At 55.2% G+C, this 139,387-nt stretch overlaps 10 non-coding genes and 2 pseudogenes across 10 annotated transcripts; 10 read left to right on the top strand and 2 right to left on the bottom strand.

The window, feature by feature from the left end:
* Positions 1–7,509: 7,509 nt before the first annotated feature.
* Positions 7,510–7,709, top strand: LOC142023326 (small nucleolar RNA U3; annotated as a pseudogene).
* Positions 7,710–11,922: 4,213 nt separating this feature from the next.
* On the top strand, positions 11,923–12,004 carry TRNAS-CGA (transfer RNA serine (anticodon CGA)). Its single transcript has one exon. It is a non-coding gene; the product is annotated as a tRNA-Ser (tRNA).
* A 12,844-nt stretch (positions 12,005–24,848) lies between these two features.
* Positions 24,849–24,922, top strand: TRNAT-AGU (transfer RNA threonine (anticodon AGU)). The gene has a single exon. It is a non-coding gene; the product is annotated as a tRNA-Thr (tRNA).
* Positions 24,923–37,126: 12,204 nt separating this feature from the next.
* TRNAI-UAU (transfer RNA isoleucine (anticodon UAU)) lies at positions 37,127–37,219 on the top strand. The gene is given in 2 exon segments: positions 37,127–37,164; positions 37,184–37,219. It is a non-coding gene; the product is annotated as a tRNA-Ile (tRNA).
* A 13,783-nt stretch (positions 37,220–51,002) lies between these two features.
* On the top strand, positions 51,003–51,074 carry TRNAP-UGG (transfer RNA proline (anticodon UGG)). Its single transcript has one exon. It is a non-coding gene; the product is annotated as a tRNA-Pro (tRNA).
* Positions 51,075–55,556: 4,482 nt separating this feature from the next.
* LOC142023339 (small nucleolar RNA U3) lies at positions 55,557–55,755 on the top strand (annotated as a pseudogene).
* A 4,448-nt stretch (positions 55,756–60,203) lies between these two features.
* On the top strand, positions 60,204–60,275 carry TRNAH-GUG (transfer RNA histidin (anticodon GUG)). Its single transcript has one exon. It is a non-coding gene; the product is annotated as a tRNA-His (tRNA).
* A 32,924-nt stretch (positions 60,276–93,199) lies between these two features.
* TRNAF-GAA (transfer RNA phenylalanine (anticodon GAA)) lies at positions 93,200–93,272 on the bottom strand. The gene has a single exon. It is a non-coding gene; the product is annotated as a tRNA-Phe (tRNA).
* A 7,844-nt stretch (positions 93,273–101,116) lies between these two features.
* Positions 101,117–101,189, bottom strand: TRNAK-CUU (transfer RNA lysine (anticodon CUU)). The gene has a single exon. It is a non-coding gene; the product is annotated as a tRNA-Lys (tRNA).
* A 5,408-nt stretch (positions 101,190–106,597) lies between these two features.
* Positions 106,598–106,672, top strand: TRNAT-AGU (transfer RNA threonine (anticodon AGU)). The gene has a single exon. It is a non-coding gene; the product is annotated as a tRNA-Thr (tRNA).
* A 12,169-nt stretch (positions 106,673–118,841) lies between these two features.
* Positions 118,842–118,934, top strand: TRNAI-UAU (transfer RNA isoleucine (anticodon UAU)). Its single transcript is given in 2 exon segments — positions 118,842–118,879; positions 118,899–118,934. It is a non-coding gene; the product is annotated as a tRNA-Ile (tRNA).
* Positions 118,935–134,091: 15,157 nt separating this feature from the next.
* Positions 134,092–134,163, top strand: TRNAP-UGG (transfer RNA proline (anticodon UGG)). Its single transcript has one exon. It is a non-coding gene; the product is annotated as a tRNA-Pro (tRNA).
* Positions 134,164–139,387: the final 5,224 nt, after the last annotated feature.

Raw genomic sequence — 139,387 nt, 5'->3', positions numbered from 1 at the left:
GGGGGGTGGGTTGCTACGGGAAACGTGGGGCGTGTTGGGGGGTGGGGTGTTCTGGGGCGGGGGCGGGTGTTGGGGGTGGGTTGCTACGGGTGACGTGGGGCGTGTTGGGGGGTGGGGTGTTCTTGGTCGGGGGCGGGTGTAGGGGGTTGGGTTGCTATGGGTGACGTAGGGGGTGTTGAGGGGTGGGGTTTTCTGGGTCGGGGGTGGGTGTTGGGGTGTGGGTTGCTATGGGTGACGTGGAGCGTGTTGGGGGGTTAGGTGTTCTGGGTCGGGGGGGTGTTTGGGGGTGGGTTGCTTTGCGTCGGGGGTTGGTGTTGGGGGGTGCGTTGCTGGGGTGAAGTGGGGCGTGTTGGGGGGGTTAGGTGTTCTCGGTCGGGGGTGGGTGTTTGCGGGTGGGTTGCTTTTGGTCAGGGGCGTGTTTTGGGGGGTGGGTTGCTATGGGTGACGTGTGGCGTGTTGGGTTCTGGGGTCTTCTGGGTCGGGGGCGGGTGTTGGGGGGTGGGGTGTTCTGGGTCAGGGGCGGGTGTTCGGGGGTGGGTTGCTATGGTGACATGGGGCGTGTTGGGGGGTGGGGTGTTCTGGGTCGGGGGCGGGTGTTGGCAGTGGGGTGTTCTCGGTCGGGGGCGGGTGTTGGGAGGTGTGGTCTTCTGGGTCGGGGGCGGGTGTTGGGAGGTGGGGTCTTCTGGGTCGGGGCGGGTGTTGGGGGGTGGGGTGTTCTGGGTCGCGGGCGGGTGTTGGGGGGTGGGTTGCTATGGGTGACGTGGGCTGTGTTGGGGGGTGGAGAGTTTTGGGTCGGGGGCGGGTGTTGGGGGTGGGTTGTTCTGGGTCGGGGGCGGGTGAAGGGGGGTGGGTTGCTATGGGTCGGGGGCGGGTGTTGGGGGATGGATTGCTATGGGTGACGTGGGGCGTGTTGGGGTGTGGGGCATTTTGGGTCGGGTGTGCGTTTTGGGGGGTGGGTTGCTATGGGTCGGGCGCGGGTGTTGGGGGGTGGGGTGTTTTCGGTCGGGGGCGGGTGTTGGGGTGTGGGTTGCTATGGGTGACGTGGGTCGTGTTGGTGGGTGGGGTGTGCTGGGTCGGGGGCGGGTGTAGGGGGGTGGGTTGCTATGGGTGAGGTGGGGCGTGTTGGGGGGTGGGGTGTTTTGGGTCGGGGGTGCGTGTTGGGGAGTGGTTTACTATGGGTGACTTGGGGGGTGTTGGGGGGTGGGGTGTTCTGGGTCGGGGGCGGGTGTTCGGGGCTGGGTTGCTATGGGTGACGTGGGGCGTGTTGGGGTTGGGGTGTTTAGGGTCAGGTGCGGGTGTTGGGGGATGGGTTCCTATGGGTGACGTGGGGGGTGTTGAAGGGTGGGTTGCTATGGGTCGGGGGTGGGTGTTGGGTGGGTTGCTATGGGTGACGTTGGGCCTGTTGGGGGGTGGGGTGTTTTGGGTCGGGGGTGAGTGTTGTGGGTGGGTTGCCACGGGTGACGTGGGGCGTGTTGGGGGGTGGGGTGTTCTTGGTCGGGGGCGGGTGTTGGGGTGTGGGTTGCTATGGGTGACGTGGGGCGTGTTGGTGGGTGGGGTGTGCTGGGTCGGGGGCGGGTGTTGGGGGTGGGTTGCTATGGGTGACGTGGGGCGTGTTGGGGGGTGGGGTGTTCTTGGTCGGGGGCGGGTGTTGGGGGGTGGGTTGCTACGGGAGACGTGGGGCGTGTTGGGGGGTGGGGTGTTCTGGGTCGGGGGCGGGTGTTGGGGGGCGGGTTGCTAAGGGTGACATGGGGCGTGTTGGGGGGTGGCGTGTTCTTGGTCGGGGGCGGGTGTTGGGGGGTGGGTTGCTATGGGTCTGGGGTGGGTGTTGGGAGGTGGGCTGCTATGGGTGACGTGGGGCATGTTGGAGGGTGGGGTGTTCTGGGTAGGGGGTGGGTGTTGGGGGGTGGGTTGCTATGGGTGACCTGGGGCGTGTTGGGGGGTGGGGTGTTTTGGGTCGGGGGGGATGTAGGGGGGTGGGTTGCTATGTGTCGTTGGCGGGTGTTGGGGGGTGGGTTGCTATGGGTCGGGGGTGGGTGTTGGGGGGTTGGTTGCTATGGGTGATGTGGTGCGTGTTGGGGGGTGGGGTGTTCTGGGTAGGGGGTGGGTGTTGGGGGGTGGGTTGCTATGGGTGACGTGGGGCGTGTTGGGGGGTGGGGTGTTTTGGGTCGGGGGAAGGTGTTGGGGGGTGGGGTGTTCTGGGTCGGGGGGGATGTAGGGGGGTGGGTTGCTATGCGTCGGGGGCGGGTGTTGGGGGGTGGGTTGCTATGGCTGACGTGGGCTGTGTTGGGGGGTGGGGTGTTCTGGGTAGGGGGTGGGTGTTGGGGGGTGGGTTGCTATGGGTGACGTGGGGCGTGTTGGGGGGTGGGGTGTTTTGGGTCGGGGGAAGGTGTTGGGGGGTGGGGTGTTCTGGGTCGGGGGGGATGTAGGGGGGTGGGTTGCTATGCGTCGGGGGCGGGTGTTGGGGGGTGGGTTGCTATGGCTGACGTGGGCTGTGTTGGGGGGTGGGGAGTTTTGGGTCGGGGCGGGTGTTGGGTGGTGTGGTGTTTTGCTTCGGGGGCGGGTGTTGGGGGGTGGAGTGTTCTGGGTCGGGGGCGGGTGTTCGGGGGTGGGGTGTTTTGGGTCAGGGCCGTGTTCGGGGGTGGGGTGTTTTGGGTCGGGGGCGGGTGTTGGGGGGTGGGTTGCTATGGGTGACGTGGGGCGTGTTGCGGGTGGGGTGTTTAGGGTCGGGGGCGGGTGTTGGGGGGTTGGGTGTTCTGGATCGGGGGCGGGTGTTGGGGGATGGGTTGCTATGGGTCTGGGGTGGGTGTTGGGAGGTGGGCTGCTATGTGTGACGTGGGGCATGTTGGAGGGTGGGGTGTTCTGGGTAGGGGGTGGGTGTTGGGGGGTGGGTTGCTATGGGTCTGGGGTGGGTGTTGGGAGGTGGGCTGCTATGGGTGACGTGGGGCATGTTGGAGGGTGGGGTGTTCTGGGTAGGGGGTGGGTGTTGGGGGGTGGGTTGCTATGGGTGACCTGGGGCGTGTTGGGGGGTGGGGTGTTCTGGGTCGGGGGGGATGTAGGGGGGTGGGTTGCTATGGGTCGGGGGCGGGTGTTGGGGGTGTGGAAGTATAACATTGTATAAGTATAACGTTGTGTAAGGGGACCTGCTGGATACATTGTATATGAGATGGACGTGCCAGAACATGTTACTAAGTATCTGAGGGAGCACACGTAGGGACAGTTCGCTTTTGAATGGAGAAGCAATTAAGATGGAGCCAGCGCGTCTAAGAACCAGGCATCAGAATGGAAGGTGTGAAGGGCAATTAGTTAAGTTAACTGGAAGCTGTTAAAGGAGATTGTTAAGGGTGGCAGGTAATTGAAGATACGTGACTGGTCTCGGGGATCTCCAAGGTTGGTGACTAAACTCTTTTTCTTCTTTTGTCTGTAACTTGTCTGTAACTTGTTCTCCAAAAAACTGTATAAATGAAGAGACACAAGCCCCACTCGGGGGGCTCACTTCTAAATGCATTAGCAGAGCGGCTTTGCTAATAAAACAGAGGGGTCTGATAAATTGTGAGTCTGAGTCAAACTTTGACAGCAGCTGTTTCTAAACAGCTCAGCCAGCTGATAGGAACTGGTTTTACAAGTGTCGTCCTAGGAAAGGAGCCAGGGGAGCGGCAGGGACAGATGGACTCAACAATGAAGTGAGCGGGGCACAGGTTCCGTTTATCTAGAGGGGAATTAGCTCAAATGGTAGAGCGCTTGCTTAGTATGGAAGAGGTAGTGGGATCAATACCCACATTCTCCACTGTAAGTCATTTTTTGCAGCCTTTTCTTCCAAGGCAATGTGCGACCAGGGCCCCCTTCCTTCTGCTTGGCTGCTCCCCAGGAAGCTCTCAATGTAGAGGGGGCATTTGGAGCTGTCTCTGCTTGGCTGTGTGCAATGGCACAAAACAGCATTTGAGCATCTCCTCCCCCACCTGCTGAGAAGAACAGCTCTGACCTGGAGGCTGGATTTGAAGGAGGAAGCCATGGCCATGGGCTGCCTCAGGTGAGAGAAAGTGGTGATGCACATGTGAGCCATGGACCTCATATGGTGATGCCCCAGAGCGGGTAGCAGTGAGTTGTAGGTCAGTCATTGTGGTGGGCAGGTTTAGCACTGCACACGCAGAAGGTTCTGGAGTTGGGTGACAGCTGTGGGCTCTGCTCCTCTGGGCTCTGTGCCTGTGGGTAGGAGAGCAGACAGGGCAGCTGCTGGTGCAAGGCCATGTGCTCTGGGTGAGCTGGAGCAGCTGAGCTCAGGAGCAGGCAGGAGGCTGGGTCCCTCTGTCGGAAGCCCTGTGCAGCAGGGGGTGATGGTGTTACCCTCTGCCAGGGAACATGGGCCATGTTAATCTCGTGATCAAGGCAGCAGAGGGAGGGGATAGACAGGGTCTGTGGGGACATCTGTCAGGGGCCTAGGACAGGGGTGAGGGGCAGCAGGGTCGGAGGGAATTCCTAGCCAGGGCTCAGGGTAGTGGGGAATGGGAGACAGAGTGTGAGGGGGGGATGCCCAGTTGGGATTCTGAGCAGTGGGGGAGGGGTAGCAAGCTAATTCCAGAGCCCCAGTGACCCTGCAGCTCCCTGTTGCTCCTTTCTGAAAGGGCTCTTGTGAGCTGTCACTGGGCAGGCTGGCTCGCTCAGTTGCTCATTCCTATGAGCAGATGGGAACAAGGGGACTTCGAAGTAGGCGGGGTCCTGTCGAAAAGGAGCCCCGTTGGGACGAGACATGAGGCAGTGAGACGTGTCAATTTCGAAGTGCCGCAGCCGCCCGCATGCTAATGAGGTGTTGAATATGTATTTCAGTGCTTCATTAGTAAACTTCGAAATGGCCTGCCTCTCAAGGGCTGTGGGAGTGGGGGATCATTGTCCAGGATGGTTTGCAGATCACAATTGATTCATTGGAGAGGCCATAGGTAGTGGCTCTGTGTGATGGCCAGTGGTGGTCTCTTGTTTTCTTTGCGAGGCCTGGCTTGAGGCAGGCGGCGTCTGGGTGCCCGTCTGGCTCTGTCAATCTGCTTCCTCACTTCCTTAAGTGGGCGTTGGAGTTTGAGGAAAGCTTGGTAAAGGTCTTGGAGATTTTTGTCTCTGATGGAGCAGAGCAAACATGGTTGTGCCTGGGTGCCTGGACGAGCCGCGTCAATTTCGAAGTGCAGCTGCCCCCCGCATGCTAATGAAGCGCTGAATATGCATTTCAGCACGTCATTAGTGAATATTTGTGTGGCCGTTTTGAAGTTTGGGGCACGTGTAGACGTAGCCATACACACTTGACTGCATCTGCTATGCACTAGAATAGGAGTTGCATTTTTGTAGTGATTACTACCTCTGGTAGAAAATGCAAAGGATTTCATCCCCAGTGTCAGGGATTCATATCCCATCCTAGACGGTTTCTTTCTTGCATTGATATAGATTTTCTCAGCCAATACAGCAGGTCTCTCCCAGCTTGCACTGGTGTCTTGGCCGTTGGTAGCACACGGCTGCTCTTGTTCTCCAATCTGGTAGAAGCAAGGACAGTACAAATTGATATTTCCATCCTCTTTGGAGTGTGGCAGAGGATTTTCTTCTCTTCATTTCTCTCCTCACCTGCCCAAGGAGGAGAGAAGAAAACTTTTCCCCAGCTGACTGTCCCCCTTCAGTGCTCTGCAGCTTCAGGGCTTTCTGCATTCGCTCCAGCTGTGCACTGGGCATATACATGAGCTATGATTATCCAGGGGACGGTGAGAAATGTGGAGCTCGGTGCTCATCCGACTCACTTACACAAGGACAAGAGATGGAGAGTTCAAAAGTGTGAGGGAAAAGTGTCATTGAGAAGGGGAAGGTGATGGTTTGTGTTCAATAAACCTGGGGCTGCCAGAGGGGAGGTGGCAGCCTGGCTGGGGTGTCTGTGGCTGTCTGCAGGGCAGGCATGACGGTGACCCCCGGAACAGTATGGAACATACGTGCTATTGGGAGAAAGCTTTTGCACATGCTGGGGACGGGAGCGGAGCAGTCACTGAAGCAGGCAGCTTGTGCGCCATTACCTGTGCAGGGGCTCAGAGCTGGGTAGAGCAGTAAAGGTGGAACAAGCCTGCACTGCTGTGAGGAAAGGGACACTGAGGCAGTCCTACTGAGGAGTTTAACTCAGATTGCAAGAGGCAGAGTCCTGAGCTCTGTGCTTTACACCAGAGGACCAGCTGCTTGTGTATAACTGACTCTTTTCTCCCCCAGCTTACAAGCTGCACTCTGCCTTTAGGGCTTGTTTGCATCTGCTCCCTCTCCTGGGCCTGGCAGGGCTGTGACTGTGCTGCTGGACCTCCTCTGCACTCAGGCTGGAGCCTGGGATCACCATGTCTGCCTCTCCTAAGTGCTGTGGGTGCAACCAATGGCAAGAAGAGAATCCATTGAGGGTCTTGCATTTTGCTTTCCTGGTTTGTTGAAGGGGTCCCTGGGCGGTGGCAGGAAACATTGAGCAGATATGAACATTGTTGGTTGGAGGGTTTGTCTCTGTTTCTCCTCCTTGTGAGAAAGGCGAATTGGAGAAGCTGTTGCACCACTGCTACTGATGAAGTTTTTAGAAGTTCTTCGTGCCCTTTGCTTGCCCGTTCTTCGAAGGGAAACTTGCTGATGCCCTGGCTCCCGAGAACACTTCAGCAAAGCACCAAAATGTCAGTGTGTATTTCCTGCAGTGTCGTGGTTAGCACATGGGTCCAATGTGTAACTAGTCGCTTGTTCTAAGCCAGGTAGAAACAGTCCTGCTTTCTCTTGTGTGGGGCCAACTCATTTCTGGAAGAATCCTTAAGAACTCTGCCTTCTTCCTCATTGGTTTCAACCAGGATGCGAATGTTCTGGGACATTATAGGGGCTCTTTTGCATACTTGGATTGATCTAATTCTTGACTCCTCCCCGCCCCTCTGCTTTCTGATTTACTCACCTTGATAATTTTTTTCTGATTTGTCAACCTTGATTACTGTTTTTGGTTCTCTGTGTCTAAAATATTGTGTCTGTTCTGGGCTGGCTCTGGTCTGAAGAAGTGGGTCTGTCCCACCAAAGCTCACCTCATGAACTATTTTGTTAGTCTTGAAAGTGCTACTTGACTGCTTTTTTGTTTTCATTTCAATTGGTGGCTGTTGATTTCAGTGCCTCTCTACTTTCATTTTGCATCACCTGCACAGCTGGCCAGAAGGAACCTGTCAGAGTCCTCCGTGCCTGATACCTGTCACATGAGAGCCTGTAAGAAAAGTGGCAGATTGGGGAAGTAAAAGCAAGAGGGTCTGATTGGCTCCAAAGGGCACTGTATGCAAATCAGGAGGGGTGTGTCTGCAAACAGCCACATGCAACCACCTCTGATACACTGCATCCCAAATCGGGTGAATTGGGCTTCAGCGAAAGGGGTGACTGGTTTTAGACTTTTGTCCCTTAGTTCGAGGAGGGTGCAAGCAGCTGTTTGAAAACGTTCCCCATGAGCACGAAGCTTGTGCCTGTTCTGCTGGGTGTGCAGCTGAGGAGTATGTGGTTAAAACTGGACTTTTATGAATTCTTTCTTGAGTGTGTAGTTAGAGAAATAATTGTGTGTGTTTTTGGATTTATCAACCATGATGATGAATTAAAGGGTTTTCTTTTGAGCATGAAGTAAGTAGGTAGTGCTGCTGTTTATTCCTGGTAATTGTTCTTGTTTTCTGTTGAAGGCAAGAAATAGAAATTTTAGTCTTGGTGGTTAGCTCTTATTATGAAGATTAAATGGAGTTTTTAGAGTGTGGAGAATGGCTTTAACTGCTTTTACATGAAATGTTCAGGAGCAGAGAGAGTGAAAAAGGTGTTTAAAAGTTTTTGTTTCTTGCTTGTTAAAAGAATTTTGTCCTTATTTGATGTGCACACACATTTCCTTTGTTACAATGTGCTGCAATCTTCACTTGGGGACCTGGTTCTGATTTTCTACCCTTTTCTCCGTGGCTGGCTGAGTCTACACCACAGTGTGATGTCAAAAGGCAAACTTTCCAAAGCCACCTTCTGACAGATCAGCGTTCGAAAGTGAGCGTCCACACGCCCCAAGCGAAAGGAGATTGTGAGCCGCTCTTTGAAAAGACCAGGCCCTTGGTTTGCAAGGAAGCAGCCACATGTCACAGGGTGCTCTTTTGGGAGAAAAGGGCCAGAAAATGCCGTGGCTGCGCTAGCAAGGCAGATAAGCCCTTCTGGGGGCTGCAGCCTGGTGCTCCTTTAAAGGGCTCCTGCAAAACACACTCATTCTGCACATGCCAAGGGCTGGTTTGCACCCAGAGCACCGAGAACTCAACCACATGGAGAAGCCACTTGGTGGCACAGAATGGCCCCCAGACACTCCCTGATGCCCGACCCATCCAGGCCATGGTCAGCCTGTAGGCACTGCTCCGAGCTGCCGCCCTCCAGCAGCTCCAGGGGTCTAGCCTAATGGCTGCCCTGGCACAGGCCACTGCCCTGGGGAGACGCTTGTTCTCCCTCCCCTGGGTTGTCCGGCCCTGTGGGACGAGCCCTCCAGCAGCGAGTGATGGGACAGGCTGGTTCTGGGGGACTGGAACGACACCCGCTGGCCCCACAACTTCAGTATGACAAAGAGGCTATTTCTGGAGCTAAGTCATTGGCCCTCCCCTGCCCCCCAGCACCATGACACACAGGTGCAGCCCACACTCCCCTTGCACAAGGGGGTGGCCATTGCTATGTGGAGGCTCACTGCCCTGGACAGCCACCAGTCATTTGGCCACCAATTGGGGGTGGGCAGGGCCACCATTGCGGCTGTTCTGCTGGAGGAAGGGCATGCTTGGGGCACCTCCCCACCACGGGGAGGAGGGCTACCAGGCAAGGGGGACCCTTGGAGACAGGGGAGAGGGACAGGGTGGGGTGGCTGGGACCTGGTGGGGGGAGTGGACGGGGATGCATGGAGCACCCCACCACGCACACATGGACATGTTCTCCCCACACACCATTCAGGTCTTCTGGGCAATCAAAAAGAACCCACTTTACTGGGTTGTCCATGTCTGGGATCTGCAAGTCACCCTAATGGGGCTGAGAAGCTGGACTTCCCCAAGTGCTTCAGAGCTCTGGATGGGACCCACATTGCTATCCCAGCCCCAGAGTGCAGCACAGGCATCTTCATCAATTGCAAGGGGTACCATTTTGGGGTGCTCCAGACCCACGTGGACACCAAGGGGCAATTTATGGCATTCTGGGTGGGTTTGTCTGGGTGAGCCCACAATGCAGGTATCTTCCAATTCATGACTCTGCTGCAGTATGCGGGAGAAGACATCCATCCCAACCTGGGAACTACCAGATGGGCACACCACTAGCCCCCCTATATAATGCCCCATGCCATTTACCCGTTGCATAAGTGGCTGATGTGGCCCTACATGGGACACACTGAGCCCAGCCAGGATGTTTTTATTTAGTTCCTAAACTGGGCTTGCAATATTAGGTGGCTGAAGGGCACTTTCAGGGCCCCCTCAGGATGCTGGAGGTCATCCCACGCAATGTACCAGATGTGGTGGGTTCATGCTGCTCCCTCCACAACACCGTGGAGGTAAAGCAAGAGCCGTTCATGCAGGGGTGGGTTTTGGGTCTGGCCACGCCTCCAAGCAGCTGGCTGCTTTCCCAGGCTGTCAGGCACAGAGGGTCAGGGTGCAGGTCAGTAAGTTCCTCTGGGAGGCCTTTGTGCGGGGGCCCATGTGACACCCCCAACATACAGCCACCACCACAACTCGCTTCCCATGCACCCACTTCTCACTATCAACCCCCTCCCACACTCCCATACCCTCCTGGCCTCCCAATAGACACCAGGCACACGGGAGTGTTGCTAAAGAAAGTATTTCATGAAACTCTGGCAATGGATTCCAAACTGCATAAACAGAAGTGTGAACGATTGAGAAGAGGGATGGGGGACTATAGACAATGGGGTCCTGGGGTGGGCAGTGGAGGCAATGGAGCTTAGAGGAGGTCTTGGAGAGGGGGTGGGGTAACAGAACTCAGAAAGGGCTCTGGGGAGTGGGTGGGAGGCCACAGTCCATATTCTCACAAGGGCTGGGATGGAGCTGGGACCATCAGGAGGTGGGGACAAGGAAGGGGTCCAGTGGGCTCAGGCTTGGGCTTACTGGGGGCTACAGGAAGGGAGGGAGGGGATGGGGGAAGGTTGGTGGGAGCAGGGCAGCAATGTCAGGGACTTTGGGCGGATGGGTGGGGGGAACTGTGGGACACTGTGAGGGACATGTGGAGGGAGGAGCTGCAGGGGCTGTGGGAGGGACTGGTGATGGGGTGGGAGGCTGAGCCAGGCACGTGGTCACAGCCTGTGTGAGGGTGTCCAGGCTGCCTGCCACCCAACCCCAGGCCTCCTGCTCCATCACCAGCCTCTCCTGCGTGACAGCAGTCACGTCCTGCAGGGGAGTGGTGTGAGCAGTGACAGCAGCAGCTTCCCCCTCCCCACAGTGGCACCAGCACATGCCCCAGCACTGGCCCCATGTGGGCGCTCTTCGGGGTGCAGTTCCAGCCCCCTCGCCCTCTGGTGTGGGCCTTTCTGGCTTGTGTACAGGCCTTGTCTGGCCCCTGGATGGTGCAGCTCTGGAGACAGAAGGGGGCCCAGGGAAAGGCCATCAGTACCATGACCTGGCCCTGGGGGCTGTGTGCCCCCCTCCACCTTGTCCCCCCATCTGGCCCGGGGTCCCTGAGGGATCTGTGTGGCTGGGGGGTCCCTGCGTGGGTGGGACATATGCAGTGTAGGTCAGCCTCCCTCCCTGGGCATGCAGCCTGTGGTGCTGTCCTCAGGGGCAGGTGCTGAGTGTTGCATGAGGCCCCCATTGAGGCTCAGGGAGCACAGCCATGTGGGGTGCATCCAGACTGGAGCTGGTGGCTGTGTGAGTGGCCCACTGCTGGCCTCCCCTCCCCTTGTGCCAGGCGTCCAACATGCACGAAACCGACCTTGGTGTCCCTAGAGGAACTCAAGGGAGGCCCAGGTGGAGGGGGCCCAGATGGAGACCTCTGAGGACACAGAGGTGATGAGGGCCCCATTGCTGGAACCCCTGTCATGGCTCTGGACTTCTGTTCCTGTGCCTGTTGGGTGGGAGCTGCTGCCTGATACTGGTCCTGACACCTCCTGCAGCCCCCTGGCAAGCGCCATCTGACCTGGTGGTGTGTAGGACGTGGGTGGTCAGTGCTGCCTCTTTGGGTCCCAGGCGGCCGTTGAGCTCCTGGAAGTGGGGCAGGTAGTGGCCACTGCCCCTCGAGTGGCTGGCCTCATCCTGGGCCTGGCAGTCGGCCTGCCACAGTTCCTTCACTTTTCTCCCCAGTAGTTCAGCTGTTCAGGTGGGGTGACCCTTGGAGCTCAGGCCAGAGAACAGGTGGCTGAAGGCTGCAGCATCCTGGCACCAGCCAGTCATGTGGAGCAGCAGCTCCTCATTCCCCAGCGTGTCAGAAGTCCTTAAACTCCGTCTCACTCCAGGAGGGGCCCTCGTCTGCGTCCCCTGGCTGGGCTCCTGACACACCTCAGATGGGTTGAAGGGGGGTCTGGGGGATACAGGGCTGTGGTCATTGGCCAGGGATTGCCCCATGGAACTTTCACCGGGCAAAATGATCCCCATCCCCCACCATCTGCTGCCCCAGGGCCACAGTTCCCTCGAATGCTCCCTGGGGACGTAGAATACATTTTGCTCTGTGCACCAAGGCCTGGGCAGATGTGCACCTCCAAGAGAAACACCGGCTGCTGCCTGTGGGGCTCTGCTAATTAGCCAGGCAGCACCTGCATCTCTCCTGAGCAGCCGCCCCAAGCACACAGCTTCCAGGGACACTGCCGGGGCTGGGGCTGAGGACGGGGAGGGCAGCAAACGCACCAGCTGTCTGGCAGTGTTCCTCACCAGCCTTGGCCCACCGAGCATTCACCAGGGTCTCTGGGCTGAGGGCAGAGATGGTCTCACAGCTGTGATGGCCGAGTGGTTAAGGCGTTGGACTCGAAATCCAATAGGGTTTCCCTGCGCAGGTTCAAATCCTGCTCACAGCGAGGGCTGTGTTTTAGCCACATCCTGGAACCAGGACAAGACAGCAGCACAGGCCGTGAGACACTGCCCAGGGGCTGTCTGTGACCAGTGTGTCTCAGAGGCCAGTGGGGTCTGTGCCTGGGGGAAATGCTGACCTGGGGGGGTGGTCACTGCTCTGGCTGCTGCTGGGCCCAGCCTGTCTCCTATGTCAGGTGACAGTGAGGCACCGGAGATGGAGGTGACGCAGCAGAGACAAAGGGGAGTGGAGGATGGTTGTACCCTCTTGGTGCAGAATGTGCTGAAAATAAGGGTTGAGAAGCCTCCCAGCAGGCACCTCACAGCAGGGGTCCTGGCCAACAGGCAGCTGCCCCATGGAGAAGACTCCCCATAGCAGGACCTGCCTCCCTGAGTAGCAGCACGCCAGGGGCCGAGGCAGCTGCCCCACAGAAGATCTTCCTGACAGCTGTGACTGACAGAAATAACAGCCCAAACCCACGAGAAGAAACAACTGCAGGAGCAACACTGACAGAGTGGGCAGTACTGAGGTCTCTCAAGTGTGTTTGCCGACTGTTTCAAGAACCTGCCCGACTGCCTTTCCCAAGATCCCCTTTCCCTCCCCGGTTTTTACCTCACAATGGCCGTGTCTACATGTGCCCCAAACTTCGAAATGGCCATGCAAATGGCCATTTCGAAGTTTACTAATGAAGCGCTGAAATGCATATTCAGCGCTTCATTAGCATGCGGGCGGCAGCGGCGCTTCGAAATTGACACTCCTTGCTGCCGCGTGGCGCGTCCAGACGGGGCTCCTTTTCGAGGTCCCCTTATTCCCATGAGTAGTGGCCCAGGTCCCAGACTGTGGAGTCATGCCCAAGAAAGAAAAGCTCCCTAGAAAGCTTCCCTGGCTGGCCATGATCATATAGTGGTTAGTACTCTGCACTGTAGCTGCAGAAACCTTGGTTCAAATCCAAGTCATGGCAGTGATAGCACAGGGCTGGTACTGCTCTTAGTTTCCCCAAAAGGGTGGTGAAGCACCGCAATGCGTTACCTGAAGAGATGGTGAAATCTCCATCGCTGGAGGTTTTTAAGCCCTGGCTTGACAAAGCCCTGGCTGGGATGATTTAGTTGGGGTTGCTCCTGCTTTGGGGAGGAGGCTGGACTCAATGATCTCCTGAGGTCCCTTCCAGCCCCGGGTTTCTGTGGTTCTAAACCCATATTCACAGGAATGGGCCTGGAAAACACGGTGTCTGTCTGGTGAAAGCTTTGTGGGGCCAGGAGCTGAGAAAGCGCCGGGCAGAGAGAGGGAGTCCTGGGAGACACAGGATCTCCAGAGAAGCAATAAGGACACAGTCCATGCTGCCAGCTGAGGGTGAGAGGTGTCCAGAGAGCAATGCCAGCCAGCCCCAAAGGGTGAGGGGCAGGTGAGGAGGGCTGGAGCCATTGTTCAGGGTTCTGCTTCCGGCAGTCTGAGTTCAAAGTCAGAGGCACCTCCTGGGGCCGCCTTACTGAGGCACAGCCCTAAAGCTCTCTGAGCTGCTTCCCTCTCCTGTCCTGCATGAGAGTGAGTGGGGTGACTGGCGCCTGGTGGAGCCAGGTCTTTGGCCCAGCCAGATGGAAGGGTTCAGGCAATCGTTTGGTGCACTGGAACTCGGCTGTGTGCCCAGAGATCCCTGGAGTCCTGATGCTGGTGTGATCTTGTGAGCCTGGGACAGCCCTCCCTAGAAATGCCGTATCTCTCCTGCTGAAGGCTCTGGTGCAGAGAGAAGTGATTTAAACTCCCCACTCGCATGTCCACAGGGCTCTTCTGACCCCAGTCGGCCCCCTGCCGCCCACCCCTGCAGTGTGGGAAACAAAAGTTTATGACCAAGAGAAAACAAATGAACAGGACGGGAGGTGTTACAAGGCAGGTCACAGGCATACAAAGCCTTCAGCAGCCTTCTTCCACACCATGCTGGGGAGTTTGCAGGCAGGTAAGTCCCTCTGCAGCACACCCCCAGCTGGGGTGGGTCATTCAGTGCTTTCCTCAGAGCGCTGCTTGTTGAAAGGTGACCCCAGAGGGGAGGAGCAGAAACCTGGGAAAGATGAAGCTCCCTTTGACCTTCCTGGTGGCTTGTGTTTCCTCTGTCCCAGCCACAAGCCTCAGGGTTATGTGCACAGGAATCGGCAAACCCACCTGCTGAGCCTTCAGGTGTACCCAAAGTTTGCATTTCCCCTGGTTCAGCCAGGGGATGCATCCAGGGCTACTTCGAACACTCGACTCTTCCTTTCGGTAGGGGTGTGGTAATGAGCGAGGCTGGAAGATGCTACTGAGCTGCTGCCATGAATATGCAGTGCATCATTAGCATAACGGTGGACATGGAATTTGAAAAGTGCCACTTCCATATTGCGCACTGCTGTGTAGACGCGGGCCTAGCAAAAGGCCCCCCACCCCCACCCCCCGTCTTCAAAAGCACCGTCTTCCGCTTTGGTTTTAGGAAGGGGCTGATGCAGGCACAGCAAAAGTGATGTGTCAGGGCCTGCCCGCACTGCGCAGAGTTGTGAGTGGGACATTTGAAGTGGGTAGGCAGAAAGTTTGGGTGTGTGGATTGGCTGTTTACAGTGTAGGACTGCTGAGCCTGAGAGGCAAAGGGCGCGGCTCCATCTACTTGAGCTGGGACAGTTACTTGCGGGTTGGTTATGAACTGTGGGTGTGCTATTTTCACCAGCTTATGCCGTATGACTTTTCTGACTCTTTTATTAAAAGCCTATTTTCTCCACTCAGACTCTGCTTGCGAGTGAGGAAGCATGGCCTTTCCGAGGCGCCCAGGGGTGTGTGAATTTCCCAGGCTACTGGGTGGGGGCTCGAGTTGGTTCTACGTGAGATAGATGAAAAAGGACCCCAAGATAATGAACCCGGCTCTTGTTGCTGCCGACTCTTTATGACCGAAGGGTAACATGACAAAACTGTAGACTCTCTTATCAGACCGAGCTCCTTCGTGAGTGCCTCAGAAAATCAAAAGTGTGACAATGCACCAGTCTTTTTCCTAGAGTACGAGAACAGGAAGGGTGAGACCTGAGCTGCCGCCACCACCGCACCTGGGGCAAACCTGGAGCTACCACACGGGGCCCAGTTTTGTGCTTGTTACCAGCATAGACTCCCCAAACATCAAGCAAAACTGTCGCAGCTTAGATGAACCATTATGAAGTATTTATGCCCCACACAAAGAGCAGTTGTGTGTGTTTGGCGGTGGTATTGGTGCAGGCGTCCAAAACTGTTACAAAAGAAAGAAAAGGCAAATTCTCATCTAATTCCTAAATCTTCTCGTGCTGAGCTAGATGGGAAAGTTTCCCCTCCCATAACTTCTAGCAGTTTGTGCTTATTGGGCTGCTTTTCCAGTTAGGCCAAATCAAAGCTGTCTTTGTCTTTCCAACATTGCTGTTGCCTTCAGTGTAGGTGCAGGAGGAGAGAAGAAATGATGACGTCATTGTCCCTTATTTTACACTTTCCTCCAGGTGCCAGAAGGATCCATTGTGTGTCCCAGAGCCAGGCAGCTCCTGGTGTCCAGCCCAGTGAGCAGCTGCCGTTCATGGGAATTGTGAACCTGTTGCCTACATCTCCCTGGCTGGGGATGGTGACTTGGCCCAGGACGGTGACTCTGTCCTGCTCCCTGCCAGGCTCTCAGCCTCTTTCCTTCAGCTTTTTTGGCTTCCTGCCCCGATTAAGGGAAACCAAGAAAGGCCTGTAAGGGCCTGCATGGGGCTTGAACCCATGACCTTGGTGCTATTAGCACCACACTCTAAACAGCAGAGCTCGTCACACTGGGAGGAAAGGGCTCCCAATGGGCCTTTTTGGGAACGAGCAACAGGCAGCTACAGGGCCCCTGCCCACTGAATGAGATTTTCTCCCCTCCCCCACCAGCCTGGCCTCCCCTTTCAGCCTCTGTCACCCATCCCCCACTGCTCTGAGCCCAGCTAGGGGTCCCCTCAGCCCCGGCTGCCCCTTGCCAGCTGTCCTGGGCCCCTGCAGTGTGTCCCTCAGACCCTGTCTCTCCCACCCCTCCCCACTGCCCTGATCCCCTTGTCCCCTCAGACCCTGCCGACCCCCCACTGCCCTTTTCCCCTCCTCCCTCAGCCATAAACCCTGGCTGGGTTCCCCCCACACCTGCCACCCGTCCCCACTGGCAGCCGCCCTCCCACTCCCTCTGCCCTGCACAGTCACACACTGAGACCTTGGTCCTGCCCGGGGCTGTGTCAGAGCACAGCCAGCCTGTGGGTGCAGCCCCTGCCCGGGGGGCATCCTGCGGCTGTGTCTTCATGTGCCTCTTCTTCCGGAAGCGGCCTGGTTGTGAGCTGTCCAGAAGATGCTAATGAGGAGCAGATGCAAATTGCCTGCACCTCATTAGCATATGGTGCATAATTCAGAGTCTGGAACAGGCTCTTGCAGACTCCAAAATACGTGTGCCGACATGTGGCCCACAGGGATCTTCCAGAATGAAATGCTCGTCTGCCACTGCTCCTATGGGCTGCCCACCGGTCGCCGTCATCCACCGCCCCTTCACCAATCATGCTGCTTGGGATCGCCCTGAGGCAGAACCCTGTGATTTCAGCTCTGTGTGGCCTCAGCTGCCACTCTGGCTATGTCAACACTTGTCAAAAACTTTGAAATGCCCATGCAAATGACCGATTTCAAGTTTACAAATGAAATGCTGAAATATATCTTCAGCACCTCATTAGCATGTAGGCAGCCCCAGTACTTTGAAATGGATGCAGGTCTCTGCTGTGCAGCTGGTCCAGACAGGGCTCCTTTTTGAAAGGACCCTGCTTACTTCAAAGTCGCCTTATTCCCATTTGCTCAGAGGAATAAGGGGACTTTGAAGTAAGCAGGGTCCTTTCAAAAAGCAGCCCCATCTGGGCAAGCCAAGTCAATTTCAAAGTGCCACAGCCCCCCACCTGTTAATGAAACACTCGAGATGTATTTCAGCACTTAAGTAGTAAACTTCAAAAGAAGCATTTTGAAGGTTTTGGTTAGTAAAGACACAGCCTCCGTGACTTCAGCTTTTAATATCTCTAGTGGAGAGATGCACAACCACTCACGTATCTACCTCCATCTTTCAACAGCTGAGGAAAGCTGATCTACTGACCAACCAACCCTTAACACAATAGGTGGGGTCTCCCTAGGCCAAGCCCTCAGCCCAGCATCCCTCTCCACCTCCCAGCTCCGCACCACACCCAGCTGTGACCTGCTCCTGCTCCACGCTGCTGCTGCGCTGGTGCTGCTCTGCCTGCACCTTCCTGGATGGCTTCTCCCGCTGCACTGGTGGCTACAGCCCTGCCCCCACACAGGTGCGCAGTCTGGGCTGGTTCTGCGCTCCTGTGCCCAGCTCTGCCCTTCTCCCTGGGCTGCTCTCCAGCTGTCTGTGGCTGAGGCAGCTCTGCCCCAGCTCCGCTCGGGTCCCTGCTCTCTCCTTACTTGGCCCCACTCTGCCAGACCCTGGCAACTGCAGCTCACATGAAAGGCAGGACCCCCACCCTTCCAGCCTCCCGCTTCCTCTTTCCTCTGCCTCCCTGTCCAGCACACGGACCTGGAGCATTGGCCTTGCCTCATCGCCCCTGGGGCCCATCAGTCTCAGGGTCCTGATCTCCCACCCACTCATGCTGGTGCTGGGCCCAGTCACCCAAACCCTCCCCCGCTGAGCTCAGGGACACAGTGCGAGGCCCAGTCCCCGAGATCTGTGTGGATGGAGCAGAAGGGGATTTCCCTGGCAGGGCAAGTGCCTGGAGAGTGTCTCAGGCTGTGCAGAGCTGTAGTGCCCGAGTTACGGTTAAATTTACACAGGCAGAAGATCCAACTGAACAGTTCCTGAAGGTATTTCAATTTCCTCCAATTTCTTTTGCTGCTGCTTCAGCAGAAACCCTGCCCCACTGCTGCTGCCATGTCAGGGGAGAGAGCGAAAAGAAGCTTTGTAGGGCTGCATTTAGCAAAACCCTTGCAGGTCAAAGCACTTTGCTTCCTCGCCCTTAAATGACCCACAGTCAATGGTTTCTTCCCTGCTGGGGGACTGATGCCCAATTGAGCTCGATCTTTGATCCAAAGGCTGGGGACCAAGAACGTAACAACCTCCTAAGCCCAGCACCCCATGGCAGGGAAGGTCGTATCCAGGGTGAGATTGAGTCTCTCAGCCCAGGGAAGGCTGGTAGCCGACGTTCCCATCTCAGACTAGTCTGCCGACCTCACACCCATTCTCAACCCAACCCTACAGCCCCCTGCGGCCACTGTTCCCTTCCTTCTGCCCCTCGCTGCTCCCTGGCTCCTCTCCTAGGGCTCCACTGACCCCCTTCTGTCTCCCCAGCCCTGTCCTGTCCGTGGCGCTGCCAGGCCAGGCACCTGTCACTATTTCCTGCCTGAGGGGGTGGGAGGTGGGGGCAGGGAGAGGAAGAGGCAGAGAGTGGCAGGGCCTGGGAGAAGAGGCGGCGGAGTGGGGCACACACAGCAGAGCAGGACACCATTTCACAGGCACAGTCGAGGGGGTACCGGGGGCACCCACTTGCCTGGAGCTTTGGTCCAAGCTACCTAAAGGCAGCAGCAGCCAGTCGGTGTCCAGAGCTGTGAGCAGGGCACAGCCTCAGCGTTTCTTCCAGGCCCAGACAGCCTTTCCGTGGCAGGCTCAGCCTCCCCTGCCTCGTGCGCGTGCTGCCACATGCAGCCTTTGCACAGAGCGTCTCAAGGGGTGTGCAGCTGTGTCCTCTCGTGAGGGGCTTGTGAGACACTGCGAAATAGTCACCCGGCCCAGGCCTGCCACCATCTGCAACACAAAATCGAAACAACAACCTGGCTCCCACTTCACAGGGGGACTGGGGGGGTCTCCGTGCTTAGCCATGTGGTTCAGCATCACACCAGCCCCCTGCTGTGGGTCTGTGGCTGTGACCCCGGCTCCCTGCACTGTTGAAAAGTGCACTCACTTCCTGTTACTGAACAGGGTTTGTGACTGGCCTCTTCCATTTCTAAACCACCCCGGCCTGGGTCGGCCCCTGCGGCTCTGGGGCACCTACGGCTCTTTAAGGAGCTGTTTGGGGCTCCGCGCGCTGGCGCCACTGAGTCCGTGTGCGGCTCTGGAGGCTGCTCTGCTCAGCTGCTGTGTTTAAGCGGAGCTGCTGAGCGCTCGGCTGTGCCGGGGGAACCAGCAGCGCAGGGAGCCCCAGAAGAGGGAACGGGGGCAAAGTCAGCCTGCAGGAAAGTCGGGGGGAGGGGCGGCCGAGCCTGCCCTGCCGGAGCTGCGCAGCCACGCGGAGAAGGTGGAAGCAGGGCAGGGGGAGCAGCCGCAGTGCACAGAGCCCCTCGGCTGAGCCAGGGAAATCCGGGGGCTTGCGGGGGGCGGGTTTGGGGCTGAAGGGGTTAAGCCTGGAGCTGTGGGGTGGGTTTGTGGGGTGGGGGTGGGGCTGGGGCTGGGTGTAACTTAAATTTCTCGCGGGTACCAATGCCTGTGTGAGTGCTGCTCTGAAACCAGGGGTCACAAAAAGTCCAGCCTGGCTTCATTCGCTGTTTCGATCTGTCTCCTAAGGACGGTGCCGGGTTCACAGGCCCTGCGGCTCTTGAAGGATTCGTTTTGTAACTGAATTTGTAAAAAATGGCCCTTCTCACTATTTCGGTTGCAGACCCCCGGCCTGAGCCATGAGGGAGATGGTCAGATGGGGGGAGGTCGCAGGGGGTGGCCAAGTGAGTCTGTCGCTTCACAAAAATCAAGCAGTTCTGAAGCACCCGAAAGACGAACAAATTCCTGTGTTAGGGAAAGAGCTAATTGGGAGTTTCATTCACTGTCAGGGCTGTACTATTGCTTCTGAGAAAATAATTCGCTGTTGTACGGCATTATGGGGAGGAGATTAAATGTTATAATCTTGTCGCAAAGAATTTTGGTCTCCAAATGCATCAGTTATGTTAAAATACTGAATCGCCCTCGTGAGGAATTAAAAATTAAATTAATAACAATTAAAAATTTAAAGCAAAAAACTTGTAAAAGTGAGGAAAAAGGGGCCTCTGGAGGAGCGTTTCTTTCTGGCAGATCCCTGTGGGTCACACGTCTGCACGTGTATTTTGGAGTCTGCAAGAGCCTTTTCCAGACTCTGAATTATGCACCATATGCTAATGAGGTGCAGGCAATTTACATCTGCTCCTCATTAGCATCTTCTGGACAGCTCACTACCAGGCCGCTTCCGGAAGAAGAGGCACATGAAGACACAGCCGCAGGATCCCCCGGGGCAGGGGCTGCACCCTCAGGCTGTCTCTGCTCTGACACAGCCCGGGCAGGGCCAAGGTCTCGGTGTGTGACTGTGCAGGGCAGAGGGAGGGGGAGGCCGGCTGCCAGTGGGGAGGGGTGTCAGGTGTGGGGGGAGCCCGGCTGGGCTTGTGGCTGAAGGAGGAGGGAAAAGGGCAGTGGGGGGTCGGCAGGGTCTGAGGGGACAAGGGGATCAGGGCAGTGGGGAGGGGTGGGAGAGACGGGGTCTGAGGGACACACTGCAGAGCCCAGGACAGCTGGCAAGGGGCAGCCGGGGCTGAGGGAACCCCCAGCTGGGCTCAGAGCAGTGGGGGATGGGTGACAGAGGCTGAAAGGGGAGGCCAGGCTGGTGGGGGAGGGGAGAAAATCTCATTCAGGGGCCCTGCAGCTGCCTGTTGCTCATTCCCAAAAAGGCCCCTTATGAACCTCTTCCCGATGTGCCAGCCAGCTCCTTTGGCCAGAGCATGGGGCTAATCGTGCCGAGGTCGTGGGTTTGAGCCCTATGCTGGCCATTGGAAGGTGTTTCCCTTTACCTGCCTGCTCTGGACAGGAGACCAAAAGAGCTGAAGGAACCAGGCTGAGAGGCTGGTAGGAAGCAGGCCAGAGTCACCACCCCAGCCTAAGGGAGGGGCTGCAGAGTGGGCCTGGGTCAGGTGAGGATCCCCAACTTCCCACTGCTGCAACAAACCTCACCCTGGAAGGGGAAGCAGCAGCACCAGCCCCCTGCCAAGGGCCCCAGCCCTCTCCAGCAGCTCCATTGGCTTTCCCTGGTCCCCTTTTCCTCCCCAGTCTTCAGCCTCAGAGGCTCCCTCCCTGCACACCTGCTGCAGCAGCACCACAGGCCCAGGTAACTCACCCCTGGTGCAAGTCCCTGCCTGCATCGCTCTTCTTCCCACACTTGTCCTGCCTCTTCCCTGAGGTCCCCAGTCGCTGCTGGAGGTGGAGTGCTGAGGTACAAGGAGCAGGCACCAGCGGAAGGTCAATGATGAGCAGCATTGGCCATGGGAGCTCAGGAGAGGGGCAGAGAGGTGCATGGGATGGGAGGAGCGGGTCTCTGCACAGGGGGAGTTGGCTGGCAGTCCCTGGGCAGGGATGAAGAGCCGTGAGCAGCAGGTGGGGAGGCCTGTGGGGAGGAGAGGAGAGAGCAGCAGGCTGCTGGGGCAGAGCTCAGGGGAAGAGGCAGAGCTGGGAGAGGAAGAGGTGTCATGGGAGGAGGAGGAGCACAGGTGGCCTCAGAGGGAGCAGGTGAAGCAGACCAGGGCCCCTCCCACTCCTAGGGAGCTTCCAGCGCTGGCACCAGCCTCCCCATTGCAGCTGTCAGAGCCCACCTGTGTGCTGAGTCTGCACTGCCCAACCACCACCAGCACCAGCAGTGCCGTGGGAAAAGCTGTCTGGTTGGCAGGGCACTGTCTGCACCAGGGGTAGGTCAGTGTCCCTCTTACTCAGGAGGGCGTGTGGGTTTTCCAGCCCTGAGTCACACAGTGACACTGACCTGGTTCTCTAGGCTGTGCAATGAGTCACCCCCATTTGGGAGTAAAACTACTCCAGCCTCTGCCTGACAGGATCCAAACACCACTGAAGCCAGGCAGGCCCTGGGGTGGGCTGGCAGGAGTCAGGTGCGGGCAGATGGCAGAGCTTAGCTGGAGCAGGCACCATGGTTTGGTTGGTGAAGAACCTGCCGAGTAAAGGGGAGATCCTTTGTTCAACTCCTAGTGGTACCTGCCTGCTGGCTTCAGGAACACGTGGTGTTGCCCCTCCCAGAGGACAGGACACGGGGCCAGATAGACCTTTGGCCTGACCCACAATGGACATTTGGATGCTTTACATGGTGCTGACAGGCACTGACCATAGAGGTGCCTGTCTCCATTGCAGTGTGAGTGCCCTGGGGTGGCGCACTGTGCTCCAAGCACCACCCAGAGTCACCACTGCCACAGGGCATGAGAGGTGTGACCTGGACTTCCCAATGTGCTGGAAATTCCCAGCAAACCTCTGGCGAGGACAAGGGCTGACACTGCAAGAGAGGGGTTTGTGGTGAGTCTGAGGGACAAAGACACCGGGGGGATTGCCCTGTGCAGGTTCATATCCTGCCAGCTACAGAAATGCTGGAGTCCTGGTGGCCACCACTTGGGTGCTGAGCACCTTTGTTACCAAACAAAGCCCCAGGTGGTCTTGTTATTACCCTCTTGATACTTCTGTGCTCCCATCTCACTGCACTTCTTAAAGGAGTTCCCTCACGCACCACCTGGGCTTTGCTGAGAGCCACCCACCCCATCCCTGGCACCTCTCTGCCTGGGCACATGGGGATGGGGGAACTGCAGGCAAGATGCCATTGAGCAGAGACAGCAGAGTGTGGGGGAGGGAAGGAGCCCTGTAGGAAATGACCCACACTCCTGAAGGGAGGGATGGGACAGACAGACAAAGGGGTGAGAGCAGCGTTCCTTTTAATTTCATCTTTCCATGTGCAGAATAAATCATATGTGCACCAAAGCATGTGCGGATGGGCACCACCAATAAAAACACTCGCTGCCAGCTGTGGGTGCTCTGCTCATCAGCTGGGCAGCATTTGAATTTCTGCTCCATGGCCACTCAAGCACTCAGCTTGTAGGAAGCACTCGTGAGAAGAAAACGCTCCTGGGAGCTGCACTCTCTCATGTTCTCAGCGATCACAGCAGCCCACTGAGATGCGGGTGTAGCTGCACTTTGATGAGCCACTGATCCTGAGCCCCTTCCAGTGAGCTGTGACAGGTGAGCACACCTGAGAGCCGCGCTGAGGTGGCTCTCGGTTATGCAGGATCTGGGCCGACAGGGAAAAGTGAAAATGTGACATTTTTGCTCCTTTTGGTTCTCCCATAACTTTACTCGGCACAGTTAGGGTCTGGCCCCTGGAGCTGAGCTGGGGATGGTCTCCAGAAGGGGTACGTCCCCCCAAGGAGTGGGTAGAATGAAGAGTTCTTCAATGGTGCTTCCCTGAGCTGAGACTGGCTCGACTGGGGCTGAGCTGTCCCAGCCCATCTCAGCGTGGGGATTTCTCCGGCGGGATAAAGGCACAACAGAAAGTTCCTCACCAGATGGGAGCTCTGATCTAAAGCCCAAGTGAATTGCAGGCAGACAAAATCTGCCGGCCCTGCCCAACACAGCGCTGGAGGCTGGAGTGGTGGCAGTCAGATGGGGAACAAGGGGAACACACTGAGGGACAGGGATTTGTGCAAGTAGCAAACCCAGGCGGCAGTCAGGCCCTGCTGGGTGTGCCCTGTACCTTGCTGCAGCGATAGGAGATGATTTGGACCATATAACAGCCACAGACGTTCTGGATGGAGCCAGCCATGCTGGACATGTTGACGACGGCCACCTTGCTGCAGCTCAGCCCTCTCTGGGGGCTTCCCTGGGCAGCCTGCTTCAGCAAGGGCAGGAAGGCCTGGGCAGGGGGGAGAGCAGAGCAGCCGTGGGGTCAGAAAAGGAACCAGAGTTCTGCTCGTGAGACCGGGCACCAGAATGGGGGGGGTCTCTGCTCTTCCCACTGATGCCCAGCCCCCGGCCAGGCCAGAAGCAGGAGCCTCACCCAGGAAGGTGTGCGGAGCCATGGATCCTACTCATACCCTGCAGAGGCCAACAATGATCCCCAGTTCAGCTCCCTGCATTCACAGTCTTCATCCAAGGCAGATGGGGGGGCGGTCTATGGCTCCCCACTGATGCCCACATGGGTCTTGCCATGGTCCACCTGCAGCTCTTCAGCAAGGAGGATTTGCCCAGGCAAGGGTGCCCCCGACCGCGGCACTGGATGGTCAGGTACATACCCCACACAGCACACACCTCCGTGACATGGGGAGGGGCACCAGACACGAGCAGGAGCCCCACGACCCCAGCGGACCCCGACCTGCAACTGCCCAGTCACAGCCCCAGGCCCTGCTCAAAGGTTTCACACAGGGAAAACTGTAAAGTGAGCCCCACCCCCAGGGCACAGTGATTTGCACTGGGCTGGTAATAGAGCAAAGGGGTTGTGTGGAGGGTCACAAGTGGGACTGAAGGGCAGAAGGAGACAGAAAGGCAAAATGTTCTTCTCGTTACACTGCATCAAACACTCCCCCTGACGAGCTCCAGCTGGGGCAGCGCAGCCCATCCCCCCTCCGTGAGAGACAGGAGATAACCCTGCCCCAGAGCTGGGCCCTCCTCGCCCCACCCCTGGGGTGTGAGCAGGGAGAAAGGAGGGAGTGGGGAGCACAGAGTGAAAGTGAGGGGGGGACTCAGGCTGAGGGAGCAAAGGACGGGCAGGACTCCAGGCTCTGCTGGTGGGATCCTGCACTGGGGCAGGTGGGGAGAGAGGAGGGCAGATTGGTGGAGTCCGACCCACACACTGCAGAGGGGACAAGAAGCGAAAGGGGGTTTTTCGTTCCTCTCATCCTCACTGTCCTCTCGGTGGCAACTCCAGCTTCCCTCGGGCACAATGTCTGTGCTGGGGAATGGGAAGGGCTGTGGGCATCCATCACAGTGGTTCACCCCACAAAAGCTCAGCACTTGACAAATTAGGTTGGTCATCTTTCAAGTGCTCCAGGGCTGCTTTTTGGTTGAAGACACAGACTTATGCAGATACCTCTTTGTCAGGAGCCACAACTCAAACAAGGGGGGCACCAGGGCTTAGCTGGCTAAAGCACCTGCCTAGTAAACAGGAGATCCTGGGTTCAACTCCCAGTGGTGCCTTGCTGCACGTCTTTGGCAATGTTTTCCTACATTTGTGTGGGGAACAGAAGAGCCCTCCCTTGGCAATCCCAGTCATTGCTGGGGAAGGTAAAGGCTGATGGGAGAGGGGCATTGGGAAGAGTCCGGGTACAGAGCAGAGCTCAGGCAAAGGGAGCTGGGACTGGTGTTGGGAAGGTGACTCCTCTGGCTGCAAGAGCAGAGTCTGATCCTCCCAGCGCTGGGGCTCTCTGGGGCTGTCTGTGCACACAGAAGGTGGCAGTGGGGCAGGGCAGGAGAGGGAGAGTTACTCTCCTCTCACATCCCTTTGTTTGTCACTGACAAAACCCAAACGAGTGAGGAGAAAAGTCCCAGAGAGGCTCTGTGGCTCCCCTGGCCATGGACCTCCCAGGTACGTGGGGATGAGGAAAGCAGCACCCAGTGGTGCCTGGCCAAATATTTCTGGCTGCCTCTCACCTGCTTTGCAGCACCTCTGGGCTGTGCTGGAGAGTTCAGAGCTGCAGGAGGCGGCTGCCGTCCTTCTGGAGGAAGAAGTAACAGACACTGACAGGTGGACGGCTGAGGTGGCTGCAGAGGGGCCTGGGGAGCATGGGAGGAACCCCAAAGCCCTTTGTCTGTTACTAAGGCAGGGAGGTGACGCCCTTGTTTCTTCTTATTCACCAACAGGTCTGTGCAGCCCAGTGCTCAGCACTAAGTCCTGGGCCACTGAGCACGAGGGAATCCCGGTCACAGTGTGTGCTGCCTCCTGGCCCTCTCCAGACAGGTCAGTGCTAACCAGCTCCTGCAGCACATTTGTAACACACACACAATTGCCTGAGCCGGCAGGAGCCACGTTCTGCCCTGTCTGCGGGAGCAGCTCCTGCCCCAGCCCTGCCACCGCAGAGACACCCCACGCTAGTGAGCGACAGGGAGAGTCTCACTCCCAGGTGCACACACCCAGCTCTGCCCCCCAGTGGTAATTCCCCCTCCCCCAGCTGCCCCCAGTGCCAAACTGATGCACCCACACTGCCTGGGAGCAGCCTGGGACCCCTCCTGTGGCTTCCCTTTGCTTCCCCTCGAAATGTCCTTGTCCTGCTGGGAGCAAAACCCCTGCAGGGACATGAATGGTGCAGGTGGGAGCGGGGCAGGATCCCCCCTGGCAGGCGCTGCACCCACAGGCTGTCTCTGTTCTCACCCAGCCCCTGGGCAGGGCCAAGGTCTCAGCTGGTGACTGTGCAGGGCAGAGGGAGGGGGAGGGCGGCTGCCAGTGGGGAGAGGTGGCAGGTGTGAGGGGGAGCCCAGCCAGGGGTTATGCCTGAAGGAGGAGGGGGAAAGGGCAGTGGGGGGGTCGGCAGGGTCTGAGGGGACAAGGGGCTCAGGGCAGTGGGGAGGGGTGGGAGCGACAGGGTCTGAGGGACACACTGCAGGGGCCCGGGACAGCTGGCAAGGGGCAGCCGGGGCTGAGGGAACCCCCAGCTGGGCTCAGAGCAGTCGGGGGTGGGTGACAGAGGCTGAAAGGGGAGGCCAGGCTGGTGGGGGAGGGGAGAAAATCTCATTCCAGTGGCCAGGGGCCCTGCAGCTGCCTGTTGCTCATTTCCAAAAAGGCCCCTTGGGAGGTGCTTCTCTGCAGGCTGGAGAGCTCAGCTGGCCAGAGCCTGGTACTCAGAGCACCAAACTCATGAGCTGAAGCCCCTTTCTGGCTACTGAAAGGTGTTTCCTCTTGTCCTTCCCCTGACCCCTCTGGGCAGGAGAAGGACAGAGGTGAGGGAAACAGGCTGAATGGCTGGCAGGGAACAAGCCAGAGTTACTACCCCAGGCTAAGGGAGGGGCTGCAGATTGGGTGTGGGCGAGGAGAGGATTCCCCAGGTTCTCAACACTGACCTCGCACAGCAAGGGACAGTAGGAACACTCTGCCAAGGGCACCAGCTTTCCCCAACAGCTGCACTGGCTTTCTTTGCTCTCCATCACCTTCCCAGGCTTTCTAGCCTCACGTCAGACTGTCAGGTGAAGCCTGAGAAAGGAAAATGCCCCCAGCAGGCATCCAAAAGCTTCCTGTGATCCTGCAGTGGTTAGTGCTCTGCATTGTGGCTACAGCAAGTTTGGTTCAAAGCCAGGCTGTAGCAGTAATAGCCCAGCGTTCGGGTCGTGCTGCTTTTACTTCTCCAGGAGGATGGTGAAATACTGCAGTGCTTTACCTAGACGGGTGGTGCAATCTTCATCCCTAGAGGTTTTCAAGTCCTGGCTTGAGCAAGCCCTGGCTGGGATGATTTAGTTGAGATTGATCCTGTTTTAGGCAGGGGACTGGACTGGATGACCTCCTGAGGTCCCTCCCAGCACCAGGCTTCCATGGTTCGAATCTCATCTCCACAGGAATGGGCCTGGACAGCTCAGTCTCTGACTGGAGGAAGTGCCGTGGGGCCACATGCAAAGGAAGTCCAGGGTGGAGAGAGGGGTCCCGGGAGAAAGAGCAGCTGCAGGGAAGCAATGAGGGCAGAGTGCTGCTGCCAGCTGAGGGTGAGAGGTGCCCAGCGTGCAATACCAGCCTGTTCAAATGCGTAAGGAGCAGCTGGGGAGGTGTGAAGGGCACCATTCAGGGCTCTGCTTCCTGCAGTCACAGTTCAACGTCAGAGGCACCTTCTAGCGCTGCCTTGGCAAGCCCTCTGTGCTGCTTCCCTCTCTCATCCCATGCAAAAGAGAGAGCAGGGGTGACTCAGGCCTGCTGGATCCAGGACTTTGGCTGAGCTGGCTGGAGGGGTTGGGGCAATGGGTTGGTGCTGTAGAACTAGGCAGTGGGCCCAGAGATGCCTGGAGTCCTGATTCTGGTGAGTCTGGGTCCATCTTCCCTGGAAATGCGCAATGTTGCCCCTGCTGAAGGCACTGGCCACCTCTCAGGGCTTGATTTGATCCCAGTTCTCTGACTCCCAATCAGGAACTAGGTCTGGGACAGTGAGAATCAATTTAACCCCCCTGCTCACGTACAAAAATGTTCTTCTGACCCCACAGGCCACCCCACCCTTTAGTGTGTGAAACAAAAGGTTTATTCTGAAGAGAACACAACTGAAGAGGATGGGAGCTGTTAAATGGCAGGTCACAGGCACACAAAGCCTCCCAGACCTTCCGATTCCAAGCAGTTCTGGGGAGTTTGCAGGACTGAAAGTCTCTCCGTGATCCAGCCACAGCTGGGGTGGGTCTTTCGGTGCTTTTCTCAGTGCTCCAGTTGGAGAACAATTACCCCAGAGAGAAGACGCAGGAATGAAGACAAGCTGGGGAAGATGCAGCTCCCTCGTCTTCCTGTTGCCATGTGATTTCTGGCTCCTTTGTCCCAGGCAAAAGCTGTTCAGCATGTGGCCTGGAAGGCTCTGGGTTCTGTGCATGGGCATGGTCAGAGCTACTTGTGTAGCCTTCAGCTGTATTCCTGGCTTTCTCATTGGGCCAACTGGATAGGAGATGCTACAGGAGGGGCCATTGAGCAAGCTAGGCAGTGCGTTGCCCAACTGGCTTTGAGTGTGACCCAGAGACATAGCAGAAGTTCTGAAACACAGACAGACAGACAGACATATTGATCACCCAAAATAGAAACTCTGCCCACATAGAAATGAGCTTGTGATATGTGAATGATGCAAACATTTTCCCCCCTACCTTACCGCCTATATATAGGACAATTGCCTCAGATCTGCTTCCTACACAAGCTGGCTGGGGCTTAGTGGTGTCTAGTGGCTCACATCCAGCCATGCCCAAAGCTATGAACCACTCCCCTGGCTCAGCTGCAAAGGGTCAGTGCTTCTCAGTACCCTGAGGCTGACAGGGTGCCCCCTCAAACCCACTTCTGCCCACCCAGCTTTGCCACAATGGAGTGGTGGGTCTTGGCCTCTTGGACGCAGCTTTGCTTCTTTTCCTTCCACTCAGACACCCACCTCTGCCCCGGGCTTCCATTAGCCACCCCTGGGCTGCCATTAGCCACCCCTGACATGCTATGAGACAGACACAGGATTCTTCCTCCCCTCAGGCAGCCTCACCTGCACAGGCTTTGGCAGAGGAAAGGGTGGTGCTCCATTTATGGGTCTGAAGCACTCAGCTTCCCCCCTGCCTTACTCAGCTGGGCTTCCTTCTCCCCTGCCCGCCCCCGATTCCTGCTTCACTTCTTCCTTCAGCAACTCAAGCAAAGGAGGCCAGCAGGGAGAGCCGGCCTCCACAGGCGAACCTCCAAGGGTAGGGAGCCCAAGATTCAAGCCTCCTGGAAGTGACTGATTTAACTCCTGTAGCTTCCCCATGCTGACAGCAGCGGGAATGCTCAGCTGAGGTCTCCATCTTCTGTCACACAGGAGCTGGGCTAATGAGAGGGACAGGAAGGGGCAGAAGGAGACCAGCATAAAGGGGAGGCAGAATAACAACAGCTTTGATGATACAGCCTGGTTTTGAACCAACAATACCTTGTGTCATAGGCAAGCATGAGAAGCACTCCCCTACAAAAGCTCTTGCGCAATGACTTTTCCATCTCCCCAATTCCATCAACAATGCATCAGGCACACACGGCTGGAAAACCTTAGAGAAATTGTGGGGAACCCTTCATAGGCTCAATTGCTGGAGCAGAGGGCTGCAGCTGCACTCAGGAAATACAACTTGGGCTTCAAAGGGAGTGTGATATATTACAGCTGGGAAGAGGAGCCAGTAACATCCATCTCCCTCCTGCGTATGTCAGTGTGATCTTAAATAGAAAGCGGCCCAGTGAGGAAGTGACTGTCTTGGAAGGAGAACTGCAGAAACAGCCTCAGGGTTCATAGTTGGACCACAAGCTAAATATGCATCAACAGGATGATGCTGTAGCAAAAAAAGCAAACATGATTCTGGGATGTATTAACAGAAGAGTTGTGAGCAAGACATGAGAAGTCATTCTTCCGCTCTACTCAGTGCTCAAAAAGCCTCAATTGGAGTACTGTGTCCAGTTCTGGGCATGACGTTTCAAGAAAGAAGTGGAAAAATTGGAGAAGGTCCAGAGAAGAGCAATGAGAATGATGAAAGCTCTAAAGAAAGTGAGCTATGAGGGAAGACTGAAAGAATTGGGTTTGTTTAGTTGAGACAAAAGAAGACTTAGAGGGACATAATAGAGGTTTTCAAGTACCTCAAAGAGGGTTACAAGGAAGAGGGAGAAAAATCACATTTCTTGGCCTCTGAGGATAGAACAAGGAGCAATGCGCTGAAACTGAAGAAAGGGAGGTTTAGCGTAGACCTTCGGAAAAACTTCCTAACTGTCAGGGTGGTTAAACACTGGAATAAGTTACCTCGGGAGGTTGTGCCATCTCCATCACTGGAGATATTTAAGAACTAGACACATATCCGAATGGTCTAGAGAGGGCTTGGTCCTGCCGAGAAGTCAGGAAATTGGACTCAATGACCTCTTGAGGTCTCCTCCAGTTCTAGTGTTCTTTGAAGAAATTTATGAAATCCTTAATGCACAGGGAACGTTAAGAATTGTGTTGGATGGTTTTTGCTGTAATAAGCTGTGGGTTTCGGAGGCACCAGCTATTGGCAGAGACAAGGTCGGTTGCTGCTAAATGGACATTACAATCACTCAACAAGGGAGTTACAATCCTGCGACTCACTTGCATGAGGCCACCCCAGGAGAATGGCTCAACTTTGCCTGGAGACTCCACAATGCCCCCAGACCTGCCTAGGCTCGTGTTCCCCAAAGACATAGGAAGTGAGGGGAGAAAAGCCAAACACAGGCCCAGGTTTCTCTTTCTTCATCACCACCTTTACTGCAAGCAACAAAGATGGTCAGAAGACTGAAACAGAAGAGGCTGGGACAAGTTTAAGGGAGCAACCTGGTTGTTAATGTGTTGTTACCTGATTACTATGTAGCTCAGTGGTGCAAACGTTGCTGCGTGTTACTCAGAAATCTTGGACACAGTGTGCCAATGAGGTGTCCATGGGGTGCTGATGAGTCACTGGTGGTGATTGCGCTGTGTGTGCAAGGACGTGTTTTGTATCGGAGGCGATGAGCTTTGGCTCTGGACACGTCTTTCAGTGGGTTTGAATCTGAGTAGCACCAGGGAGATATTTGTCCAGCCAGTTGTACAAGGACTGTTGAAGTTGGGTAGAAGGACTTGGCTGCCAAGGGGGTCTTGGGAGTTCCCTGTCTCCATCTGAGCCACTTCCCTGTGAACGTTCAGACTGGCGCACAGAGCAGAGGCAGGGTCAGGGCTCCACCGGCTGCTGCTGCTCCCCCTCCATCTCCCGCCTGCACAGGGAATGGCAGTGTAAGGAGTCGCTGCTGGAGGCTTTTCACTTCCACTCTGACTGGGCGGGTTAGTGGGCAATGGGATGGGTGTGGATCAGTGCCTTGGAGCGGCAGGGAACACAGGGCCGTGTGCATCCCTGGGGAGCTGCACACACACATACAGCCCCTCAATCACCCAGACTACGCACCTCCAGCTCTCTCCCGCATCCCCTCCTGCCAAGACTCCCACAGCTGGTGCGTGAGAGGTGAGAGCCTCTTGCCTCCTTTGCCAGCCAGAGGCACCAGTGATTCCTGGCCCCTTTTCCCACCCAGAAGGCTGTGCGGGTGGCTGCTGAGGGAGTGCACGAGGGAGGCTCTTGGGGTGCTCGGCAGCTGTGCTTGGCCCTGAGGGGAGAGAGACGAGGCTCCCACTTCACTCTGCCGTTGGCACACCTGGCTCTGCGCTCTCTCAGACCAGAGGTGACTCAGGCTTGGGGAGCATGGCTGCGCTCTCCTGGCAAGGCCTGAGACAGGGGTGACAGTATTAGATTGTCAGATGAAGAGACAAATCATTGCCACAACTCCTCTGTTTGCACCAAATCTTGTACAAGTGGGTCAGGGAAGGTACGTATCAAAAACTGATGATTTGTTGCATTTTTTTCCACTCCTCACAGGCACGTCTCTTTTTTGGATTTGAAGTTCTGAGTTTTGGCTGCGAACAAGAACGTCAAATGTTTGCTTCTGGGAGACTTCCGACGGCTTGGCCAAACTCTTTGCAAAGCTTGCTGGTCGAGTGACTGACAATGCGCTTTAATAGGTGCCAGTCCACTTCTGAGGTTTTTACTGTGAATGTTGAGTGGAGTTTGTAAGCAATGGCTGCTACCGACAAAGGACTGTGTTGTGCGTGGACAGGTAACTTCTTTATGTGGCAGACTTCTTCTTGGAATCTAGTTTCACAGATGAAAACAACGCAATTCCCTCCACACGAGCTAGAGAGCTGAGGAGAAAGCCTTGTGGGTGCCTCCACTTTGGTCTTTATTCCAGCTCCTCTCTTGTGAAACCTCTCTGCTCTGAACTGAGCTCCAGAGGCCTTCTGAGCCACGCTAAGAGAGGAGGAGGTCAGAGACTTGTTTTCTCAAGCTGGCAGTTTACTCTGTCTGTGCTACTAGCCTGCATCAAGGGGTCTGTAATTCGATGGCTCTAATCACTTGACTGTCAACGTTTTGTCCCTTTCTTATTTCTGAAGAAATCTTTCACTTTTGGATTGTAAAGATTTGGCACAGCGTGCTCTTTTGGGTGAGAAGCTGAGAGGGAAGGTTGCTTCCAGTAATGTGGGAGCTCACACGAAGGTACTCAGTAGCAGACTTAACAGCACCATCCCTGGGTGGGCTTCAATCACCATCGTTCCAGTTAACAGCCTCAAGGACACCCCATGAGCTGCAAAGCCACTTGCCAGCAGAATACTCGCCTTCTGTCAGCATCAGTGCAGGATACTCACCAGACTGCATGCTGGGTAGCCCCAACTCAGCTGAGCAGAGTGGTAGAGCAGAAGTGTTCTGTACCCATAACGCAGAGGTTGATGAGTCAAAACCATTCTCTGCTAACTGTATACAAGACTCCCTACTGATGGGCCCAAGACCCTAGCCCCACAGCTGTGTAACCTAAGCTCACGAACTGGATGCATGATTGCCCCTCCTTCATCTTAGCGGGCTGCAAAAGGCTTTTAATGCACATGGTCTGCTGACATAGGTACTCTGGCTAAAAGCGCTTGTCTCCTGAGGCCTTCTGGGGTGTGCCCATTGAACCAGAGCAGCCCCCGGAATAGATGCAGAGGGAGCACACGGCTCTCAGCGTCAGTGGGATGTGCTGGGAACACGCATCTCGTTTTACCTGTCCTTGGTCTGTGTGTATGTTGCTTTGGTAACAACGGTCGGAAGAAACAGTAGGCGGAGTGAAACCAGTGGAATGTGGCCACCCTGCGCGTGGGCGATGATAAACAGAAGGTCTGATGGGATGCACATGTGGAACCCCAAGGACTGGCACGTGAGCGACGGGACACAGATTGTTAAGCATTGGTCTAGGCCGTGAAGGGGTGTGGCTGCCTGCCTAGAAGTCAAGCACAAGTGTGAGGGATGAAGGCCTCCTGTCTCCTCAGCCGTCATGAAGCACGAGTGTTTCCTCATCCCCTTTTCCCACTCAGGAGGGTGAGGTGGCTTCCAGGGCAGGACAGACCTGGCCAGGCTCAGGCACGGCTGCTGCGTTAGCTCTGTGGTTGGATTGAGAACACAGGCAGAGCTGACAGCGCGGTCACTAGAACGGCCTGGCCCAGGGCTTTTGGCGCAGGGCTGGGAGCATCTCACCGGGGAAGAACCTTCCCTTCCAGTTCGTAAAGGCTCCATTGTCCTCGGAGAGCGCAGAGAGCACATACAGCATCCCTCGGACGCTCTCATCCACTGGCAGTAGGGCCTGGTGGGGGGAAGTAGAGCGAGGGGGGAGCCTGCTCTGGGAGTGACCCAGGACACCAGGGGCCCAGAGGCAGAGCCTAGTTAAGCCCTTGACCCAGCTGGAGTCTCTTCAAATTTCTCCTCCCCTGAGTGGTGTGAATTTGCTTGTGCGTCGCGAGGCAGAGGGCAGTGCAATACACAGCTGATGTGTGACACCTCAGCTTCACCCTGGTGCACAGAACACAACTCCTGTGGTGGGAGTGCGGCCAAGGGTCTGAGGGGGGAGGGGGTCTGGGTTGTGGCAGAGGCTTGGGGTGCAGCAGTGTGAGGGCTCTGCCTGGGAGTTCGGGCTTTAGGAAGGTGGTGGAAAATTGGGATTTGGGCTGCCAGAAGGGAGCTCCGGGTGCGGAAGATGCCGAGGACTCAGGGGGAGCAGCTCTGCCGTCCGCTTGGGGCCTCATCAGTAATTATAAAGAAGTAGGTGTGAGTACGACGAGCTCCTCATTTCCTTCCTCTCCCCTGGATATGTGGAGCTCATTGATAGGCCCAGGGAGCTGATGTGGACAGACATGAAGCTACAGAGTGCTGAGGGGCCACTCAGCTGGTGAAGGGTTATTTCCTCTCCTCTCTGGGCAGGTGGGGATGGAAGTGAAGAGAAGAAAATCCTCTTCTCCTCGCTGAGGGCGATGGAAATATCAATTTCTCCTCTCTAGGGCAGGGAAGAAGAGACTTTTCCTGCCTGAGACCAGGATCCCAAAGGAAACAGAGAGAGAGAACACAGAACTGGCTGAGTGTCTCTTGGGATCATGATTCCACCTGTGTCAAATATTCCAAATAGCTCTCTTGAAATGGGGGCTCTGCAGCCAGGGAATAGAGCCTTGCTCAAAATAAGCCAAAGTCCATCCAAGAGCTCGAATTCACAACAGTCTCTATTGTTTGCAAATGCTGTATGACAAAACAGCTGAGCAGTAGTTTGAAATCCATGTTGTGTGGAGCTGCGCTGCATCAGATTCAGCAGTTCTGGCATTGCTTACTCAGGACTAACGTTGCTGTGCAGACACAGCCTTTGTGTGCCTGAGCCAGAAGTACAGGCAGCTGCGAGGATACTGTGGCCTCCAGAATGAGATTGGTGGGTCAGGATGCTCAAACAGGCAGAGGGAAATTAGCTGAATGGGTAGAGCACTTCCTCTGCATGCAAGAGCAGTGTGATTAATGCCCACGTTCTGCAGTGGAACTGGTGTCCTTATTCCTTCTTTTCCAAAGCAGTGTCAGGACAGGAGCTAAGTTTCTCCAGTGCCCCCTCCCTCTTCCTGCTTGCTTGCCCCCCAGCAAAAGAAGCCCATTTGGGGCAGAAAGCTGCTGGGACCCGGCCCTCCTGGGCCTTACAGATTTCTGTTCAAAACAAAGGTTCATCTGCGTCACTTTCTCCTTCCAGAAAACTCGGGCTGAATTCCTGTTTCCCTGGGGTGTGGAAATGGGTCCCTCGCAGCTCCTGCAGCAGAGCAGGTTTGCAGTCTGGCTTTGGGGGCAGGCAGCGGTTTGAAGCACAATACTGATGGGAAATTCTAGGCACCAGGGATCCAAGCTGATTAGAACCTTCAGAAGCCCAGTGACCAGAACCTGCTGTGCTGGGTGCCAGGCCGGCTTTGTGCGCAAAGGGGGGAGTGTTAATGCCCCAGGAAGATGAAAGAAAGAAAAGGGCTGGTTGCCCTCTCCTTGCTGAGCAGCTGCACAGGAGCACCTGGGCAGGGAAAACAATCCCTTTGCCTCACACCAGCCAACCAAGCACAATCTTTCTGAGCCTTGTGCTGTTGAGGATGGATGTTTAACAAGGAGCCCCTTTGTCCTATACCTCATTTTACACCGAGAGATGCTGAGCAGCAGTAATTGTCAGTGATTTTCTCCAAGTGCCACAGGGAGTCTGGAGCAGGGCTGGGAATTAAACCTCCATCCTTTTAGTGCCTTACCCACAGCAACTGTGTGGAACAGTGTTAGCCGATGGTCTGGTGAGATACCACGTGTCCCGTCACTTCATCCGAGTCTTTAACTACTAGGACAGGCCGTCCCTTCGCAGCGGGCAGCCAGGAGTGGCTGACGGATGCCCCAAGGATTTATCACCCAAGTCTTTCACTGCTTGGATGGAAAGTCCCTTCGCAGCTGGCAGCCAGGGAGGCTGAAGGGTGCCCCAAAGGCTGTACTGAGAGCCTCCTTCACCCAAGTCTTTGACTGCTAGGACAGACAGTCCCTTCGCAGAGGGCAGCCAGGGAGGCTGACAGGTGCTCCAAGAGTCTGCCCCAAGGAGGCGGCACGACCCAGTGCTCACCTCTCAGTGTGCCTCACCAGTGACCATGCTAATAAAGCCGAAAACCAGCTGGGTTCTTTTATTTGTGTTCCATTTGCACAGTAACAGGAGGAGTCAGGTTAAATCTTAACCAGTTACTATTTATTTGATAAAAAAGCTGAACTCTTACAGTTACAAGGCTTAGATTTTTACTGCTTAGTTACAAGTAGTGAGCATGTAACAAAAGTACTTTAATTCATAGATCTATTATTAAATGAACGCACAAGCAAAACACATCGCAGATCTTATTCTCACCGCTGTGTTACCTGTCTTGGCGTGGCCAGCGTCTGTCACTCAGTCCCTCGGGAAGAAGAGAACGAGGATGGAGTCCCCTGGGACCTCGGGAGGCAAAGACCTTCCTGACTGGCAGGGTTAGGTGATTAGAGCTCAATTAGAGGGGGCTTCCGGCCCCTTCTTTATACCACTTGGGTCAAGTTCACTCTTCCTTATCTTAAAGATGCCAATTGTGTTAGATTGTCTCGTGATGCCAGTTCTCACAAGGAGTTTCAAGGACTTAATTCACACCTGTGAGGTGGAGATAATTTAGATATTCTTTCCTTATGGACGTGAGATTCCTCTCCTGGGACGATGTGCAGGCGTATCAGTCACCGGTACAAGCCAAGGGCAGCCTGAGGCCCTGGTCGTCTGCTAGCCCATTTGTCTTTTGTTGTCTGGTTTCAGGCCGTTCAGGGTCATGATGAGGCAGGACATCTGTGCTCTGAGGCATCAAAGACTGTGCTTGAGATTAGTGCATCTGTGCTCTCAGGCATTCCAAGACTTGGCTGCTTCCTTTGGTCCTTTGTGCTCTGGAGCACCTCAGAGGGGCAGGACAGAGGAGAGCAGGGGAATTCTGTCTGGCTAGAAACAGCAGAAGCATGAGCTGGAGTTGGAGGAGAGGCAGCCAAGGGGGCTGAGCAGGGGTAAGTGGGGATGGGCCCCAAGCTGCCAGTGTTGTGGGGAAACTGGACTCAAACTGCTGCCCTGGTGTTAAGAGGGGGAGGATACTGATGTCATGTCACAGCCTTGGAGAGGGTTTGTGATCTGCCCCAGACTGGCCCCGCAGACAGGCTCCGCTGTGTCACTCCCTTGCTGGGTCCCAAGGCCATAGTGGCGTTCGGCAACATGGATGTGATGGAGGTGAAGGGCTGTGACCTGTCCAAACAGGTCCTGGGGCTGAAATATGACCTGACCCCTAAGTCATATGGGCCGCCACCACCAAAAACACGGCTCCAGTAGCGCAATGGGTTAGCGCACAGTACTTATAGAGCAGTACTGCAATAGACATGCTGAGGTTGTGAGTTCAAGCCTCACCTGGAGCATGGCTTTTCCAAAAAAAAAAGAGACTCACGTGGAAGACTCTGAATCATAAAATACAAGGACAAGAAGGGATGTCAAGAGGCCATCAGTTCCAGGCAGCTCCCCTCGTGGCAGGACTAAATACTGTCTATAGACCATCCTGGATAGAAATCTATCTAACCTATTCTTAAATACCTCCAGCGATGGAGATTCCACAACCTCCCCAGGCAATTTATTCCACTGTTTGACCACCCTGACACTTAGGAACTTTTTCCTAATGTCCAACCTTAACCTCCCTTGCTGCAGTTTAAGTCCATTGCCTCTTGTTCTAGCCTCAGATGCCAAAAAGAACAAGGTTTCTCCCTCCTCCTTATGACACCCATTTAGATACCTGAAAACCACTATCAAGTTCCCCCTCAGTCTTCTCTTTTCCAAACTAAACAAGCCCAATTCTTTCAGCCTTTCTTCAATGGTCACATTCTCTCGACCTTTAATTATTCTTGTCACTCTTTTCTGGACCCTCTCTAATTTCTCCACATCTTTCTTGAAGTGCGATGCCCAGAACTGGACACAATTCTCCAGCTGAGGCCTAACCAGCGCAGAGTAGACCGGAAGAATAACTTCTCGTGTCTTTTTCACAACATACCTGTTAATGTATCCCAGAATCATGTTTGCTTTTTTTGGAACAGCATCACACTCTTGACTCATATTTAGCTTGTGGTCCACTATAATCCCTAGATCCCTTTCTGCTGTAGTCATTCCGAGACTGTCTCTCCCCATTCTGTGTGTGTGAAACTGATTGTTCCTTCCCAAGTGGAGCACTTTGCATTTGTCCTTATTAAACTTCCTCCTGTTTACCTCAGACCATTTCACCAATTTATCCAGATCATTTTGAATTATGACCCTGTCCCCCAAAGCAGTTGCAACCCCTCCCAGCTTGGTATCATCTGCAAACTTAATAAGTGTACTTTCTATGCCAATATCTAAATTGTTGATGAAGATATTGAACAGAACCAGACCCCTGCAGAACCCCTCTTGTTATACTTTTCCAGAAGGCTTGAGAACCATGAAGAACTACTCTTTGAGTACGGTTATCTAGCCAGTTATGCACCCACCTTATAGTCGCCTCATCTAAATTGTATTTGCCTGTTTTTTTTTTAATAAGAATATCATGCGAGACCATATCAAAAGCTTTACTAAAGTCTAGGTATACCACATCTACCACTTCTCCCAATCCACAAGGCTCGTTATCTTATCAAAGAAAGCTATCAGATTGGTTTGACATGATTTGTTCTTTACAAATCCATGCTGGCTGTTCCCTATCACCTTACCACCTTCCAAGTGTTTGCAGATGATTTCTTCAGTTATCTGCTCCATTATTTTTCCTGGCACAGAAGGTAAGCTGACTGGCCTGTAGTTTTCTGGGTTTTTCTTATTCCCCTTCTTATAGATTGGCACTATATTTGCCCTTTCCCAGTCTTCTGGAATCTCTCCTGTCTCCCATGATTTTCCAAAGATGATAGCTAAAGGTCAGATACCTTCTCTATCAGCTCCTTGAGTATTCTGGGATGCATTTCATCAGGCCCTTGTGACTTGCAGACATCTAATTTTCTAAGTGATTTTTAAATTTTTCTTTTTTCATTTCAACTTCTAACCCGACCCCTTTCCCACTTGCGTTCACTATGTTGGGCCTTCGTTCAGCTGATTTCTCAGTGAAGACCAAACCAAAGAAGTCATTAAGCATCTCTGCCATTTCCAAGTTCCCTGTTACTGTTTCTTCCTCCTCGCTGAGCAATGGCCCTACCCTGTCCCTTGGCTTCCTCTTCTTTCTAAAATATTTATAAAAAGCCTTCTTGTTTCCCTTTATTCCTGTAGCTCATTTTAGCTCATTTTGTGCCTTAGCCTTTCTTGCTTCTGCATTCTTGTGTCATTTGCCTGTATTCATCCTTGGGAATTTCTCCTTGTTTCCATTTTTTATATGATTCCTTTTTTATTTGAGATTATGCAAGATCTCCTGGTTAAGCCAAGCTGGTCTTTTGCCATATTTTCTCTCTTTCCTACGCAGCGGGATAGCTTGCTTTTGGGCCCTTAATAATATCCCTATGAAAAACTGCCAACTCTCCTCAGCTGTTTTTCCCCTCACTTTTGAATCCCATGGGACCTGACCTACCAGCTCTCTGAGTTTACCTGAATCTGCCCTCCTGAAATCCATTATCTCTATTGTGCTGTTTTCTCCTCTTTCCTTCCTTAGAGTTGTGAACTCTATGATTTCATGATCACTTTCACCCAGGCTGCCTTCCACTTTCAAGTTCTCGACCAATTCCTCCCTATTTGGGAAAATCAAATCTAGAACAGCTTCCCCCCCGCCCCCAGCCCCCAAAGGGCTTATTGGGGATTTGAACCCCAGATCACACTCACCTGGAAAGAAAATTACACCCCTAGACCAACAAGCGAGCTTTTAAGGGTTATCACACCCACTCCCAGCCTTCCACACTCCTACGTTTACCCAGATGAACTCCCACTGCTGGTACTGACAGCTCTGTGGGAAAGTTTACAATGGATTTCAACTCCATGTGTCTTCAACCCCATGTTTATATTTTCATAAGCTGTGACATATTAATATAGTAGAAGCTCTATTATCTGTCACTCACAGGGCAGGCTAGATAATCAAATGCTCCAGATAGAAGACTTACCTACCCTAAATGCAAACCCAGCCACACCTGCCAGATGAGCTGATGTCCTTCAGTAGATTTTCTCCTACTTCTTTATAATTACTGAAGAGACTCCAAGCAGATAGAAGAACACTGTCCCACACACAAAGCAAATCTGCCTCCCTGAGTGATGGTAGCTCTGTGAGTGGGAGAAGCAAGGTCAGTGGACAAGCTGTGTTGTGCAGCTGGGCAGAGAAAGTTTAATCAACCCCCTTTTGAAAAACTACTCCAGGCTGGGACAGAAAAAGGAGCCTGGGGAAGAAGAGGTTGTCCTACAGGGACCTGAAGATTAGTGATTCAAGCAAGAGTGAAATGTGGGTGTGGGCCATTAGTAGTGTTTGATTTCAGATGAAGTGATCTTCTTTCTAATCCATGCTCCCCTTTTAAAAGGCAGCCACTTGTATGACAAGAGTTGTCTCACCTTAACCACCATACTCTGGATTTCTATAGTGTGGGAATCCTGAAAATGGAGATGAACCCTTAACATTTGCCAGTGCCAATGCAGATAAACCTAGCAAACCCCTCCCTCTGTTGAAACCTGGCTACACAGGGAAACTGACAGTTGATACTGATATCAGGAATTTTGGGTCTCATTTCTGCAAAGAGGTTCTCATTCAGAGTCTATCAAATATTTCACTTCCAGCAGGAAAGGTCTCTGCACACTTTGTAAATATGTGTGGAGAGAGGACGTTAATTACTCTGGGAATTCACAGCCAAGGCCATTATGTCCTCCCTCAGCTAGATATTCATACACAAGCACCACCAAGCTCCCCAGTCTCTGCACTTCTGTTAATTCTCTGCAGGCTGGTTATTGTGAAAGAAAAATTGACCCTTTTCATCCTTCTGGGGGCTTCAGAGAAATGTCACCTTACAGCCAGGTGGAGCCAGCAGCAAGACGGGCTGGGCTCAATGTCTCAGGAAGAAGAGTGGTAGAAATGGGGCAGGAAGGAGTTTCCTGAGAGGTGAAACAGCTGGAAGGTGGCATGGAGTGCAGGGTGCCAGCCTGTCAAGAGTCACAGGTGCCCCCAGAAATTCCATTTGGTAGGTCCTGGGGTGTAAACAGCAGGACTCTGATCTCTGCAATCTGAGTTCAAATCTCAGTGGTCTCCTTGTTGGTTGTGTTGTTGCTGTAAATCTCTGTCTCTCCAAAGCTTGGGCTTCTTTATCCACAGGTGCACCTGAGGAAGTGTTTTTTCCTCCTACTGGATGAGTGAGGCCCACTGGAGCTAGACAGGTCTCTGGCTGGGCTGATTCACCAACATGGCTGCAATAGGTTGGGACCCTGGAACTTACCAGTCTGTGTAGAGACACATGAGCACTGAGGCTGTGTTTTTCACAGCTTCTCCTGATTGCCACACAAGTGGTGCCTGTACCTGGAGCTGCCAGGCTATTCCTATTGCACACACGGCATTTAAAGGAAGGACCATCCAGAGCAGGCTAAGAAAGTCAGGGGACAGCAGGTGAGAGGAAGAGTTCCAGGTTAGAGCACAACTCATCTGTCCCCCTCTGGGCCCTTGGAGCAGGGGCTGCTAGTTCTGACACCTTCATGACACCTTCATGGGATGCCCTAATGCTACCGAGCACCCAAGGCCAGCACAAGAGGAGGGGAGGGCCAGGACTCCATGTGGCCAGAGGACTTCCCTAAAGATCACAGGGCCTGGCTGCTCCCCCCTGCAAAGCAGCATGTGCTCTGCAGCCAGCCTCAAAATGGGACAGAAACTCAGCCACTCCCCCAGAGGGGCCTCTTAACTGTGGGGCAGGAGATGAGTCCCAAAGAGGCTTTTCCCCAGCTGCTGGGAAGCACAGAAGAACTCAGGGCTGCACAGGGTGGCACAGCTGAGTGGAGACCTGCCCCTCCCCCTGTGGCTGGATCTATTGCTGTCAGGGGCAGAGCACCATTCATTCCCCCTGGGCAAGTACCTGCTCCTCTCCCAGCTGTGCACTGCCCAGCCCAGGAGCCTGGAGAGACCAGAGCCCCATCTCAAGCCTTGGAGAGGTGCCCTTCCCCCTCACTGGCTGCACCTGAGCCAGGGCTGCCCCCTCCTTGCCAGAGCACTGCACCCCTGGGTGCACGTGGGGCCCTGCTGAGGCCCTGGCAGCAGCACTGCAGGGGACTGAGGTGAGCAGAGCACTGCTGGGCTGACATTGGAGACAGGCTGGGCCCTGTCAGGCAAATGAGATCATCCCACCCCCACCCTTGGCAGCCAGAGCTCAGCTCAGCCTCACAGAGCTGGTCTGTGCTTTGCATGAGCCCAGCAGAGGAGCTGGGAGGCAGCAGGCTCAGGGAGGGGGTGTGTCAGAAGCAACATCACACCCTGAGGCTGGGGCTCAGCAAACCTGTGACTAGGAAGGTGCAGGGAGGAGGGGATCGGAACCCAGGCATGCAGAGCACAACGGATTATTAGTGCATCACCTTCCCCACTCAGCCACCTCCCCTGCTACCCCTATGGGCTTCTCACATCCACCAACGTCAGTCCTGCCAGGAACCTTTCTGCCACTGGCTGCTCAGCCGGGGACACAGGGTCGCAGGTTTGGCCCAACAGGGCTACACTCACTCCTGTCTCCTGCACTGCGGCTTCCTCGGGGGAGCAGGGCCCCAAACACAGCCGGGTGCAGTGCCCCAGCCAGAGACAGGGGCAAGGTGGGGGCAGCCCTGGCTCAGCTGCAGCCACTGACATGGGCAGCTGTCTCTGAGGGAAGGGCCTGTCCCGAGGCTGGCTCAGGGGCTCTGCTCTGTCCCAGCTGCTGGGCCGGGCTGGGCAGTGCACAGCTGGGAAAGGGGCAGACACTGGCCTGTGGGGATGAATGTCACACTCCCCTCTCTGACACTGGGAGCAATAGATCAGTCTGGAGCACCAGCCACAGGGCCTGAGGCAGGCGCCCATGTGGCCATCCCGCCCTGGAGCCCCCGGGGTCCCTGCTCAGCGGTGCCCAGAGAGAGGCTGTTGAAAGTGCCGTTTTCTCCTGCTGCCCTGGGAGCTGGGCACTTCCCCACCGGCACAACAGCACAGGCAGAACATGGCCCCTGCCTGCACTAAATGCCGTGTGGGGAGCTCCTGAGAAAGCGCCAGTGGGGAGCACCTGGGGCTGGGCACAGAGAGAGGAGACGAACCCTGGGGGTGGGAGAAAGTGCCTGGGGCGCAGAGACACACACGGGGCCTGGAGCCCAAAGCTCGGCCCCACTCGCTCCTCCTGCTCCCAGGGACTCGGCCAGAGCGGCAGCTGCAGCTTTTGGGGCTGTAATGGCCTGAACGCCCAGCAATCCCCCTTCCCCTGGCGGTGGGTCTGTGCACACCCGAGCCCTTCCTCCCCGGGGGGGAACAACTCGTCTGCAGTGTGGGGCGTCCCTCCCAGCTCCCTCACTGCCTGCAGCCCAGGGGTTAGTGATTGTCCCCTGGACTCCCCTCAGCCTGTCAGACCCACACACTGTCAGGCCAGGCAGCCCCTGCTGGTGCCCTGCTCTGACCTCCTGCCCATGGCCGGTCCCAGGGCCTCACCAACGTGCAGTGCAGAGTGACGTGGGGGTGCACTAGGGGTCACTCGCACCCTCCAGCTTCCACTCCCACCGCAGTCACCATCAACGCTGCTGGAGGAGGAGGTGGGGCGGGGGCAGGAGAGGGGCAGAGCCGGAGGCGAGGGCAGGGCGTGGGGCAGAGGGGGAGCTGTTTCAACACTTCCCCAGTCACCACTGAACCCACTTCCCCCAGAGCCTCTGTGCAGTGGAAGGAAAACCCTGATGCATGGACCTTGGGCACAGCCCGGATCGAAGCTCCCTCTTCCCCTGCTTCTGCTTAGAACAAAACCCAGCTGCAGTGCCCTGCCTGGGACCTGCACAGTCCGGACACGGGCAGGCTCCGCTCTGGGGCTGGGTCGTGCACCAGCTCTGTCCGTGTGTCCCTGCTGGACGGGTACAGACAGGGGCTATGGCCGGCCCTGGGCAGGGTTTGCAGCTCTTGGGTCTCCCCCGACACTCTCTGCTCCTTTGCAGCTGCTCCGTCAGCACAGCATTTGGGAAATGGGCCTTCTCCTGGCCTGCTGCTCACACAGCTCCCCTGTCCTTGCAGCCTCCGCTGACTCCCACTTCTCACCTCCTCAAACACAGGCTGCAGCTCCGCACTCACCTGGCCCTTCATGAGCGACCGCCCTGCACAACTGCTCCCCCCATTCAGGTCCCACCTCCTGTCAGCCTCACCCCAGCCTCCATCGCCTCTTGGACCAGCCACACACACATTTCCTGCTCTCTCCCTCGCAGGCCCTCCCACCTGGGACCAGCTTTCCACAGAGACCCACAAAGCTCCCAGCTGCCTCCTTCAAACCCGTCTGCACCACGGTCCTCCAGCAAGCGGTACGGCAGAGAGGCTGCGGGTGCTGGGAGATCCCCACCTGCACTGCTGGGCAGGGCTGTCTCCTTCTTCCCTTGCTCCCCGTCTGCCTGTCTGTTTGCAGCTGCAGTCACTCAGCTGGGCCTGGAAGCTGTCGGCTGCAGGGACGGCTTTTCTGTCTGTGTCTGTACAGCCCCGAGCACAAGAGCCCCAGGCTGGACTCCTGCACACGGCAGTGACACACACAGTGCCAGGGACGCGCGGATCGGATGCTCCATAAGGGCGCTGTGTGAATTGAGACAGGACTCTGAGTAACTCTCTGGCTCATCCCCTAAGGCTCCACTGCCCCATTTGTGGCTCCCCCCAGCCCTGTCCTGTCTGTGGAGCTCCCAGGGCCAGGCCTGTCACTATTTCCTGCCTGCGGGGAGCAGGAGGTGGCCGGAGGGTAGGATGTGGGGCAGGGACAGGAAGAGGCAGAGAGCGGCAGGGCCTGGCGATGAGGTAGAGGGTGGGCAGAGACAGAGCAGAGCAGGACACCATTTCAGGGGCAGAGCGCAGTGGGGCATGAGGGGGGCACCGACTTGCCTGGAGCTTTGCTCCGAGCTCCCCCAAACAGCAGCAGCCAGTGCATGTCTGGAGCAGCAACTGCATCACAGCCCCAGCATTTGCCCCAGGCACAGGCACCTTTGTGTGGCGAGCTCAGGCCGTGCTCAGAGTGCCTGCCTGCACTGCCAGGGTAGGAGTGTGGCTAACACAGGCCTCACTGTGAGCAGGATTGGAACCTGCCCAGGGAAACCCTATTGGGGGTCTAGTCCAACACCCTCATCGCTCAACCATCGCAGCTGAAATGTGGCACCTGGTGTTACGCCAGAGACACTGGAAAATAACCACAGGGCCCAGGCCTGACGTCCTCAGCACCACAGAATTCACCCAGCAGCCTGGCTCCCAGCACACGGGGGATCTGGGGCGCTCTGTGCTCAGCCATGTGCAATGGCACAGGAGAGCACCTCGAACATCTCCCCTCCCCCTGGAGGGAACGGGAACAGCTCTGCCCTGGAGGCTGGGTCTGGAAGAGGAGGTCAGGGCCATGGCTGAAGCACATGGCTGGGATGCAGCACTCAGGACCCCTTCCCCAAATACACGTATCTACCCCCCATCGGACACTGTGTTCTGCTTCAGCTGTCCGGCCGCCTCCAGCGTGGGCTGAGCTCAGGGGCATGTGGGTGACCTGCCCTACAGCTGAGAGGGCATCGGACCCCTCCCGCCAGTCAGCTCCCTCACTCAGTGCATCCCAGGGAGCTGAGCCCTTGTGCCCTGCAGTGAGGCAAATCAGGGCAGGGCAGGGCTGGGTGCTGTGCTGTGTCTGTGGCTGGGTTCCCTATCAGCTGTGCCCTTGTGTGGCTGCTCGGAGAGACTCGAGTGCTGCCCAGCTGATTAGCAGAGCGCTCACCACTGAGGCTTTTGTTTCCATTGGTGGTGCACATTGGTGCATAGTTCAGAGCATATAAAATTAATTCCACACATGGATGGAAGAGGTTGGAGGGAACATCGTCTGTGGGTGCCCAGCCAGGCCAAGGCAGGGCTGTTCCTTGTGTGCTGGGCCTCACTGGGAGTTTGGGGAGGCCAGCTGGGGCGGCTGAGCTGGGTGTGCGGCTGGGTTTGTTGGGTTACGTCACAGAGGTTTTCTTTTCTGCGGTGTTGTGGAAGCCATCTTAGATAGACGCCGTTTCTTGTTTCTTAGTTCTGCACGTACACAAGAGCTTGAGCTTTTCCTGGCCTATTTGGGAACGGCAGGGAGGGTGAGCTGAGTGCAATGCGTTAATGAACTCTAGATTTGGGGCTCTTACTCCCTAGTTCCTGTTCCTCCTGGCTGATAACAGTTTTCTCTCTGAAAATAATTGGTTTCTCTCACGAATTCCTTCTGGCTCTGGACTTGTCCGTGTGAGGGTATAAAATACTGGAGTTAGCTGCATCAAGCAGCCTTGCTGGACCTGGCTTTATGGGTGTCCAGTTTGGCTCATCTGTTGCCTTGTTGAATTCAATAAAGCTGAACGTTAGCCGCCTACACACAGAGAAGTCTTTTGCTTCAACAATGTGGTGCTTTTTGAGGTGGTAACACTGATCTCTCTGGCACACCTCATGCAGGGGCCATTGCTCTTTGTGCCAAGACGTGGCTGCGATCAGGACTCAGGACCCTTTCCCAAATCGACACAGTCCTCCCAACACATCCATGTGACAAGACTCTAGAGCCATCACTTTGCCTGGCTGGTGCCTCAAGGGGCTTCTCTACACTTGCCCCTAACTAAAAAGGGGACATGGTAATCAGGGCCAGGGGAGATTACTAAGGAAGGGCTGCTGTGTACACGCACCACTTCACTAGGCCAATTCTCCCCTTCAGCAACTTCCAAGTGTCATACTGACACTGCAGGTTCACCATCGCTTCCCCATGAAGTTCATGACTGAGTTATGCCTGTCTTGGTACTGCTCTAACAGAAATCCAAAGCAAGGCTTGGTGCAAGGTTAGAAGAGTCCAGCAAGTGGAAGTGGGCTGATAGATCAGTTCTTTCCAGGAGCCTCTGGAGGCCTGTTTGGCATGCAGAAAATGAAACTGATGCCACAAATGGGAGTTGAACCCATGCCTCCTTGGGCAGACCAGAACACCCAAGTGAAGGGGGAGAAATATCTTGAAGTTAAGGCTTTTGACCAGTTGGCTATTTTCCCAAGGCTGAAAGTAAAGCTCTTTCAATGCTAGCTTTGCTTAATTTTTTTATGAGTCAGGCAGATTTGACTCTCTCTGTCTTCATCTGTAGCACAACCCATTCAACACCAAAGAGCCATTCTCCAGCACAGCTGGCTTTCACCCATAATCACCCTGATATGAGCTAATGCTGGGAGGTAGTTTATCCTTAGCTGAAAAGAAATGGATGAAGGAGGAACTGCCAGTTTGCCACACTGAGGCTCTGTCTACCCTAAAGGGATCTTGTGAAAGAAGCCCTTCCAGAAGATCTCTTCCGAAAGAGCTTCTTTCAAAGAGTGTGTCCACACACAAAGAAGAGAATCAAAAGCATGATCTGCTCTTCCAAAAGAGAGCAGCCACCCAGCTCCCGCTCTTTCGAAAGAATACACCAGGGATCCTAAATGAAAACTGTTCTTTCCAAAGAAAGGCCCTTCAAAGGCCGCTTCTACACAGACCACTTTCTTCCAAAGTGGCCTGGTAATACACAGCCTGAAATATGCTAATGAGACATGGATGTAAACTCCCCATGCCTCATTAGCATACGGCCACGTGATTTGGAGTGCGGAAGACCGTTCTTCCGGACTCCAAACGCCGTGTAGAAGCGCGTCCCCGGAGGTGCTCTCCCTGGAACAGGAAGGAAGACTGATTTCAAAAGGAGCGCTGCATTCTTTCCATTGACTTCCAAAAGAACAGTTTCACAGTGCAGACGATCCATGGGCTCTTTCAAAAGAGCCCCCTTCTTTCAAAGCATCTTTCGAAAGAACTTGCTAATGCAGACGCAGTCTGAGGGTTGGAATTCTTCTCTGCTCAGATTTGTTAAATAAGTGGCAATCAAGCGCCCAAGTGACGGGAGCTCTTTTTGGCTGTTATTCCCCACGATCCCTCAAGTGTTAAAGTTTCATGAAAGATAAAAAACCAATGAGGAAGAAAGCAGAGCAGGTGAGGGTTGGACATCCCTGGACTCAGCCTCCCAAAGCTCAGAGCTACCTGCCCTAAGCCCACACTGCACAGCTCTCCTTACACAGGAAGGAGCAGCAGAATCACTCTCCCAAGGGCACCAGCACTCCACAGCAGCTCCATTGGCTTTCTCTGCTTCTCATTTCCTTGCCAGGTCTTCTAGCTTCAAGGATTCCCTCTCTAGGAAGCGAGGAAGTCATAGAAACAGGAATCCAGTACCTAAGCCAAACACGCACAGCCACACTTCAGCAGAGACTCATGTGGCACCCTAGAAATCCCATTCAGCCTGGTTCAAATGCCTCTGACTCTGTCTGCACTACAAAATTAGGTTGAACAAGTTTGTCGTGGCTGATTTTAGTAAGAGGGCGGCCAACGTTGCAGAAGAGAGAGACATTTGCAGGCTGACAACTCTGGGCTACTGGGAAAGGAAAACCAGCAGTGGGAGGATATGGAATGGAACCGACTCTCGCCTCACCTGAAAGGGGAGGAGGTACCGCTTGAGCTAACCCCCCACATATACAAGCCGTTTGAGGCACCAGCCAGGGAAAGTGAAGGCTCCAGAGTCTGAAGTGGAACAGTGTCAGCTGTGTGTGGTGGGAGGGGAATATGTACATTTGGGGAAAGGGTCCTGAGTCCTGGATCCCAGCCACATACCTTGGCACAAAGAGCAACGGCTCCTGCATGAGGTGTGTCATGGGGATAAGAGTTACCCCCACAAAAAGCACCACACCTCAGAAGAGAAAACCACTGTGATGTAACCCAACAAACCCAGCCGCACACCCAGCTCAGCAGCCCCAGCTGGCCTTACCCAAACTCCCAGTGAGGTCCAACACACAATGAACAGCCCTCCCTTGGCCTGGCTGGACACCCACAGACAATGGTCCCTCCAGCATCTTCCATCCATGTGTGGAATAAATTTGATATGCTCTGAACTATGCACCAGTGAGCACCACCAACGGAAACAAAAGCCTCAGTAGTGAGCACTCTGCTAATCAGCTGAGTGACATTGGAATCTCTCCTGAGCAGTTGAACAAGCCCACAGCTAATGGGGCACAGGGCCTCAGACACAGCACCGCACCCAGCCCTGCCCTGATTTGGCCTTGGGATGCACTGAGTGAGGGAGCCAACTGCCCCTGAGCTCAGCTCACACTGGAGGCAGCCAGACAGCTCTAGCAGAACACAGTGTCAGATGGGGGATAGATGGTACATTTGGGGAGGGGGTCCTGAGTTTTGCATCCCAGCCCTGCACTTCATTCATGGCCTGACTTCCTCTTCCAAATCCAGCCTCCTGGTCAGAGCTGTTCCCATTCCCTCCAGGGGGAGGGGAGACGTTCAAGGTGCTCTCTTGTGCCATTGCACATGGCTACACACAGAGAGCCCCAAATCCCCCCTGCCTGCGGGAAGCCAGGTTGTTGTCTGAACTCTGCAACCAGTCATTGTACCTGAATGTATTTCCCCTTCCACCAGCACAGCCATCCCTGGGTTCTTCCGTGCTTCTCCGCAGCAGCTGGGAAAAAGTCTCTTCCAGGTCTATCTCCTACTCCAACACAAGCCCCACAGAGGGACTGGCCATTTTCTTTACCCCCTTGTGATGATGCCCTGACAGCCACATCCTCGTTTGGGCGTGGCCTTAGTGAGGGGGAGGAGCCCCACACTGGGTCTTTATGGAGGCTTGAAGGCAGTTGCCGTCTCCTCTGCACTTCCACACATTGCAGCTATGTCAGTGAACCAGCCAGTCAGAGACTGAACTGCAGTCCACCTCATTCATCCGCCATCAGGCCCAAACCCCTCTCTTAACAAGCATGTGGATGGAGAAGCACAACCATGACAGAGCCAGAGATTTGCAGCCAACCACCCCAGCACTTCGAGGTCCCACTGAGATTTCAATGCAGATTGCAGGAATGAGAACCCTGAGCGCTGCCCATTACCCTATGGGACCTGCAGTTGTACTTTTCTTGGGAACCTGTGACTCTTGGCAGGCTGCTGCCATGCGCTCTCTGCCTCCCTCCAGCTGCTTCATCTCCTGCCCCATCTCTGCCTCTCTCCTCCTCCAGACATCAGCCCCAGCCCTTCCCGCTGCTGACTGCAGGTGGCTGCTGGGACACATTTCTCTGACGCCCCGAGAAGGATGAGATAAGTCCATTCTTCCTTTACAAAAACCAGCTGGAGACAAATAACGGAGATGCAGAGATTGGAAAGGTCGGTGGTGATTGTAGAGCAATATCCGGCTGAGGGAGGAGATAATAGCTCTGGTTGTGAATTCACAGGGTAACTGACATCCTCTCTGCACACACATTTACAAAGCGTGCAGACACCATGCGGCTGAATATGACACATTTGAAAGACTCTGAATGATCATCCGCCAAAACACAAGCAAGCTGCAGACTTTTGCAGTTCACAAAACCATCCCTGTTGCATGTACAGCACCATCACATCGAGCTCATCAAATCTGTGAGGGCCCAGGCCCAGGCCCAGCAGCACAGAGGATACCAAGAACCCACACCTGACTCCCTGCCAGCCCCAGCACGTGGGCCTGCCCAGCTTTGCTGGTGTTTGGATCCTGTAAGGCACCAGGGTGAGCTCAGCTTGTGCTGGGTAGAGTCACACAGACCAGGCAGGTAAAGGGGCTATGAAGGACTAAGCCCAGCATCACCAGTCCATCCAGCTCAGAGTGTGTGAGTCTCACTCCAGGCAGGAGGGCGTGTGGGGAAGGTTTGGGAGGTGAGGTCAGGTGCAGTGGGTGTGAGAAGTGATGTTTGTTCTTCCTCCACAGCCGGGTTTGCTTTGCAAGGCCGAGCGTTGCTCAGAGTGCAAAAAGTCTTGAGTTGAACTCCCTGATGCTGCCCCCAGAGAGTGTGTTTGCTGCTCTCCTTGACTTTGTGTTGTTCCCGACATTTTTCTCCCATTCAGAGTGGTTTGTGACCTGTTCAGAATGTGAAGTTAGTTTCTTGATTTCGACCTGTGAAGACACCTTGGAAATGACCTTGGAAATCAGAAGTTTGATGCAGAACTTCTCAGAGCACTGGCTGTTTGCTCAAACCTGGTCCTGGAGCATATCCCAGGTACTGTCTCAGCAGGGGGCTTGTTGGTCTAGGGGTATGATTCTCCCTTTGGGTGGGGGAGGTCCTGGGTTCAAATCCCAGACGAGCCCTTTTCCTCATGCTCTCCCTGGGCAGCTGGTGGCCTTGCAGGTATTCTTCCTCAGCTCATTTGCTCAGTGTGAAGAAGTAGTTGAATTGAACTGGATGGCTCAGCCCAGGCATTAGCTCTGCCAAGATGAGGCCCCTGCCAGTGACTACACCCCTTCTCTTTACAGTGGCAGCCCCTTTTGCTGGCAGAAGCCACCAATGCCCAGCTTGCAACTCAGCTGTCTTTTGGATAACTTGGCATTTCCCATCTTCTGCGCGAAAGGCCCTTCAATTCTCTGTCACTCCTACAGTGACCCAGGCAGTCCGCTTGTTCCCTGCCACAGGCCCAATCTATGCTACGCCAACAGGGGCTGTTGGGGGGAACCCAGGCCCACTCTCCCTCTGGTTCCAGCCCAGCAGGGACTCTACTCCAAGCACTTCTCGGCTTTTCCCTCCCAGCTCCCACTGCTCCTCCCCTGCATTGCTTCCTACAGCTCCCCCTTCATTTGGCTCTACTGGCTATGAACCCTCAGCCTTTCAAGTGGTGGCCATTTCCCAGCAGCCTCTGTGTTACTAGCATCCATCCTGCCTTTACAGCCCCAGCTGCTCCCGCTGGCAATCGCTCTGTGCTCCTGGTCATTTCCTCCAGGTGCAGCCTGGGCAGTGATTCCTTCACAAGCCTGTGCTGGGGGGATGTCCTGCCACAGTCACCGTTTGGTTTAGTTCACTCTCAGGACTCTGAGTTGTTCCAGTCTCTGCACGTGTTTTGTTGGTCTGTTTGGTTCTTGGTTTTGGTTCTTTTTTGCGGCCAAGCAGAGCAGCAGGGGACATGGCCGGCAGCTGTCCCAGGTAAGAAACCCCTCATCTTGCAGACCAGGACTCTAGCCTCTCTGGTAGCCCGAAGGTTAACTAAGACATGAGCCTTTGGGGGCAGGCGTCACTGCATGCTCGTCTCAGCCCTGCAGTCTCGGCGCCACCTTCTGACCCATGGCAGTGGGGCTGCTGTTAGCCTGGCTCACTCAGGTCTTGCTTTCAGGGGCTCTGGCCAATGCCTGCAGCTCAGCAACTGGGGCCTTTTCTGCTGCTGCATTGGTCACTTCTGCAGTTTCCTCTCTGGTAAGGCTGTGCTGCTCCTGGGCTTGGGGCCTTTCTGGGGCTCCTGGCAGCTCTGCCCCAGCCTGGTGAATATTGGCTACTGAGAGCCACGGTCTCGTCCCTGTGCCTGGGACAGGCCCCGCTGCTGCTGGCTGACTGTGATGGAGCCAAAGAGCTGTGAGCTTGTCCTGCACCATGAGGCCTTTGTGTGTCAGACTCCTGACTCCCCCAGTGGTGGCTCTGGTTCCCCTGCCCAGCTCAGGCTGTGCTGAGCAGGCCCTGCATGTGCAGGTCATATTGTGCCTCTGTGCGATCAATGGAACAGAAAGCTGAGCCTCGCAGGCTGGGAAATGACTGCAGCTGAGGGCTGGGTTTGCGCAGGGCTGGTACATTTGCAGAGGGAAACGTGCGGTGGCCACCATGGAGGACCCTGCTATTTCGAAGTAGCAAGACGCAGATCATCTATACACACCCTACTTTGACATTGAACGTTGAAGTAGGGCGCTATTCCCATCTTCAGATGGGAATAGTGATTTCGACGTCTCACTACCTAACGTCGATTTCAACGTCAAAATAGCACATGGTACGTGTAGAACGCGACATGTGCTATTTCAGCGTTGTGCCAGCTACTTTGAAGAAGCTGGCTGGTGTGGACGCACCCATAGAGGAGTTACTGACACTGAACGCAAACCCAGCAACACCTGCTGGATAACATTCTATCCGTCTCTAGGTTCTCCCCAACTTCTTTGAAATCACTGATGACGCTCCAGGCGGATGGGAGAGAGCTGCCCTATGTGCACAAATCATCTGCCTCCCTTAGCTGAGGTAGCTCTGTGGGTGGGAGAAGCCAGGTCAATGGGGGGCAGCTGTAAGGTGCACCTGGAGAGAGAAAGTACCAGAGAGAAAGCCATGCTAGTCTATATTCTATCAAAACAAAAAAGCAGTAAAGTAGAACTTTAAAGACTAACAAAATAATTTTTAGGTGAGCTTTCATGGGACAGACCCACTTCTTCAGACCAGAACCATAGCAGAACAGACTCAATATTTAAGTCATAAACTTGAATTACCCATCAGGAGAAATGAAAAAAAAACAAATTGACAGGACCAGACGAATACCGAGAGACCAGTAACTCTCAGAGGGGCCCAAAAAAGCCAAGAACAGAACACCACTGGTCATCACCTACAGCCCCCAACTCAAACCACGGCAACGCATTATTAAAGACCTGCAACCTCTCCTTAATCGGGATGCCACACTCCAGAAGGCCCTAGGTGACAGGCCTGTTCTCTCCTCCAGACAACTTCCCAACCTTATGAGGATTCTCACCAATAGCCACAGTCTAGCCCGCAGGAACACCAGTCCTGGGACTTTTCTTTGCAACAAAGACCACTGCCAGCTTTATCCACATATCTATTCTGGAGATACCATTGCTGGACCTAAGCAGATTATTCGCAGAACCATGGGCACATTCTCATGTTCCTCAACTAACATCATTTATGCCATCATGGGCCAACAACGCCCAGATGCTTTGTATATTGGACACAGTTCAACCCCTCTCAGACAAAGAGTTAATGGGCACAAAACAGACATCAAAACACTCTTGATGAACAAACCAGTTACATTTTAATGGAGTGGGCCATTCTGTTAATGACTGAAGAGTTTGCATCATATTGAAGAAGAATTTTCAGTCTGCTTTGGAAAGAGAAACTGCTGAACTCTCTTTCATATTCAAATTCCACACAGTAACACTTGGTTTCAACCAGGATGAGAATGTTCTGGGACATTATAGGGGCTCTTTTGCACACTTGGATTAATTTAATTCTTGACTCCTCCCCACCCCTCTGCTCTCTGATTTACTCACCTTGATAATTTTTTTCTGATTTGTCAACCTTGATTACTGTTTTTGGTTCTCTGTGTCTAAAATATTGAGTCTGTTCTGGGCTGGCTCTAGTCAGAAGAAGTGGGTCTGTCCCACCAAAGCTCACCTCATAAATTATTTTGTTAGTCTTTAAAGTGCTACTTGACTGCTTTTTTGTTTTCATTTCAATTGGTGCCTCTTGATTTCAGTGCCTCTCTACTTTCCTTTTACATCACCTGAGCTGCGTCTACACGTGCACGCTACTTCGAAGTAGCGGCACCAACTTCGAAATAGCGCCCGTCGCATGTACACGCGTCGGGCGCTATTTCGAAGTTAACTTCGACGTTAGGTGGCGAGACGTCGAAGTCGCTAACCTCATGAGGGCTACGTCTACACGTGCAGCCAACATCGAAATAGTCTATTTCGATGAATAACGTCTACACGTCCTCCAGGGCCGGCAACGTCGATGTTCAACTTCGACATTGCTCAGCCCAACATCGAAATAGGCGCAGCGAGGGAACGTCTACACGTCAAAGTAGCACACATCGAAATAGGGATGCCAGGCACAGCTGCAGACAGGGTCACAGGGCGGACTCAACAGCCAGCCGCTCCCTTAAAGGGCCCCTCCCAGACACAGTTGCACTAAACAACACAAGATCCACAGAGCTGACAACTGGTTGCAGATCCTGTGCCTGCAGCATAGATCCCCAGCTGCCGCAGAAGCAGCCAGAAGCCCTGGGCTAAGGGCTGCTGCCCACGGTGACCATAGAGCCCCGCAGGGGCTGGAGAGAGAGCATCTCTCAACCCCCCAGCTGATGGCCGCCATGGAGGACCCAGCAATTTCGACGTTGCGGGACGCGGATCGTCTACACGGTCCCTACTTCGACGTTGAACGTCGAAGTAGGGTGCTATTCCTATCTCCTCATGAGGTTAGCGACTTCGACGTCTCGCCACCTAATGTCGAAGTTAACTTCGAAATAGCGCCCGACGCGTGTAGACGCAACGGGCGCTATTTAGAAGTTGGTGCCGCTACTTCGAAGTAGCGTGCACGTGTAGACGCAGCTGAGGAGATAGGAATAGCGCCCTACTTCGACGTTCAACGTCGAAGTAGGGACCGTGTAGACGATCCGCGTCCCGCAACGTCGAAATTGCTGGGTCCTCCATGGCGGCCATGTTGGCTGCACGTGTAAACGTAGCCCTGCACAGCTGGCCAGAAGGAACTAACCTGTCTGAGTCCTCTGTGCCTCATACCTGTCACATGAGAGCCTGAAAAAAAAGTGGCAGATTGGGGAAGTAAAAGCGAGAGGGTTTGATTCGCTCCAAAGGGCGCTGTATCCTAATCAGGAGGGGTGTGTCTGCAAACAGCCACATGCAACCACCTCTGATACACTGCGTCCCAAAGCGGGTGAATTGGGCTTCAGTGAAAGGGGTGGTTGGTTTTAGACTTTTGTCCCTTAGTTCGAGGATGGTGGAAGCAGCTGTTTGAAAACGTTCCCCATGAGCACGAAGCTTGTGCCTGTTCTGCTGGGTGTGCAGCTGAGGAGCATGTGATTAAAGTTGTTCTCTTAGGAATCCTTTTTCTAGTGTTTAACTAGAGAAGTGCATGTGGGTGTTCTTGGTCTTGCCCACCATGATGATGAATTGAAAAGTTTTCTTCTGAGCATGAGATAAGCAGGCAGTGCTGCGGGTTGCTCTTGATGATGGTTCTTATTTTCTTTTAGAAACAACAAGAAGAGAACCTAGTCTGAGTGGTTGGCTCTTATTGTGAAGTTTAAATGGAGTTTTTAGAATGTGGAGAATGGCTGGAGCTGCTTTTACATGAAATGGTCAGGAACAGAGAGAGTGAAAATGGTGTTTAAAAGTTTTTGTTTCTTGGTTGTTAAAAGAATTTTATCCTTTTTTGATGTACACACACATTTCCTTTGTTACACTATGCTGCAATGTTCACGTGGGGGCCTGGTTCTGATTTTCTGCCCTTTTCTCCGTGGCTGGCTGAGTCTACATCACGGTGTGATTTCAAAAGGCAAACTTTCCAAAGCCACCTTCTGACAGATCAGCGTTCGAAAGCGAGCGTCCACACGCCCCAAGCGAAAGGAGATTGTGAGCCGCTCTTTGAAAAGACCAGGCCTTTGGTTTGCAAAGAAGCAGCCACATGTCACCGGGTGCTCTTTTGGGAGAAAAGGGCCAGAAAATGCCATGGCTGCGCTAGCAAGGCAGATAAGCCCTTCTGGTGCTCCTTTAAAGGGCTCCTCCAAAACACACTCATTCTGCACATGCCAAGGGCTGGTTTGCACCCAGAGCACCGAGAACTCAACCACATGGAGAAGCCACTTGGTGGCACACAATGGCACCCAGACACTCCCTGGTGCTCGACCCATCCAGGGCATGGTCAGCCTGTAGGCACTGCTCCTAGCTGCCGCCCTCCAGCAGCTCCAGGGGTCTAGCCTAATGGCTGCCCTGGCACAGGCCACTGCCCTGGGGTGACGCTTGTTCTCCCTCCCCTGGGTTGTCCGTCCCTGTGGGACGAGCCCTCCAGCAGCGAGTGATGGGACAGGCTGGTTCTGGGGGACTGGAACGACACCCGCTGGCCCCACAACTTCAGTATGACAAAGAGGCTATTTCTGGAGCTAAGTCATTGGCCCTCCCCTGCCCCCCAGCACCATGACACACAGGTGCAGCCCACACTCCCCTTGCACAAGGGGGTGGCCATTGCTATGTGGAGGCTCACTGCCCTGGACAGCCACCAGTCATTTGGCCACCAATTGGGGGTGGGCAGGGCCACCATTGCGGCTGTTCTGCTGGAGGAAGGGCATGCTTGGGGCACCTCCCCACCACGGGGAGGAGGGCTACCAGGCAAGCGGGACCCTCGGAGAAAGGGGAGAGGGACAGGGTGGGGTGGCTGGGACCCGGTGGGGGGAGGGGAAGGGGATGCATGGAGCACCCCACCACGCACACATGGACATGTTCTCCCCACACACCATTCAGGTCTTCTCGGCAATCAAAAACAACCCACTTTCCTGGGTTGTCCATGTCTGGGATCTGCAAGTCACCCTAATGGGGCTGAGAAGCTGGACTTCCCCAAGTGCTTCAGGGCTCTGGATGGGACCCACATTGCTATCCCAGCCCCAGAGTGCAGCACAGGCATCTTCATCAATTGCAAGGGGTACCATTTTGGGGTGCTCCAGACCCGCGTGGACACCAAGGGACGATTTATGGCATTCTGGGTGGGTTTGTCTTGGTGAGCCCACAGTGCCCATATTTTCCAACTCATGGCTCTGCTGCAGCATGCAGGAGAAGACATCCATCCCAACCTGGGAGCTACCAAATGGGGACACCACCAGCCCCCCTATATAATGCCCAATGCCATTTACCCCTTGCATGAGTGGCTGATGCGGCCCTACATGGGACACACTGAGCCCAGCCAGGATGTTTTTATTTAGTTCCTAAACTGGGCTTGCAATATTAGGTGGCTGAAGGGCACTTTCAGGGCCCCTTCAGGATACTGGAGGTCATCCCACGCAATGTACCAGATGTGGTGGGTACATGCTGCTCCCTCCACAACACTGTGGAGGTAAAGCAAGAGCCATTCATGCAGGGGTGGGTTTTGCGTCTGGCCACAGCTCCAAGCAGCTGGCTGCTTTCCCATGCTGTCAGGCACAGAGGGTCAGGGTGCAGGTCAGTAAGTTCCTCTGGGAGGCCTTTGTGCGGGGGCCCATGTGACCCCCCAACATACAGCCACCACCACAACTCCCTTCTCATGCACCCACCTCTCACTATCAACCCCTTCCCACACTCCCATACCCTCCTGGCCTCCCAATAGACACCAGGGACACGGGAGTGTTGCTAAAGAAAGTATTTCATGAAACTCTGGCAATGGATTCCAAACTGCATAAACAGAACTGTAAACGATTGAGAAGAGGGATGGGGGACTATAGACAATGGGGTCCTGGGGTGGGCAGTGGGGGCAATGGAGCTTAGAGGAGGTCTTGGAGAGGGGGTGGGGTAACAGAACTCAGAAAGGGCTCTGGGGAGTGGGTGGGAGGCCACAGTCCATATTCTCACAAGGGCTGGGATGGGGCTGGGACCATCAGGAGGTGGGGACAAGGAAGGGGTCCAGTGGGCTCAGGCTTGGGCTCACTGGGGGCTACAGGAAGGGAGGGAGGGGATGGGGGAAGGTTGGTGGGAGCAGGGCAGCAATGTCAGGGACTTTGGGCGGATGGGTGGGGGGAACTGTGGGACACTGTGAGGGACATGTGCAGGGAGGAGCTGCAGGGGCTGTGGGAGGGACTGGTGATGGGGTGGGAGGCTGAGCCAGGCACGTGGTCACAGCCTGTGTGAGGGTGTCCAGGCTGCCTGCCACCCAATCCCAGGCCTCCTGCTCCATCACCAGCCTCTCCTGCGTGACAGCAGTCACGTCCTGCAGGGGAGTGGTGTGAGCAGTGACAGCAGCAGCTTCCCCCTCCCCACAGTGGCACCAGCACATGCCCCAGCACTGGCCCCATGTGGGCGCTCTTCGGGGTGCAGTTCCAGCCCCCTCGCCCTCTGGTGTGGGCCTTTCTGGCTTGTGTACAGGCCTTGTCTGGCCCCTGGACGGTGCAGCTCTGGAGACAGAAGGGGACCCAGGGAAAGGCCATCAGTACCATGACCTGGCCCTGGGGGCTGTGTGCCCCCCTCCACCTTGTCCCTCCATCTGGCTCGGGGTCCCTGAGGGATCTGTGTGGCTGGGGGGTCCCTGCGTGGGTGGGACATATGCAGTGTAGCTCAGCCTCCCTCCCTGGGCATGCAGCCTGTGGTGCTGTCCTCAGGGGCAGGTGCTGAGTGTTGCATGAGGCCCCCATTGAGGCTCAGGGAGCACGGCCATGTGGGGTGCATCCAGACTGCAGCTGGTGGCTGTGTGAGTGGCCCACTGCTGGCCTCCCCTCCCCTTGTGCCAGGCGTCCAACATGCACGAAACCGACCTTCGTGTCCCTAGAGGAACTGAAGGGAGGCCCAGGTGGAGGGGGCCCAGCTGGAGACCTCTGAGGACACAGAGGTGATGAGGGCCCCATTGCTGGAACCCCTGTCATGGCTCTGGGCTTCTGTTCCTGTGCCTGTTGGGTGGGAGCTGCTGCCTGCTACTGGTCCTGACACCTCCTGCAGCCCCCTGGCAAGCGCCATCTGACCTGGTGGTGTGTAGGACGTGGGTGGTCAGTGCTGCCTCCTTGGGTCCCAGGAGGCCGTTGAGCTCCTGGAAGTGGGGCAGGTAGTGGCCACTGCCCCTCGAGTGGCCTCGAAATCCAATAGGGTTTCCCTGCGCAGGTTCAAATCCTGCTCACAGCGAGGGCTGTGTTTTAGCCACATCCTGGAACCAGGACAAGACAGCAGCACAGGCCGTGAGACACTGCTCAGGGGCTGTCTGTGACCAGTGTGTCTCAGAGGCCAGTGGAGTCTGTGCCTGGGGGAAATGCTGACCTGGGGGGGTGGTCACTGCTCTGGCTGCTGCTGGGCCCAGCCTGTCTCCTATGTCAGGTGACAGTGAGGCACCGGAGATGGAGGTGACGCAGCAGAGACAAAGGGGAGTGGAGGATGGTTGTACCCTCTTGGTGCAGAATGTGCTGAAAATAAGGGTTGAGAAGCCTCCCAGCAGGCACCTCACAGCAGGGGTCCTGGCCAACAGGCAGCTGCCCCATGGAGAAGACTCCCCATAGCAGGACCTGCCTCCCTGAGTAGCAGCACGCCAGGGGCCGAGGCAGCTGCCCCACAGAAGATCTTCCTGACAGCTGTGACTGACAGAAATAACAGCCCAAACCCAAGAGAAGAAAAAACTGCAGGAGCAACACTGACAGAGTGGGCAGTACTGAGGTCTCTCAAGTGTGTTTGCCGACTGTTTCAAGAACCTGCCCTTCTGCCTTGCCCAAGATCCCCTTTCCCTCCCCGGTTTTTACCTCACAATGGCCGTGTCTACATGTGCCCCAAACTTCGAAATGGCCATGCAAATGGCCATTTCGAAGTTTACTAATGAAGCGCTGAAATGCATATTCAGCGCTTCATTAGCATGCGGGCGGCAGCGGCGCTTCGAAATTGACACTCCTTGCTGCCGCGTGGCGCATCCAGACGGGGCTCCTTTTCGAGGTCCCCTTATTCCCATGAGTAGTGGCCCAGGTCCCAGACTGTGGAGTCATGCCCAAGAAAGAAAAGCTCCCTAGAAAGCTTCCCTGGCTGGCCATGATCGTACAGTGGTTAGTACTCTGCACTGTGGCTGCAGAAACCTTGGTTCAAATCCAAGTCATGGCAGTGATAGCACAGGGCTGGTACTGCTCTTAGTTTCCCCAAAAGGGTGGTGAAGCACCGCAATGCGTTACCTGAAGAGATGGTGAAATCTCCATCGCTGGAGGTTTTTAAGCCCTGGCTTGACAAAGCCCTGGCTGGGATGATTTAGTTGGGGTTGCTCCTGCTTTGGGGAGGAGGCTGGACTCAATGATCTCCTGAGGTCCCTTCCAGCCCCGGGTTTCTGTGGTTCTAAACCCATATTCACAGGAATGGGCCTGGAAAACACGGTGTCTGTCTGGTGAAAGCTTTGTGGGGCCAGGAGCTGAGAAAGCGCCGGGCAGAGAGAGGGAGTCCTGGGAGACACAGGATCTCCAGAGAAGCAATAAGGACACAGTCCATGCTGCCAGCTGAGGGTGAGAGGTGTCCAGAGAGCAATGCCAGCCAGCCCCAAAGGGTGAGGGGCAGGTGAGGAGGGCTGGAGCCATTGTTCAGGGTTCTGCTTCCGGCAGTCTGAGTTCAAAGTCAGAGGCACCTCCTGGGGCCGCCTTACTGAGGCACAGCCCTAAAGCTCTCTGAGCTGCTTCCCTCTCCTGTCCTGCATGAGAGTGAGTGGGGTGACTGGCGCCTGGTGGAGCCAGGTCTTTGGCCCAGCCAGATGGAAGGGTTCAGGCAATCGTTTGGTGCACTGGAACTCGGCTGTGTGCCCAGAGATCCCTGGAGTCCTGATGCTGGTGTGATCTTGTGAGCCTGGGACAGCCCTCCCTGGAAATGCCATATCTCTCCTGCTGAAGGCTCTGGTGCAGAGAGAAGTGATTTAAACTCCCCACTCGCATGTCCACAGGGCTCTTCTGACCCCAGTCGGCCCCCTGCCGCCCACCCCTGCAGTGTGGGAAACAAAAGTTTATGAGCAAGAGAAAACAAATGAAGAGGACGGGAGGTGTTACAAGGCAGGTCACAGGCATACAAAGCCTTCAGCAGCCTTCTTCCACACCATGCTGGGGAGTTTGCAGGCAGGTAAGTCCCTCTGCAGCACACCCCCAGCTGGGGTGGGTCATTCAGTGCTTTCCTCAGAGCGCTGCTTGTTGAAAGGTGACCCCAGAGGGGAGGAGCAGAAACCTGGGAAAGATGAAGCTCCCTTTGACCTTCCTGGTGGCTTGTGTTTCCTCTGTCCCAGCCACAAGCCTCAGGGTTATGTGCACAGGAATTGGCAAACCCACCTGCTGAGCCTTCAGGTGTACCCAAAGTTTGCATTTCCCCTGGTTCAGCCAGGGGATGCATCCAGGGCTACTTCGAACACTCGACTCTTCCTTTCGGTAGGGGTGTGGTAATGAGCGAGGCTGGAAGATGCTACTGAGCTGCTGCCATGAATATGCAGTGCATCATTAGCATAACGGTGGACATGGAATTTGAAAAGTGCCACTTCCATATTGCGCACTGCTGTGTAGACGCGGGCCTAGCAAAAGGCCCCCCACCCCCACCCCCCGTCTTCAAAAGCACCGTCTTCCGCTTTGGTTTTAGGAAGGGGCTGATGCAGGCACAGCAAAAGTGATGTGTCAGGGCCTGTCCGCACTGCGCAGAGTTGTGAGTGGGACATTTGAAGTGGGTAGGCAGAAAGTTTGGGTGTGTGGATTGGCTGTTTACAGTGTAGGACTGCTGAGCCTGAGAGGCAAAGGGCACGGCTCCATCTACTTGAGCTGGGACAGTTACTTGCGGGTTGGTTATGAACTGTGGGTGTGCTATTTTCACCAGCTTATGCCGTATGACTTTTCTGACTTTTTTATTAAAAGCTTATTTTCTCCACTCAGACTCTGCTTGCGAGTGAGGAAGCATGGCCTTTCCGAGGCGCCCAGGGGTGTGTGAATTTCCCAGGCTACTGGGTGGGGGCTCGAGTTGGTTCTACGTGAGATAGATGAAAAGGGACCCCAAGATAATGAACCCGGCTCTTGTTGCTGCCGACTCTTTATGACCGAAGGGTAACATGACAAAACTGTAGACTCTCTTATCAGACCGAGCTCCTTCGTGAGTGCCTCAGAAAATCAAAAGTGTGACAATGCACCAGTCTTTTTCCTAGAGTACTAGAACAGGAAGGGTAAGACCTGAGCTGCTGCCACCACTGCACCTGGGGCAAACCTGGAGCTACCACACGGGGCCCAGTTTTGTGCTTGTTACCAGCATAGACTCCCCAAACATCAAGCAAAACTGTCGCAGCTTAGATGAAACATTATGAAGTATTTATGCCCCACACAAAGAGCAGTTGTGTGTGTTTGGCGGTGGTATTGGTGCAGGCGTCCAAAACTGTTACAAAAGAAAGAAAAGGCAAATTCTCATCTAATTCCTAAATCTTCTCGTGCTGAGCTAGATGGGAAAGTTTCCCCTCCCATAACTTCTAGTAGTTTGTGCTTATTGGGCTGCTTTTCCAGTTAGGCCAAATCAAAGCTGTCTTTGTCTTTCCAACATTGTTGTTGCCTTCAGTGTAGGTGCAGGAGGAGAGAAGAAATGATGATGTCATTGTCCCTTATTTTACACTTTCCTCCAGGTGCCAGAAGGATCCATTGTGTGTCCCAGAGCCAGGCAGCTCCTGGTGTCCAGCCCAGTGAGCAGCTGCCGTTCATGGGAATTGTGAACCTGTTGCCTACATCTCCCTGGCTGGGGATGGTGACTTGGCCCAGGGCGGTGACTCTGTCCTGCTCCCTGCCAGGCTCTCAGCCTCTTTCCTTCAGCTTTTTTGGCTTCCTGCCCCAATTAAGGGAAACCAAGAAAGGCCTGTAAGGGCCTGCATGGGGCTTGAACCCATGACCTTGGTGCTATTAGCACCACACTCTAAACAGCAGAGCTCGTCACACTGGAAGGAAAGGCTTCCCAATGGGCCTTTTTGGGAACGAGCAACAGGCAGCTACAGGGCCCCTGCCCACTGAATGAGATTTTCTCCCCTCCCCCACCAGCCTGGCCTCCCCTTTCAGCCTCTGTCACCCATCCCCCACTGCTCTGAGCCCAGCTAGGGGTCCCCTCAGCCCCGGCTGCCCCTTGCCAGCTGTCCTGGGCCCCTGCAGTGTGTCCCTCAGACCCCATCTCTCCCACCCCTCCCCACTGCCCTGATCCCCTTGTCCCCTCAGACCCTGCCGACCCCCCACTGCCCTTTTCCCCTCCTCCCTCAGCCATAAACCCTGGCTGGGTTCCCCCCACACCTGCCACCCGTCCCCACTGGCAGCTGCCCTCCCACTCCCTCTGCCCTGCACAGTCACACACTGAGACCTTGGTCCTGCCCGGGGCTGTGTCAGAGCACAGCCAGCCTGTGGGTGCAGCCCCTGCCCGGGGGGCATCCTGCGGCTGTGTCTTCATGTGCCTCTTCTTCCGGAAGCGGCCTGGTTGTGAGCTGTCCAGAAGATGCTAATGAGGAGCAGATGCAAATTGCCTGCACCTCATTAGCATATGGTGCATAATTCAGAGTCTGGAACAGGCTCTTGCAGACTCCAAAATACGTGTGCCGACATGTGGCCCACAGGGATCTTCCAGAATGAAATGCTCGTCTGCCGCTGCTCCTATGGGCTGCCCACCGGTCGCCGTCATCCACCGCCCCTTCACCAATCATGCTGCTTGGGATCGCCCTGAGGCAGAACCCTGTGATTTCAGCTCTGTGTGGCCTCAGCTGCCACTCTGGCTATGTCAACACTTGTCAAAAACTTTGAAATGCCCATGCAAATGACCGATTTCAAGTTTACAAATGAAATGCTGAAATATATCTTCAGCACCTCATTAGCATGTAGGCAGCCCCAGTACTTTGAAATGGATGCAGGTCTCTGCTGTGCAGCTGGTCCAGACAGGGCTCCTTTTTGAAAGGACCCTGCTTACTTCAAAGTCGCCTTATTCCCATTTGCTCAGAGGAATAAGGGGACTTTGAAGTAAGCAGGGTCCTTTCAAAAAGCAGCCCCATCTGGGCAAGCCAAGTCAATTTCAAAGTGCCACAGCCCCCCACCTGTTAATGAAACACTCGAGATGTATTTCAGCACTTAAGTAGTAAACTTCAAAAGAAGCATTTTGAAGGTTTTGGTTAGTAAAGACACAGCCTCCGTGACTTCAGCTTTTAATATCTCTAGTGGAGAGATGCACAACCACTCACGTATCTACCTCCATCTTTCAACAGCTGAGGAAAGCTGATCTACTGACCAACCAACCCTTAACACAATAGGTGGGGTCTCCCTAGGCCAAGCCCTCAGCCCAGCATCCCTCTCCACCTCCCAGCTCCGCACCACACCCAGCTGTGACCTGCTCCTGCTCCACGCTGCTGCTGCGCTGGTGCTGCTCTGCCTGCACCTTCCTGGATGGCTTCTCCCGCTGCACTGGTGGCTACAGCCCTGCCCCCACACAGGTGCGCAGTCTGGGCTGGTTCTGCGCTCCTGTGCCCAGCTCTGCCCTTCTCCCTGGGCTGCTCTCCAGCTGTCTGTGGCTGAGGCAGCTCTGCCCCAGCTCCGCTCGGGTCCCTGCTCTCTCCTTACTTGGCCCCACTCTGCCAGACCCTGGCAACTGCAGCTCACATGAAAGGCAGGACCCCCACCCTTCCAGCCTCCCGCTTCCTCTTTCCTCTGCCTCCCTGTCCAGCACACGGACCTGGAGCATTGGCCTTGCCTCATCGCCCCTGGGGCCCATCAGTCTCAGGGTCCTGATCTCCCACCCACTCATGCTGGTGCTGGGCCCAGTCACCCAAACCCTCCCCCGCTGAGCTCAGGGACACAGTGCGAGGCCCAGTCCCCGAGATCTGTGTGGATGGAGCAGAAGGGGATTTCCCTGGCAGGGCAAGTGCCTGGAGAGTGTCTCAGGCTGTGCAGAGCTGTAGTGCCCGAGTTACGGTTAAATTTACACAGGCAGAAGATCCAACTGAACAGTTCCTGAAGGTATTTCAATTTCCTCCAATTTCTTTTGCTGCTGCTTCAGCAGAAACCCTGCCCCACTGCTGCTGCCACGTCAGGGGAGAGAGCGAAAAGAAGCTTTGTAGGGCTGCATTTAGCAAAACCCTTGCAGGTCAAAGCACTTTGCTTCCTCGCCCTTAAATGACCCACAGTCAATGGTTTCTTCCCTGCTGGGGGACTGAAGCCCAACTGAGCTCGATCTTTGATCCAAAGGCTGGGGACCAAGAACGTAACAACCTCCTAAGCCCAGCACCCCATGGCAGGGAAGGTCGTATCCAGGGTGAGATTGAGTCTCTCAGCCCAGGGAAGGCTGGTAGCCGACGTTCCCATCTCAGACTAGTCTGCCGACCTCACACCCATTCTCAGCCCAACCCTACAGCCCCCTGCGGCCACTGTTCCCTTCCTTCTGCCCCTCGCTGCTCCCTGTCTCATCCCCTCGGGCTCCACTGACCCCCTTCTGTCTCCCCAGCCCTGTCCTGTCCGTGGCGCTGCCAGGCCAGGCACCTGTCACTATTTCCTGCCTGAGGGGGTGGGAGGTGGGGGCAGGGAGAGGAAGAGGCAGAGAGCGGCAGGGCCTGGGAGAAGAGGCGGCGGAGTGGGGCACACACAGCAGAGCAGGACACCATTTCACAGGCACAGTCGAGGGGGTACCGGGGGCACCCACTTGCCTGGAGCTTTGGTCCAAGCTACCTAAAGGCAGCAGCAGCCAGTCGGAGTCCAGAGCTGTGAGCAGGGCACAGCCTCAGCGTTTCTTCCAGGCCCAGACAGCCTTTCCGTGGCAGGCTCAGCCTCCCCTGCCTCGTGCGTGTGCTGCCACATGCAGCCTTTGCACAGAGCGTCTCAAGGGGTGTGCAGCTGTGTCCTCTCGTGAGGGGCTTGTGAGACACTGCGAAATAGTCACCGGGCCCAGGCCTGCCACCATCTGCAACACAAAATCGAAACAACAACCCGGCTCCCACTTCACAGGGGGACTGGGGGGGTCTCCGTGCTTAGCCATGTGGTTCAGCATCGCACCAGCCCCCTGCTGTGGGTCTGTGGCTGTGACCCCGGCTCCCTGCACTGTTGAAAAGTGCACTCACTTCCTGTTACTGAACAGGGTTTGTGACTGGCCTCTTCCATTTCTAACCACCCGGGCCTGGGTCGGCCCCTGCGGCTCTGGGGCACCTACGGCTCTTTAAGGAGCTGTTTGGGGCTCCGCGCGCTGGCGCCACTGAGTCCGTGTGCGGCTCTGGAGGCTGCTCTGCTCAGCTGCTGTGTTTAAGCGGAGCTGCTGAGCGCTCGGCTGTGCCGGGGGAACCAGCAGCGCAGGGAGCCCCAGAAGAGGGAAATGGGGCTAAGTCAGCCTGCAGGAAAGTCGGGGGGAGGGGCGGCTGAGCCTGCCCTGCCGGAGCTGCGCAGCCACGCGGAGAAGGTGGAAGCAGGGCAGGGGGAGCAGCCGCAGTGCACAGAGCCCCTCGGCTGAGCCAGGGAAATCCAGGGGCTTGCGGGGGGCGGGTTTGGGGCTGAAGGGGTTAAGCCTGGAGCTGTGGGGTGGGTTTGTGGGGTGGGGGTGGGGCTGGGGCTGGGTGTAACTTAAATTTCTCGCGGGTACCAATGCCTGTGTGAGTGCTGCTCTGAAACCAGGGGTCACAAAAAGTCCAGCCTGGCTTCATTCGCTGTTTCGATCTGTCTCCTAAGGATGGTGCCGGGTTCACAGGCCCTGCGGCTCTTGAAGGATTCGTTTTGTAACTGAATTTGTAAAAAATGGCCCTTCTCACTATTTCGGTTGCAGACCCCCGGCCTGAGCCATGAGGGAGATGGTCAGATGGGGGGAGGTTGCAGGGGGTGGCCAAGTGAGTCTGTCGCTTCACAAAAATCAAGCAGTTCTGAAGCACCCGAAAGACGAACAAATTCCTGTGTTAGGGAAAGAGCTAATTGGGAGTTTCATTCACTGTCAGGGCTGTACTATTGCTTCTGAGAAAATAATTCGCTGTTGTACGGCATTATGGGGAGGAGATTAAATGTTATAATCTTGTCGCAAAGAATTTTGGTCTCCAAATGCATCAGTTATGTTAAAATACTGAATCGCCCTCGTGAGGAATTAAAAATTAAATTAATAACAATTAAAAATTTAAAGCAAAAAACTTGTAAAAGTGAGGAAAAAGGGGCCTCTGGAGGAGCGTTTCTTTCTGGCAGATCCCTGTGGGTCACACGTCTGCACGTGTATTTTGGAGTCTGCAAGAGCCTTTTCCAGACTCTGAATTATGCACCATATGCTAATGAGGTGCAGGCAATTTACATCTGCTCCTCATTAGCATCTTCTGGACAGCTCACTACCAGGCCGCTTCCGGAAGAGGCACATGAAGACACAGCCGCAGGATCCCCCCGGGCAGGGGCTGCACCCTCAGGCTGTCTCTGCTCTGACACAGCCCGGGCAGGGCCAAGGTCTCGGTGTGTGACTGTGCAGGGCAGAGGGAGGGGGAGGCCGGCTGCCAGTGGGGAGGGGTGTCAGGTGTGGGGGGAGCCCGGCTGGGCTTGTGGCTGAAGGAGGAGGGAAAAGGGCAGTGGGGGGTCGGCAGGGTCTGAGGGGACAAGGGGATCAGGGCAGTGGGGAGGGGTGGGAGAGACGGGGTCTGAGGGACACACTGCAGAGCCCAGGACAGCTGGCGAGGGGCAGCCGGGGCTGAGGGAACCCCCAGCTGGGCTCAGAGCAGTGGGGGATGGGTGACAGAGGCTGAAAGGGGAGGCCAGGCTGGTGGGGGAGGGGAGAAAATCTCATTCAGGGGCCCTGCAGCTGCCTGTTGCTCATTCCCAAAAAGGCCCCTTATGAACCTCTTCCCGATGTGCCAGCCAGCTCCTTTGGCCAGAGCATGGGGCTAATCGTGCCGAGGTCGTGGGTTTGAGCCCTATGCTGGCCATTGGAAGGTGTTTCCCTTTACCTGCCTGCTCTGGACAGGAGACCAAAAGAGCTGAAGGAACCAGGCTGAGAGGCTGGTAGGAAGCAGGCCAGAGTCACCACCCCAGCCTAAGGGAGGGGCTGCAGAGTGGGCCTGGGTCAGGTGAGGATCCCCAACTTCCCACTGCTGCAACAAACCTCACCCTGGAAGGGGAAGCAGCAGCACCAGCCCCCTGCCAAGGGCCCCAGCCCTCTCCAGCAGCTCCATTGGCTTTCCCTGGTCCCCTTTTCCTCCCCAGTCTTCAGCCTCAGAGGCTCCCTCCCTGCACACCTGCTGCAGCAGCACCACAGGCCCAGGTAACTCACCCCTGGTGCAAGTCCCTGCCTGCATCGCTCTTCTTCCCACACTTGTCCTGCCTCTTCCCTGAGGTCCCCAGTCGCTGCTGGAGGTGGAGTGCTGAGGTACAAGGAGCAGGCACCAGCGGAAGGTCAATGATGAGCAGCATTGGCCATGGGAGCTCAGGAGAGGGGCAGAGAGGTGCATGGGATGGGAGGAGCGGGTCTCTGCACAGGGGGAGTTGGCTGGCAGTCCCTGGGCAGGGATGAAGAGCCGTGAGCAGCAGGTGGGGAGGCCTGTGGGGAGGAGAGGAGAGAGCAGCAGGCTGCTGGGGCAGAGCTCAGGGGAAGAGGCAGAGCTGGGAGAGGAAGAGGTGTCATGGGAGGAGGAGGAGCACAGGTGGCCTCAGAGGGAGCAGGTGAAGCAGACCAGGGCCCCTCCCACTCCTAGGGAGCTTCCAGCGCTGGCACCAGCCTCCCCATTGCAGCTGTCACAGCCCACCTGTGTGCTGAGTCTGCACTGCCCAACCAGCACCAGCACCAGCAGTGCCGTGGGAAAAGCTGTCTGGTTGGCAGGGCACTGTCTGCACCAGGGGTAGGTCAGTGTCCCTCTTACTCAGGAGGGCGTGTGGGTTTTCCAGCCCTGAGTCACACAGTGACACTGACCTGGTTCTCTAGGCTGTGCAATGAGTCACCCCCATTTGGGAGTAAAACTACTCCAGCCTCTGCCTGACAGGATCCAAACACCACTGAAGCCAGGCAGGCCCTGGGGTGGGCTGGCAGGAGTCAGGTGCGGGCAGATGGCAGAGCTTAGCTGGAGCAGGCACCATGGTTTGGTTGGTGAAGAACCTGCCGAGTAAAGGGGAGATCCTTTGTTCAACCCCCAGTGGTACCTGCCTGCTGGCTGCAGGAACACGTGGTGTTGCCCCTCCCAGAGGACAGGACACGGGGCCAGATAGACCTTTGGCCTGACCCACAATGGACATTTGGATGCTTTACATGGTGCTGACAGGCACTGACCAGAGAGGTGCCTGTCTCCATTGCAGTGTGAGTGCCCTGGGGTGGCGCACTGTGCTCCAAGCACCACCCAGAAACCCCAGAGTCACCACTGCCACAGGGCATGAGAGGTGTGACCTGGACTTCCCAATGTGCTGGAAATTCCCAGCAAACCTCTGGCGAGGACAAGGGCTGACACTGCAAGAGAGGGGTTTGTGGTGAGTCTGAGGGACAAAGACACCGGGGGGATTGCCCTGTGCAGGTTCATATCCCGCCAGCTACAGAAATGCTGGAGTCCTGGTGGCCACCACTTGGGTGCTGAGCACCTTTGTTACCAAACAAAGCCCCAGGTGGTCTTGTTATTACCCTCTTGATACTTCTGTGCTCCCATCTCACTGCACTTCTTAAAGGAGTTCCCTCACGCACCACCTGGGCTTTGCTGAGAGCCACCCACCCCATCCCTGGCACCTCTCTGCCTGGGCACATGGGGATGGGGGAACTGCAGGCGAGATGCCATTGAGCAGAGACAGCAGAGTGTGGGGGAGGGAAGGAGCCCTGTAGGAAATGACCCACACTCCTGAAGGGAGGGATGGGACAGACAGACAAAGGGGTGAGAGCAGCGTTCCTTTTAATTTCATCTTTCCATGTGCAGAATAAATCATATGTGCACCAAAGCATGTGCGGATGGGCACCACCAATAAAAACACTCGCTGCCAGCTGTGGGTGCTGTGCTAATCAGCTGGGCAGCGTTTGAATTTCTGCTCCATGGCCACTCAAGCACTCAGCTTATAGGAAGCACTCGTGCGAAGAAAACGCTCCTGGGAGCTGCACTCTCTCATGCTCTCAGCGATCACAGCAGCCCACTGAGATGCGGGTGTAGCTGCACTTTGATGAGCCACTGATCCTGAGCCCCTTCCAGTGAGCTGTGACAGGTGAGCACACCTGAGAGCCGCGCTGAGGCTGCTCCCGGTTATGCAGGATCTGGGCCGACAGGGAAAAGTGAAAATGTGACATTGTTGCTCCTTTTGGTTCTCCCATAACTTTACTCGGCACAGTTAGGGTCTGGCCCCTGGAGCTGAGCTGGGGATGGTCTCCAGAAGGGGTACGTCCCCCCAAGGAGTGGGTAGAATGAAGAGCTCTTCAGTGGCGCTTCCCTTAGCTGAGACTGGCTCGACTGGGGCTGAGCTGTCCCCGGCCCATCTCAGCGTGGGGATTTCTCCGGCAGGATAAAGGCACAACAGAAAGTTCCTCACTGGATGGGAGCTCTGATCTAAAGCCCAAGTGAATTGCAGGCAGATAAAATCTGCCGGCCCTGCCCAACACAGCGCTGGAGGCTGGAGTGGCGGCAGTCGGATGGGGAACAAGGGGAACACACCGAGGGACAGGGATTTGTGCAAGTAGCAAACCCAGGCAGCAGTCAGGCCCTGCTGGGTGTGCCCTGTACCTTGCTGCAGCAATAGGAGATGAGTTGGACCATATAACAGCCACAGACGTTCTGGATGGAGGCAGCCATGCTGGACATGTTGACGACGGCCACCTTGCTGCAGCGCAGCCCTCTCTGGGGGCTTCCCTGGGCAGGGGGGAGAGCAGAGCAGCCGTGGGATCAGAAAAGGAACCAGAGTTCTGCTTGTGAGGCCGGCACCAGAATGGGGGGGGGGGTCTCTGCTCTTCCCACTGATGCCCAGCCCCCGGCCAGGCCAGAAGCAGGAGCCTCACCCAGGAAGGTGTGCAGAGCCATGGATCCTACTCATACCCTGCAGAGGCCAACAATGATCCCCAGTTCAGCTCCCTGCATTCACAGTCTTCATCCAAGGCAGATGCGGGGGGTCTGTGGCTCCCCACTGATGCCCACATGGGTCTTGCCATGGTCCACCTGCAGCTCTTCAGCAAGGAGGATTTGCCCAGGCAAGGGTGCCCCCGACCGCGGCACTGGATGGTCAGGTACATACCCCACACAGCACACACCTCCGTGACAAGGGGAGGGGCACCAGACACGACCAGGAGCCCCACGCCCCCAGTGGACCCCGACCTGCAACTGCCCAGTCACAGCCCCAGGCTCTGCTCAAAGGTTTCACACAGGGAAAGCTGTAAAGTCAGCCCCACCCCCAGGGCACAGGGATTTGCACTGGGCTGGTAATAGAGCAAAGGGGTTGTGTGGAGGGTCACAAGTGGGACTGAAGGGCAGAAGGAGACAGAAAGGCAAAATGTTCTTCTCGTTACGCTGCATCAAACACTCCCCCTGACGAGCTCCAGCTTGGGCAGCGCAGCCCATCCCCCCTCCGTGAGAGACAGGAGATAACTCTGCCCCAGAGCTGGGCCCTTCTCGCCCCACCCCTGGGGTGTGAACAGGGAGAAAGGAGGGAGTGGGGAGCACAGAGTGAAAGTGAGGGGGGGACTCAGGCTGAGGGAGCCACGGACGGGCAGGACTCCAGGCTCTGCTGGTGGGATCCTGGCACTGGGGCAGGTGGGGAGAGAGGAGGCTTCCCTCAGGCACAATGTCTGTGCTGGGGAATGGGAAGGGCTGGTTGTGGGCATCCATCACAGTGGTTCAGCCCCACAAAAGCACCTCACTTAGTAAATTAGGTCAGTTACCTTTAAAGTGCTGCAGGGCTGCTTTCTGGCTGAAGACACAGACTAACAGAGGTACCTCCCTGTCAGGAGACACAGCTTGCCAGAAGGGGGCACCCTTAGTTGGCTAAAGCCCCTGCCTAATAAACAGGAGATCCTGGGTTCAACTCCCAGTGGTGCCTTGGGGAAAGCCTTTAACAACATTTTCCTTTGTGCGTCTGGAGAACAGAAGGGCCCTCCCTTGGCAAGCCCAGCCATTGCTGGGGAAGGTAAAGGCTGATGGGAGAGGGGCATTGGGAAGAGTCCAGGTACAGAGCAGAGCTCAGGCAAAGGGAGCTGGGACTGGTGTTGGGAAGGTGACTCCTCTGGCTGCAAGAGCAGAGTCTGATCCTCCCAGCGCTGGGGCTCTCTGGGGCTGTCTGTGCACACAGAAGGTGGCAGTGGGGCAGGACAGGGCAGGGAGAGTTACTCTCCTCTCACATCCCTTTGTTTGTCACTGACAAAACCCAAACGAGTGAGGAGAAAAGTCCCAGAGAGGCTCTGTGGCTCCCCTGGCCATGGACCTCCCAGGTACGTGGGGATGAGGAAAGCAGCACCCAGTGGTGTCTGGCTAAATATTTCTGGCTGCCTCTCACCTGCTTTGCAGCACCTCTGGGCTGTGCTGGAGAGTTCAGAGCTGCAGGAGGCGGCTGCCGTCCTTCTGGAGGAAGAAGTAACAGACACTGACAGGTGGACGGCTGAGGTGGCTGCAGAGGGGGCCTGGGGAGCATGGGAGGAACCCCAAAGCCCTTTGTCTGTTACTAAGGCAGGGAGGTGACGCCCTTGATTCTTGTTATTCACCAACAGGTCTGTGCAGCCCAGTGCTCAGCACTAAGTCCTGGGCCACGGAGCACAAGGGAATCCCGGTCACAGTGTGTGCTGCCTCCTGGCCCTCTCCAGACAGGTCAGTGCTAACCAGCTCCTGCAGCACATTTGTGACACACACACAGTTGCCTGAGCCGGCAGGAGCCACATTCTGCCCTGTCTGCGGGAGCAGCTCCTGCCCCAGCCCTGCCACCGCAGAGACACCCCACGCTAGTGAGCGACAGGGAGAGTCTCACTCCCAGGTGCACACACCCAGCTCTGCCCCCCAGTGGTAATTCCCCCTCCCCCAGCTGCCCCCAGTGCCAAACTGATGCACCCACACTGCCTGGGAGCAGCCTGGGACCCCTCCTGTGGCTTCCCTTTGCTTCCCCTCGAAATGTCCTTATCCTGCTGGGAGCAAAACCCCTGCAGGGACATGAATGGTGCAGGTGGGAGCGGGGCAGGATCCCCCCGGGCAGGGCTGCACCCACAGGCTGTCTCAGTTCTCACCCAGCCCCTGGGCAGGGCCAAGGTCTCCGTGTGTGACTGTGCAGTGGAGAGGGAGGGGGAGGGCGGCTGCCAGTGGGGAGGGGTGGCAGGTGTGGGGGGAACCCAGCCAGGGCTTATGGCTGAGGGAGGAGGGGAAAAGGGCAGTGGGGGGGTCGGCAGGGTCTGAGGGGACAAGGGGATCAGGGCAGTGGGGAGGGGTGGGAGAGATGGGGTCTGAGGGACACACTGCAGGGGCCCAGGACAGCTGGCGAGGGGCAGCCGGGGCTGAGGGGACCCCGAGCTGGGCTCAGAGCAGTGGGGGATGGGTGACAGACGGAGAAAGGGGAGGCCAGGCTGGTGGGGGAGGGGAGAAAATCTCATTCAGTGGGCAGGGGCCCTGCAGCTGCCTGTTGCTCATTTCCAAAAGGCCCCTTGGGGGGCCCTTCTCTGCAGGCTGGAGAGCTCAGCTGGGCAGAGCCTGGTACTCAGAGCACCAAACTCATGAGTTCCAGCCCCATGCCGGCCACTGAAGGGTGTTTCCTGTTGTCCTTTACCTGACCCCTCTGGGCAGGAGAGCAACAGAGATGAGGGAAACAGGCTGAGTGGCTGGCAGGGAGCAGGCCGGAGTCACCACCCCCGGCTAAGGGAGGGGCTGCAGCTGGGGTGTGGGCCAGGAGAGGATTCCCCAGTTCTTCAACACGGCAACACCCACCTCACACAGGAAGAGACTCCACGAACCCAAGGCCAAGGGAACCAGCCTTCCCCACAGTGGCACAGGCTTTCTCTGCTCTGCATCACCTCCCCAGGCCTTCCAGCCTCACATCAGACTGGCTACGTCTACACGTGAAGCCTACATCGAAATAGGCTATTTCGATGAGTAACGTCTACACATCCTCCAGGGCTGGCAACGTCGATGTTCAACTTCGACCTTGCGCGGCACCACATCGAAATAGGCGCTGCGAGGGAACGTCTACACGCCAAAGTAGCACACATCGAAATAAGGGTGCCAGGCACAGCTGCAGACAGGGTCACAGGGCGGACTCAACAGCAAGCAGCTCCCTTAAAGGGCCCCTCCCAGACACACTTGCACTAAACAACACAAAATACACAGAGCTGACAACTGGTTGCAGACCCTGTGCCTGCAGCATGGATCCCCAGCTGCCGCAGCAGCAGCCAGAAGCACTGGGCTAAGGGCTGCTGCCCACGATAACCATTCCTATCCCCTCATGGGGTTAGCGACTTCGACATCTCGCCGCCTAACGTCGAAGTTAACTTCGAAATAGCGCCCGGCGCGTGTAGCCGTGACGGGCGCTATTTCGAAGTTAGTGCCGCTACTTCGAAGTAGCGTGCACGTGTAAACACAGCTACTGTCAGGCAAAGTCTGAGAAAGGAAAGGGCTCTCTATAGGCCTCCTGTAGCTGCCTGTGATTGTACAGGGGTTAGTATTCTGCATTGTGGCTACAGCAACTTTGGTTCAAAGCCAGTCTGTAGCAGTAATAGTCCAGTGTTTGGGTCGTGCTGCTTTTACTTCACCAGGAGGATGGTGAAATACTGCAGTGCTTTACCTAGGCGGGTGGTGCAATCTTCATCCCTAGAGGTTTTCAAGTCCTGGCTTGAGCAAGCCCTGGCTGGGATGATTTAGTTGGGGTTGGTCCTGTTTTAGGCAGGGGTCTGGACTGGATGATCTCCTGAGGTCCCTCCCAGCTCCAGGATTCGATGATTCGAATCTCATCTCCACAGGAATGGGCCTGGACAGCTCAGTCTCTGACTGGAGGAAGTGCTGTGGGGCCACATGCTAAGGAAGCCCAGGGCAGAGAGAGGGGTCCCGGGAGAAAGAGCAGCTGCAGGGAAGCAATGAGGGCAGAGTGCTGCTGCCAGCTGAGGGTGAGAGGTGCCCAGCGTGCAATACCAGCCTGTTCAAAAGTGTAAGGGGCATCTCAAGAGGGGTGAAGGTCACCATTCAGGGCTCTGCTTCCTGCAGTCAGAGTTCAAGGTCAGAGGCACCTGCTAGCGCTGCCTTGGCAAGCCCTCTGTGCTGCTTCCCTCTCTCATCCCATGTGAGAAAGAGAGATAGGGAGAGTGGGGTGACTCAGGCCTGCCAGATGCAGGACTTTGGCTGAGCTGTCCGGGTGGGTTTGGACAATTGGTTTTGGCTGTAGAACTAGGCAGTGTGTGCACGGATGCCTGGAGTCCTGATTCTGGTGTGATCTGGTGAGTCTGGGTCCATCTTCCCTGGAAATGCGCAATGTTGCCCCTGCTGAAGGCACTGGCCACCTCTCAGGGCTTGATTTGATCCCAGTTCTCTGACTCCCAATCAGGAACTAGGTCTGGGACAGTGAGAATCAATTTCACCCCCCTGCTCACATACAAAAATGTTCTTCTGACCCCACAGGCCACCCAACCCTTTAGTGTGTGAAACAAAAGGTTTATTCTGAAGAGAACACAACTGAAGAGGATGGGAGCTGTTAAATGGCAGGTCACAGGCACACAAAGCCTCCCAAACCTTCAGATTTCAAGCAGTTCTGGGGAGTTTGCAGGACTGAAAGTCTCTCCGTGATCCAGCCACAGCTGGGGTGGGTCTTTCGGTGCTTTTCTCAGTGCTCCGGTTGGAGAACAATTACCCCAGAGAGAAGAAGCAGGAATGAAGACAAGCTGGGGAAGATGCAGCTCCCTTTTGTCTTCCTGTTGCCATGGGATTTGTGGCTCCTTTGTCCCAGGCAAAAGCTGTTCAGCATGTGGCCTGGAAGGCTCTGGGTTCTGTGCATGGGCATGGTCAGAGCTACTTGCGTAGCCTTCAGCTGTATTCCTGGCTTTCTCATTGGGCCAACTGGATAGGAGATGCTACAGGAGGGCCATTGAGCAAGCTAGGCAGTGCGTTGCCCAACTGGCTTTGAGCGTGACCCAGAGACATAGCAGGAGTTCTGAAACACTGAGAGACAGACAGACAGAGCCATCACCCAAAACACAAAGTCTGCACACGTAGAAATGAGATGCTGATATGTGAATGATTCAAACATTTTCCCATCTTTCTTACCTCAGATATTTAGAGCAATTGCCTTAGATCTGCCTGGCTGTGTCTACACGAGCCCCAAACTTCAAATTGGCCACACAAATGGCCATTTCGAAGTTTACCAATGAAGTGCTGAAATGCATATTCAGTGTTTCATTAGCATGTGGGTGGCTGCCCCACTTTGAAAGTGACATGCCTCACCGCCACGCGTCTCGTCCCCACAGGGCTCCTTTTCGAAAGGACCCTGCCTACTTCAAAGTCCCCTTATTCCCATGAGCTGATGGGAATAAGAGGAATTTCAAAAAGGAGCCCAGTGGGGACAAGACACATGACAGCAAGGCCTGTCAATTTTGAGGTACTGCAGCCACCTGCATGCTAATGAAGTGCTGAATATGCACTTCAGCAGTAAACTTCAAAAGGGTCATTCCAAAGTCTGGGACTCAGGTAGATACAGCCCCTGTGACACAAGCTAGTTGGAGCTTCATGGAGTTTGGTATCTTATACCTAGCTATGCCTAAAACTGTGAACCCCTCCCCTGCCTCAGCTGCAAAGGGAGAATGCTTCTTAGTACCCTGATGCTGACAGGGAGCCCCCTCAAACCCACTTCTGCCCACCCAGCTTTGCCACGATGGAGTGGTGGGTCTTGCCCTCTTGGTCACAGCTTTGCTTCTGTACCTATTGGATGCCGGGGGAGTGGGCGGGCGTAGCCTGCCCATGGCTACAAGGCCCCTCTCACGATGAGAGGGGACCCATTAAAAACAGCCCGGTTCCAAGTAAATACGGGGGACAACGAAAGAAAAACCAGGAGCGGGACTGAGGGTCAAATGTTTAAACTGAGGGAGCCAGAGGGGGACACTGAGCAGAGGACCCCGGACAGCGCCCACCATTCCTCAAAGGCGTCCAGGGAGTTGGTGGATGCCGCCCAGAGGAACTCTGCTCGGATTCGTGAGCGGAGGGAGGAACGGAAGTAGGCCCCACAGTCACAGGTCACCCCCCCTGCCAGCCTCCTCTCCCTGGTTTTGTAAATGGCCATTTTGGCCGTGGCCAGGAGGAGGCTGACGAGGAGGTCCCGTGACTTTGTGGGGCCACGGATAGGGTGTGAGAGGATGAGAAGGTGTGGGGAGAAGTGCAGCCAGAACCTCAAGAGGAGGTTCTGGAGGAGCCGGAAGAGGGGCTGCAGCCTGGCGCACTCGATGTAGATGTGCACCAGGTTCTCCCTCGTGCCGCAAAAGGTACAGGTGTCCGGGATGGGGGTGAACCGCGCCAGGTACACGCCCGTGCTCACCGCTCCGTGGAGGATTCTCCAGCTGATGTCCCCGGCGGGCCGCGGGACCAAGGTGGAGTAGAGGCCGGCCCACCGGGGCTCCCCACCCTCCGATGACGGCAAGAGGTCCCGCCATTTGTGATCGGGGCGGGACACGAGGGTGGGGAAGTGGAGCGTGTGAAGCACGAGCGCGTACAGAAGGTGTCGAGGCGCGGTTCGGAAGGGGACCGGCTGGAAAGTGTGCAGCCGGCAGAGGTGATGGGGGGGAGGGGGGCGGGCAGGATCGCGAAGCCGGGGGCCCACGAAGAGGTCCGGAGGGCTAGGAGTGGGAGGGGGGCGGGGTGCACCCTCTCGCAGGACCCGGCCGAGGTAACTGTGAGCGGTGGAGGGCAGGGCAGCCTTCACCTCCCGGAGTACGAGACGCGGGGAGCGGAGGTCGGAGAGCCCCATGCGCCGGGCGAGCGCCGGGGCCTCCATCCAGTCCCCCCGCTCGTAGTCCAGGAGGTCTCCGACCCTGGTGATTCCACCTAGGACCAGCCTCCGGCGCACCGTGCGAGACTCCGCCGCCTGCACACGAAGGTGGGGGTTGTGTAGCAGGGGCTCCGCGAGGAGGTCTTCTCCCACGGTGGCCCCTAAGGACCTGGAGGCTGCGAGCAGCCGCCAAGTGCGGAGGAGGTCCTGGTAGAAGGCCGGCAGCTCCGAGAGGCCTCGCGGACGGTCTCTGCAGGATAAATAGAGGAGCTGCCGGTCGCATCGGAGCCCTCGGTAACGGCGGAGGAAAGCGTGCGCCAGCGTGCTCCACGCCGGACTATCTGCACTGTCGGTGTTGAGAAGCCTCTGCAGGGCCCGGAGGCGGAAGACATGGACCTGAGTGCGCGTGCAGGTCAGGCCCTGTCCCCCCTCCTCCGGGGGGAGATGGAGTACCCCTGCAGGGACCCAGTGCAGTCCTGGCCAGAAGAACTCCAGGATTAACCTCTGGAGCTGGTCCAGGAACCCGGGGGGTGGGACCAGGGTGCTGAGGCGGTGCCAGAGCATGGACAGGACTAGTTGGTTCAACACCAGCGCTCTCCCTCGGAGGGAGAGGCACTGGAGTAGCCCTGTCCACCTCTGCAACCGCTCAGCGACCCTGCTCTGTAGGCCTTGCCAGTTTTCCGGCGGAGAGGGATGCGTGGCGGAGAGAAAGAGGCCTAGATAGAGCAGCGGACCCGCGCTCCACCGGATGGCCTGAAGCGCGGGTGGGAGGCAGCTCATCTGCCAGCCGGTCCCGACCACCAGGCCAGAGCTCTTGACCCAGTTGACCCGGGCGGAGGAGGCTGCCGAGTAGATAGCTTGGCAGGCCTCCAGACGCGCCAGGTCTCCCGGGTCCTGGACCACGAGGAGCACGTCGTCGGCGTACGCCGACAGGACTAGCCGCAGCCCTGCCTCTGGAAGCACCAATCCCGTCAACCTTCGCCGAAGGAGGCAGAGGAAGGGCTCGATGGCCAGAGCGTACAGCTGTCCTGAGAGCGGGCAGCCTTGTCGTACTCCCCGTCCGAAGCTGACCGGAGCGGTCAGGGTCCAGTTGAGCTTGACCATGCACTCCGAGGCAGCGTACAGCACCCGGAGAAACCCGACGAAGCGGGGTCCGAAGCCGAAGGCCTGCAGGGTGCCTAGGAGATACCCGTGGTCCACCCTGTCGAACGCCTTCTCCTGGTCCAGGGACAGGAGGGCGAACGACAGGCCGTCCCTACACCCAAGCTCTAAGAGATCCCGGACCAGGGACAAATTCTGCAAGATGGTGCGGCCCGGGACGGTGTAGGTCTGGTCGGGGTGGACCACGTCCTGCAGCACGGACCCCAAGCGACGGGAGATGGCTTTGGCAATGATCTTGTAGTCCGTGCTGAGGAGCGAGATGGGACGCCAGTTCTTGAGGTCGCGGGGGTCCCCCTTCTTGGGTAGCAGGCTGAGGACTGCACGCCTGCAGGAGAGGGGGAGCACCCTGCTTTGCAGGGCCTCGGCCCAGACGCCGAGCAGGTCTGGGCCGAGGACGTCCCAAAATACGCGGTAAAGCTCCACGGTCAGCCCGTCCATGCCCGGGGATTTATTGGTGGGCATGAGACGGAGGGCTTCCGAGAGCTCGGCCAGAGTGAGAGGAAGCTCCAGCCGGTCCCGGTCGCCCGTGCTGACCGACGGGAGTTGGTCCCAGAGCGCCCTGCGGGCGTCGGCGTCAGTCAGATCTGGGGAGAAAAGGGTGGCGTAGAAGGCGTGAGCCCTCTCGCGCATCTCCACCGGATCCGTAAGAGGGGTGCCATCCTCCGCCAGAAGGCAGGGGATATGTTTTTGGGCACCCCTCTTTTTCTCCAGGGCGTAGAAGAAGCGGGAGCCGCGGTCCATCTCCCGGAGGAGTTGGATTCGCGACCTCACCAAGGCCCCCTGTGTCCGATGGGCGTCGAGGGTCCTGAGCTCGTCCCGCTTCTCCTGGTACGTGCCGCAGAGGGATGGATCTCCAGGGCTGGCGGCTAGACGCCTCTCCAGCTCAAGGACCTCCCGTTCCAGCTGCCCTATCAACGCATCCCGCCGCCGGCTGGCCCCCCGAGTATAGTCGCGGCAGAAGAGCCGCGCGCACACCTTTCCCAGGTCCCACCACCGCCGTGCCGAGGGAAAGGCGTGCCGCTGCTCGCGCCAGGCCAGCCAGAACTCCCGGAAGGATGCCACGAAGCCCACGTCCTCCAGCAGGCTGTTGTTAAAATGCCAGTAGGCCGACCCCCGCTTCCCCGGCGAGAGGGAAGACTTCACGGCCACCAGATGGTGGTCCGAGAAGGGGGCCGGCCATACGCTGGAGGCGTGGGCCTGGGAGAGATGGTGCCGCAAGATGTAAATGTGGTCCAACCGGGAGTGTGCAGATTTATGGCCCACCACCTGGACATAGGTGAAACCGGCGTCCTCGTCCAGGTGGTGGCTGCGCCAGACGTCCACCAGGGAGCGACGGTTAATGAGCTCCCTGAGGACGTCCGCAGCGGCCTGGCACTTCTCGGTCCTCGTGCGGTCCCGCTCCTCGAAGGTGCAGTTGAAATCCCTGCCGAGGACCAGGCACTCGCGAGGATCGATGGTGTCGAGGAAGGCCGCCGCCTGCTGGAAGAAGGGGGTTCTCTCCGGGCTGAGTGTCGGGGCGTAGATGTTGACAAGGTGAAGAGGCAGCCCCTCCACCCGCACCCGGAGATACAGCAGGCGGCCCGGCACGACCTCGACGCTCCCCAGCACCTCGGGCTGCAGGTCTGGGGAGAACAGGGTCGCTACCCCGGCCCGCTGGGCCGAGAGATGACTAAAGTGGACCCCGTCTCCCCACTCCAGCCGCCACTTGGCTTCGGCGGCCGGAGTAGTGTGGGTCTCCTGTAGAAAGGTGACCGAGTACCCGCCCTCTCGGAGGAAGGAGAGCACTCGGCACCTGCGGAGACCCGACCCGCAGCCCCTGACGTTTAGTGTGGCAAGTATGAATGGCGCCATTTGGAGGGCTGGGGAGGATCCTCGCCAGAGGGAGCGCCGGCGGTTCCCGTGGGGCCACGCAGCAAGCCGTGAGCCACGCCAAAGGTGACGAGGGCGTCACGGAAGCCACGGGCCCGTTGGTAGACCGCGGCGTCCCTCTTCCCGGTCCCCTTGCCCTCCCTCAGAAGGGCCCTCGCGGACTCCAGGGCAGAGTGAAAGTCTCCCCAGCGCCGGAGGGCGAGAGTAACCTTGTTCTTGGAGCCGCGAACATCCTCCAAGAACTGGCGCATCTCACCCGCCAGCGCGTGGGGTGCCGAGGTCTCGGGGTCTTGAGAACCTGTCGGCCTCGCGTTCTTTTGTGCCCCCCGGCCAGAGAAGAGGTTGGGGGAGGGACTGGGGCCTGAGTTTGGGAGGGATGGGGGCGGCGGAGGGAGAGCAGCCCCGGAGGTGCTGGGAGAGGGCAGTGCAAGAGGGGCCTCCTGAGGGGTTACGTCCTCGGGGGCAGGTATGAGTGGGCAGGGGTAAAAGGGAGAGGGAGGGATGGGGGCAGGGGAGGTAGAGATCAGTGGGGGAAGAGAGGGGTCATGGGGGGGAGGGAAAGGAGGGAGTGGGGGGGGAGGAGGAAGGGGAGGGTTTAGAGTGGGGGGGATTGCGGGTTCTGGAGCGGGGCATTGACCGGGAAGGGGTATGGCGGGGGTGGCAAGCAGTGAGGCCAAGGTGGGAGCAAGGGCGGAAATACGGGCCAAGGAGGTCTCCAGGAGGGGGGCTTCCTCAGGCAATGGCAGGGTAGAGGTTGAGGTGCCAGCACTCTCAGCGGGAGGCGCCAGCAGGTCAGGGGAAAGGGTATCGGGGTTTTCAGTTGCGGGGACGAAGGGGGGGTGCAAGGGGAGCACTAATTCCCCTGGGGCGTCCGGGGGCTGGCCGACCTCCGCCGGGGGGTCGTCCCTAGTTGAGGGAGGGGTTGCCCCTTGGGACAGCTCAGGGCAGAAGGAGGTGGCAATTGAGGGATCACTAGTGGGAGGGGTGGGGGAAAGTGGGAGGGGTGGGGGAGAGTCCATAGGCGGCCCACAGGCCTCTAATAGCAGGCGTTCCATGTCCAGGGCCACCGGGGTAAGGCCCAGGGCCTCGACCTCCTGCGAGATGAGGGCGAGGCTGGGAGCCACCTCCTCCGGGCGCTCCATTACAGCCGCCTGGGTAGCGGCTGGAGGGGTGTCGGAGGAGGGCGCGGGCACAGGGAGGGCCGCCTCGGCCTCTTTTGGCTCTGGCTCCGGGGCCGAGGGGGTGTTAATCTCCTCGGCCGCCGCCACGGCAACCTCCGTCGCCCCCGGCAGGTGGTTGGTAGCCGGGGGTTCAGCGGGTGGAGCGGGGCTGGCGGATCTCTTGGGTGCCTTGAGTGGCACCTCCACCCCGTCCTCCGGCGGGGTGGGGTGCCGGATGCGCGCACCCCCTTTTTTCCTTTTCCCCCCCACCAATACCCAGCCCTCCGAGGAGGCGGGCTGGGCAGTAGAGGAGGAGGGGCCAGGGGATAGGGCCGACAAGGAGGGAGGGAGGGAGGAGGGGGGTGGGGCGGCGAGGGAGAGGGGCGACCCGCCCTGGGGTGGGCCCTCTTTCGGTCCTGCCACCGGCCCTGCCTCCCTCTCCTCCACGGGCCCGGCTTTTGTGCCCGCTCGGGCGCCGGCGCCCGCTTCTTCTCTCCCGGCACCATGCTGCCGGGCGCCCTCCGATGCCCGAGCGGCGATGGATCCGTCCGGGCCTAAAAGAGGAGGGGCGGTCCCAGGGCCTGTCGCGGTCGGGGCGCCGCCGGTCTCGTGGCTGACGCCCCCCGGGTCGGAGGAGGTCCCGGGCTCCTCTCCTTCATGCCGGGCCAGGGGGCAATCCCTCCGGACATGCCCCGCCGCCCGGCACCCGAAGCACCGGGCCTCCCCCAGGGTGTAGAAGACCCGGTACTGGGCCCCTTGATGGGGCACCAGTATAGTCCCCTCCTGGGCCACCCCGCCCTGTGCTGCCGCCGCCGGCAGTTGGACTCGGGCCTGCTGGCGGAATGAGAGCACGTGCCGGAGGGCGGGGTCTTTGCAGCCTAGGGGGAGGGGACTCAGGACTGTCAAAGGCCGGCCCAGGGCGGTGAGGAAAGGCAGAAGGGTGGCATTGGGAAGGAAGGGCGGGACGGACGAGAACACCACCCGCACGCCCAGGTCTTCCAGCGGCTCCAGGGGCACGTGCACGCCCCCAACCGCCAGGCCCCTCTCCACCGCCTCCTGGGCGGCGGCCTCCGAAGCCAGGAAGAAGACGATCTTCCCGAACATCCGGGAGCCGCCACCACGGCCGCGGACCCCACCACCCATGCCAACGCCCGCACGTAGGTTTCCACGTAGGGCGAGGCAGCCACCAGGAGGCAGCGGACCCTATGCCTCCTGGTGAGCGCGGGGAAGGGGCCGCGACCGTCGGGGATGGTAGTCCTGGCGGAGGCAGAAGGAGCAGGGTGCGGGGCGGCGGCCACCGCCTGGGCGTACGACCTGGGGGCCGAGATGTCGGGGCCCCCAGGGGTGGTGGAGGGAGCAGGGGGAAGGGGAGAAGGGGAGGCTGCGGCGAGTGCTTGGGCAGCCGGGGGGAGAGTCCCCGCCATGGGGGGTTTAGCCCTCCGGGCGGGGCTCTTGCCCTTCCTTTTCCCCTGGCCCTTTCTGCCCTTTTTGGGGGGTGGGTTCGGGGCCAGGTTGCTGGAGGACGCCGCCGCGGAGGTGGTGGGAGCCCCGGAGCCTGCGCCCGCGCCCTCAGCCGACATGGCGGCAGAGTCTTGGGCGGCCCTGGATGAGTGGGCCGCCGTTTCGGGGGTGGGAGGGGTGACAGTGGAAGACGAGGGGAGGAGGGGGTCACTGGATGACCCTCCGGCGGGTGTGGGGGTCATGGTGGTGGGTTTGTAAGATGGGGGAAGTTTGTTGGGCGTGGGGCCTTTAAGAGAGAGCGGGGGAGGGGAGGAGAGTGGAGGGGAAGGAAGGGTGGAGGCGTGGCTGCCCCTCCCCCACCGGCCGGGCTGAGGACCCAGTCAGGTGGGGGAAGGGCAGAGCGAAGGCAGTGAGGTCAGGGGAAGGTGAGACCTAAGATGGCCGCTGCTCCCAGCACAAGATGGTCAGATGGCTCCTTTTCTGCACTGGGATGTGGGGAATTAAAGTTTGTGCGTGTGTGGTGGGGGGGGGGGGCTCAGGCGCTTAGGAGAAGTGAAGAATAAAAGGGGGTGGGAGGGGGGGTGGGCACAGCCAACCTGGTGGAAATGGGGGGGTGGGGGTGCCCACGTGCGCCTGAGGTGGGGGGGCCCACAGCAGCTGCTGCAGAGCCCTCAGGAAACCAGGGGGAGAAGGAAGGGGCAGCTGGTTAGAAGGGGGCCTAGGTGGAGGAGGGGCCCCCAGCGGCGGCTGGGTGTGGGTGGGGGGGCAGTAAGGGGGGGGTGGCTGCAGGGGTGGGGCAGGGGCACACCCTAACACCCCACCCCTGGCTATGCAGCCACCCCTCTGGAGCCCCGATGGAAAAGAAGGGCTCTGCCCAAACTCACCCCTCCCAGGCCACTCCACAGGAAGAGGCCTGTGGAGGGGGCCCAACTGCCGCTTTCAGAAGCCCCTTACCTTTCCTGGGGGGTGAGGATGCAGCAGCTGCTGGATGAGGAGGTGGGCTGCTCAAGTGGGGGGCAGCAGCAGTTCCCCGGTCTTTGGTAGTGTGGGGAATGTGGCAGAAGGAACACAAGGCTGCTGAAGGCTGGGAGGAACGTGTCTCCCAGAGATCATTTGCATGAGAATGCAAAAGGTGTGCATGTGTGATACCTTTTCAGGCAAAGCCTAATGGGCAGCAAGTCAGCCATGAGATTTGGTCTATTGTAAACATGTAGTTGTAAAATCACAATTTAAGCTGACACTTAATGTGGGAGTTGTGAGATCTCACCAATGCTCTGGGTTGTTGTGGGGGACAGGGCAGTCGCCTTAGCTGTGTAAGACATTGATTACACAGGGCTCCCTGGCTTAAAGCAGTGTCAGAAAGAATGCAAGGGGTATTAAATGAGCTAGTTTCCTAAGTGTTATGCCCCTGCTTATGCTTTGGTTGTATAGTTATAAGCCTGGCTTTATTAACCTTTCCCACCTGTTGAAAAATATGTTTGGATACTAAGGTGTTTGTGAAACTCCATAAAAAAGATATCAGGAGCTAAAATTGCAGAGTAGCAGCTGAGGCCCCATTAGAGCTGAGGTTGCAGGGTTCTGCCTTAGGGTGGTTCTAAGCAGTGGGGTCTGGTGGTAGGAAGAGTGGTGGGCTATGGCTGGTGCCAGCAAGGGGATGCTGCTGGCAAGTAAACAGTGAGTACTGCCCTGGTGATGTATCTGTGGGCTCTGGGTTCAGGACTGCACTGCAGAAGGTTCACCCTGTAACTGTGTGTGGGGTAAAGGGCCAAGAGCCCCAGCAAGAGACTGGGTTCTACTGCATATGGGGATGGTATCTGGGTGAAGGGGGTTTGTCTCTTCTTTGCTTTGATACACTGCGTCTGTCACTGTAACCTGGGGGTAGGTTATGGTCATTAAACAAGCCATTTCTATCTCAGACTCTGTGCTTTCCGGGGAGGTGGGGGCAGAACCGCCTTCCAGGCACCCAGCACGGGGGTGAACTTGTACCAGGCCACTGGGTGGGGGCTCGAGCCGGTTGGTTGTATCCTTGACAGGAAAACCCCACAGGAGTTGAACTGGGCCCTTCTGGCAGGCATCTGGCATTAATAGAAGGGTTACACTAACATGGCTGCCCTGCTCCCACCCAATCTGCTCCCAACCCCTCCCTCCTTTCTTGCAGCCCCCAGTTAACCCAAGTGTATTGGACCCCTCCCTTGCCCCCACCTCCTCATAATCCCAGCCCCATCCCAACCCTGGTGAGAATGTGGAGTATGGCCCCCTGTCCCTTCCCTAAAGACCTGTCACAGTTCTGTTGCCCCCCGCACCCCTGGACCTTATGTCTGAGCAAATGCACACCATGAGTAGACACAAGAAACGGAGGTGGACATGCTCTGCTAACCAGCTGGGAAGCATTAGAATCTCTGCTGAGCACTCACACAAGGCCACACCTTACACAGAACACTGACGGCAGCTGCAGCACAAATATGGAACTTGCTCAAATTGGTGATTTTTCTCCGCAAGTCTCTTTTTGTAAGGCGCCAAAAAGGGGATGATTTCTGGTACCCCTCAGGGTTTTCTCGACCAATTAGGCCTGATTTTTGAATAGAACAATTTAGGTTCCTTATGTCAGGAATGTGCCAGCAGGAACTCAATGCTGCTGAAGGCTGGGAGGAATGTGTCACCCAGAGATCATTTGCATGAGAATGCAAAGGTGTGCATGTGTGATACCTTGCAAACAAAGCCTGATGGGTAGCAAGGAAGCAATGAGCTTTTTCCGATTGTAAACACATTGTTGTAAAATCACAATTTATACTAACACTCAGCAGAACAATTGTGAAATCTCACCAATGCCCCAAGTCATTGTGGGGGACAGGGCAGTCGATGTAACTGCATAACACATGGATTGCACAGGGCTCCCTGGTTTAAAGTATTGTGTTTTGGGGGGGGGGGGAGAGATTCAGTCAAAATACAATGTAATTGTTGGGGTTGTTTATGACTTGGGGTTCTATATATGTATGTATATATATGTAAAAATCTTGTTAGACCTGGTCCTCTTGCATGTTATAAGGTAGAAATAGGTATTAATGATTTTCTATAAAGCTCTGCTTTCATAAATACCATAGAGCTTAAATCAGAGAGTTTTACTTCAGGCTTGACCCACAGGGACAAATAGGTGGCCTGACCAGTGGGCAGCTGGTAGGAGGAGTAGAAGGTGGAGAACTGGCAGATGGCTGGAACGAGCAAGCAGGACACTGGACTGGAGCAAAGGTGACATGAGGGAATTCATCAGCGTGAGGTGTCAGTGCCCACATGGACTGGACCAAGTCATAAGTGGGGCATTTGAATTCGGAGGTGCAGAGAAAGTCGGGTGTGTAGATTGACTGTATTGGACTGGTGAGCCTGAGAGGCCAAGGACATTGCTCAATGCAGTTGACCTGGGCCAGTTACTTGAGGATTGGTTATGAACTCTGGGGCTACGTCTACACGTGCAGCCAACATCGAAATAGCTTATTTCGATGTAGCGACATCGAAATAGGCTATTTCGATGAATAACGTCTACACGTCCTCCAGGGCTGGCAACGTCGATGTTCAACTTCGACGTTGCTCAGCCCAACATCGAAATAGGCACAGCGAGGGAACGTCTACACGCCAAAGTAGCACACATCGAAATAAGGGAGCCAGGCACAGCTGCAGACAGGGTCACGGGGCGGACTCAACAGCAAGTCGCTCCCTTAAAGGGCCCCTCCCAGACACACTTTCATTAAACAGTGCAAGATACACAGAGCCAACAACTAGTTGCAGACCCTGTATATGCAGCACGGACCCCCAGCTGCAGCAGCAGCAGCCAGAAGCCCTGGGCTAAGGGCTGCTGCCCACGGTGACCACAGAGCCCCGCAAGGGCTGGAGAGAGAGTATCTCTCAACCCCCCAGCTGATGGCCGCCATGGAGGACCCCGCTATTTCGATGTTGCGGGACGCGGATCGTCTACACGTCCCTACTTCGATGTTGAACGTCGAAGTAGGGCGCTATTCCCATCCGCTCATGGGGTTAGCGACTTCGACGTCTCGCCGCCTAACGTCGATTTCAACTTCGAAATAGCGCCCAACACGTGTAGACGTGACGGGCGCTATTTCGAAGTTACTGCCGCTACTTCGAAGTAGCGTGCACGTGTAGACGCAGCTTGGGTGTGATAATTTTCCCAAGCTGTTGCTAATTGACTTTTCTGCCTCTTTTATTAAAAGTCCGTTTCTACACTCAGACTCTGTGCTTGCGCGTGGGGAAGCATTGCCTGTGCGAGGTGCCCAGGGGTGTGAGAATTTCCCAGCCTACTGGGTGGGGGCTCAAACTGGGTTTGTGTGAGATGGATGAAAAAGAAGCCCTCGATGATGAACCCAGCCCTGGCTGCTCCCAGCTCCTTCCATCAGAAGGGTCACACTCTGTATGAGGTCTTGGACAGGGGGCTGCAGCCAGGGGAGCGTAAGAGGGAGAGCAGGAGGTGGCGCTGCTGAAGAGGTGCCCTTGAGTGTACTACGGTTTGGTGGGAGTGAAGTGAGTTGTCTGGTCTGTGTGAAGTTTGTTTCTGATTGGGGGTCACGTCAGTGACAGTGTCAGGTGGGATTGTGTGTCTGGGTGGGTTTGATCCCTTGATTGCCTTTGATCAGCCTGATGCTCAGCCTGCCCCTGTGCGGCTAAGGAGGGGGAAGGCCTGAGCTCGGTGAGCAGTTTTAAAAGCCAGCGGCAGAGTGATCGGGGAGGGAAGGAAACAGGGAAGTGTAAAAGGGAGTGTGATGGAAGGAGTGACGGAATCAAGTTAATCCTTTGGCTCTTTCTGAGCCCCTTGATGTTATGAAACTCCGCACAGCAGTTCCATCCCCTGTGTGAGCAGAGAGGGACTGAGCCTGTTTTCCTTTCTCCCCTCAGGGGGCTGCAGGCACCACAGACAGGTGTGTGGCTCCATCCCCTTTCCATAGCCTTGTTCTGGCCACAGACTGAGCCCATACAACGAACCCAAGGCTCAACTGCAAGGTGGGGCTGGTGACACAAGGGGATACAACCCCTTTGGTGCATTACAAGCCTGGCATTCGTGCAGTTCTCAGAGCAGAGAGCAGGAGCTTGGTACAGATGGTGGATGTTGGCCACTTGACTGTGTGGCCGCACTGCCAGAGTAGGAGGTTCACCATCACTTTCCCAAGAAGTTCATGTCTGAATTATGCCTCAGTCTTGCCACTGCTCTCACAGAAACCTGGAGCAGGGGTGGGGCAATGTCAGGAGAAAACTGAAAAGAGGCCAGTTGGGGATGTTGAAAAAAATCAAATTGATGTTATTAGTGGGATTTGAACCTACATCTCTCTTTTGAGAGCAGAGCACCCATGGGAGGTAAAGACAATATTTTAAATCAGGTGCTTTCACCCACTCAGCCATCCTGACAGAACTGAAAACAGCACTCACTGGGCCCTAGTTTTCTTTAATAATTTATGAGTCAGGTTGACAACTTTCTGTGCCCAACTGCAGCACGTCTCTTTCAACACCCAGCAGCCCTTCTCCAGCACAGCTGGTTTTTACACACAATCACCCTGACCCAATACTGGGACGTGCTTTGGCATTAGCTGAGAAGAAACAAATGAAGAAGAAACCGCCAGGTTGCCACACTGAGGGGGGAATTCTTCTATGCTCATACTTGCAAAGTAGGTGGCAACCAAGCACCCAAGAGACGGGAGCTATTACTGGCTCTTATTCTGCCCCATCTTTAGATATTAAAGTTTCATGAAAGTTAAAAACCACACCGAGGAGGAAGGCAGCGCTCTTAAGGATTCTTCTGGAAATGAGTTGGCCCCACAGAAGAAATAACAAGAGAAAGGAGCATTGTGCCTGAACAAGTGACTACTCACAGGTTAGGCCAAAGTGCTAACCACGACACTGCGGCACACACTGACAGTTTGGTGCTTTTCCAAATTGTTCTCAGGAGCCAGTGCATCAGCCAGATTCTCTTTGAAGAATGGGCAAGCAAAGGGCACCAAGAACTTTTGAAAACTTTGCCAATAACAATGGTGCAATAGCTTCTCCAATTCCCTATTTCACAAGGAGTCAAAACACAGCCAGACCTTCCAACCATCAATTTTCATACCCCCTCGATATTTCCTGCCACCGCCCAGGAACTCCTTCAGCAAAACAGGAAACCAAAATGCAAGACCATCAATGGCTTCTCTTCTAGCCAGTGCTTGCACCCACAGCACTTAGGAGAGGCAGACACGGTGTTCCCAGGCTCCATTCCCAGTGCACATGAGGCCCAGCAGCACAGTCACAGCCCTACCAGGCCCAGGAGAGGGAGCAGATGGAAACAAGCCATAAATGCAGAGCAAATTAAGCTGGGAGAGAAAAGTGTCAATTTAGCACAAGCAGCTGGTCCTCTTGTGTAATGGACAGCACTCAGGACTCTGACTCTTGCAATCTGAGGTAAACTCCTCAGTAGGACTGCCTCAGTTTCCCCTTCCACACAGCAGTGCAGGCTTGTTCCGCCTTTACTGCTCTACTCAGCTCTACGCCTGTGCACAGGTAATGGCTTATGAGCTGCAGGTCCTCTGACTTCTCTGCTCCTGTTCCCAGCATGTGCAAAAGTTCCCCTGAAAATCACCAATGTTACACACTGTGAAGAGGTTTACCATCATGCCTGCCCCACAGACACCCACATGCCCTCAAGCAGGACCAATGTTTATTTAACACAACTATCATCTTCCCCTTCTCAATAAGACTTTTCCCACAACACTTTTGAACCCTGACTCTCTTGCCCTTCTGGAAGTGAGTAACATGAGCTATGAGCTCCACATTTCCTTCCCCTCAGCTGGACAGGTGTATCTTATAAATAAGATACCCCCTGTGCACAGCTGGAGCGAATGCACAAGGGCATGAAGCTACAGAGCACCCGAGGGGGAGAGTCAGCTGGTGAGAGGTTTTCTTCTTTCCTTGGGCAGGTGGAAATAGAATTGAAGAGAAGAAAATCCTCTTCTACATTCCAAAGATGATGGAAATAGCAATTGGTAATGTAGTCGCTTCTGCTCGAGCTGAGGACAAGAACAGTCATTTGCTACCAAAGGCCAACATGTCAGTGAAAGGTGTGAGAAGATTCCTGTGTGGGATGAGACAATCAATGCAAGAAGAAAACTGCCCACTGTGGGCTTTGAACCCATCACACTGCACTGAAACAGCTCATTCTCAACCAATAGAACTAGCCAAGCCCCAAGAAAAATCTTTCCAACCTTCTGTCACACAGTTGAAGGAGTTAAGTGTGTAAAAGTCAAATGCATGTGGCAAAGTGTTCACAAGTGCCTGACCAAAGTGTCTCCCTTGCCCTCAATTGGGTGTTCAGGTCTCTGTGGGGAGACACAGCTTCAAACTCCTCTCCTGACACACCTACTCTTTGGCCACAAGAAACTGCCTCAGTTCAACCTCTCCAGTCCCATTAGAAAAGTCCGTGCTCAGGATTTCTCTCAGAGGCCCTTTCCCACCCTCTCCCTCTTCAGCTCCTGTGATGTGAGATCAACCCTCCTCCCTTGGCCTCTGGGAGAGAACTGCAGTCAGCTTGGTGTATGCTCCTGGAAAAGACGCCATGCGAAGAGCAGCAGCTGAGGTGGAGAGGACAGAGCTGGGGTAAGTGAAAGCAAAGGAGTGATGTTCCTTTGGGGGTTTGTCTATTATCAGAGCTGTTCAATCCATAGGACAAAGGGGGGGTGGCTGCACTACAATCACAGAACAGGGGTGGAAGAGACCTAAAAAAGCCATCCAGTCCAGCCCCCTGCCCGAGGCAAGACCAGACCCATCAGATCAGCCCCACCAGGGTTTTGTCAAAACGAGACTTAAAACATCTCCAGAGATGGAGACTCCACTAAGCCCCTGGGGAGACCATTCCAATGCTTCAGCACCCTCCGAGTGAAAAGTTTTTCCTAATGTTCAACCTGGATCTTCCCAACTGCAACTTGAGTCCATTGTTCTGTGTTCTGCCATCCGTGACCACTGTGAACAGCCTCTCTCCAGCCTCTTTGCAGCCTCCCTTCAGTAAGTTGAAGGCTGTTATCAAGTCCCGCTTCAGTCTTCTGTTCTACAGACTAAACAGTCCCAATTCCCTCAACCTTTCTTCATAGGTCACATACTCCATCCCCCTAATTATTTTGGTCGCCCGCCTCTGGACCCTTTCCAGTGTATCCACATCCTTCCTATAACTGGGGGCCCAGAACTGGACACAGTGCTCCAGATGCGTCCTCACCAAAGCCAAATAAAAAGGAATAATCACTTCTCTGGATCTACTGGCAACCCTCCTCTTGATGCGACCTAATATTCCGTTAGCTTTCTTGGCTACAGTGGCACACTGTTGACTCATATCCAGTTTCTCGTCCACTTCAACTCCCAGGTCTTTTCCTGCAGAACTATTACTGAACCAGTCAGACCCCAGCCTTTAACAATGCTTGGGATTCTTCCGGCCCAGGTGCAGGACTCTGCACTTGTCCTTATTCAACCTCATCAGATTTTTTGCAGCCCAGTCTTCCAATTTGTTGAAGTCACTCTGGACCGTAGCCCGACCCTCCAGCATATCTACCTCTCCCCCCAGCTCATTGTCATCCACAAACTTGCTGAGGGTGGAATCCAACCCCTCATTCAGGTCATTGATAACTATGTTGAACAGACCAGGATCCAGAACTGAACCGAAGTGGAACTCCACTAGAAACCGACCGCCATCCCGACATTGAGCCGTTGATCACTTCCCGCTGGGCCCAACCTTCTAGCCAGCTTTCTATCCATCTTACCGTCCATTTGTGCAATCCACATTCCTTTAACTTGCCATCCACACCACCTGTGAATGCTGAAGTCGCCTCCCATCAGGTCTCTTGATTGCTCCCTCCCAGCCACTCAGCCTGTGTCCTTTTTTCTGGGCCTCTGCTCATAGCAGCCAGAGAGGAAGGACAGGCTCCCTGGCCAAGGCTGTTCGTGGATGGTTTTTGTTTCACTTATAACAAAAGTGTTCCCTAGTCTCATTGAAAGGTACCGCGGGCTGTCTGATTGCTGGCACTCATAGGGGCAGGGAATGCCAGGCTCCAGGCCAGCCATACAAGCAGGAACACATGCCAGGACACAAATGACATACTGTGTTTGTTGCTGATTTCAGCTTGGAAACTTTTGGGATAACCAGTGTACCACAGAATCTCAGCTGGCTTCCTCTGAGCCTCCCCTGCAATGCCATCCACCTGTGTGGCATGTGCTGTGACACCTGGATAGGCCAACCTGGAGAAAGTGGTGGTGAGAGGCCCTAAGAGCTGCCTTTCACTAGCTCAGCGGGTGGAACAGTGGACTTTAGGGAACTCTCAGCAAGTTCTGTGTAGTTGACTGGATGAGAGTGGGCACAATGGGGTCTTTTCACCCTCCCCTTGCTGAGGAAGAGCAAGAGAAGAAAGGAGCAGCCTTCAAACACCAAGGTGTCCGGAAAGGTCTGACAATGTCCTTTCCAGGAGCACTTGCCAGCAGCAAGGACCCAAGTAGTCACTAATTGCTCTGGGGCCTTTGTTAGGAAAAGCTCTGCTGAAGCCTGGGATTGAACCAGGGACCTTTAGATCTTCAGTTTAACGCTCTACCAACTAAGCTACTTCAGCAGCTGTTCTAAAGCCCCCACCTCAATGTTGGAAATGTTTTTCTCAGCTATTGTTGCCTTTGCGAGTGTCCTTGAGAGGCAGGAGGAATATTGGCAGCTTCCTTCAGCTTGAGTTCCTCTTTTGCCCTATTTCTGCCTTACTTCCTGGTTCACCCAGTGGCCGCAGGGGACTGCAGGATACTGATGGTAAGGAAGAAGATGGGATCTCACCCTTTCACCACAAGATTATCTTACCACATCCTGGCCACTTAGCCTCAGGATCATTGTGTGACCGGATGGTGCCCAAGCTTTTGGAGAGGGGCAAGAAGTAGGCAGGGCCACTCGTGTGTCAAGGCCAAGAGTTACAAAGCAAAGCAACCCCAGGAAGAGTCTTTCAAGAAGTGACCCATCGGGATGAAGCATCCAGAGGTCCTCAAGTGCTCTTGGCCATTCTCCCTGTTGAAGGAAAAGATCCAGGATCATTGAACCATGGAGATAAATGTGTGGTTGTGCAGATCATGTCGGAGAGAGAGCTATGGTTTCTTCAACCATGGGATTCTCTTCTGGGCATACACGTTGCAAGGAGGAGATGGGATGACTTAACAAAGAGAAGATTCAGGGGCAGAAAGAGTCCCAGTATGGGGTCAGGAACAAGGTGAGTGGGTTAAGAGAGTTGTTCCCAGGCAGAGGAGTTAGCTCAAGTGGCAGAGCGCTCAAACCCTTGTCCTGGTATAAGTCAGTAACACAAATTCAGAGCTCCTCCTTTCCTGGCTATGTGTAGATCATTTATAGGTGCAGGGCACAAACGGAGCTGATGTGGAAAGACATGACACGACAGAGTGCTGAGGAGGACAGTGAGCTGGCAAAGGGTTTTTTTCTGCCCTCTTGGGGCATATGGGGATGGAACTGAAGAGAAGAAAATCCTCTTTTGCTCTCTGAGGGTGACAGAAACATCAATTGCTCCTCTCCAGACCTGAGGACAAGAAGAGACTTTTCCTGCCTAAGGCCAGGAGCTCAAAGGAGACAGAGAGGGAGAGAGAGAGAGCAGAGCCCTGGCTGGGCATCTCCGGGGATCATGATTCTAGCTAGTTCAAATAGCTCTTCTGAAAAAGGGGCTTCAAAACAGGTTCCATTGTTTGTAGATGCTGAATGTCCAAAGAGCAGAGCAGTGTTTCCAAACCCATGTTGAGTGTAGCAGTGCGATATCAGAATCAACAACTCTGGAATCCCTCTCCTGGAGTCGCTTATCGAGGCAGAACACTGCTGTGCACACACAGCCTTTGTGTCCCTCAGCCATAGCCATGGGCAGCCACAGGGATGTTGTGGCCTCTGGAATAAGATTGGTGAGTCAGAAATGATGCTCAGACACAGGGGAATTAGCTCAGTTGGTAGAGGGCTCATTTAGCGTGCGAGAGGCTTTGGGATAAATGCCCACGTTCTCCAACAGAAGTGGTGTCTTTTTTCCTTCTTTTCCAAGGCAGTGTCAGGCTGGGAGTGAAGCTTCTCCAGTGCCCTCTTCCATTTCCCTCCATTTTGCTCCCTGCAAAGAAACAGCCCATTTGGGTTCGAGAGCTGCTGGGCCCCGGCCTCCTTGGCCTTAACGATTTCTCTTTAAAACAAAGGTTAACCTGGGTCATGTGCTATGATTACCTAATCTTTCAGATGTCGCCAGGTCCCCATTTCTAGGGAGCTTCCAGCGCTGACCACAGTTTCCCCAGTACAGCAGTCCCAGGACACCCGTCCTCTGGGTCTTCACTGGCCAAGAGCCTTCCCCAAGCAATGTGGACCATAAAAGCCCTGTGGTTGCCATGACAATCTGGGCACTGGAGTAGGTCTTCCGGAGGTGGGGGCCAGTTTTTTACACCCCTGAGAGACACCACCCAATTGTCTAGCGCGGATCTGTGCAAAGAGTCACCCCCCTTGGGAGCTAAACCTCCCCAGCTCCTCTGCCGGACAGGATCTAAACTCCAGCAGAGCGAAGCAGGCCCAGGTGTGGCTGGCAGGACTCAGGTGTGGGCAGACAGCAGAGCTCAGGCTGAGGCAGGCCTCATGGCTTAGCTGGCTAAAACACCTCCCTTCTCAACAGGACCCCTGGTTTCCTGTCCCAGTGGTGCCCAACTACTGCCCTTCCAGGAAACCTGCCAGGACATTGTACCACACGGATGTGAGATATAACCCCCAATGCCCATTCTGCTGGTTTCCAAGATGCTGACAGGGACTCGTAAGAGAGCTGCTGACACTTCAGTGCTCCTCTGCTGAGGTCCAGGGATCGTAGATTCAAGTCTATTGGTCAGTAATTATTGTTTGTGTTCCTTCATGCTGGTCCCTGCGTGTCAGCAGCCACCCCACATGCTACTGGCGCCTGGGGGGTGGGGAGGCTGTTTGTGGCTGTGTCCTGGCCAGGGCTCTCCCCACCTTTGGTTCTCTGTGTTTTTAAGCCTCCCCATGGAGTTGTGAGCATTAGTTGCCTCCTGCTCCAGCTTCCCAGAGGAGGGGAGTTGTGGTGGGCTGCAGCCTACAACTCCTGCTCCCTCCTGCTTTCCCCTGACTTGTCAGCCTGGCCCTGGGCCTCTTTCCTTTCGCATCAGGGGGACGAGGGACAAAGCTGAGTTGAAGTGCAAGGGCCAAACATGCGGGTGTGAGGTGCAGCTGTGAGAAAAGCAATGCCTGAGAGTGTGAAAAAAGGGGAAGACTTCATCTTATTGTTAACCCCAATATGAGCAGCTGGCAGGACTCTGACCAGGGATGCCATGGGAGGGACCTGTGAAAAACATATCATTTGTCACAGAAGCTGCTCTTGTTTCTGTGCTGGAAATCACCTCGTCCTTAGGAGTTCTAAATCTGCCCTTCCCCAAGCAATGTGGACCAGAAAAGCTCTCTGATTGTCAGGGTGATATGTGCAGTGGGGGAGGTCTACACTGTACTGGGGGGGACAGTTTTTACACCCCTGAGTCATGGAGTGACACCACCGAATTTTCTAGCCCAGACCTGTCCAAAGAGTCACTGCACTGCACTGCACTGCACTGCCACTGCAGCTGTGGCAGGATTGTATTCCCAGCACCCCCACAGAACGTGAAGCTTGCGTCAGTTGGGAACCGGCTGTTTTCCTGGCTGAAGGCCCCTTCTGCAGCCTGGGAAGCAGCAGGAGCATCTGAGCTCCTGGAGCTCCTTTTGAAAGGTAAGTCTTGGAGTTGGGGGGCAGCTGAGGTGGATTAAGCCTGGCGGCTGGTTGGGGCCGTGGCTGGGGAGTAGCAGGATGAAGGCTGGGGTGGGTTAAAGCTGCAGATGGTGAAGTTGAGCCAGGGCCATGCAGGGGATTGAGCTGGAGCTGAACATGGTGGGGGTGAGTCAGAGCTGCACGGTGGGTGGTGAGCCAGAGCCATGCAAGGGCTTGAACTGAGACTGCACAAGGCCAGGTGTGGTGAGCCAGGGCCAAGGGGGCAGGATTTTGAGTTGTGCTTAAGGTGCATTAACCAGTGAAACCTAAACCTCCCACACAACTGAACCACTGAAACGTAAACCCCCCACCCCATGCACCCCAATGTGCCAAAACTCAGCTCCCCGCATGTGACCACTATTATTCTAAGAAGGTGCTGCATATGCAGGGCAGAGCTGCATTAGCAGCTGTTGAAATGGCTCATTAGTATCCCCCTTTTGAAAGTGTAGCCACGGCCTAAGTGATCAGCTCTTCTGAGAAAGTTTTGATATCGATTTCATAGTGCTGAGAATTACTTTTTTTAAAGGAAGTGTGAGGAGAGAGAATAAATCTGGTGTTTAAACATTTCTATGGTCTGAAGTTGTTGAAAGAATTCTAGTGTTCTGTTCTGCACTCACACATTTCTTTGTGATAATCTGTTGCAAATGTTTAGGCCGGAGCCTGGTTCTGCTTTTCTACTTTTTTCCCTACAGCTATGTCTGCACTGGAGAGTTTTTTTTTTCAAAAAAGCTGCAGCTCTTTCAAAAAGTCCTGTGGAGCATTGACACACGAGGCCTGTGGCTACACTGCCCAGCCCTTTTGGAACTGGCATGGAAATGTGGCCGATAGGAAATGCAAATGAGGTGCAGATTTAAATATTGCATGTCTTATTTGCATAACCACTCAGGACCTCAGCTCTGGAAGAGCTGAAATTGAAAGTCCCAGTTGTGAGTGCAGCTGCTTCCCTCTCCTCTAGCAGCTGAGCCGGTGAAGGACTCCCCCCAGTTTTTATAAGGGCCCCCACCTGCATGTGGCAGGGCAAGCAGTGGCTTCAGGATGCGAATGAGGGGAGGGCAAGGTACCACACAGCAGCAGGTCAAGCTCCTGTAGTGGAGTCGTTATTCCATTTACCTGACGCACAAAAGGTCCTTCCTTCAAAACCAGGCAGAAGCCTCAATGCCTCTGTTTTTCGAGCTCCCCCTTATGCCCACAAGGGCTCGTCTCTTTCTGCCATAACCTTTCCCTCTGATAAGCCCAGCGCCCCTGTGACAGGAGTTGAACCAGACCCTGCTCTGCAGCAGGAGAGCCCAGCAGGTGCATTGCAGCGAGTGCACAGAAACCGTGTCCCTGCACGTACCTGAAGGCTTTTCCCTCACTGATGTCCCTGGCGAGGAAGCACAGAGCTGTCTTTGCCTCTCAGCCAACAGAAGCTGTGCCAGGCAAGTGCCCCTGCCCTCTCCCACACCTTCCCTCCCAGCCCCAGCCTGCTCCTGAACCTGCCTCCCACCCCAGCCTGCTCCCCATCCGCCCCCTCCCTCACAGCCTGGCCTGGCAGAGAAGGGGCCAAGCCAGCTGGAGTTGCTGTGCTAACGGAGCAGCTGGAAAGGAGCAGAGCATGTCAGGAGCAGACACAGAGGCTGCAAACCCTGCCGATGGCCGGCCATGGCCCTGGTCCGTATCCACCCAGCAGGGACACATGGAGAGAGCCGGTGCAGGGCCCAGCCCCAGAGCAGAGACTGACCATGGCCGGGCTGTGCTGCTCTCAGGACAGGGCACAACAGGGCCCTGCTCACCCCAGGAAGCAGCACTGCAGGGTACAGGAGTGAGCGTAGCCCTGTTGGGCAAAACCTGCCCCTCCTGTGTCCCCGGCCGGCCAGCGAGTGGCAGAAAGGTTCCTGGCAGGGTGAAGTTGGGCCATACAAAAAGGTTCCAGGCATGTTGGGTGAGGTGGCTGGGCGGTGAAGGCAGCGGACTGCTAATCCATTGCTCTCTGAATGCACGTGTGCAAATCCAGCTCTCATCGAACCTTTCCAGTCACCAGGCTGAATCAGGGGCTCTGGTCTCTCCCAGCTCCTGGGCTGGGCTGGGCAGTGCACAGCTGGGAAAAGAGCAGATACTTGCCCAGGGGAAAGAATGTTTCTCTGCCCCAACTGCAATAGGTCCTTCCACAGCACCAGCTCCAGGCCCTGAGGCAGGTCTCCATTCAACTGTGCCACCCTGGGCAAGCCCTGAGTTCTTCTGTGCTTCTCAGCAGCTGGGGATGCCTCTTTGGGACATATCTCCTGCCCCACTGCTAAAAGGAGCCCTGCAGTAAAGAGGCCCCACTTGGAGATTGGCTGATTTTGTACCACCTTGTGATGCTGGCCTCAGTGTGCAGGCTGCTTTTGGGGTGGGTTTGGTGGAGAGGAGAAGCCAGGTGGGGGGCTCTTTATGGAAGTCCTCTGGCCACATATAGTCATGGTCCCCCTTCTTCTTCAGCTGTCCTGAGGTGCTCTGTGGCATTAGAGCCATCCCACGGATGTGTCAGTACCAGCAGCTGCACCTCCGGGTGCCTGAAGGAGGACAGGTGAGCTGGGCTGCTGCCCGCAGTCATCAGGCCCACCAAGAGTGGGTCCATGACTGGGAAGCCCTATGGGAGTACTTTGAGTGGGGTGGTCCCAGTGAGCACCACCCAGGCCACCCCGGTGCACCCCCTGCACACTCACACCACAGCCTGCACACCTCTCCCACCACCCACTGACCACCCCCACCACCCGCTCACTGTCCCCACCACCCACACACCGCCCCACCACCCGCTCACTGTCCCCACCACCCACTGACCACCCCCACCATCCGCTCACTGTCCCCATCACCCACACACCAGCCCCACCACCCACTGACCACCCCCACCACCCGCTCACTGTCCCCATCACCCACACACCAGCCCCACCACCCACTGACCACCCCCACCACCCGCTCACTGTCCCCATCACCCACACTCCAGCCCCACCACATGCACATTGCCCCCACCACCCGCTCACCACCCCCACACGTAACATGGGGGTGTGTGAAAATAAAACTGATTCCTTGTTAAACAACCAAAAAGCTCACCTCTGAGTGTGGAACATAACAAACACCATCATAACTCAGTATGGACATGGGGGAAACGATATACACTAACTATTTACATGGGGGGACGGGGCGCATGGGACTGCCCAAGGGTGTGGGTGCTGATGGGCACTGGTGGCCGTGGCCTAATCCGTGGGCTGTCGTCTGCCAGGCCCAGGCATGCCAGGGTCATGCCCTGGGGGGTGTGTGCCCTGTGGGGTAAGTGCCTGACAGTCCAGCGCCGTGGTCAGGGAACGCCCGTTGGGCAGATGCCTGGCTGGAGCCATAGGAGGGGATGTCCAGCACAAGCTCAGCCTCGCTGTTGGACCACTTGGACGGTGGGTGACTGGCTCCTGCTCTGGCCCTGGGGGTGTGGGGCTGGGCTCCGGTCCAGACTCAGGCTCCACGTCCTGCTGGGTCTCCTCAGCCATGGCACCAAGGAAGGCCGGGGAGAGGAGGTGTCGCTGGGGCCCAGGATGGCGATGAGCTCGCAGTAATAGGGGCAAGTGGTGGGAACAGCCCCACAGCAGCTGGCCGAGTCCTGCGCCCAGGCGTAACCCTGCTGCAACTCCTTGACCTTACTCCTGATGTGGTGAGGGGTGCGGGCAGGGTGACCGCGGGTGGTCAGGCTCTTGGCCAGGTGGGGAACACGTCTGCGTTCTGCTGCTTGCTCCCCATTCCGTGGAGCACCTTCTCCTCACTCAGAGCCCCAGAGGTCACGGAGCTCAGAGTCAGTCCAGGAAGTGCTCCTAACAGCCGACTGCTGCCATTGCGGACCCCACTATTTCGAGTAGAGGGACGTGGAATGTCTACACACGTCCTACTTCGATGTCAGATGTCGACGTAGGGCTCTGTTCCCATCTTCTGATGGGAGCTGCAGCTTTGACATCACACTGGCTAACATCGATTGCAGCTTTGAAGTAGCGTGTCTCATGTGGAGATGTGGCACATGCTATTTCGAAGTCGTGCTTGCTGCTTCCATCTCGCTTTCTCGTGTAGACGCACCTTTTGTGTTCTTTCCAAATAACTACAAATTGCCCCATGTGCCCTTTCCATGTGAGAGCCATCTAGTGACTGACACTCACCTTTCCACTGCCCTGGCGAGACGGGCGGCAGGAGTGAAGAATCAGAACATTCCAAGCAGAAATCTCCATCCCTCCATTGAACACAAACCATCACTGCCCCTGTCCAATAACACTTTTCCCATCACACTTTTGAACCCGCAATCTCTTGTCCTTATGGAAGTGAATAACAAGAGCTCCTCATTTCCTCACCATCCCCTGGATAGTTGGAGCTGATTTGTACACCCAGTGCGCACCTGGAGCCAATGCAGAAAGATGCGAAGCTACCGAGCACTGAAGAGGGACAGTCAGCTGGGGAGAGGATTTCTTCTCTCCTCCTTGTGCAGGTGGGAATAGAGACAAAGAGAAGAAAATCCTCTTCCACTCTCTGAAGATGATGACATACCAGTTTGCAGAAGAGACCAGAACAAGAACACACATTTCCTGCCTTAGGCCAGGACGTCAGCCACAGCTGTTAGAGAATTGCTCAATCAGCTGAGAGCATTAGTGCAAGAAGGAAAGTGCCCAGCATGGGGCTTGAACCCATGACCCTGAGATTAAGAGTCTCATGCTCTACCAACTGAGCTAGCCAGGCCACAAGCATGGAAGTTTTTCATGTCCTATCACAGAGGAGAAGGAGTCAAATGTGCCTGTCAGCTGGCTCTCAGTCAAATGTGCGTGGCAAAGTGCTCACAAGGGCCAGACTCCAGTCTTTGTTCTTGGGGCTGCTGGAGGTGCGATGCAAAGAAAACAGACTGTTGGAGTGAATCTTGGCCAAGCCTCTCACTGCTGCTGCGAGCTCTCCCGAACACCTCACACACCTACGGCCATTTCTGCACAACAAATTAACGCTGACACCGTTTACCCCAGCGCAGAGCAGTCGAACACGTTTCTTTTTCATACAGAGAGAACACGCAGGTGAAGAGAGTTTTCCGTGGGAAATTGCCTGTTAGTGACTCTCCAGAGAAAGGGGCGTTAGTGGCTCACAGGTGGTTGTGCTTTACAACGCTGGGCGAAGGGAGTAGAAAGGGGGACCTGATTCACTCACCCTTCAGTTCCACTGGGGAGGGCAGAACCCTAACCAAGTGTTTTCCTGCCTTCAATGTGCCCAGCACCAGCTGGATCAGGCTCTGACCTGCCCCAGATGAACGTCGGTTGCCCAGCGCAGTTAGTTATGGGGCAGGAGAACGGGACAAAGAGGCTCCTCCTCATGCTCGTTTTCCTCACCCTGATTCCTCTCCAGCCCCGTGGGCAGAGCTGAGGAAGGAGAGTCCCTGCGGCAAAGCCCCGGGGGGGTCTGAGATGTCACCTGCCCTGCAGCCTGTCCCGCGTGGCTGTTGTCATGGCCTCTCTGTGAGGTCATCACCTTCCAACTTCTTTTAACCAATCAGCTGAGGTGCTGTAAGAGGCCCTTGTGATGTCACTCCCACACCTACCTGTACCCTGCAGGGTTCATGTCCTGCCCCTGGCAGCCCCTTTGCATGGCTGAGCTTCCACCCGTGTCACCCCCACTCACTCAGGGACATTCTGGGGCTCAACTCGGCTGCGCATGGGAACACCAGAGGCTGCTCTGTGCCACAGGCTGTTTGCAGAGATCATCTCGTCTGACCTCCTTGCACATCACAGGCCTCCTGCATGGCGCAGTCGGGAGCAGGGCACCAAAGCGCACACCAGACAAGCACTTGGTCTGCACTGGAAGGTGCCCAGGGCTAGAGAAAGCCTCATGCCCCTGGGGCATCTGGAGGACTTTAATGCAGTGACCAGAAGGGAAAGGACCCAAAGTCCACTCTTGTGGGTCTGCATCATAATCCACATGCAGAAAAACTCTGTGTTCAGGTCTGCACATTTCACAGTTTTATTTCTCTCCCAAGCTGAAATTGAATTCTTTGAGCAGTGAGTTCTACAATTCCTAATCGGGCCAGAGTAATGACCAATAGATAGATAGATAGATAGACACCAAAAATCCATTAATCTATCTATCTAATTGGGAATACAACTACATGTCATAAAATTCCTTCCCTTTAACTTTACTTAAATTGAATTCCCCTTTAATTGCACCAAGGGAGATTTCGGTTGGACATTAGGAAATATTTCCTGTCAGGGCAGTTAAGCACTGGAATAAAATGCCTTGGGTAAAGGCAAAATCTCCATCTTTGGAGATATTTTAGAAGTTGGATAAATATCCAACGGGGAATATCTAGATCAGGGATAAGGAAACTTTTTACTTTGGTCCCCACTTTTCATCTCTGACATTAGGAGCTACCCCACAACCTCTTGAATGTGATCAGAACCTACAGAAATTTCAGTGATGTTCACAAGCTTAAACGCCCCTTTGGGCGTGTGAAAGAAAAGAAGTCTGTAAAATAGAAGAACTTTATTCATCAGTGTATAAATGTGATGACACAGACATAGAAACAGTAACAGATTTCATCATTTTTCATGAGATGGATGAGCCTGAGACCCAGCAGGTAACTGGGCTGTGCCCCCCTTATGAAATTTCACACCCCCTGAGGTTTGCTCACCCCATGATAGATGGTGCTTGGCCCTGCCATGAGGGAAGGGGTCTAGACTTGATGACCACTTCAGGTCTCTTCAATTCTAGAGCCCTATGAGTCTGTGACTCCCACTGGCCCTGGCCCTGCTTCACTTCTAAAGACTTTTGAATTTCTATGCCCTGTTCCTTAGCCTTGGTGTGTCAAGTATTCTCTTTAGTGGCCGGCACATCCTCTGCAGCCCCTGGGGGAGGCACTGAAGGGGGAACTCATATCTGCCCTTGATTGCAGGAATTGCCCCTGCGTTTCCCATTGGCCAGGAAGGGGGAACCGCAGCCAATAGGAAGTGGTGTGTGGTGCCTACGAATGACAGGGAGTGCATGGAGCCACTTTCCCCTCACCCCCAGGAGCTGCTGCTAGTGGGAGGTGAACCTGCTTTAGCCCCACTGCACCACCCCATGGCTGCACCAGAGTTTGATATGCCCCAATCTACGCTGCTGCACAAGGGATACTGCACTACCCAAAGCACTGCAGCCCCTGGAGGGTTTGCTGGAGGCAAAGGACTGTCTAAGCAGACTCCCTGACCCTGTACATCAGGTCTGGCATCCCCAGGGCCTCTCTGTTCCCTGCCAGCATGGCCCACACAGCACAGAAGGAACACAGGGCTGAGACTGGGGACTCAGGTGCCCGGCTGCCGTTGGAATGAATGGAATGAAACAGGAAATGCTGAGGTGTCCTATGCAGCAGTGCAGTCAGCGTATGGGTAAGGATGGCCCTGCCACCATATGCTTAGCTGGCAGAGAGCAATCTAGAGCTCTAGGAGGAGACACCAGCATGCACATGTGGTGAGGCTGGCCAGCCTGTTGGAAAGGGGCTTTGGCCATCTCCATCCCTCCCCTCGCTTGGCTACTTACTTCACAGGGTGTCATAAGGAGGAGGGAGAAAACTTGCTCTTCTTGGCCTCTGAGGATAGAACAAGAGGCAATGGTCTTAAGCTGCAGCAGGGGAGGTTTAGGCTGGACATTAGGAAAAAGTTCCTAAGTGTCAGGGTGGTCAAACACTGGAATAAATTTCCTGGGGAGGTTGTGGATTCTCCATCTCTGGAGATATTTAAGAACAGGTTACAGAGCTGTCTGTCAGGGGTGGTTTAGATGGTACTTGGTCCTGCCATTGGGGCAGGGGGCTGGACGCGATGGCCTCTCAAAGTCCCTTCCAGTCCTCGTGTCCTATGATTCTATCATTGATTCACCTGACTGAGAAGCACTTGGGCCCTGGGCACAGCCTGACCAGCCTTTCCCCATCCCAGGAGATGATGTTGATCACAAGGTTCTTCTCCAGTCCTCATTGTGTTGACCTGACGGACAAAATTCTTGCTGTCCAAATACACCCCACCGGGGCAGGGTCTCCAGCCCATGAGGCAGAGGAAGGCTTAATAGTCACCACCTCTACAAAAGGGACAGGCTTCCAAGTGGGTCTGGACCAGGGGAGGCTGGGGCTTGCCTGGACACAGCTTCCCAAAACACAAAGCCAGCCCCCCAGAAGCTCACACTGCACCACACACTACCCCAGGAAGGGGCAGCAGGAGCACCCTGCCAAGTGGCACCTGCCCTCCACAGCAGCTCCAGTGGTTTTCTTTGCTCTCCGTTTCCTCCCCAGTTCTGCTGGCCTCAAAGCTCTAGGAATCAGGGAAGTCATAAACACAGGAGACCACTGCCCCAGCCAGTCATGGCCCCCAGCACTTCTGCAGAGGTTGTTGTGGAACTCTGGAAATCCTCTTCAGAGACGTTCAAGTGTCTAAGTGTCTGGCTGTGCTACACAAATTAGTTCAGAGATGTTAAGGGTGGTGGGACCTCATTCCTCTCCTGGGGTGGGATGCTCAGCAGGGTCAGGTATGTACCCTACAGGGGACACACCTCCGTGCCACAGGGCGGGGGCACCAGACACGACCTGGAGCCCACACACCCCCAGGGGACCCCAACCCGCAACTGCCCAGCCACAGCACGGTCCCAGGATGGCGGCATGGCCAACAGCACCCTGCTCAAATTGCCACACATTCTGGGTGCACATGGCCCAAGCTCAAAGAACCACCTGGCCCGGTGTGAGCCAGGGCTGCCCATTGCAACAGCCTGTCCCTGGAGCAAGAAGCTGGGACTTGGGGCATGTGCCTCAGTGCTGTGAGCTGCACCCCAGAAAGCCCCTTGCTGCATTGCAGAGCTTGTCTACATGAGCCAGTGGCATCAACTCAGTTCCATTCTTATTACATCAGTCCAGAGGCTTTCCAATTCAGGCGGCCTGGATTCCCCCTCTGCCAGCTGCCAACTCCTCCCAGGAGCCACAGATCTGATCCCAGGGCAAGAGGCAAATCCCCTGGGACCATATCCCAGCCCCAGCTCCCTGTGTGGGGCAGACACAGCAGGGCTCACACTCAGCAGAAGAGCCGCCCTCGGCCCCAGCACACACTGTCTGTGCTGCCCAGGGAGTGAATTGCACTAAGGGAGCCTGTGAAGCGAAGGGGCCTCACCACAGACCTGCAGCCCTCGCCAGTGCAGACGTGTGGTGCCCCCCACTCCTGACCTCCAGCCCCATCAGCCCTGGGAAGCCTCTTACTCATGACTTGCAGCACCCACTAGCCCAGCTCTGTGGTGCCCCTCACTTCCCACACGCTGTCCGGATACTGGGCCTGAGGGCACCTCTGAGCTGGGCCCCCAGTGCCAGTCCCGTCTACACAGCTCCACACTCCCTGCAGGTGAGTGACTGTCGTGAAGAGGATCCAAAGGGCAGCTGGTCCCTGTGAGAGGAGTCTGGGCCAGGGCTGCCTGTGGGATCCCCTGGAAAAGCCAAGAGCCCCTGGGAGGCCATTGACTGGCTGCCAAGTCCCCGGCCCTGCTCAAAGGTTTCACACAGGGAAAGCTGTAAAGTCAGCCCCACCCCCGGGGCACAGGGATTTGCACTGGGCTGGTAATAGAGCAAAGGGGTTGTGTGGAGGGTCACAAGTGGGACTGAAGGGCAGAAGGAGACAGAAAGGCAAAATGTTCTTCTCGTTACGCTGCATCAAACACTCCCCCTGACGAGCTCCAGCTGGGGCAGCGCAGCCCATCCCCCCTCCGTGAGAGACAGGAGATAACTGTGCCCCACAGCTGGGCCCTCCTCGCCCCACCCCTGGGGTGTGAGCAGGGAGAAAGGAGGGAGTGGGGAGCACAGAGTGAAAGTGAGGGGGGGACTCAGGCTGAGGGAGCAAAGGACGGGCAGGACTCCAGGCTCTGCTGGTGGGATCCTGGCACTGGGGCAGGTGGGGAGAGAGGAGGCTTCCCTCAGGCACAATGTCTGTGCTGGGGAGTGGGAAGGGCTGGTTGTGGGCAGTTCAACACAGTGGTTCAGCCCCACAAAAGCTCAGCACTGGATAAATTAGGTCAGTAACCTTTAAAGTGCTGCAGGGCTGGTTTCTGGTTGAAGACACAGACTTATGCAGATACCTCTTTGTCAGAACCCACATCTCAAAAAAGCAGCGGGGGGCACCATGGCTCAGCTGGCTAAAGCACCTGCCTAGTAAACAGGATGATCCTGGGTTCAACTCCCAGTGGTGCCTTGCTGCACGTCTTTAGCAATGTTTTCCTCCATCTGTCTGGGGAACAGAAGAGCCCCCCCTTGGCAATCCCAGTCATTGCTGGGGAAGGTAAAGGCTGATGGGAGAGGGGCATTGGAAAGTATCCAGTCACAGACTAGAGCTCAGGCAAAGTCAGCTGGGACTGATGTTTGGAAGGTGACTCCTCTGGCTGCAAGAAGAGAGGCTGATCCTCCCAGCTCTGGGGCTCTGTGCCCTGTCTGGGCAGGGCAGGAGAGGGAGTTACTCTCCTCTCACATCCCTTTGTCATTGACAAAACCCAAACGAGTTAGAAGAAAAGTCCCAGAGAGGCTCTGTGGCTCCCCTGGCCATGAACCTCCCAGGTACATGGGGATGAGGAAAGCAGCACCCAGTGGTGCCTGGCCAAATATTTCTGGCTGCCTCTCACCTGCTTTGCAGCACCTCTGGGCTGTGCTGGAGAGTTCAGAGCTGCAGGAGGCGGCTGCCGTCCTTCTGGAGGAAGAAGTAACAGACACTGACAGGTGGACGGCTGAGGTGGCTGCAGAGGGGGCCTGGGGAGCATGGGAGGAACCCCAAAGCCCTTTGTCTGTTACTAAGGCAGGGAGGTGATACCCTTGATTCTTGTTATTCACCAACAGGTCTGTGCAGCCCAGTGCTCAGCACTAAGTCCTGGGCCACTGAGCACGAGGGAATCCCGGTCACAGTGTGTGCTGCCTCCTGGCCCTCTCCAGACAGGTCAGTGCTAACCAGCTCCTGCAGCACATTTGTAACACACACACAATTGCCTGAGCCGGCAGGAGCCACGTTCTGCCCTGTCTGCGGGAGCAGCTCCTGCCCCAGCCCTGCCACCGCAGAGACACCCCACGCTAGTGAGCGACAGGGAGAGTCTCACTCCCAGGTGCACACACCCAGCTCTGCCCCCCCAGTGGTAATTCCCCCTCCCCCAGCTGCCCCCAGTGCTGAACTGATGCACCCACACTGCCTGGGAGCAGCCTGGGACCCCTCCTGTGGCTTCCCTTTGCTTCCCCCTCAAAATGTCCTTGTCCTGCTGGGAGCAAAACCCCTGCAGGGACATGAATGGTGCAGGTGGGAGCGGGGCAGGAGCCCCCCTGGCAGGCGCTGCACCCACAGGCTGTCTCTGTTCTCACCCAGCCCCTGGGCAGGGCCCAAGGTTTCAGCTGCTGACTGTGCAGTGGAGAGGGAGGGGGAGGGCGGCTGCCGCGGAGGAGGGCTGCCAGCAGGTGTGAGGGGGACCCCTGCCAGGGCTTGCGGCTGAGGGAGGAGGGGAAAAGGGCAGTGGGGGGGTCGGCAGGGTCTGAGGGGACAAGGGGATCAGGGCAGTGGGGAGGGGTGGGAGAGACAGGATCTGAGAGGACACATTGCAGGGACCCAGGACAGCTGGCAAGGGGCAGCCGGGGCTGAGGAACCTCTAACTGGGCTCAGAGCAGTCGGGGGTGGGTGACAGAGGCTGAAAGGGGAGGCCAGGCTGGTGCGGGAGGGGAGGAAATCTCATTCCAGTGGCCAGGGGCCCTGCACCTGCCTTTTGTTCATTTCCAAAAAGGCCCCTTGGGAGGTGCTTCTCTGCAGGCTGGAGAGCTCAGCTGGCCAGAGCGTGGTACTCATAGCACCAACATCATGAGCTGAAGCCCCTTGCTAGCTTATGAAAGGTGTTTCCTCTTGTCCTTCCCCTGACCCCTCTGGGCAGGAGAATGACAGAGGTGAGGGAAACAGGCTGAATGGCTGGCAGGGAACAAGCCAGAGTTACTACCCCAGGCTAAGGGAGGGGCTGCAGATTGGGTGTGGGCGAGGAGAGGATTCCCCAGGATCTCAACACTGACCTCGCACAGCAAGGGACAGTAGGAACACTCTGCCAAGGGCACCAGCTTTCCCCAACAGCTGCTCTGGCTTTCTTTGCTCTCCATCACCTTCCCAGGCTTTCTAGCCTCACGTCAGACTGTCAGGTGAAGCCTGAGAAAGGAAAATGCCCCCTGCAGGCATCCAAAAGCTTCCTGTGATCCTGCAGTGGTTAGTATTCTGCATTATGGGTGCATCAACCTTGGGTTAAATTCAAAGCCAAGCCATAGCAGTGATAGCCCAGTGTTCGGGTCGTGCTGCTTTTACTTCACCAGGAGGATGGTGAAATACTGCAGTGCTTTACCTTGACGGGTGGTGCAATCTTCATCCCTAGAGGTTTTCAAGTACTGGCTTGAACAAGCCCTGGCTGGGATGATTTAGTTGGGGTTGGTCCTGCTTTAGGCAGTGGTCTGGACTAAATGTCCTCACGAGGTCCCTCCCAGCACGAGGATTCGATGATTGTAATCTCATCTCCACAGGAATAGGCCTGGACAGCTCAGTCTCTGACTGGAGGAAGTGCCGTGGGGCCACGTGTTAAGGAAGCCCAGGGTGGAGAGAGGGGTCCCGGGAGAAAGAGCAGCTGCAGGGAAGCAATGAGGGCAGAGTGCTGCTGCCAGCTGAGGCTGAGAGGTGCCCAGCGTGCAATGCCAGCCTGTTCAAAAGTGTAAGGAGCAGCTTGGGAGGTGTGAAGGGCACCATTCAGGGCTCTGCTTCCTGCAGTCAGAGTTAATGTCAGAGGCACCTGCTAGCGCTGCCTTGGCAAGCCCTCTGTGCTGCGTTCCTCTCTCATCCCATGCAAAAGAGAGAGCAGGGGTGACTCAGGCCTGCTGGATCCAGGACTTTGGCTGAGCTGGCTGGAGGGGTTGGGGCAATGGGTTGGTGCTGTAGAATTAGGCAGTGTGCCCAGAGATACCTGGAGTCCTGATTCTGGTGAGTCTGGGTCCATCCTCCCTGGAAATGCTCGATGTTGCTCCTGCTGAAGGCACTGGCCACCTCTCAGGGCTTGATTTGATTCCAGTTCTCTGACTCCCAATCAGGAACTAGGTGTGGGACAGTGAGAATCAATTTAACTCCCCTGCTCACATTCAAGAATGTTCTTCCGACCCCACAGGCCACCCAACCCTTTAGTGTGTGAAACAAAAGGTTTATTCTGAAGAGAACGCAACTGAACAGGATGGGAGCTGTTAAATGGCAGGTCACAGGCACACAAAGCCTCCCAGACCTTCCGATTCCAAGCAGTTCTGGGGAGTTTGCAGGACTGAAAGTCTCTCCGTGATCCAGCCACAGCTGGGGTGGGTCTTTCGGTGCTTTTCTCAGTGCTCCGGTTGGAGAACAATTACCCCAGAGAGAAGAAGCAGGAATGAAGACAAGCTGGGGAAGATGCAGCTCCCTTTTGTCTTCCTGTTGCCATTTGTGGTTTCTTTGTCCCAGACAAAAGCTGTTCAGCATGTGGCCTGGAAGGCTCTGGGTTCTGTGCATGGGCATGGTCAGAGCTACATGCGTAGCCTTCAGCTGTATTCCTGGCTTTCTCATTGGGCCAACTGGATAGGAGATGCTACAGGAGGGGCCATTGAGCAAGGTAGGCAGTGCGTTGCCCAACTGGCTTTGAGCGTGACCCAGAGACAGAGCAGAAGTTCTGAAACACAGACAGACAGACAGACAGACGTATTGATCACCCAAAATAGAAACTCTGCCCACATAGAAATGAGCTTGTGATATGTGACTGATGCAGACATTTTCCCCCCTACCTTACCGCCTCTATTTAGGACAATTGCCTCAGATCTGCCTCCTACACATGCTGGTTGGGACTTCGTGGTGTCCAGTGGCTCACATCCAGCCATGCCCAAAGTATGAACGACTCCCCGGATCAGCTGCAAAGGGTCAGTGCTTCTCAGTACCCTGAGGCTGACAGGGAGCCCCCTCAAACCCACTTCTGCCTTCCCAGCTTTGCCACAATGGAGTGGTGGGTCTTGCCCTCTTGGACGCAGCTTTGCTTCTTTTCCTTCCACTCAGACACCCACCTCTGCCCCGGGCTTCCATTAGCCACCCCTGGGCTGCCATTAGCCACCCCTGACATGCTATGAGACAGACACAGGATTCTTCCTCCCCTCAGGCAGCCTCACCTGCACAGGCTTTGGCAGAGGAAAGGGTGGTGCTCCATTTATGGCTCTGAAGCACTCAGCTTCCCCCCTGCCTTACTCAGCTGGGCTTCCTTCTCCCCTGCCCGCCCCCGATTCCTGCTTCACTTCTTCCTTCAGCAACTCAAGCAAAGGAGGCCAGCAGGGAGAGCCGGCCTCCACAGGCGAACCTCCAAGGGGAGGGAGCCCAAGATTTAAGCCTCCTAGAAGTGACTGATTTAACTCCTGTAGGTTTCCCATGTTGACAGCAACGGGAATGCTCAGCTGAGGTCTCCATCTTCTGTCACACAGGAGCTGGGCTGCTGAGAAGGACAGGAAGGGGCAGAAGGAGATTAGCATAAAGGGGAGGCAGAATAACAACAGCTTTGATGTTACAGCCTGGTTTTGGGCCAGCGACGCTTTGTGTCATAGGCAAGTATGAGAAGCACTTGCCTCCAAGAGCTCTTGCACAAAGATTTTTCCATATCCCCAATTCCATCAACAATGCATCAGGCACACACAGCTGGAAAACCTTAGAGAAATTGTGGGGAACCCTTCATAGGCTCAACTGCTGGGTCAGAGGGCGGCAGCTGCATTCAGGAAATACGACTTGGGCTTCAAAGGGAGTGTGATATATTACAGCTGGGAAGAGGAGCCATTAACATCCATCTCCCTCCTGCGTATGTCAGTGTGATCTTAAATAGAAAGCGGCCCAGTGAGGAAGTGACTGTCTTGGAAGGAGAACTGCAGAAACAGCCTCAGGGTTCATAGTTGGACCACAAGCTAAATATGAATCAACAGGATGATGCTGTAGTCAAAAAAAGCAAACATGATTCTGGGATGTGTTAACAGAAGAGTTGTGAGCAAGACATGAGAAGTCATTCTTCCGCTCTACTCAGTGCTCATTAAGCCTCAATTGGAGTACTGTGTCCAGTTCTGGGCATGACGTTTTTAGAAATATGTGGAAAAATTGGAGAAGGTCCAGAGAAGAGCAATGAGAATGATGAAAGGTCTAAAGAACGTGAGCTATGAGGGAAGACTGAAAGAATTGGGCCATTTTAGTTGAGACAAAAGAAGACTTAGAGGTGACATGATAGAGGTTTTCAAGTACCTCAAAGAATGTTACAAGGAAGAGGGAGAAAAATCACATTTCTTGGCCTCTGAGGATAGAACAAGGAGCAATGCGCTGAAACTGAAGAAAGGGAGGTTTAGCGTAGACCTTCGGAAAAACTTCCTAACTGTCAGGGTGGTTAAACACTGGAATAAGTTACCTCGGGAGGTTGTGCCATCTCCATCACTGGAGATATTTAAGAGCTAGACACCTATCCGAAATGGTCTAGAGAGGGCTTGGTCCTGCCGAGAAGGCAGGAAATTTAGACTCAATGACCTCTTGAGGTCTCCTCCAGTCCTAGTGTTCTTTGAAGAAATTTATGAAATCCTCAATGCACAGGAAATGTTAAGAATTGTGTTGGATGGTTTTTGCTGCAATAAGCTGTGGGTTTCGGAGGCACCAGCTATTGGCAGAGACAAGGTTGGTTGCTGCTAAATGGACATTACAGTCGCTCAACAAGGGAGTTACAATCTTTTGACTCACTTGCATGAGGCCACCCTAGGAGAATGGCTCAACTTTGCCTGCAGACTCTGCAATGCCCCCGGACCTGCCTGGGCTAGTGTTCCCCAAAGACATAGGAAGTGAGGGGAGAAAAGCCAAACACAGGCCCAGGTTTCTCTTTCTTCATCACCACCTTTATTGCAAGCAACAAAGATGCTCAGGAGACTGAAACAGAAGAGGCTGGGACAAGTTTAAGGGAGCAACCTGGTTGTCAATGTGTTGTTACCTGATTAATACGTAGCTCAGTGGTGCAAAGGTTGCTGCGTGTTACTCAGAAATCTTGGACAGAGTGTGCCAATGAGGTGTCCGTGGGGTGCTGATGAGTCACTGGTGGTGATCGCGCTGTGTGTGCAAGGACGTGTTTTGTATCGGAGGGGATGAGCTTTGGCTCTGGACACGTCTTTCAGTGGGTTTGAATCTGAGTAGCACCAGGGAGATATTTGTCCAGCCAGTTGTACAAGGACTGTTGAAGTTGGGTAGAAGGACTTGGCTGCCAGGGGGTCTTGGGAGTTCCCTGTCTACATCTGAGCCACTTCCCTGGGAACGTTCATACTGGTGCACAGAGCAGAGGCAGGGTCAGGGCTCCACCGGCTGCTGCTGCTCCCCCTCCATCTCCCGCCTGCACAGGGAATGGCAGTGTAAGGAGTCACTGCTGGAGGCTTTTCACTTCCACTCTGCCTGGGCGGGTTCGTGGGCAATGGGATGGGTGTGGATCAGTGCCTTGGAGCGGCAGGGAACACAGAGCCGTGTGCATCCCTGGGGAGCTGCACACATACATCCCCTCAATCACCCAGACTACGCACCTCCAGCTCTCTCCCGCATCCCCTCCTGCCAAGACTCCCACAGCTGGTGCGTGAGAGGTGAGAGCCTCTTGCCTCCTTTGCCAGCCAGAGGCATCAGTGATTCCTGGCCCCTTTTCCCACCCAGAAGGCTGTGCGGGTGGCTGCTGAGGGAGTGCCCGAGGCAGGCTCTTGGGGTGCTCGGCAGCTGTGCTTGGCCCTGAGGGGAGAGAGACGAGGCTCCCACTTCACTCTGCCGTTGGCACACCTGGCTCTGCACTCTCTCAGACCAGAGGTGACTCAGGCTTGGGGAGCATGGTCGCGCTCTCCTGGCAAGGCCTGAGACGGGGGTGAAATTATTACATTGTCAGATGAAGAGACAAATCATTGCCACAACTCCTCTGTTTGCACCAAATCTTGTGCAAGTGGGTCAGGGAAGGTACGTATCAAAAACTGATGATTTGCTGCATTTTTTTCCACTCCTCACAGGCACGTCTCATTTTTGGATTTGAAGTTCTGAGTTTTGGCTGCGAACAAGAACGTCAAATGTTTGCTTCTGGGAGACTTCCGACGGCTTGGCCAAACTCTTTGCAAAGCTTGCTGGTCGAGTGACTGACAATGCGCTTTAATAGGTGCCAGTCCACTTCTGAGGTTTTTGCTGTGAACATTGAGCGGAGCATGTAAGCAATGGCTGCTACCGACAAAGGACTGTGTCACGCGTGGACAGGTAACTTGTTTATGTGAGAGACTTCTTGGAATCTAGTTTCACAGATGAAAACAATGCAGTTCCCTCCACACGAGCTAGAGAGCTGAGGAGAAAGCCTTGCGGGTGCCTCCACTTTGGTCTTTATTCCAGCTCCTCTCTTGTGGAACTGAACTGAGCTCCACAGGCCTTCTGAGCCACGCTAAGAGAGGAGGAGGTCAGAGACTTGTTTTCTCAAGCTGGCAGTTTACTCTGTCTGTGCTACTAGCCTGCATTGAAATCTTTGCAATTAGGGTCTGTAATTTGATGGCTCTAATCACTTGACTGTCAATGTTTTGTCCTTTTCTTATTTCTGAAGAAACCTTTCACTTTTGGATTATAAAGATTTGGCACAGCGTGCTCTTTTGGGTGAGAAGCTGAGAGGGAAGGCTGCTTCCAGTAATGTGGGAGCTCACACAAAGGTACTCAGTAGCAGACTTAACAGCACCATCCCTGGGTGGGCTTCAATCACCATCTTTCCAGTTAACAGCCACAGGGAAACCCCATGAGCTGCAAAGCCACTTGTCAGCAGAATACTCGCCTTCTGTCAGCATCAGTGCAGGATACTCACCAGACTGCATGCTGGGTAGCCCCAACTCAGCTGAGCAGAGTGGTAGAGCAGAAGTGTTCTGTACCCATAACCCAGAGGTTGATGAGTGAAAACCATTCTCTGCTAACTGTATACAAGACTCCCTACTGATGGGGCCCAAGACCCAGAGCCGTGTAACCTAAGCTGGCGAACTTGATGCGTGATTGCCCCTCCTTCCTCTTAGTGGGCTGCAAAAGGCTTTTAACGCACATGGTCTGCGGACATAGGTACTCTGGCTAAATGCGCTTGCCTCCTGAGGCCTTCTGGGGTGTGCCCATTGAACCAGAGCAGCCCCTGGAATAGATGCAGAGGGAGCACACGGCTCTCAGTGTCAGTGGGATGTGCAAGGAAAGCGCATCTCATTTTACCTGTCCTTGGTCTGTGTGTATGTTGCTTTGGTAAGAACGGTGGGAAGAAACAGTAGGCGGAGTGAAACCAGTGGAATGTGGCCACCCTGCGCGTGGGCGATGATAAACAGAAGGTCTGATGGGATGCACATGTGGAACCCCAAGGACCGGCACGTGAGCGACGGGACACAGATTGTTAAGCATTGGTCTAGGCCGTGAAGGGGTGTGGCTGCCTGCCCAGAAGTCAAGCACAAGTGTGAGGGATGAAGGCCTCCTGTCTCCTCAGCCGTTATGAAGCACGAGTGCTTCCTCATCCCCTTTTCCCACTCAGGAGCGTGAGGTGGCTTCCAGGACAGGACAGACCTGGCCAGGCTCAGGCACGGCTGCTGCGTTAGCTCTGTGGTTGGATTGAGAACACAGGCAGAGCTGACAGCGCGGTCACTGGAACGGCCTGGCCCAGGGCTTTTGGCGCAGGGCTGGGAGCATCTCACCAGGGAAGAACTTTCCCTTCCAGTTCACAAAGGCTCCATTGTCCTCGGAGAGCGCAGAGAGCACATACAGCATCCCCCGTATGCTCTCATCCACTGGCAGTAGGGCCTGGTGGGGGGAAGTAGAGCGAGGGGGGAGCCTGCTCTGGGAGTGACCCAGGACACCAGGGGCCCAGAGGCAGAGCCTAGTTAAGCCCTTGACCCAGCTGGAGTCTCTTCAAATTTCTCCTCCCCTGAGTGGTGTGAATTTGCTTGTGCGTCGCGAGGCAGAGGGCAGTGCAATACACAGCTGATGTGTGACACCTCAGCTTCACCCTGGTGCACAGAACACAACTCCTGTGGTGGGAGTGCGGCCAAGGGTCTGAGGGGGGAGGGGGTCTGGGTTGTGGCAGAGGCTTGGGGTGCAGCAGTGTGAGGGCTCTGCCTGGGAGTTCGGGCTTTAGGAAGGTGGTGGAAAATTGGGATTTGGGCTGCCAGAAGGGAGCTCCGGGTGCGGAAGATGCCGAGGACTCAGGGGGAGCAGCTCTGCCGTCCGCTTGGAGCCTCATCAGTAATTATAAAGAAGTAGGCGCGAGTACGACGAGCTCCTCATTTCCTTCCTCTCCCCTGGATACATGGAGCTCATTGATAGGCCCAGGGAGCTGATGTGGAAAGACATGAAGCTACAGAGTGCTGAGGGGCCACTCAGCTGGTGAAGGGTTATTTCCTCTCCTCTCTGGGCAGGTGGGGATGGAAGTGAAGAGAAGAAAATCCTCTTCTCCTCGCTGAGGGCGATGGAAATATCAATTTCTCCTCTCTAGGGCAGGGAAGAAGAGACTTTTCCTGCCTGAGACCAGGATCCCAAAGGAAACAGAGAGAGAGAGCAGAGAACTGGCTGGGTGTCTCTTGGGATCATGATTCCACCTGTGTCAAATATTCCAAATAGCTCTCTTGAAATTGGGGCTCTGCAGCCAGGGAATAGAGCCTTGCTCAAAATAAGCCAAAGTCCATCCAATAGGTCTATGTCAGAATAGTCTCTATTGTTTGCAGATGCTGTATGTCAAAGCAGCTGAGCAGTAGTTTGAAATCCATGTTGTGTGGAGCTGCGCTGCATCAGATTCAGCAGTTCTGGCATTGCTTATTCAGGACTAACGTTGCTGTGCAGACACAGCCTTTGTGTGCCTGAGCCAGAAGTACAGGCAGCTGCAAGGACACTGTGGCCTCCGGAATGGGATTGGTGGGTCAGGATGCTCAAACAGGCAGAGGGGAATTAGCTGAATGGGTAGAGCACTTCCTCTGCATGCAAGAGCAGTGTGATTAATGCCCACGTTCTGCAGTGGAACTGGTGTCCTTATTCCTTCTTTTCCAAAGCAGTGTCAGGACAGGAGCTAAGTTTCTCCAGTGCCCCCTCCCTCTTCCTGCTTGCTTGCCCCCCAGCAAAAGAAGCCCATTTGGGGCAGAAAGCTGCTGGGACCCGGCCCTCCTGGGCCTTACAGATTTCTGTTCAAAACAAAGGTTCATCTGCGTCACTTTCTCCTTCCAGAAAACTCGGGCTGAATTCCTGTTTCCCTGGGGTGTGGAAATGGGTCCCTCGCAGCTCCTGCAGCAGAGCAGGTTTGCAGTCTGGCTTTGGGGGCAGGCAGCTGTTAGAAGCACAATACTGATGGGAAATTCTAGGCACCAGGGATCCAAGCTGATTAGAACCTTCAGAAGCCCAGTGACCAGAACCTGCTGTGCTGGGTGCCAGGCCGGCTTTGTGCGCAAAGGGGGGAGTGTTAATGCCCCAGGAAGATGAAAGAAAGAAAAGGGCTGGTTGCCCTCTCCTTGCTGAGCAGCTGCACAGGAGCACCTGGGCAGGGAAAACAATCCCTTTGCCTCACACCAGCCAACCAAGCACAATCTTTCTGAGCCTTGTGCTGTTGAGGATGGATGTTTAACAAGGAGCCCCTTTGTCCTACACCTCATTTTACACCGAGAGATGCTGAGCAACAGTAATTGTCAGTGATTTTCTCCAAGTGCCACAGGGAGTCTGGAGCAGGGCTGGGAATTAAACCTCCATCCTTTTAGTGCCTTACCCACAGCAACTGTGTGGAACAGTGTTAGCCGATGGTCTGGTGAGATACCACGTGTCCCCTCACTTCATCCAAGTCTTTAACTACTAGGACAGGCCGTCCCTTCGCAGCGGGCAGCCAGGAGTGGCTGACGGATGCCCCAAGGATTTATCACCCAAGTCTTTCACTGCTAGGATGGAAAGTCCCTTCGCAGCGGGCAGCCAGAGAGGCTGAAGGGTGCCCCAAAGGTTGTACTGAGAGCCTCCTTCACCCGAGTCTTTGATTGCTAGGACAGACAGTCCCTTCGCAGAGGGCAGCCAGGGAGGCTGACAGGTGCTCCAAGAGTCTGTCCCAAGGAGGCGGCACGACCCAGTGCTCACCTCTCAGTGTGCCTCACCAGTGACCATGCTAATGCAGCCGAAAACCAGCTGGGTTCTTTTATTTGTGTTCCGTTTGCACAGTAACAGGAGGAGTCAGGTTAAAACTTAAGCAGTTACTATTTATTTGATAAAAAAGCTTAACTCTTACGGTTACAAGGCTTAGATTTTCACTTCTTAGTTACAAGTAGCGAGCATATAACAAAAGTACTTTAATTCATAGATCTGTTATTAAATGACCGCAAAAGCAAAACACATAGCAGGTCTTATTCTCACCACTGTGTTACCTGTCTTGGCGTGGCCAGCGTCTGTCACTCAATCCCTCGGGAAGAAGAGAACGAGGATGGAGTCCCCTGGGAGGCAAAGACCTTCCTGACTGGCAGGTATAGGTAGTTAGGGCTCAATTAGAGGGGGCTGCCGGCCCCTTCTTTATACCACTTGGGTCATGTTCACTCTTCCTTATCTTAAAGATGCCAATTGTGTTAGATCGTCTCGTGATGCCAGTTCTCACAAGGAGTTTCAAGGGCTTAATTCACACCTGTGAGGTGGAGATAATTTAGACATTCTTTTCCTATGGACGTGAGATTCCTCTCCTGGGACGATGTGCAGGCGTATCAGTCACCGGTACAAGTCAAGGGCAGCCCGAGGCCCTGGTCGTCTGCTAGCCCGTTTATCTTTTGTTGTCTGGTTTTAGCCCATTCAGGGTCATGATGAGGCAGGACATCTGTGCTCTGAGGCATCAAAGACCGTGCTTGAGATTGGCGCATCTGTGCTCTCAGGCATTCCAAGACTGGGTTGTTTCCTTTGGTCCTTTGTGCTCTGGAGCACCTCAGAGGGGCAGGATAGAGGAGAGCAGGGGAATTCTGTCTGGCTACAAACAGCAGAAGCATTAGCTGGAGTTGGAGGAGAGGCAGCCAAGGGGGCTGAGCAGGGGTAAGTGGGGATGGGTCCCAAGCTGCCAGTGTTGTGGGGAAACTGGACTCAAACTGCTGCCCTGGTGTTAAGAGGGGGAGGATACTGATGCCATGTCACAGCCTTGGAGAGGGTTTGTGATCTGCCCCAGACTGGCCCCGCAGACAGGCTCCGCTGTGTGACTCCCCTGCTGGGTCCCAAGGCCATAGTGGCGTTCGGCAACATGGATGTGGTGGAGGTGAGGGGCTGTGACCTGTCCAAACAGGCCCTGGGGCTGAAATATGACCTGACCCCTAAGTCATATGGGCCACCCCCCAAAAACATGGCTCCTGTGGCGCAATGGGTTAGCGCACAGTACTTATAGAGCAGTACTGCAATAGACATGCTGAGGTTGTGAGTTCAAGCCTCACCTGGAGCATGGCTTCTCCAAAAAAAAAAAAAAAAAAGAGACTTACCTGGAAGACTCTGAATCAGAAAACATGAGGACTGGAAGGGACCTCAAGAGGCCATCAGGTCCAGGCAGCTGCCCTTGTGGCAGGACCAAATACTGTCTATAGACCATCCCAGATAGAAATCTATCTAACCTATTCTCAAATATCTCCAGCGATGGAGATTCCACAACCTCCCCAGGCAATTTGTTCCACTGTGTGATCACCCTGACAGTTAGGAACTTTTTCCTAATGTCCAACCTAAACCTCCCTTGCTGCAGTTTAGTCCATTGCCTCCTGTTCTAGCCTCAGATGCCAAAAAGAACAAGGTTTCTCCCTCCTCCTTATGACACCCATTTAGATACCTGAAAACCACTATCAAGTTCCCCCTCAGTCTTCTCTTTTCCAAACTAAACAAGCCCAATTCTTTCAGCCTTTCTTCATAGGTCACATTCTCTCGACCTTTAATTATTCTTGTCACTCTTTTCTGGACCCTCTCTAATTTCTCCACATCTTTCTTGAAGTGCGGTGCCCAGAACTGGACACAATACTCCAGCTGAGGCCTAACCAGCGCAGAATAGAGCGGAAGAATAACTTCTCGTGTCTTTTTCACAACATACCTGTTAATGTATCCCAGAATCATGTTTGCTTTTTTTGGAACAGCATCACACTCTTGACTCATATTTAGCTTGTGGTCCACTATAATCCCTAGATCCCTTTCTGCTGTAGTCATTCCGAGACAGTCTCTCCCCATTCTAAATGTGTGAAACTGATTGTTCCTTTCCAAGTGGAGCACTTTGCATTTGTCCTTATTAAACTTCGTCCTGTTTACCTCAGACCATTTCACCAATTTATCCAGATCATTTTGAATTATGACCCTGTCCCCCAAAGTAGTCGCAACCCCTCCCAGCTTGGTATCATCTGCAAACTTAATAAGCGTATTTTCTATGCCAATATCTAAATTGTTGATGAAGATGTTGAACAAAACCAGTCCGAAAACAGACCCCTGCAGAACCCCACTTGTTATACTTTTCCAGAAGGCTTGAGAACCATTAAGAACTACTCTCTGAGTACGGTTATCTGGCCAGTTATGCACCCACCTTATAGTAGTCTCATCTAAATTGTATTTGCCTGTTTTTTTTAATAAGAATATCATGCGAGACCATATCAAAAGCTTTACTAAAGTCTAAGTATACCACATCTACCACTTCTCCCGATCCACAAGGCTCGTTGTCTTATCAAAGAAAGCAATCAGATTGGTTTGACATGATTTGTTCTTTACAAATCCATGCTGGCTGTTCCCTATCACCTTACCACCTTCCAAGTGTTTGCAGATGATTTCTTTAATTATCTGCTCCATTATTTTTCCTGGCACAGAAGGTGAGCTGACTGGCCTGTAGTTTTCTGGGTTATTCTTATTCCCCTTTTTATAGATCGGCACTATATTTGCCCTTTCCCAGTCTTCTGGAATCTCTCCTGTCTCCCATGATTTTCCAAAGATGATAGCTAATGGTCAGATACCTTCTCTATCAGCTCCTTGAGTGTCCTGGGATGCATTTCATCAGGCCCTTGTAACTTGCAGACATCTAATTTTCTAAGTGATTTTTAAATTTTTCTTTTTTCATTTCAACTTCTTACCCGACCCCTTTCCCACTTGCGTTCACTATGTTGGGCCTTCATTCAGCTGATTTCTCAGTGAAGACCAAACCAAAGAAGTCATTGAGCATCTCTGCCATTTCCAAGTTCCCTGTTACTGTTTCTTCCTCCTCGCTGAGCAATGGCCCTACCCTGTCCCTTGGCTTCCTCTTCTTTCTAAAATATTTATAAAAAGCCTTCTTGTTTCCCTTTATTCCTGTAGCTCATTTTAGCTCATTTTGTGCCTCAGCCTTTCTTGCTTCTGCATTCTTGTGTCATTTGCCTCTATTCACCCTTGGGAATTTCTCCTTGTTTCCATTTTTCATGTGATTCCTTTTTTATGTGAGATCATGCAAGATCTCCTGGTTAAGCCAAGCTGGTCTTTTGCCATATTTCCTACGCAGCGGGATAGCTGCTTTTGGGCCCTTAATAATATCCCTATGAAAAACTGCCAACTCTCCTCAGCTGTTTTTCCCCTCACTTTTGAATCCCATGGGACCTGACCTACCAGCTCTCTGAGTTTTCCTGAATCTGCCCTCCTCAAATCCATTATCTCTATTTTGCTTTTTTCTCCTCTTTCCTTCCTTAGCGTTGTGAACTCTATGATTTCATGATCACTTTCCCCCAAGCTGCCTTCCACTCGCAAGTTCTTGACCAATTCCTCCCTTTTTGGGAAAATCAAATCTAGAACAGCTTCCCCCCAGAAGGGCTTATCTGGGATTTGAACCCAGGATCACACCCACCTGGAGGAATAATCACACCCCTAGACCAACAAGCTAGCTTTCAAGGATCATCACACACACTCACAGCCTTCCACGCTCACACATTTACCCAGATGAATTCCCAATGCTGGTACTGACAGCTCTGTGGGAAAGTTTACAATGGATTTCAACTACATGTGTCTTCAACCCCATGTTTATATTTTCATAAGCTGTGACATATTAATATAGTAGAAGCTCTATTATCTATCACTCACAGGGCAAGCTAGATAATCAAATGCGCCAGATAGAAGACTTACCTACCCTAAATGCAAACCCAGCCACACCTGCCAGATGAGCTGATGTCCTTCAGTAGATTTTCTCCTACTTCTTTATAATCACTGAAGAGACTCCAAGCAGATGGAAGAACACTGTCCCACACACAAAGGAAATCTGCCTGCCTGAGTGATGGTAGCTCTGTGAGTGGGAGAAGCAAGGTCAGTGGACAAGCTGTGTTGTGCAGCTGGGCAGAGAAAGTTTAATCAACCCCCATTTCAAAAACTACTCTAGGCTGGAACAGAAAAAGGAGCCTGGGGAAGAAGAGGTTGTCCAACAGGGACCTGAAGATTAGTGATTCAAGCAAGAGTGAAATGTGGGTGTAGGCCAGTGGTAGAGTGTTTGATTTCAGATGAAGTGATCTTCTTTCTAATCCATGCTCCCCTTTTAAAAGGCAGCCACTTGTATGACAAGAGTTGTCTCACCTTAACCACCATACTCTGGATTTCTATAGTGTGGGGATCCTGAAAATGGAGATGAACCCATAACATTTGCCAGTGCCAATGCAGATAAACCTAGCAAACCCCTCCCTCTGTTGAAACCTGGCTACACAGGGAAACTGACAGCTGATACTGATATCAGGAATTTTGGGTCTCATTTCTGTAAAGAGGTTCTCATTCAGAGTCTATCAAATATTTCACTTCCAGCAGGAAAGGTCTCTGCACACTTTGTAAATATGTGTGGAGAGAGGACGTTAATTACTCTGGGAATTCACAGCCAAGGCCATTATGTCCTCCCTCAGCTAGATATTCATACACAAGCACTACCAAGTTCCCCAGTCTCTGCATTTCTGTTAATTCTCTGCAGGCTGGTTATTGTAAAAACAAAATTGACCCTTTTCATCCTTCTGGGGGCTTCAGAGAAATGTCACCTTACAGCCAGGTGGAGCCAGCAGCAAGACGGGCTGGGCTCAATGTCTCAGGAAGAAGAGTGGTAGAAATGGGGCAGGAAGGAGTTTCCTGAGAGGTGAAACAGCTGGAGGGTGGCATGGAGTGCAGGGTGCCAGCCTGTCAAGAGTCACAGGTGCCCCAAGAAGTTCCATTTGGTAGGTCCTGGGGTGTAAACAGCAGGAGTCTGATCTCTGCAATCTGAGTTCAAATCTCAGTGGCCTCCTTGTTGGTTGTGTTGTTGCTGTACATCTCTGTCTCCCCAAAGCTTGGGCTTCTTTATCCACAGGTGCACCTGAGGAAGTGTTTTTTCCTCCTACTGGATGAGTGAGGCCCACTGGAGCTAGACAGGTCTCTGGCTGGGCTGATTTACCAACATGGCTACAATAAGTTGGGACCCTGGAACTTACCAGTCTGTGTAGAGATACATGAGCACTGAGGAGCTGTGTCTACACGTGCACGCTACTTCAAAGTAGCGGCACTAACTTCGAAATAGCGCCCGTCGCGGCTACACGCGTCGGGCGCTATTTCGAAGTTAACTTCGACGTTAGGCGGCGAGACGTCGAAGTCACTAACCTCATGAGGGGATCGGAATAGCGCCCTGCTTCGACGTTCAACGTCGAAGTAGGGACCGTGGAGACGATCTGCGTCCCGCAACGTCGAAATTGCCGTGTCCTCCATGGCGGCCATCAGCTGGGGGGTTGAGAGATGCTCTCTCTCCAGCCCCTGCGGGGCTCTATGGTCACCGTGGGCAGCAGCCCTTAGCCCAGGGCTTCTGGCTGCTGCTGCGGCAGCTGGGGATCTATGCTGCATGCACATGGTCTGCAACCAGTTGTCGGCTCTGTGGCTCTTGTGTTGTTTAGTGCAACTGTGTCTGGGAGGGGCCCTTTAAGGGAGCGGCTTGCTGTTGAGTCCGCCCTGTGACCCTGTCTGCAGCTGTGCCTGGCACCCTTATTTCGATGTGTGCTACTTTGGCGTGCAGACGTTCCCTCGCAGCGCCTATTTCGATGTGGTGCCGCGCAACGTCGAAGTTGAACATCGACGTTGCCAGCCCTGGAGGACGTGTAGACGTTATTCATCGAAATAGCCTATTTCAATGTTGGCTTCACGTGTAGACGTAGCCAGGTTGTGTTTTTCACAGCTTCTCCTGGTTGCCACACAAGTGGTGCCTGTACCTGGAGCTGCCAGGCTATTCCTATTGCACACACGGCATTTAAAGGAAGGACCATCCAGAGCAGGCTAAGAAAGTCAGGGGACAGCAGGTGAGAGGAAGAGTTCCAGGTTAGAGCACAACTCATCTGTCCCCCTCTGGGCCCTTGGAGCAGGGGCTGCTCGTTCTGACACCTTCATGGGATGCCCTAATGCTACTGAGCACCCAAGGCCAGCACAAGAGGAGGGGAGGGCCAGGACTCCATGTGGCCAGAGGACTTCCCTAAAGATCACAGGGCCTGGCTGCTCCCCCCTGCAAAGCAGCATGTGCTCTGCAGCCAGCCTCAAAATGGGACAGAAACTCAGCCACTCCCCCAGAGGGGCCTCTTAACTGTGGGGCAGGAGATGAGTCCCAAAGAGGCTTTTCCCCAGCTGCTGGGAAGCACAGAAGAACTCAGGGCTGCACAGGGTGGAACAGTTGAGTGGAGACCTGCCCCTCCCCCTGTGGCTGGATCTATTGCTGTCAGGGGCAGAGCACCATTCATTCCCCTGGGCAAGTACCTGCTCCTCTCCCAGCTGTGCACTGCCCAGCCCAGGAGCCTGGAGAGACCAGAGCCCCATCTCAAGCCTTGGAGAGGTGCCCTTCCCCCTCACTGGCTGCACCTGAGCCAGGGCTGCCCCCTCCTTGCCAGAGCACTGCACCCCTGGGTGCACGTGGGGCCCTGCTGAGGCCCTGGCAGCAGCACTGCAGGGGACTGAGGGGAGCAGAGCACTGCTGGGCTGACATTGGAGACAGGCTGGGCCCTGTCAGGCAAATGAGATCATCCCACCCCCACCCTTGGCAGCCAGAGCTCCGCTCAGCCTCACAGAGCTGGTCTGTGCTTTGCATGAGCCCAGCAGAGGAGCTGGGAGGCAGCAGGCTCAGGGAGCGGGTGTGTCAGAAGCAACATCACACCCTGAGGCTGGGGCTCAGCAAACCTGTGACTAGGAAGGTGCAGGGAGGAGGGGATCGGAACCCAGGCATGCAGAGCACAACGGATTATTAGTGCATCACCTGCCCCACTCAGCCACCTCCCCTGCTACCTCTATGGGCTTTTCACCTCCACCAACGTCAGTCCTGCCAGGAACCTTTCTGCCACTGGCTGCTCAGCCGGGGACACAGGGTGGCAGGTTTGGCCCAACAGGGCTACACTCACTCCTGTCTCCTGCACTGCGGCTTCCTCGGGGGAGCAGGGCCCCAAACACAGCCGGGTGCAGTGCCCCAGCCAGACACAGGGGCAAGGTGGGGGCAGCCCTGGCTCAGCTGCAGCCACTGACATGGGCAGCTGTCTCTGAGGGAAGGGCCTGTCCCGAGGCTGGCTCAGGGGCTCTGGTCTGCCCAAGCTGCTGGGCCGGGCTGGGCAGTGCACAGCTGGGAAAGGGGCAGACACTGGCCTGTGGGGATGAATGTCACACTCCCCTCTCTGACACTGAGAGCAATAGATCAGTCTGGAGCACCAGCCACAGGGCCTGAGGCAGGCGCCCATGTGGCCATCCCGCCCTGGAGCCCCCGGGGTCCCTGCTCAGCGGTGCCCAGAGAGAGGCTGTTGAAAGTGCCGTTTTCTCCTGCTGCCCTGGGAGCTGGGCACTTCCCCACCGGCACAACAGCACAGGCAGAACATGGCCCCTGCCTGCACTAAATGCCGTGTGGGGAGCTCCTGAGAAAGCGCCAGTGGGGAGCACCTGGGGCTGGGCACAGAGAGAGGAGACGAACCCCGGGGGTGGGAGAAAGTGCCTGGGGCGCAGAGACACACACGGGGCCTGGAGCCCAAAGCTCGGCCCCACTCGCTCCTCCTGCTCCCAGGGACTCGGCCAGAGCGGCAGCTGCAGCTTTTGGGGGTGTAATGGCCTGAACGCCCAGCAACCCCCCTTCCCCTGGCGGTGGGTCTGTGCACACCGGAGCCCTTCCTCCCCGGGGGGGAACAACTCGTCTGCAGTGTGGGGCGTCCCTCCCAGCTCCCTCACTGCCTGCAGCCCAGGGGTTAGTGATTGTCCCCTGGACTCCCCTCAGCCTGTCAGACCCACACACTGTCAGGCCAGGCAGCCCCTGCTGGTGCCCTGCTCTGACCTCCTGCCCATGGCCGGTCCCAGGGCCTCACCAACGTGCAGTGCAGAGTGACGTGGGGGTGCACTAGGGGTCACTCGCACCCTCCAGCTTCCACTCCCACCGCAGTCACCATCAACGCTGCTGGAGGAGGAGGCGGGGCAGGGGCAGGAGAGGGGCAGAGCCGGAGGCGAGGGCAGGGCGTGGGGCAGAGGGGGAGCTGTTTCAACACTTCCCCAGTCACCACTGAACCCACTTCCCCCAGAGCCTCTGTGCAGTGGAAGGAAAACCCTGATGCATGGACCTTGGGCACAGCCCGGATCGAAGCTCCCTCTTCCCCTGCTTCTGCTTAGAACAAAACCCCAGCTGTAGTGCCCTGCCCTGGGACCTGCACAGTCCGGACACGGGCAGGCTCCGCTCTGGGGCTGGGTCGTGCACCAGCTCTGTCCGTGTGTCCCTGCTGGACGGGTACAGACAGGGGCTGTGGCCGGCCCTGGGCAGGGTTTGCAGCTCTTGGGTCTCCCCCGACACTCTCTGCTCCTTTGCAGCTGCTCCGTCAGCACAGCATTTGGGAAATGGGCCTTCTCCTGGCCTGCTGCTCACACAGCTCCCCTGTCCTTGCAGCCTCCGCTGACTCCCACTTCTCACCTCCTCAAACACAGGCTGCAGCTCCGCACTCACCTGGCCCTTCATGAGCGACCGCCCTGCACAACTGCTCCCCCCATTCAGGTCCCACCTCCTGTCAGCCTCACCCCAGCCTCCATCGCCTCTTGGACCAGCCACACACACATTTCCTGCTCTCTCCCTCGCAGGCCCTCCCACCTGAGACCAGCTTTCCACAGAGATCCACAAAGCTCCCAGCTGCCTCCTTCAAACCCGTCTGCACCACGGTCCTCCAGCAAGCGGTACGGCAGAGAGGCTGCGGGTGCTGGGAGATCCCCACCTGCACTGCTGGGCAGGGCTGTCTCCTTCTTCCCTTGCTCCCCGTCTGCCTGTCTGTTTGCAGCTGCAGTCACTCAGCTGGGCCTGGAAGCTGTCGGCTGCAGGGACGGCTTTTCTGTCTGTGTCTGTACAGACCCGAGCACAAGAGCCCCAGGCTGGACTCCTGCACACGGCAGTGACACACACAGTGCCAGGGACGCGCAGATCGGATGCTCTATAAGGGCGCTGTGTGAATCGAGACAGGACTCTGAGTGACTCTCTGGCTCATCCCCTAAGGCTCCACTGCCCCATTTCTGGCTCCCCCCAGCCCTGTCCTGTCTGTGGAGCTCCCAGGGCCAGGCCTGTCACTATTTTCTCCCTGCGGGGAGCAGGAGGTGGCCGGAGGGGTGGAGGTGGGGCAGGGACAGGAAGAGGCAGAGAGCGGCAGGGCCTGGGGATGAGGTAGAGGAGGGTGGGCAGAGACAGAGCAGAGCAGGACACCATTTCAGGGGCAGAGCACAGTGGGGCATGAGGGGGGCACCGACTTGCCTGGAGCTTTGCTCCGAGCTCCCCCAAACAGCAGCAGCCAGTGCATGTCTGGAGCAGCAACTGCATCACAGCCTCAGCATTTGCTCCCGGCACAGGCACCTTTGTGTGGCGAGCTCAGGCCGTGCTCAGAGCGCCTGCCTGCACTGCCAGGGTAGGAGTGTGGCGAACACAGGCCTCACTGTGAGCAGGACTGGAACCTGCCCAGGGAAACCCTATTGGGGGTCTAGTCCAACACCCTCATCGCTCAACCATCGCAGCTGAAATGTGGCACCTGGTGTTACGCCAGAGACACTGGAAACTAATCACAGGGCCCAGGCCTGACGTCCTCAGCACCACAGAATTCACCCAGCAGCCTGGCTCCCAGCACACGGGGGATCTGGGGCGCTCTGTGCTCAGCCATGTGCAATGGCACAGGAGAGCACCTTGAACATCTCCCCTCCCCCTGGAGGGAACGGGAACAGCTCTGCCCTGGAGGCTGGGTCTGGAAGAGGAGGTCAGGGCCATGGCTGAAGCACATGGCTGGGATGCAGCACTCAGGACCCCTTCCCCAAATACACGTATCTACTCCCCATCGGACACTGTGTTCTGCTTCAGCTGTCCGGCTGCCTCCAGCGTGGGCTGAGCTCAGGGGCATGTGGGTGACCTGCCCTACAGCTGAGAGGGCATCGGACCCCTCCTGCCAGTCAGCTCCCTCACTCAGTGCACCCCAGGGAGGTGAGCCCTTGTGCCCTGCAGTGAGGCAAATCAGGGCAGGGCAGGGCTGGGTGTGGTGCTGTGTCTGTGGCTGGGTTCCCTATCAGCTGTGCCCTTGAGAGACTCGAGTGTTGCCCAGCTGATTAGCAGAGCGCTCACCACTGAGGCTTTTGTTTCCATAGGTGGTGCACATTGGTGCATAGTTCAGAGCATATAAAATTTGTTCCACACATGGGTGGAAGAGGTTGGAGGGAACATCGTCTGTGGGTGCCCAGCCAGGCCAAGGCAGGGCTGTTCCTTGTGTGCTGGGCCTCACTGGGAGTTTGGGGAGGCCAGCTGGGGCGGCTGAGCTGGGTGTGCGGCTGGGTTTGCTGGGTTACGTCACAGAGGTTTTCTTTTCTGCGGTGTTGTGGAAGCCATCTTAGATAGACGCCGTTTCTTGTTTCTTAGTTCTGCACGTACACAAGAGCTTGAGCTTTTCCTGGCCTATTTGGGAACGGCAGGGAGGGTGAGCTGAGTGCAATGCGTTAATGAACTCTGGATTTGGGGCTCTTACTCCCTAGTTCCTGTTCCTCCTGGCTGATAACAGGTTTCCCTCTGAAACTAATTGGTTTCTCTCACTAATTCCTTCTGGCTCTGGACTTGTCTGTGTGAGGGTATAAAATACTGGAGTTAGCTGCATCAAGCAGCCTTGCTGGACCTGGCTTTACTGGTGTCCAGTTTGGCTCATCTGTTGCCTTGTTGAATTCAATAAAGCTGAACGTTAGCCGCCTACACACAGAGAAGTCTTTTGCTTCAACAATGTGGTGCTTTTTGAGGCGGTAACACTGATCTCTCTGGCACACCTCATGCAGGGGCCATTGCTCTTTGTGCCAAGACGTGGCTGCGATCAGGACTCAGGACCCTTTCCCAAATCGACACATTCCTCCCAACACACCCATGTGACAAGACTCTAGAGCCATCACTTTGCCTGGCTTGTGCCTCAAGCGGCTTGTCTACACTTCCCCTAACTAAAGGGGACACAGTAATCAGGGCCAGGGGAGATTACTAAGGAAGGGCTGCTGTGTACACGCACCACTTCACTAGGCCAATTCTGCCCTTCAGCAACTTCCAAGTGTCATACTGACACTGCAGGTTCACCATCGCTTCCCCATGAAGTTCATGTCTCAGTTATGCCTGTCTTGGTACAGCTCTAACAGAAATCCAAAGCAAGGCTTGGTGCAAGGTTAGAAGAGTCCAGCAAGTGGAAGTGGGCTGATAGATCAGTTCTTTCCAGGAGCCTCTGGAGGCCAGTTTGGCATGCAGAAAATGAAACTGATGCCATGAATGGGATTTGAAGCCATGCCTCCTTGGGGAGACCGGAACCCCCAAGGGGTGGGGGGGCAGAAAATGTCTTGAGGCTCAGGCTTTTCACCAGTTGGCCATCTTCATGGGCCTGAAAGTAAAGCTCTTTCAATGCTAGCTTTGCTTAATCTTTTTATGAGTCAGGCAGATTTAACTCTCTCTGTCCTCATCTGCAGCACAACCCATTCAACACCAGAGAGCCATTCTCCAGCACAGCTGGCTTTCACCCATAATCACCCTGATATGAGCTAATGCTGGGAGGTACTTTATCCTTAGCTGAAAAGAAATGGATGAAGGAGGAGCTGCCAGTTTGCCACATTGAGGCTCTGTCTACCCTACAGGGATCTTGTGAAAGAAGCCCTTCCAGAAGATCTCTTCCGATAGAGCTTCTTTCAAAGAGTGTGTCCACACACAAAGAAGAGAATCAAAAGCATGATCTGCTCTTCCAAAAGAGAGCAGCCACCCAGCTCCCGCTCTTTCGAAAGAACGCCCCAGGGATCCTAAATGAAAACTGTTCTTTCCAAAGAAAGGCCCTTCAAAGGCCGTTTCTACACAGACCAGTTTCTTCCAAAGTGGCATGGTAATACACAGCCTGAAATATGCTAATGAGACATGGATGTAAATTCCCCATGCCTCATTAGCATACGGCCACGTGATTTGGAGTCTGGAAGACCGTTCTTCCGGACTCCAAACGCTGTGTAGAAGCGCGTCCCCGGAGGTGCTCTTCCTGGAACAGGAAGGAAGACTGATTTCAAAAGGAGCACTGCATTCTTTCCATTGACTTCCAAAAGAACAGTTTCAGAGTGCAGACGATCCATGGGCTGTTTCAAAAGAGCCCCCTTCTTTCAAAGCATCTTTCGAAAGAACTTGCTAATGCAGACGCAGTCTGAGGGTTGGAATTCTTCTCTGCTCAGATTTGTTAAACAAGTGGCAGCAAGCGCCCAAGTGACGGGAGCTCTTTTTGGCTACGTCTACACGTGCAGCCAACATCGAAATAGCTTATTTCGATGTTGCGACATCGAAATAGTCTATTTCGATGAATAACGTCTACACGTCCTCCAGGGCTGGCAACGTCGATGTTCAACTTCGACGTTGCTCAGCCCAACATCGAAATAGGCGCAGCAAGGGAACGTCTACACGTCAAAGTAGCACACATCGAAATAGGGATGCCAGGCACAGCTGCAGACAGGGTCACAGGGCGGACTCAACAGCCAGCCGCTCCCTTAAAGGGCCCCTCCCAGACACAGTTGCACTAAACAACACAAGATACACAGAGCTGACAACTGGTTGCAGACCCTGTGCCTGCAGCATAGATCCCCAGCTGCCGCAGAAGCAGCCAGAAGCCCTGGGCTAAGGGCTGCTGCCCACGGTGACCATAGAGCCCCGCAGGGGCTGGAGAGAGAGCATCTCTCAACCCCCCAGCTGATGGCCGCCATGGAGGACCCAGCAATTTCGACGTTGCGGGACGCGGATCGTCTACACGGTCCCTACTTCGACGTTGAACGTCGAAGTAGGGCGCTATTCCTATCTCCTCATGAGGTTAGCGACTTCGACGTCTCGCCGCCTAACGTCGAAGTTATCTTCGAAATAGCGCCCGACGCGTGTAGACGCGACGGGCGCTATTTCGAAGTTGGTGCCGCTACTTCGAAGTACCGTGCACGTGTAGACGCAGCTTTTGGCTGTTATTCCCCACGATCCCTCAAGTGTTAAAGTTTCATGAAAGATAAAAAACCAATGAGGAAGAAAGCAGAGCAGGTGAGGGTTGGACATCCCTGGACCCAGCCTCCCAAAGCTCAGAGCAACCTGCCCTAAGCCCACACTGCACAGCACTCCTTACACAGGAAGGAGCAGTGGGATCACTCTCCCAAGGGCACCAGCACTCCACAGCAGCTCCATTGGCTTTCTCTGCTTCTCATTTCCTTGCCAGGTCTTCTGGCTTCAAGGATTCCCTCTCTAGGAAGCGAGGAAGTCATAGAAACAGGAATCCAGTACCTAAGCCAAACACGCACAGCCACACTTCAGCAGAGACTCATGTGGCACCCTAGAAATCCCATTCAGCCTGGTTCAAATGCCTCTGACTCTGTCTGCACTACAAAATTAGGTTGAACAAGTTTGTCGTGCCTGACATTAGTAAGAGGGCGGCCAAAGTTGCAGAAGACAGAGACATGTGCAGGCTGACAACACTGGGCTACTGGGAAAGGAAAACCAGCAGTGGGAGGATATGGAATGGAACCGACTCTCACCTCACCTGAAAGGGGAGGAGGTACCGCTTGAGCTAACCCCCACATATACAAGCCGTCTGAGGCACCAGCCAGGGAAAGTGAAGGCTCCAGAGTCTGAAGTGGAACAGTGTCAGCTGTGTGTGGTGGGAGGGGAATATGTACATTTGGGGAAAGGGTCCTGAGTCCTGGATCCCAGCCACATACCTTGGCACAAAGAGCAACGGCTCCTGCATGAGGTGTGTCATGGGGATAAGAGTTACCCCCACAAAAAGCACCACACCTCAGAAGAGAAAACCACTGTGACGTAACCCAACAAACCCAGCCGCACACCCAGCTCAGCAGCCCCAGATGGCCTTCCCCAGACTCCCAGTGAGGTCCAACACACAATGAACAGCCCTCCCTTGGCCTGGCTGGACACCCACAGACAATGTTCCCTCCAGCCTTTTCCATCCATGTGTGGAATAAATTTGATATGCTCTGAACTATGCACCAGTGAGCACCACCAACAGAAACAAACACCTCAGTGGTGAGCACTCTGCGAATCAGCTGAGTGACATTGGAATCTCTCCTGAGCAGTTGAACAAGCCCACAGCTAATGGGGCACAGGGCCTCAGACACAGCACCGCACCCAGCCCTGCCCTGATTTGGCCTTGGGATGCACTGAGTGAGGGAGCCAACTGCCCCTGAGCTCAGCTCACACTGGAGGCAGCCAGACAGCTTTAGCAGAACACAGTGTCAGATGGGGGATAGATGGTACATTTGGGGAGGGGGTCCTGAGTTTTGCATCCCAGCCCTGCACTTCATTCATGGCCCTGACTTCCTCTTCCAAATCCAGCCTCCTGGTGAGAGCTGTTCCCATTCCTTGCAGGGGGAGGGGAGACGTTCAAGGTGCTCTCTTGTGCCATTGCACATGGCTACACACAGAGAGCCCCAAATCCCCCCTGCCTGCGGGAAGCCAGGTTGTTGTCTGAACTCTGCAACCAGTCATTGTACCTGAATGTATTTCCCCTTCCACCAGCACAGCCATCCCTGGGTTCTTCCGTGCTTCTCCGCAGCAGCTGGGAAAAAGGCTCTTCCAGGTCTATCTCCTACTCCAACGCAAGCCCCACAGAGGGACTGGCCATTTTCTTCACCCCCTTGTGATGATGCCCTGACAGCCACATCCTCGTTTGGGCGTGGCCTTAGTGAGGGGGAGGAGCCCCACACTGGGTCTTTATGGAGGCTTGAAGGCAGTCGCCGTCTCCTCTGCACTTCCACACATTGCAGCTATGTCAGTGAACCAGCCAGTCAGAGACTGAACTCCAGTCCACCTCATTCATCCGCCATCAGGCCCAAACCCCTCTCTTAACAAGCATGTGGATGGAGAAGCACAACCATGACAGAGCCAGAGATTTGCAGCCAACCACCCCAGCACTTCGAGGTCCCACTGAGATTTCAACGCAGATTGCAGGAATGAGAACCCTGAGCGCTGCCCATTACCCTATGGGACCTGCAGTTGTACTTTTCTTGGGAACCTGTGACTCTTGGCAGGCTGCTGCCATGCGCTCTCTGCCTCCCTCCAGCTGCTTCATCTCCTGCCCCATCTCTGCCTCTCTCCTCCTCCAGACATCAGCCCCAGCCCTTCCCGCTGCTGACTGCAGGTGGCTGCTGGGACACATTTCTCTGACGCCCCGAGAAGGATGAGATAAGTCCATTCTTCCTTTACAAAAACCAGCTGGAGACAAATAACGGAGATGCAGAGATTGGAAAGGTCGGTGGTGATTGTAGAGCAATATCCGGCTGAGGGAGGAGATAATAGCTCTGGTTGTGAATTCACAGGGTAACTGACATCCTCTCTGCACACACATTTACAAAGCGTGCAGACACCATGCGGCTGAATATGACACATTTGAAAGACTCTGAATGATCATCCGCCAAAACACAAGCAAGCTGCAGACTTTTGCAGTTCACAAAACCATCCCTGTTGCATGTACAGCACCATCACATCGAGCTCATCAAATCTGTGAGGGCCCAGGCCCAGGCCCAGCAGCACAGAGGATACCAAGAACCCACACCTGACTCCCTGCCAGCCCCAGCACGTGGGCCTGCCCAGCTTTGCTGGTGTTTGGATCCTGTAAGGCACCAGGGTGAGCTCAGCTTGTGCTGGGTAGAGTCACACAGACCAGGCAGGTAAAGGGGCTATGAAGGACTAAGCCCAGCATCACCAGTCCATCCAGCTCAGAGTGTGTGAGTCTCACTCCAGGCAGGAGGGCGTGTGGGGAAGGTTTGGGAGGTGAGGTCAGGTGCAGTGGGTGTGAGAAGTGATGTTTGTTCTTCCTCCACAGCCGGGTTTGCTTTGCAAGGCCGAGTGTTGCTCAGAGTGTAAAAAGTCTTGAGTTGAGCTCCCTGATGCTGCCCCCAGAGAGTGTGTTTGCTGCTCTCCTTGACTTTGTGTTGTTCCCGACATTTTTCTCCCATTCAGAGTGGTTTGTGACCTGTTCAGAATGTGAAGTTAGTTTCTTGATTTAGACCTGTGAAGAGACCTTGGAAATGACCTTGGAAATCAGAAGTTTGATGCAGAACTTCTCAGAGCACTGGCTGTTGGCTCAAAGCTGGTCCTGGAGCATATCCCAGGTATTCCTTCAGTTGGTGGCTTGTTGGTCTAGGGGTATGATTCTCCCTTTGGGTGGGAGAGGTCCTGGGTTCAAATCCCAGACGAGCCCTTTTCCTCATGCTCTCCCTGGGCAGCTGGTGGCCTTGCAGGTATTCTTCCTCAGTTCATTTGCTCAGTGTGAAGAAGTAGTTGAATTGAACTGGATGTCTCAGCCCAGGCATTAGCTCTGCCAAGATGAGGCCCCTGCCAGTGACTACACCCCTTCTCTTTACAGTGGCAGCCCCTTTTGCTGGCAGAAGCCACCAATGCCCAGCTTGCAACTCAGCTGCCTTTTGGATAACTTGGCATTTCCCATCTTCTGAGCGAAAGGCCCTTCAATTCTCTGTCACTCCTACAGTGACCCAGGCAGTCCACTTGTTCCCTGCCACAGGCCCAATCTATGCTACGCCAACAGGGGCTGTTGGGGGGAACCCAGGCCCACTCTCCCTCTGGTTCCAGTCCAGCAGGGACCCTACTCCAAGCACTTCTCGGCTTTTCCCTCCCAGCTCCCACTGCTCCTCCCCTGCATTGCTTCCTACAGCTCCCCCTTCATTTGGCTCTACTGGCTATGAACCCTCAGCCTTTCAAGTGGTGGCCATTTCCCAGCAGCCTCTGTGTTACTAGCATCCATCCTGCCTTTACAGCCCCAGCTGCTCCCGCTGGCAATCGCTCTGTGCTCCTCGTCATTTCCTCCAGGTGCAGCCCGGGCAGTGATTCCTTCACAAGCCTGTGCTGGGGGGATGTCCTGCCACAGTTACCGTCTGGTTTAGTTCACTCTCAGGACTCTGAGTTGTTCCAGTCTCTGCACGTGTTTTGTTGGTCTGTTTGGTTCTTGGTTTTGGTTCTTTTTTGAGGCCAAGCAGAGCAGCAGGGGACATGGCCGGCAGCTGTCCCAGGTAAGAAACCCCTCATCTTGCAGACCAGGACTCTAGCCTCTCTGGAAGCCCCAAGGTTAACTTATACATGAGCCTTTGGGGGCAGGCGTCACTGCATGCTCGTCTCAGCCCTGCAGTCTCGGCGCCACCTTCTGACCCATGGCAGTGGGGCTGCTGTTAGCCTGGCTCACTCAGGTCTTGCTTTCAGGGGCTCTGGCCAATGCCTGCAGCTCAGGAACTGGGGCCTTTTCTGCTGCTGCATTGGTCACTTCTGCAGTTTCCTCTCTGGTAAGGCTGTGCTGCTCCTGGGCTTGGGGCCTTTCTGGGGCTACTGGCAGCTCTGCCCCAGCCTGGTGAATATTGCCTGCTGAGAGCCACAGGCTTGTCCCTGTGCCTGGGACAGGCCCCACTGCTGCTGGCGAACTGTGATGGAGCCAAAGAGCTGTGAGCCTGTTCTGCACCATGAGGCCTTTGTGTGTCAGACTCCTGACTCCCCCAGTGGTGGCTCTGGTTCCCCTGCCCAGCACAGCCCATGGTGAGCAGGCCCTGCATGTGTACGTCATATTGTGCCTCTGTGCGATCAATGGAACAGAAAGCTGAGCCTCGCAGGCTGGGAACTGACTGCAGCTGAGGGTTGCGTGTGCTCAGTGCTGGTACATTTGCAGAGGGAAACGTGCGGTGTTTAAATCCATTTCAAACATCTAGTGCAACCCCCCCACTTACTGGAGAGGGAGATGAAAATTTATTTCCTTTAAGGAAACCCTGTGAAAAGGAGCATTTGGGACCTCTTCAGCTGCAGTCAAATGCTCCACCACCTTGTTATTCACCAGTGGAAAATGGTGAGAGTTTTGTTACGATGGAGAAGTAACTTGACCTCTCTCAGAAGGAGTGTGAACGTGACAGTCTGGCCAGCCCAGGAGTACATGGTGCCGGCCTCCCAAGCCTGTCCAGAAAAGGCTTAAGTTGCAGGTTGCCTGGTGTAATGGGCAACACTCACTCAGAATTGTTAACTGTGCAATCTGAGTTGACAGGTCAGTGGGACCTCCTGGTACAGGGAGTGCTGCTGTAAATCTCTGTCTGTTCAAGTACTGGGCCTTTTTTATCCACAGGCACACCTGAGTGTGGGACTTTTCCTCATGCTGTGTGAATGCGGCTCACTGGAGCTCCATCAAGAGTATCTCACCTTCAGAGGAACCTCCCGGAAATTGGCCCATGTCCCCCACTGGTTCAAAGCCCTCCCCATGCACCAAGCCAAAGGGGAATTGGTTGCTGTGTTCACCTCAGCTGCTCTGAGGCAGGCTGTGGCTGAAACCCTCCTGCTCTCTCCTCCCACTCAGCCAGCCACTGTTTTACTAAGGGAGGGGCCCCTCCTAATCTCCACTACCACCCCCCCACCAGCAGCCACCACAAACCTGGCACTGCACTGAGTTAGCTGGAGTAAATGCAAGTAGTTGTCAGGCCACCATTTCCCACTGGTGTGGTCTGTCCCCTGGCTCAGCCACCCCCCAGCCTGGCCCACTCTCCTCCTCAGCCAGCAGTTTAAACCTGAAACCAGCACAGCAGCCCCTGCAAACCAACACGCTCTTTCTTCTTCCTTTCCTTTTCCTCACGTAACCCTTCTGTTTATGCCTGGTGCTGCCAGAAGGGCCGGGCTCAATTCCTGGGGGGTTTCCTGTCAAGGGCACAACCAACCAGCTTCAGCCCCCACCCAGTGGCCTGGGACAATTTCACTGCTGTGCTGGGTGCCTGTAAGGCGGTTCTGCCCCCTCGCAAGCACAGAGTCTGAGATAGAAACAGCCTGTTTAATGACCATTACCTACCCCCAGGTTACAGTGACAGACACAGCGTATCTAAGCAAAGAAGAGACAAACCCCCTTTACCCAGATCCCATCCCCATATGCACTAGAACCCAGTCTCTTGCTGGGGCTCTTGGCCCAGCACACACAGTTACAGGGCCTGTCTCCCGCAGTGCAGTCCCGAACCCAGAGCCCACATGTACATCACCAGAGCTGCGTCTACACGTGCACGCTACTTCGAAGTAGCGGCACCAACTTCGAAATAGCGCCCGTCGCATCTACACGCGTCGGGCGCTATTTCGAAGTTAACTTCGACGTTAGGCGGCGAGACGTCGAAGTCGCTAACCTCATGAGGAGATAGGAATAGCGCCCTACTTCGACGTTCAACGTCGAAGTAGGGACCGTGTAGACGATCCGCGTCCCGCAACGTCGAAATTGCTGGGTCCTCCATGGCGGCCATCAGCTGGGGGGTTGAGAGACGCTCTCTCTCCAGCCCCTGCGGGGCTCTATGGTCACCGTGGGCAGCAGCCCTTAGCCCAGGGCTTCTGGCTGCTTCTGCGGCAGCTGGGGATCTATGCTGCAGGCACAGGGTCTGCAACCAGTTGTCAGCTCTGTGTATCTTGTGTTGTTTAGTGCAACTGTGTCTGGGAGGGGCCCTTTAAGGGAGCGGCTTGCTGTTGAGTCCGCCCTGTGACCCTGTCTGCAGCTGTGCCTGGCATCCCTATTTCGATGTGTGCTACTTTGGTGTGTAGACGTTCCCTCGCTGCGCCTATTTCGATGTTGGGCTGAGCAACGTCGAAGTTGAACATCGACGTTGCTGGCCCTGGAGGACGTGTAGACGTTATTCATCGAAATAGACTATTTCGATGTCGCAACATCGAAATAAGCTATTTCGATGTTGGCTGCACGTGTAGACGTAGCCCAGGGCAGTAGAAGCTGTCCACTTGTATGCATCATCCCCTTGCTGCCTCCTGCCGGCCACTGGCCTGTTATCAGCTGCCCACCATCATCCTCCACTCTTTCTTCCAGCCACCTGCTAGTCACCATTGTTATTCCCTTATCTCTTACCCTGCTGGGAATTTCTCTGAGGCACATCTCTGTGATTTCAGCTTTGTATGGCCCGAGCTGCTACTTGGTAATTTCAGCTCCTAATATTTTTTGTAGGGTTTCACCATTGCTCTTTTATCCAGCTCTGTTTTTTAACAGATCAGGAAGGTTAGTCAAGGCAAGTTTATACCTAGGTAGCCAAAGCATAGACAGCCCCAAAAAGCACTCAGCCAACTGAATAAACCAACACACCTCTTTTTTTGCTTTACAATGCTTCAAAACAGGGAGCCCTGTGTCATCAATGTCTTATGCCATGATGGTGACTTCCCTGTCCCCCACAACAACCCAGAGCATTGGTGAGATCTCACAACTCCCACACAGAGTGTCAGCTTCAATTGTGATTTTACAACAACATGTTTACAATAGACCAAATCTCATGGCTGACTTGCTACCCATCAGGCTTTGCCTGAAAGGTATCACACATGCACACCTTTGCATTCTTATGCAAACCATCTCTGGGAGACACATTCCTCCCAGCCTCAGGAAATCCCAGCCTCAGTAACCTTGCGTTCCTGCTGCCACATTGCCTACACTCCCACTGTAACAACTGATCTGTTAACAGAAGGGAAGGAAGAAACTCAGGCACTGAGCCCAGCCCACCTGCTCAGAAGACAACCAGGCTAAGGCTTACACCAAGCCCTCTTTGCCCTCCTTGTAACACCCAGAAATAGGGATCACTGAGAACCTGTTTTCACCCCCGGTGCAGCCACAGTGCCTCTGGTGTAGTTCAGTCATCTTCTCTGCTGGATTTTCCCTTTCTCTGAGAGGCGCGGGGGCTGGCTCCAAGCAGAGTGCTCTAGTGAGCTTTCCTGGGACAGACCCACTTCTTCAGACCAGAGCCAGAGCAGAACACACTCAATATTTAAGGCACAGAGAACCAAAAACAGTAATCAAAGTTGACATCTTCAAACTCTCTCAGACAAAGAGTTAATGGGCACAAAATGGACATCAAAACATTCTTGATTCTCAAACTAGTCAGTGTACATTTTAATGGAGTGGGCCATTCTGTTAATGACTTAAGAATTTGCATCTTATTGAAGAATTTTCATTCCGCTTTGGAAAAAGAGACTGCTCAACTCTCTTTCATATTCAAATTCAACACATTAACATGTGGTTTGAACCGGGATGCAAATTCTCTTGGATACTATAGTGGCTCTTTTGCATACTTGGCTTCCTCTAATTTTTGACTCCCCTCCTGCCCCGCCCCTCTGCTCTCTGATTTGCTGACCTTGATAATAAATTTTTTCTGATTTGTCAAGCTTGATTGCTATTTTTGGTTCTCTGTGCCTTAAATATTGAGTCTGTTCTGCGATGGCTCTGGGCTGAAGAAGTGGGTCTGTCCCACGAAAGCTCACCTCAAAATTATTTTGTTAGTCTTTAAAGTGCTACTTTACTGCTTTTTTGTTCTGGAGAGAGAAAGTTTAATGAAACTCCATTTGTAAAACCACTCTGGAGTGGGGGAGGAAAAGGAGACGGGGAAGCGGGTTTGTCCTGCAGGGGCCTGAAGATCAATGAC

This window comes from Carettochelys insculpta, chromosome 19 (assembly GCF_033958435.1).
Source record: "Carettochelys insculpta isolate YL-2023 chromosome 19, ASM3395843v1, whole genome shotgun sequence".
In the NCBI taxonomy this organism is placed as follows: Eukaryota; Metazoa; Chordata; order Testudines; family Carettochelyidae; genus Carettochelys; species Carettochelys insculpta.
This window is presented reverse-complemented; position numbering and strand designations above follow the sequence as displayed.